The sequence below is a fragment of the Staurois parvus genome, unplaced genomic scaffold (genome assembly GCF_062004578.1).
Source record: "Staurois parvus isolate SC_StPar_1 unplaced genomic scaffold, SC_StPar_1.0 ptg000200l, whole genome shotgun sequence".
NCBI classification, from domain to species: Eukaryota; Metazoa; Chordata; class Amphibia; order Anura; family Ranidae; genus Staurois; species Staurois parvus.
In genome coordinates, this window is record NW_028317996.1 from 2,721,493 (window position 1) to 2,865,671 (window position 144,179).

Below are 144,179 nucleotides of genomic sequence, written 5' to 3' on the forward strand. Positions count from 1 at the left end.
ACTTTGAATGAATCTGTCGTGCAAGTACTCTTCAGGAAATCTGTGGTTTCCTTTATTATATTTTTGCCCACAATAAAAAAGCGTTAGTATACCTTCAGAAAGCCAGGAAGGTTGTTCCACAGGCCTCTATTGAATAAGCTCTACCAAAGAAAAATCGCCATGGAAGGATGTCACAGAAGCAAGTGCAACGTGATCAAAATGGCATTATGGACTTAGTATTATGGGATTGTTGAGAAACAAGATCCTCAGTTTTTAGGTTGTGTCTCTTATTATTAATATGGACTTATTACATCCAACGTAAGTTATGGACTACAGATATTGAGATCTAGAAATCTTGACTGTAGAGATGGAGATTTTAAAGAGTTTTTTCAAAGAGGTTTTTTTATTTCAGAAGGCAACAGCAAAAGTCTGAATATTAAAGGGGCGGACTGTTAGATAATGAGTTTATGTGAAATCTTCATTAAACACTGTAAATAATATTGTATTATGAATATATTTCAGTTAGAGCTTTATCAGTGTGGGTGTGCAATATGCCTTCCCATAAATTCCTGTTCTATAGATACCATAGTTGCCTAAGGGAATATTCTACTAATTACATCTTCTTTATTGTATAACAGAAGTCTTTGCTGAGAATCCTCTTTCAGACAGTTCAGTGCCAGAGTTAGTTTATCTAACAATGGGACAGACCTGTTGGCTTCACAAATATACACTTCAAAGCATATCTCATTTAGATATGCAATGAAGGTGGCCAGCCCTTCATGAATACTTAGTTTCCCAGCAAAAGGTCATGAACTGGCATGCTTAAATTCCATAAAGGGTGTGCCCAGATTTGCCTTAAAGAAGGTTGGAGTATGCTAAATACAGGGGATTTTAAGTTAAGCAATTATGAAAGGGAATAGACTGGCCAACCAATCAGAGATACTCTGAAACGTAATGGAAGAGAGGCCTATAACTATGGACATGAGAGAGAGAGAGATAGAGAGAGAGAGAGAGAGGGGGGGGGGGCTCTCTTTGGAACACCAGATGAAGGGAATGGAACTTCTACGTCCAGTTCCATGGTAATTATGGAATATATCCCTTGCACTTATATCTAAATGTTTGTCATATGTCTTTTCTGTCCCACTGTTTGTATTTTGTAATATGTTTGAGCTTTCTTAATACTGTTTCTTTTATGTAACTAGATAGATTGTTTGTGTTAGTTTAGACCTTCATCCTATTCACCAATAAATTTTGGTTGTTGTGTTAAACCTTTCACTTCTGGGTAAGAGCTCTTCATTTACCAAATCAAATCAGAGAAATATATTTCATAATCTATGGATTTGGTGGACATAATTTTAGACAATTGTTTTGTAGCAGCTGTTGAGACTGACTCAGGCTTGGAAATAGATAATGGGTCTAACCATAATAGTAATGCAGTAGCAGTGAGCATATTGGATAAGTCTGTTGTGGGTGAATGTTCCTCAGACAATGAGAGTGTGAAATCTCCACATTCCAGCCATTGTAATGTGTCTCAGTCCTCATGTGCTCAGAGAAGGGCTTATCCAGGAAAGCCAGTTCTGAGATGTTTTGCTTGCAAAAGGTTGGAACATATTGGTATATTGTTTTAATGGTAGTAGTAGTAAGCAAAAGAACTCTTGGTACCCCAAAACTGCACCAAGATGCAAAGAAGTTTACTCTGCAAGGTTGGGCAACTCTTCTAGGCATGTAGGCCGCAGTAGCCAAATCCAAGTCTCTTTTAAAACCAAGGTTACAATCTGAGAATAGTCAGCTTAAGCAAGAAAGAATTCAGTTTATGGAGCAACTGAAAGAGCTGAAAATGGAGGTGTCTTTGTTTACGCAAAGATACTACATTGGGATGAACAACCATATTGTTGATAGTCCATGGACAGTTGGACGTGTGGTATGAGTTTTTCCCATTAAAATCCTTTGGCAAGATTTAGCTACTGCTCTCTGAAATTTGGCCTCAGTATTTGGAACATTAATGGAGAACCTTGGCATATTTTTGTGTTTCCAAGGACAAGCCTTCATGATTTAGTTTTTTTTTAAAGTCAGGTGGGAAATAAATTCCAAATTGTTAATGTGGCAATGTAAAAGGGTCTCATGAGTATGTCACAGTACATCTATAGCAATTGCCAACAACGGTCCATAATAATCAGAAGTACTAGATAAACATCACTTTGAATGAATCTGTCGTACAAGTACTCTTCAGGAAACCTGTGTTTCCTTTATTATTGTTGGGAGAGAGCAGACATGCATTTAACAGTATTAGACCATAAGTCATTAATATTAGACAGCAATTCTCCTTTGTCAGCATTAAGATTTTCTTGCACTTTTCAGGTTGGATTTCTTAAGAGTTTTTCTCTTTTATCTAAGTCCTGCTCTGGATTGTGATCCTGATCTTTGATTGTGGTTGTGTATTAGTTTCCCCAGACTGTATATTACTTTCCTGAAACATCATGCTAGCAAGGAGAGGGGTTGATAGAAAGTTTACAGAGAAATGTATCACTTTTTCTGTGGGTGAGTTCAGGTTTCCTAAGCAATGATTGCAGGCAGGTTTTCTTTTACTTTCTAATAAGTTCACAGGTAAGCCATGTGGTAATACATACAGATGCCGTGAATAAACTCGCAGTTGTAAAACATTCACATCAATAATTTGTCCTGACACTGATGATTGTTATGCTGGAATATACTTGGAGTCATGTACAGACTTGTGTAGAGGTGGCTGCACTCTCTATAGCTATTATATCCAGTATCCATGTAACATCTCACTGTGTATTCTAGCTAGCAAGGATTCTTATGAAGACATTTCACTGATCCTTTCACTTGCAAGGATCCTATGAAGCATTTCACTAATCTTTTGACTAGCCAGGATCCTATGAAGCATTCCACAGATCTTTTGACTAGCCAGGATCCTATGAAGCATTCCACTGATCTTTTGACTGTTCTGTCTCACCAATCTAAGCATTGATAGTGTGATCTCTGTAACTTCAGTTGTGATGAGATAGCGATAACTTCAACCTCAGCTGGATATCACAGTCAGTGACTCAATCAATAAGACATCTTGTAGATCTTGTGAAGTTTATTCCATAAACTGAGAGAATCTTACAACAATGAACATTCGATAGGTCAAAAGATCATAATGTTTCCTGCTCCATGACATGAGGCTTGCTGCAATGCATTTCTGGGAAAGGGGGAGGGTTATCTATACAGCATTAAGTAAACCAAATGAAAGGGAGGAGCAGAAACAAAATACAGAAACACGTAAAGGCATATGACAGTCAATATGACAGTCATGTGAAACATGACAATACTATATTTCCAAGTATTGGGACACCCCTTCAAATGATTGGATTCAGGTGTTCCAATCACCTCCATGGCCAAGGGTGTATAATATCTAGCACCTAGACGTACAGACTGCTTCTACAAACATTTGTGAAAGAATGGGTCGCACTCAGATGCTCAGTGAATTCAAGCGTGGTACCGTGATAGGTTGCCACCTGTGCAATGAAGCCATCCGTGAAATTTCCCTGCTACTAAATATTCCACGGTCAACTGTTAGTGGTATTATAACAAAGTGGAAGCAACTGGGAACAAAAGCAACTCAGCCAAGAAGTGGCAGGCCATGTAAAATGACAGAGCGGAGTCAGCGCATGCTGAAGCGCACAGTGCACAGAAGTCACCAACTGTCTGCAGAGTCAACAGCTAAAGACCTCCAAACTTTGTGTGGCCTTCACATTAGCACAACAGTGCATAGAGTGCTTCATGGAATGGGTTACCATGGCTGAGCAGCTGCATCCAAGCCTTAGATCACCAAGTGTAAAGAAAAGCATTGGATGCAGTGGTGTAAAGCACGCCGCCAGTGGACTCTGGAGCAGCAGAGACGTGTTTTCTTCAGTGACAAATCATGCTTCTCTATCTGGTAATCTGATGGATTTGTCTGGGAATTATGTTGTGGGGTTTTTTAATCAGGGGTTGGGAGTGGCCCCTTAGTTCCAATGAAGGGAACAGTTAAAGCGTCAGCATATCAGAACATTTTGAACAATTTCATGCTCCCAACTTTGTGGGAACAGTTTGGGGATGACCCCTTCCTGTTCCAATATGACTGGGCACCAGTGCACAAAGCAAGGTCCATAAAGACATGGATGAGTGCGTTTGGGGTGAAGGAATTTGACTGGCCTGCACAGAGTACTTACCTCAACCTGATAGAACACCTTTGGGATGAATTAGAGCAGAGACCGCCAGCCAGGCCTTCTCATCCGACATCAGTGCCTGAGCTAACATATGCACTTCTGGAAGAATGGTCAAGCATTCCCATAGACCCACTCCTATACCGTGTAGACAGCCTTCCCAGAAGAGTTGAAGCTCTTATAGCTGCAAAGGGTGGGCCAACTCAATATTGAACCCTACAGACTAAGACTGGGATGCCATTAAAGTTCATGTGTGTGTATAGGCAGGCGTCCAAATACTTTTGGCAATATAGTGTAGATATACTGCATGTCCAAAACTGGTAAAGAGGCACCCAAGGGGCTTGCAGAGGAGATAGATAAAAACAATAGCATTTTTATTGTCGATGTCTCTGGGAGAAATGGAAGGCAACTGCAAGTCGCTATCCTGGGGACTGTCGGGGCTGCCATAGCTGCTGGCTGGAACAAGAGCAAATGCTGCTGCCTGCTTACTCTACATCCAATTAAAAAAAACAACCCACCTGCTTGTAGGGGGCAGGCGGGTGACACTCTCACCATGTTCCCCTCCTCATTGGGCATCAAGTGTGGGTCATATGGGAAGCCTACCCCGGGGTGGGTTCTTCTGGGCTACACTAGGCACCTGATACAGGTCACTTTCCTGCACATGGGGTACCTTTGATTGAACAGAAGTTTAAATTTTAGTTGACTCTCTTTACGTTAATATACACCACTACTTCACTGGTTGCATTTAGGAGGGACATGCAGAGCCTATGTCCTCTCTACCTGTTCAGCGTATTTCCGCTACCTCCCAGTAACGGAATGAAGCCCCATGTGCACCTAGCACAGACTCCATGCGTGAACTCACTTAACTCTTGATCTTTCAGACCACTGCGGTGCTGATCTGCTCCTGCTTCTATGGGAGATGGACTGCTCGAGGAAGTGCCAACAACATCTCCTTCGCTGCAAGAGGCAATGACACAAGTACACGCTTAACGACAGGCTGCTTGACTGACTGTTACCTTCTGGGACCCCTGGTAACCACTTGCTGTCTTCATACTCCAATGTGCTGTGGACCCAATGCTGGAGACTATGTGTGGTGCTGGTTACTTGCATTACACTCCTTTAATAACTTTAGACCATTCAGAAAACACAGTTTGAAAGCTTTACTGGAAATGTTCTCAATAATACAAAGTACACAGAAACACCTCCTTTCCTATGGCCCTAAACCCTATCTCAAGCTTGTGTGCTGCCCCAGCATGCCTGCAAAGTAAAACTCCATGTGTGGCTGTGTCCATTTCTTGCAGAATCCAGAAGCTGGCATCTTTAGGGTGGACTACGGGTCCCAGCAGTCCCCCTCCATAGCTGAAGATTCTGTAAGGCAGGCAACTTTGTACAGAGACCCTGGCAACGATGAAAACCTAGGACCCCAATGGTGACAGCAGATGACCTCTCTGGGCTCCATACCAATGTCCTTATATATCAGCACAGGACCAGTGGGTCAGACCCAAAAAGTCCGGCAAAGAAAAAACCCAGGAACAGAGTTAACCCCCATCCTCCAGTATAGGGCCGCACCTGTCTAGGCTAAATTACAACCCACCTACACACTCTATTGGCAAAGGTGCTAGATTACAGTACAAGCAAGTTTTGCCAGAAAAAGTGAAAACAATGAAAGAATGTTTTTCAGTGGAAAAGGGGGAGGGTCCTCGTCAGGAACATTTTCACAGCGGCTACATAGAAGAACAACCACTTATGAACACCGGCAGCATGGAAATTCAGCAGCAGAAAAAAGATGGGGCATGCCTGCAATTCTACAGCATCCAGTAGCCTGCGCAGTGTGGGACATACTTCAAGATAGGTAAGTTAGGTCATTAAAGCTATAGAATGTTTCTATTAGCTAAACTTTGGCTGTAATCAAATTGGCCACACCCTTTATTTAACCACTTCAATACCACACTATAGCTAAAAAACAGCTGCAGCATCTGCATGTGGGGCATCAGGTGCGCTGTGACCTGTGTCCTTTGGACACAGCTGATCACAGATCAGGGTAAAGGGCCAATCACAGCAGCCCTTTATCATTATTATTACTATTATAGAGGATTTATATAGCGCCAACAGTTTGCGCAGCGCTCTACAATGTAAAGGGAGACAGCACAATTACAATACATTTCAGTATAGAAGGAATAGAAGGGCCCTTCTCGTGGAGTTTACAATATAAAGGATGGGGGAGGTGGTACAAGAGGTGATAGCTGCAGGGGATGATCTGATGGAGGTGGCTAAAGTATAGTTCTTAGGTGTAGGTAGGGTAGGTTTCCCTGAATAAGTGAGTTTTCAAAGATCGCCTACAGGCAGACAGGGTGGAGGCTGACCAGACATACTGTGGTAGGGAGTTCCAGAGGATGGAAGAAGCTCTGGAGAAGTCCTGGGGGCATGGGAAGAGGTGACAAAGGAGTTAGAGAGCAAAATGTCTTGGGAGGAGTGGAGCGGGCGATTTGGACGATATCTGCGGATGAGGTTGGTGATGTAGCAAGGGGCAGTGTTTTGGATGGCTTTGTTTGTAGTTAGTATTTTAAATTTTATATGTTAGGTTAGTGGAAGTTAATGAAGGGATTGGCAGAGAGGGGCAGCAGTCGCTGATTGGCTGGTAAGGTGTATGAGTCTAGCAGCAGCATTCATAATAGACTGAAGGGGGGATAACCTGTGTAATGGTACACTAGTGAGGAGGGAGTTGTAGTAATCAAGGCAGGATATAACCAAGGTGTGAATAAGTAGTTTTGTGGTGTTATTGGTCAGAAAGGGCCAGATTGTAGAAATGTGGAGGTTGAGGTGGCAGGATTTAGCCAATGATTGGATGTGGGGCCCAAAGTAGCCCGTTACCATGTGATTAGCTGTGACCAATCACAGCTGATCACATGTAAACAGACTTGCTGGTTACTGGCAGTCCTTTCTTCGCATGCTGTCTCTGTGTGGGGAACAGAGAGCCGATAACTGTCAAAGCTGTCAGTACATGGTTTACACTGATAATCAGGGCACTGTTCACCTGTGCAGCATATCAGTGCCCATCAGTGAAGCCTTATCCATGCATTTCAGTGAAAAGAAAAATTACTTATTTGTAAAACTGTAAAACAGGAACTAAGAAAAACGTTTTTCAAAATTTTCAGTCTCTTTAAGCCAGTGGTCTCCAAATTGTGGCCTGAGGGCCGGATGTAGCCCTTTGCTTGCCTTTGTCTGGCCCTTGAGGCACTATTCCTCCCACTGACACCAATGATAGGGCACAATTCCTCACAATGACACCAATGATGGGGCACTATTCCTCCCACTGACACCGACAATAGGGCACCATCCTTCCCACTGACACCAATGATGGGTCACTATTCCTTCCACTGACACCAACAATGGGGCATCATTGCTCCCACTGACACTAATGATAGGGCACTATTCCTTCCACTGACACTAACAATGGGGCACGATTACTCCTCCTACTGACCACACAATTTTTTTTAATCCCACTGACCATCAACTCTGAGACATTGTGGACTCCCACTGATGCTGGGAAATTTTCTACTCCCACTGGCCACCTGGCCCTCCTAAAGTCTGCAGGATAGGCCACTGGCCCTTTGTTAATGAAATTTGGAGACCCCTGGTTTAACCACTTGGTAACCGTACTATAGCTGAATGACGGCTACAGCGCGGTTACCCAGTTCTGGGATGGCATCATATGACGTCCTCCCAGAACGCGCCCTCCCGCACACCCACAGGGGTGAGCACCCGGTGATCTCTGTGTTCTATGGACACAGCTGATCACGTGAGGAGGTAAAAGGCCAATTACAGTGGCCTTTTACCACGTGATTAGCTGTGCCCAATGACACAGCAGATCACGGAGTAAATACAGTTGCCGGTTATTGGCAGCAATTCCCTCATGGTCACAGCATGAGGAAAGCACTGCCAATAACCAGCAGCTGTCACAGAGGAGATTGGCACTGATGATCAGTGCCCTGCAGTGCCGCCCAGCAGTGCTCAGCAGTGTCCCCCAGCAGTGCTGCCCATCAGTGGCCAGCAGGGCTGTCAGTCAGTGCTCAGTCAGTCGCCTATCTGTGACCATCTTTGCAGCATATCAGTGCCTCATCAATGCTCACCAGTGCCGCCTCATCAGTGCAGCCTATCAGTGTCCACCAGTGCTGCCTATCCATGCCACCTCATCAGTGCCTATCAGTGCAGCCTCATCAATGCACATTGGTGAAGGAGAAAAATTACCCATTTGCAAAATGTTATAATAGAAACAAAGAAAAACTATTTTTTTAAAAATTTTTGCTCTTTTTTTTATAGTGCAAACAATAAAACACCCGTGGCAATTAAATACCACCAAAAGAAAGCTCTATGTGTGTGAAAAAAAATGATAAAAATGTCACATTGGTTCAATGTTGCATGAACGCACAATTGTCATTCAAAGTGTGACAACACTGAAAGCTGAAAATTGGCCTGGGGGGGTATAAGTGTCCTGTGTACAACTGGTTAAGCATAAAATTAAAACCCCAGTGGTGATCAAATACCACGAAAAGAAAGCTCGTCTAAAAAAAATTACATTTTAACCATTTCAATACCGGGCAATTTTACACCTTCCTGCCCAGGCCAGTTTTCACGTTTCAGCGCTCTCACACTTTGAATGACAATTGCGCGGTCATACAACATTGTACCCAAACTAAAATTTTATCATTTTCTTCACAAAACTAGAGCTTTCTTTTGCTGGTATTTAATCACCGCTGGGGTTTTTATTTTTTGCTAAATTAACAAAAAAAGACCAAAAAATATGAAAAAAAAACCACCATTTTGTTTCTGTTATAAAAGTTTACAAATAAATAATTGTTCTTTATAAATTTAGGCCAAGATGTATTCTGCTACATGTCTTTGGTGAAAATAACCCAAATTAGGATGTATTTTTTAGTTTGTAGGAAAGTTATAGAGTTCACAAACTATGGTATAGATCTGAAAATTGATCAATCCTGAAGTACTGACAGCCAATCTAATTTCTTGAAGTCCAAGAAAGTCAGAATGGTACAGATATCCCCAAATTACCCTTTTTTGCAGAGTAGACAGTCCGACGTACTTCATAAGAGGCATGGCGAGTTTTTTGAAGTTGTATTTTTTTTTGTCATAATTTTTCGGAAAATTAAAAAAATAATTTTCACAATTTTTTTTTACATACTGTCACCAGTGCAGTACAGTGTCATCATATAACTGGCATAGCGGTGAACAGGGACACTGACTGGTGACAGTATAAAAAAAAAATATTTTTTTTTTCTTTATTATTTTTAATTTTTATTGCATTTTTTAAATTTTTTTTTTTAATTTTTTTCATATTTTACTATGACCAAAGTAGTACAATGTTACCTATAGTAACATTGTACTACTTTGGGGAAGTGATCAGTATTTTTTTTTTTTACACAATTTGCTTATAGCAAAGAATTACTTTGCTATAAGCAAGCATTTACCTGAATGACATCGATTCATTCAGGTTTTTTTTTTTTTTGCTTAGCTGTGATTTGGCCACAGCTAATCACATGACATGTGCACGTGACCTGCTGTGACCATTCACAGCTAGGCACTAGTATACAATGGATGGCATGAATGAAGCCATCCATTGTATACAACTGTCATGTGACCTGCTGTGATTGGTCACAGCAGGTCACATGGTACTGGCAACGGGGGCCGGTACTCAGATCTGTCATCGGCCATGTCCGAGGTACACAGCCGGTGACAGATCGCGCCGCTGCGAGGCTCTGCAACTGCGCATGTGCGGGTGAAAGTGCCTAGTATTAAAGTGGTTAAATTAGCTAGTTCAACTTTTTTTTGTCCCAGCACATTACGCACCCCACTAATAGTGCACCCCCACTAATAGCTCACCCGGGTAAACCCCTCCTTGGGCTGACATGTCTGTGTAACACCCAGAAACATGACTATACCAGTACAATACCTACATCATAAGCTTTTTAGGGGGAAATGAGTACTGCTTTGACCTTGAAGAAGGGGACATTCCCCGAAAGCTTGCCCTCAAAGTTGTATGTTAGTGCAAATAAAAAAAGTATCACGGACAGTACTCAATTGTTTCTGTCGCAAATGCACTAATACAGCTACAATCACCTCAAGCAAAATAGGGGGAAATGGTGTAACATCCATTCAAGAGGCGAAAGTCTACAAATCCGGACTGACACATCCCACCTCAGCCCTTTACTGTGCTGCCATTGCTCCTTCATCTCACACAGTGCAATAGAATACCACTTGATACAACTCAGATTGTGGCTCCAGCACACACTGACTGAAAGCATCAAGTTTGCCGCTAATTCTCAACATGACACACTGCACAGCAACTCGCGCTCTCTTCCGCGCATGCGCCCCAATACAAAAGCGCCGTCCGTATTGGAGAATCTGCAGCTTGAGGGGCGTGGTAAGTAAGTGTGAACCAAGTTTGGCAACGACCCGGACACATTACGGCAAGCACGTGACTAGGCTACGAGACTCGAGTGGCTATGGAGGCAGCCGGGGCTGAAAAGGTGGGTTGTGATTGTGCGGAGCAGAACGTTATACCTACGATTACGTTGGCGGGGGGGCTCTGTGGCGTGGAGCCCCGCAGACCGGATGTGGGTCATGTGAGGCGTCGAGCCTTGAACTTCCTGCGTTTCGTGTGGGGGCTTGTAAGCAGGCTGCCCGCGGTGGATTTAGGTCTTTTTGTTTTGGTAGGCCGGTGACCGTGTTTCTGGTATTCAGTGTATTGTTAGCATGCCTCCTTTAAAAAAAAAAAAAAAAAACCCTTAATATCTTCTATTCGCATTAATTCCAAAAGTGTTGTAGGCATGTGAGCTTTACATATATGGTCAATGAGAGACTTCAGATGCAAGTTAAGCTGGCAATACATGGATCGAGATCTGGGTCAGCAGGGACTGACCGAATTTGGATCCATGTATGGGCTTGCTGGGTGTTAAAGTCGATCTTTTGATCTACAACCAGCCTGTCAGGTTTTTCCTGAAAAATCCGTGCCATTGGCTATAGTTGGGAAGACTGCCTGAAGGCAGAATACAATAGCTCAGAGGGAGCGATTTCCCTATGTAAGGGCAGTATGGCCTGCCTTAGGGTAGCGAGGATGTGTAAGGCCTTGTGTGATGGAGAGTACTACAGTCTTCATCTGTGTGAGGGCAGTGTTTACACACACAGGGATGCACAGGTTTTTTTGTACATCCCACTACAGGTAGTCCCTTTGATGTCAGTTGGGAGCTGTAGTTTGTACGGCCCCAACTGCCAACTGTGCATTCAGGGATGTGCACCCACACAGATGTCATTTGGGAGCTGTAGTTTCAGGAACATAGCCACTGCTCTCATTGCGAAACCTCTGCAGGTGTACGGCCCCAACTGCCGACTGTGCATTCAGAGATGTGCACCCACACAGATGTCAGTTGGGGGCTGTAGTTTCAGGAACATAGCCACTGCTCTCATTGCGAAACCTCTGCAGGTGTACGGCCCCAACTGCCGACTGTGCATTCAGAGATGTGCACCCACACAGATGTCAGTTGGGGGCTGTAGTTTCAGGAACACAGCCACCGCTCTCATTGCGGAACCTCTGCGGGTGTACGGCCCCAACTGCCGACTGTGCATTCAGGGATGTGCACCCACACAGATGTCATTTGGGAGCTGTAGTTTCAGGAACATAGCCACTGCTCTCATTGCGAAACCTCTGCAGGTGTACGGCCCCAACTGCCGACTGTGCATTCAGGGATGTGCACCCACACAGATGTCAGTTGGGGGCTGTAGTTTCAGGAACACAGCCACCGCTCTCATTGCGGAACCTCTGCGGGTGTACGGCCCCAACTACTGACTGTGCAGTCAGGGATGTGCACCCACACAGATGTCAGTTGGGGGCTGTAGTTTCAGGAACACAGCCTCTGCTCTCATTGCAAAACCTCTGCGGGTGTACGGCCCCAACTGCCGACTGTGCGTTCAGGGATGTGCACCCACACAGATTTCAGTTGGGGGCTGTAGTTATTATTATTATACAGTATTTATAAAGCGCCAATAGTTCGCTTCAGCACTGTACATTACAAAGGGGACAGAACATGTGACAGAACAATACCAATACAATACAAAACATAAGGGGATTGAGGGCCCTGCTCTTTCGAGCTTACAATCTAGGAGGGAGAGGATGGTGGCACAGGAGGAGATAGCTGTGGGGGATGGAGTGGTAGGAAGAGTGGAGGAGGTCAGCAAGTTAGCAGGGGGTAGGGTAGGCTTCCCTGAAGAGATGGGTTTTCAGGGTGCGCCTAAAGGAGAGGAGAGTAAGTGATAATCTGATGGGTTGGGGCAGGGAGTTCCAGAGGATGGGTGACACCCTGGAGAAGTCCTGGAGGCGGGCATGGGAGGAGGAGACCAGGGAACTAGAGAGAAGGAGGTCTTGTGAGGAGCGGAGTGTGCGTGCTGGGTGGTACTTGGATATTAGGTCAGTGATGTAGTTCGGGGCAGTGTGGTGGACAGCTTTGTACGTCAGCGTTAGGATTTTGAATTTGATCCGTTGCGCAATCAGAAGCCAGTGGAGGGATTGGCAGAGGGGGTGGCGGAGACGGAGCAGTTGGAAAGGTGAATGAGTCTGGCAGCCGTATTCAGGATCAACTGAAGCGGGGATAGCCAGCGGCGAGGCAGGCCAGTGAGGAGGGAGTTGCAGTAGTCGAGTCGTGATATGATGAGGGAGTGGATGAGCTGTTTAGTGGTTTCTGGGGTTAGGAACGTGCGGATTTTGGCAATGTTGCGGAGGTGGAGTCTGCACGAGTTTGTTAAAGATTGGACTTGGGGCTGGAAGGATAGGTTGGAGTCCAGAATGACACCAAGTACTCTGGCCTGCGGGGCGGGTTTGATGGTAGCGTTGTTCGATGTTATAGAGAAGTCAATGGGGGGGTGGTGTCCGGGCTGGGGGGAAGACAAGAAACTCTGTTTTGGAGAGGTTCAGTTTAAGGAAGTGGAGCGACATCCAGTCTGTCGCTCAGCATGTGTGTGATTCGGGTGGAGACCGAGGGGGTGAGGTGGGGGGTTGAGAGATAGATTTGTGTGTCGTCGGCATAGAGGTGGTAGTTGAAGCCGTGAGAGTGTATGAGTTGGCCAAGGGAGGAGGTGTAGATGGAGAAGAGAAGGGGCCCGAGGACAGAGCCTTGAGGGACTCCAACAGAGAGGGGGAGTGAGAGGGAGGTGGTAGCATTATAGGTAACGCTGAAGGAGCGTTGTGACAGGTAGGATGAGAGCCAGGAGAGAGCAGAATCTCTGAGGCCAAGGGAGTGTAGTTTTTTGAGGAGGAGGGGGTGGTTGACTGTGTCGAAGGCCGCAGAGAGGTCAAGGAGTAGGAGCACTGAATAGTGGCCATTAACTTTGGCTGTTAGCAGGTCGTTGGAGAGTTTGAGTAAGGTAGTTTCGGTGGAGTGTAGGGGACGGAAGCCGGACTGTAGGGGATCGAGGAGGTTGTTGTCGTTGAGGTGAGAGCATAGGCGGGTGTAGACTAGGCGCTCGAGGAGTTTAGATGTAAATGGGAGCAGGGAGATGGGTCTGAGGTTGTTCGGGTCATTGGGGTCCAGGGAGGGCTTTTTAAGTATGGGGGTGATGCGTGCATGTTTCAGAGGGGAGGGGAAAGTGCCGTAGGAGAGGGAGAGATTGAAGATGTGGGTGAGGGAGCGTAGGATGGAGAGGGAGGGAGGTCGTAGGAGTTGAGGGGATAGGGTCAAGGGGGCAGGTGGTGAGGCGGGCATCAGAGAGGATCTTGGAGAGTTCCTCGATGGTAGTAAGGTCAAAGGTGCGGAGTGTTGGGGGAGCTTCAGTATGAGGAATGTAGGGTGGGGTGGAAGAGGAGGTCAGAGCAGTGGTGGGGCCGTGGGAGAGGGGAGATGAGGGGGTAGCGGAGTGAGGGGGAAGGGGGTTGGAGGGAGTAGCTGAGTGAGGGGGAAGGGGGTTGGAGGGAGTTTGAGCAGCGACGAAGTCCCTGCGGGTTATGTCGAGGGGGAGGGGGGATGAGGGGGTAGCTGTGTGAGGGGACGGGTTGAGAGGGCGTGCGAGTTGCGGCGATGTCCTTGCGAATTGTGTCAATCTTGTTTTTGAAGTGATTGGCAATCTCAAGGGCAGTGAGTGAGGTGCTGGGTGGAGGTGGGGGTGGCGAGAGTAGAGAGTTGAAGGTGAAGAGTTGGCGAGGATAAGAAGAGAGGGCCTTGATGAGGGTCAGGAAGTAGGCTTGTTTGGCTGCGTGGAGGGAGGAGGTGTAGGTGTGGAAGGCAGATTTGTAGCGGGTGAAGGCTTGTTGGGATTTTGTTTTGCACCATAGTCACTCCAGGGCATGACTGTGTCGTTTGAGGGTTTTGGTGTGATTAGTCTGCCAGGGCTGGAGCGGTCGGGGTCTGATGCGTGTGGTTAAAGGCGCTAGTGAATCAAGGGCTGTTGAGAGCGCTTTGTTGTAGGCGGTCATAGCCAAGTCGGGGCAGGACGGGGAGGATGCTGTCGTGGAGTTGATCAGCTGAAGAGTGGAGGGGGATAGGGTTAAGGTTGCGGAGGTAACGGCTGGTAGTAGTGTGACATTTGGAGGGGTAGGCGTTGGAGGATGAGGAGATAGAGAAGGTAATCAGGTTTTGGTCAGAGAGAGGGAAGGGGGTGTTAGTGAGGTTGTGGGGAGCGCAGCGGTTGGAGAAGACAAGATCAAGAATATTACCGTTGGAGTGGGTGGTGGATTGTATGCACTGTGCAAGTGCAAAGGAGGAGGTTAAGTGGAGGAGATGGGATGTGTCCAGGTTGTCGAGGTTGACAGGGATGTTGAAATCCCCAAGGATGATGGTGGGTAGCCAGGAGGAGAAGTCATCCAGGAAGCGGGGTATGGATCTAGGAGGCCGGTATATCACAGCAATTTTCAGGGGGGTTGGGGAGAATAGTCGGACGCAGTGGGCCTCGAAGGAGGAGAAGGATAGGGAGGGGGGGTTTGGGAGGACTTGGAAGGTGCTCTGCGGTGACAGGAGCAGACCAACCCCACCACCTTTACGACCGTTGGGCCTGGGTGAGTGGGTCCAGGTGAGACCGCCGTAGGAGAGTGCAGCAGGGGAGTAGTCAGTGGGCTGGATCCAGGTTTCCGTAATCGCCAGGAGGTTGAGGGAGCGGGAAACAAAGAGGTCGTGGATAGCGGTAAGCTTGTTGCACACCGATTGGGCGTTCAGGAGTGCACATGAAAACGGGGGGGGGAGATTGTAGGGAGAAGGGGGATATTTACTAAGTTGCGGGACGTGGAGGCGGGAGGGTGTTGTGCGGGTGAGGAAGGTGGTGGAGGGCCAGGATTTGGGGAGATGTCCCCCGCGGTTAGGAGGAGGAGAAGGGTGAGAACGGTGGCATGGGAGCGGGATGTGTAGGAGCGTGAGAAACTACTAGTGGAGGTGTTCGGGTCAGTGGGAGAGTGGAGTAATAGGAGGAGGTGGTGGGTGCCGTAGAGGGGTGAAGGAAGCAGTGAGGACACAATATACAATTGTTTGGGAGGAGCAGAAGGATATAGTGAATGGATTTTGGGAACGGAGGAGAGGAAAATGAGGAGGAGTGGAAGAGGCATTTTGGGGAGGTGATGAGAGCAATAGTAGGGAGATGATAGCAATGAGGGGGAGATGTACAAGTTTTGGGGTGGAGCAGAGGGGTAAAGAAATGAGATTTGGGAACAGAGGATAGTAATATGGAAAGGAGAAGAGGGGTGTATTGTATAAAAGGTACACGGAGTGGGTCTCAGGCATGTAAGAGATGTTTCCCAGGGTGATTGCTTGCAGTCTGTCCAGCATGCAGTAGAGTTTCTTGCTGTTGTGTCTTCCTGCTGCTTGAGTAATCCTGCTTTAGTTCAACTGCTGTGTTTAACTGCTTCGCACTTGTTCAAAGCCGCACTCAATCAGAAGCAGCACCCCCATCAGAGACTTGCCTCCCATCAGTGATCTCCCCCCATGAGCTGATCTAAATTTATAGGGAGATGCTCAAATGAGCATTCAACTCTGCCCCAATTAGAAGCTGATAAGGCTCACATGATTAGTGGGGGATGTTTCTTAGGAACCAGGCTACAGTCGTAAACCTGAGTGCACGTAGAGGTGAGGACTAGAGCCACCACAGAAGTAGTTTCGGGAACACAGGCACCGCTCTTTGTGAAACCACTGCGGGTGTACGGCCCCAACTGCCGTCTGTGCATTCAGGGATGTGCACCCACACAGATTTCAGTTGGGGGCTGTAGTTTCAGGAACACAGCCACCGCTCTCATTGCGAAACCTCTGCGGGTGTACGGCCCCAACTGCCGACTGTGCATTCAGGGATGTGCACCCACACAGATGTCAGATTGGGAGCAGCGGATGTCTGTACAGCTGTAGTGTCCTAATTGTCATCAATGGGTCTACCTGCATGGGGATGTATTGACCACCTACGCATTGCCTTGTGGGTAAATACAGTCCTTGCACAGGTGTGCATTGTAGTATGCTGTGTGTGAATGAGCTCTTACACTTTTTTTTTTTTTGTGTCCCCGTATATTGTGCAGCTCTTAACAGAATGTTGAAACATCAGCCCATGTGCTAATGTTGGCTAGTTAGATACTTCTTTTTGAGGTGCTTGCCTAATTAGCAAACACTTGTTATTGTGGGCCCAATGTTAAAATGGTGAGAAAAACAAAAATGTAAAGCACAAAGTCACCCAAAAAGGGAAGTCCTGCTTGTCTGCCTCTCCTCCCCTTCTTTTTAAGCATAGCCAATGGGCTATATAAGCAATCATACTGCCAAAAAAAATCCTATAACCTCCCTAGAGTAGTGAAATGCTATCACTATTATGGTGATAGGCTCAATTCATGAAATGTTATCTACCACTTTAAGATCACTAAAATGGCTCCTAGCATTTTAAAAACCAAATTTGTGCAATTCACTAAAAAAGCTGCTGAAATACCGCATTCACTATTTCTTGAAGTGATTCAGTATTTTAATGCTGGCTTAATTAAAAACTGGTGAATAGCTGGGTTGTAAGGAGCTGATGGCCACCATGTCCTTTGACACAATGACTCGTCTCCTCCCCTTTTTTTTTTTTTTTTTTTTTTTTCCCCCCCCTTCAGGACTCTGGCTTTTTAAATACTGTGCCTGTTTTTTGGGTGAATTACTATCCATGTACCCTATACTCATTTACCAGTGGGGGGAGCATGCAGGATCTGGGGCTTCCAGAGTACTATAAATCACCCCTGCAACCACTGTGTCAGGTCATAATTATGAGGGGGGGGGGCTTCAGGCCAAATGTTCAATGTAGGGTCCCCCTCATAATGCATCCCAAGTATGCCTAGTATGGATTGGGGGGGGGGGGCACACTGTTTGTGTGCATGTGCTTTTTTTTTTTTTTTTCCTGGCTCTTTTGTTTACATTCTGCTGTTAGCAGGGAATCGCCAGCTCATTAAGCAGCTGATCATTCATACATTCCTAAAATTTTGCATGCCTAGACCACTACTTTAACGCGTGTGTACCGTACCCTTGTGAGCTGCTATAGTGGATCATACAATTCACCTATATTAGCTGCTAGATGGGAGTGCTAACTCATTAGCCACTGTGCTGCCCAATATGCACAAACATCAATGTGAAAAACAAATTAAACAGTTTCTTATTGAAATCAAACGCGTTTCCAGTTTATTTTCACCCTTGAATACTTCAAAAAAATCTTATGGCTCCTCCCCTCTGCTGCTTGCCCCGGAAGAAAGCTGCTTACTATGGGGGCAGTCATGCGTGCTTCCTCCTGAGCTGCCTCTGTGTCTATAAGATGCACTGCACACTGAAGGTTTTTACCTTCATGCATAGAATGCTTAACTTTCAACCTTTAAAACCACTTTACGATTTTATCTAGTGATCAGAGATTTTATTCACTCACTCCCACATATAAGAACAGCACTCACATGCAACAAGATGCAGTTGCTTTTTTCACTTTCTGCATTTTCCATTGTTTCCTCTTAAAGTGGTAGTAAACCGCACCTAAAGGAGAAAAAAAAAATTAAAAATCCCCTGCAAGGTAATGTCATCGCATGCTAGCGCATTTGAAAGGACTTGCCTTAAAACGAAGCCCCACGCTGTCACGACTGCAGAGGCTTCCATCTTCACCTGGTCTTCCTTCTAAGTCCACGAGCTCTGGCCGCCTGATTGGCCAAGCCGCAATAATGTCACTCCCATTGGCGTCCCAGGTCACGCAGAGTGCGTGTGTCGCCTGTCAAAAAGAACGGTGCACATTTAGGAGATATTCATTTTTCCTAGAGGTAAGCTTGCCTATAGGTAAAAGTATACAAAACAAGTTTACTACCACTTTAATGAGGTGCAGAAGATCCTCCTTTTCCCTTATTGTTGAAGTGATTGTAGCTGTATTAGTGCATTTGCGACAGAAACAATTGAGTACTGTCCGTGATACTTTTTTTATTCTCACGAACATACAATTTTGAGGACAAGCTTTCCGGGAATGTCCCTTTCTTCAAGGTCTAAGCAGTATTACTCACAAAGCTATAGCAGAATGTTAGAGATGTGGGGGATGAAAATAAAAGACACTAGAGATAACACAGCAAAGACTAGAGGGGGGGGGAGACAACACTCAGAGGGAGTCATGCTTGAGGTGATAGTCATAAAACTGTTGGAAGTCAAAAGTTTTTTTTCTTTCCTGAGTGGATTTGAAATTTCCTTTAAGAACTAAAATATTTAGGTCTCCCAAAGTGTGGTCTGGTTGTGTGAAATGGTGTCCTACAGGTGTGCAAAGGTCATCTTTATGTGCTTTGATGGTATGTCTGTGCAAATTCATCCCTGTTTGCAACTTCTGTCCTGTTTCGCCAACATAAGATCCTTTGCTACATTTTCTGAACTGGATAAGGTACACAACATTACTGGAGGTGCAGCTGTATGATCTGGAGGTATTGAAGATCCCTTTTGAGTGTCTGACACTTTTAAAGTAAAATTACACTTAGTAAAATGGCACCCCAATATGCCAATTTATTTATGGCTGACCTGGAGGAAACATTCCTGAACAGCATGGAACAAAAACCATACAGATACTATCGCTATATTGATGATATTTTCATCATATGGACAGAAGGTGAAGAATACCTAAAACAATTTTACTCATTGATCAACACTTCATCAATCAAACTAAAAATGGAATACTCAAACACACACTTCAACTTCCTAGACACCACAGTAAACATCAGGGATGATACGCTTCACACCTCAATATACAGGAAACCCACTGACAGATGCAACTACCTCCACAGTTCCAGCTTCCACCCCCAACACACAAAACCTGCCATCATACACAGGCCATTAGATATCACCGAATATGTTCTGACCCAAGAGACAGAGATACACATCTCGGGACACTAGCAAATGCCTTCCATAAGAAGGGTTACAAGGACAAAACTATCAACATCAGCATAAACACAGCCTTGAGAACACGAAGAGAAAATCTACTTCAGTACAAAGAGGAAAAAACAAATAGCCGTGTACCTCTAGTAATCACATACAACCCAGCACTAGAAGGGATAAGAAAAATAATTAAAGATTTACAACCCATCATAACAGAGGATGGAACTCTGAAAGAAATATTCCAGCAACCCCCAATACTGGATTTCAGACAACCCCCCAACCTCAGAAATAAACTAATCAGTAGGAAACTTCCTTCTGATAATGATGTCACAAATAATGGAAGCAAACCCTGCAATAAAAAACGCTGCAAACTGTGCCACCAAATCAATCCATGAAAAAGTGTCACTCAAAAGGGATCTTCAATATCTCTGGATCTTAAAGCTGCACCTCCAGTACCTTATCCAGTGCAGAAAATGTAGCAAAGGATCTTATGTTGGCGAAACAGGACAGAAGTTGCAAACGAGAGAATTTGCACAGACATACCATCAAGAAACATAAAGAAGATGACCTCTGCACACCTGTGGGACACCATTTCGCACAACCAGACCACAATCTGGGAGACCTCAATATTTTAGTTCTTTAAAGGAAATTTCAAATCTATTCAGGAAAGAAAAACTTTTGAACTAAGAATGATAATTCTATTTGACACAAGAGATAACGGCCTTAATTTGGACATGGGATTGCTCAGTCATTATCCAACAGTTTTTTATGACTATCACCTCAAGCATGACTCCCTCTGTGAGTGTTGTTCCCCCTGCGCCCCCCCCCCCCAGTCTTTGCTTTTGCTGTGTCTTATCTCTAGTGTCCTCCTCCCCCTTCCTTCTTCTTCCTTTTTTTTTTTTTTTTTTTTTTTTTTATATGTGTAAATGTGTTGAATGTGTAAAAAATATTAACTGCAAAACAACGTTTAATAATGGTTAATAAAATGGATACGAATGAAAAAAAAATCTGCAGGAAAATGTAAATATTAAATGGATAAGAAGAGTAAGGCATTCGTTGGGACTGATTAAACAATGGGGTTAGTAAGGGGATAAACGGAGAAACCTTTTATGTTCACCACTAGGGGACCGCCCACAGTAAATGTACTGTGGCAAGGTGGCCCCTGTGCGCAGGATTACATATATAATCATAGATTGTAAGCTCTAACAAGCAGGACCCTCTGTTTCCTCTTGTGCCAAATTGTATTGTAACTGTAATGTCTACCTTCATTTTGTAAAGCGCTGCGCAAACTGTTGGCGCTATATAAATCTTGTAGAATAATAATAATCCTGCATTTCCAGGTAGTGGGCGCGCGCGCGACCACCCTACTCGCATCGCCAATCGCAGCCCCAGGAGTCAATCACCAGGTCCTGGCGAGTGATTGCCAGCAAATGCCGACAGGGAGGATGGCTGCATTTCTCAAAATTGTTGGTCTTTTTTTTTTTTTTTTTTTTTTTTTTATAGCGCAAATAATAACTGCACAGGCAATCAAATACCACAGAAAGAAAGCTCAATTTGCGGGGGAAAAAAAACAAATTTCATTTTGGTGCAGCGTTGCATGACCGCGCAATTGTCAAATTAATGCAGCGCCGAAACACTAATCGCTTCCTGATTGCCCTATAGCAGGATAACTACTACAGGGTGGAACAAGTGTGCAAAATCACATATATACATGATTCACGCCCCTCCCAGATGGTGTCAGATTGCCCTTCAGTACACCAGTAATCACATTTAACCCCTTGATTGCCAGGAGCATGCGCATACACAATAAACCTCCATTGCTAGTATAGTGTCTGAACAGATCAATATCTTTGATAAGATCAGCACTCTACCAGCACTCACATTAGTATAGTGTCCCCAAAAATCAGCCCCGGCACCTGCCAGCACCTGCTTTTAGCCCCTACGCACCCCCTTCTCCCCCAGCAAGTGCACTGTCAGTGGGTCACACAAAACCGCAGTGTTCGCAGAATCAGGCTTGATCTCTGTTAGCAATTGTCGATTCATTTTTGTTAACTCTCATTCAGAGTGCCAGTACTAGTGCTGCACTACCTTCTGTTGAACGTGGCGAGTCCCATAAGTGCAGTACAAGCTGGTGCAGTGGAGAGCACAAGTATTGTCCCGCAACCACCAAGAATTCGCACACAGGCCCGTACAGCCCCTAGTATCCTTCCAAATGTGCTTGCAAATCCCGAGTGGCAGCCCACAAATTCTGCAGCACTGAATACATCTTTAATAACAAGGAATGAAACTACATTTACGATTTACATGTTGCTACAGGTCACATCTCAGCTACTCAAATCTGTACATTTAGTAATGCCCATGTCATGACATAAAAAAAAAAGGAATTGCGTTTGTATTGATCCACAGCCCCGATTCATCATATCCAGTGTTCTCTGCTGCCATGGCTCCCAAAAATACATTCTGCTACTTCTCCTGAGTATGGGGGTAGCACATGTGAGAGACTTTTTGGCAGTCTAGCCAAGTACAGGACTCCAAAATCAAATAAGCACCTTCAGGCTTTTAAAGCCCCCCCCCCATGACCCTTTTTTTGGAAAGTAGACACCCCAAGGAATTTGATTAGAAGCATTGTGAGTATTTTGCAGATCTTGTTCATTGCCACAAGTTTTTGGGAGATGAGGAAAAAAAAAATAAATTTTTTTTCTTTTTTTTTTATATTTCAAAACCTTGTGAGATAAAATGAGATCTGCAAAATACTCACCATGCCTCTTTTTAAATTCCTTGGGGTATCTACTTTCCAAAAAGCTCATTTGGGGGGGGGGGTGTTGGTGCTATCCTGGCATTTTAGGGCCTCCGAAACTGTGATGGGTAGTGAGGAAGTGAAATGAGGAAGTTACACACCTTCAGGCTTTCAAAGTGGTCATTGGATTTCAGGCTCCTGTATGTGGCTAGGCTCCCAAAAAGTCTCACATATGTGGTATCCCCATACTCAGTAGAAGTAGCAGAATGTATTTTGGGGTGTAATTTCACATATACCCATGAATAAAAGCGGACAAGGGCGCACTCTTCTCATCGTGCGTTACCATGGTACGCCACGTATGTATTGTGTAGACAAATAGATATATACTCACAAACCAAAGGAAATAAAAAGCAAATGATGTAGTCCGCAAAGACAGTCAATAATGCTGTGCCCTTCATAGGGATAAGCTGACGCATTTCAGGAGAACCCTCTTCTTCTTTTTTTTTTTTTTTTTAACGGACAGCTTGTAAATTGGCCCAAAATTTACAAACTGTCCATAAATTTACAGGCGGTTGGCAGCCCTGCCTGGGATCATCTGCAGATCAAAGTTTCTCTTTGATCTGCAGATGAATGAACAGAATGATACAAAAATTACACTCTTACTTTGTATCTTTGTATGTCTTCTGAAAAGCTTATTGATTAACATTGTCCAACTGATTTTTTTTGTCAGCTGGAGCTTGTTGGCCCTTCTATGTACACATTAATCCAGGCTTTGATTGGCCCTGGTTCACACTAGCATGATTTTCCAACGAGCTGCGGCATGGGAGAACACACAGATCTTAATGGATACTGTCTTAGTTGCTGTGTCTTGAGTCGCTGCAACCCAAAAAACTACAGGCATATTCTTGGGTAGCACTACTCCCATAGCCTTTAATGTAAAATCACTAGGAAGCCATACATTTTGTCTTAATTGCAATGACTTTGCTGCTACTTCTGGGTCAGTGTTTGTTTTTGTTTTTTTGGGGGGGGGGGGCCTTTTCGCATTCACTTGAATGGGCCACCCTACAGGTGACAAATTATTATTACACAGGATTTATATAGCGCCAACAGTTTGCTCAGCGCTTTACAATATAAAGGGAGACCATACAGCAACAATACAGTTCCATACAAGAGGGATAGGAGGGCTCTGCTCCTTGGAGCTTAAATGCCACAAAGTTGCTCAAGAACCCTTTTGGTCATGGACAATCGCACATTTTGGCAACAACACATGTCTGCTAACCGCAGTTGGTGTCCTTAACAATTATCCTGCATTCACATCTGCAAATCTCCAAATGCATGCAACCTGCACAGAAAAGGTACTGTTTGCCATGCGTTTCGAGAATGCGTGGCAATGTGTGTCGTGCTCACTATGCCTTTTAGGCTGCATGCTTCTGAATGCATGTCAACCCTCACAGAAAACACCCGATTTTGCCCTGCATTTCGAAAAAGCGTGGCATCGCACATTTAGGCTGCATTCTGATCTGTTGATTTCCTAATGCGTGACAGCCCACACATAAAACGCACACTTTGCTGTGCGTCAAACACAGCAATACGTGTTGCACATGTGTTATAAATTGCTGACATTTGCGCTTTTCTGAAGCTTTGCTAAACACATTTTTTAGAACATTTCGGTGTTTTCTAAACGCACAGTAAAATTGTATTTTTCTGTTTGTAATAAGCAGCTAAAATGGCGTCTGAATAATTTCTGTTTTTCTTAATCCCTTCGTGCCGGCGTGAAGAGTTCCTGCGTCGGGAGGTGGACAGGGCGTGGCTTAGTGTCTTGGCCGCTGTGATGTCACGGCCAGTCACATGATCGGGAAAGGTCCCAATTGAAAGAGCGGACCGGGACCTTTCCGTGAGTACCTCACGTGTGCTACATGAGCGCAAATGTGCGGCCACTCGGCGTCTAGGCCCAGACTCCGGGAGGCCGCATATTAGCGTGCGGCCGGCGTGAAGGGGTTAAGCACATGTTCCTTTGGTCCACTATACATACAGGTGTTGGAAAACTGATAAGTAATGATGGGTGCAGCCTGTGCTAAAGAGACCCTATAATGACCAGAGGGCGTGCTCTCATACAGCTGTATCTTCACCAATAAATATATAATTTGGAGCTCTCGTGCTGACCGGTCGATTATTTCAGCTTGAAACCACAAAATTGCATACTCACTATGATCCTTACTGACTCACATATATAGAGTATTTATAAGATGTATATGTATACTCCATATTGTCTCATCAGAGATGCTTCATGCTTCATGTTGTTTACTGCAAATGAGACACACACACCTAGATTGTAACTGTGCAAGCAGGCTTGTGGAACATTTTAGATGGAGTGTCCACCTTGGTCCTTTTATTTGGTCTGTTGCTGTTTTGATAGGCTATATAAGCAGAGAAGAACTTTGTAGAAAGTGGAATACAGTGAGGTCGGACACTGCATTTCCCATATACAGTGCCTTGTGAAAAATTCAAGGGGTATGAATACTTTTTCAATTTTTTTTTTGTCATGTTACAACCAAAAATGTAAATGTATTTTATTGGGATTTTATGTGATGGATCAACACAAAGTGGCGCATTATTGTGAAGTGGAAGGAAAATGATAAATGGTTTTCAACATTTTTTACAAATAAATATTTGAAGTGTTGTGTGCATTTTGTATTCAGCCCCCTGGGTCAATACTTTGTAGAACCACCTTTTGCTGCAATTACAGCTGCAAGTCTTTTTGGGTATGTCTCATGGGTTTGTAACATGACAAAATGTGGAAAATTTCAAGGGCTGTGAATACTTTTTCAAGGCACTGTACGTATATGCAACAATAAATTCTAATTCTGAGCCTTCACTTGTCTGCAGGTAATTTATTCAAGTTTCCTTTAAAAATATAGGAGCTTGATCACGAGGTACAATTCACCCTAAACAGGCTTAAAGTGGTTGTAAAGGCTCGATGTTTGGTTTTGTTTTGTTTTTTTTACCTTCGTGCATTGTATACATGAAGATGGAAAAACCTTCTCTGCAGCAGCACCCCCCCCCCCCAAATACTCTCCTAAGCCCCTTCTTGATCCAGCGATGTGCACTTTAGACTCGGCTATCCTGAGACTCCCTGTCTTCATTGGTTGAGACTGTCAATCACAGCCAGTGAGTCGATGAGGGGACAGGGCCAAGCCGTGGCTCCTTATGTGAATGGACACATGGAGCAGTGGGTACCCCCATAGCAAGCTGCTTGCTGTGGGTCACCTAACAGGAGGGAGGGGCCAGGAGCATCGGTGGGGGACCTGAAAAGAGGAGGATTGGGGATAATCTGTGCTAAACCACTGCAGAGAGCAGGTAAGTATAGTGTTTATTTAAAAAAACAATGAAGCTTTTAATATCACTTTAAGAGCCAATTTTCTGTGTACTGGGAGGAGGGAGCAAGGCAGAAGTACACAGCATGAGTATAGCACATCCAGTCAAATGATGACTGATTTGGGGGGGGGGGGGGGTTTAAAACGGCCAAAGTGTGGAACTAGTGTTACCAAGAAAATTCAAATCTTAACAGGACACATGCATATTATTCATACATTGTGTGTTCTAGTCATGTACTGGCAAAACTTGAGGCCATGCCCTCTGGGTACATCCCTTATAATCCTATCCCACTACATGAATCCCCAGTTTTGTGCTAGTGTCTGAAGGAGAGGGACTTTTTTTTCCCCCCTCCACAGAGAGTCATACTTCGTCTGACTAGTTTATTTTACTTATTTTATCTTTTTTCAGTCAAGCCCTTGCTGTCTTCTAGTGCCAGTGTAGAAGCAGTGTGTCTGGTTTACTGTGGGATCTATTGTTGCTTCGGGCACTGAATCCTGCAAGTGCACTCACCTTGGTGCAATGCATTGAGTTAGTCTCAAGGTGCTATACAGGTCTAAGAAGCACACACAGAAGGTAATAAAGGGATATTGAGACAGTATTAGAGTAAGTTATAGAATGTTTATTCTTCCCAGACTGTCCCTATATTGAAAAGGGCACTTTGCGCAAAATGCTTGCTACTACTGAAAACCTCATTGCCTCTGTCTGCAAAAGCCTTGTCATTGTGCAACTGGATTCTCCATCTCACCATACCCCTTTTGGGTACAAAAAGACCTGCAAAACATTCCCCGTTCATGAGCAGATAAGAATGTGTGCATTCTCTGATGATTCTGGGGCGCTCCCTGAAAGAATTTCACTTCTTTCAAAATCTTTCTTGAATCTCCCTAGTGGAAGAGGCATTCACACAGAAGTAGGCCATTCCTATAGTTCCTGCTGTCTCTGTCCTAAACAAACCATCTTCAGTAAACTTCAGCCCTGCTTAGAGCTTGTTGAAAGTCTGCTGAAGCCTGTTAGTGACTGATAGTCGGGAATCCTTTTAGAGTCTGTTTAACATTCTGAAACTGGAACTTTTTTTATTTTTAAGGCCTAAGTGCTGGTTCACATATATGTGGATTGGATGCAGTTTGGACCGCATGATGTGAAAAACACAATGCTTCTTATGGTGCCAGTTCACATATGTCCGTCCGGTGCACTGGCGGTGCAGATTCAGTGTGGTTTGAAAAAGTCATGTACAATTTCTGAGCAGTGCGGCCCGGTACAGTTGTGGATTACAGGCTATACAGGTGCCCACACTGAAGATGCTGGCGCCAGTAACACAGGGTGGCTGGTGAAACTGTCTGTAGAGGACACACTGTGGGATCGAGTCAGCAGCGACCCAACTCCCCTTTTTTTTTTTTTTTTTTTTTCCCCCACTTGAACGCTGCTTTAAAGTGGAACTTCCCCTTTTTGGGTGCAGCTCTGCTTTAAGAAAAGATGCTTGGCAAAATCTTGCTGTTCACACTGCTCATATACATGCTAAAGCCTGAGTGAAGGCTTAAGGCCGCATACTAAAAAAAAAAAAAAAAAACTCTTCTCTTGGCAGCAGCATTTTGGCAGAAAAAAAACTGATGCTTGAAAAAGTGTCTACAGCTTAATACAAGAGTTTAGGTGCATTTACAGCTGTCAAGCGCCTCATTTATTCTGGCCATAGAAATTAACGCTCTAACGCAAAACGCCTAGCGTTAATAAGTGTTTTATGCGTGTTAAGTGTTTTCTCTGCCAAAACACTGCTGCTCTTGGATGCACTAGCCCTGTTGTTTTTGTGTGTGGGGTTTTTTTTTTTCTGCTTTTTAAATGTTCCTGCCACTAAATGCTTCCAAAATTCTGTGTGTGCATGGACACTGAGGATAACATGGAGGGGCATTTGGAAGCAGTAAAAAAAAAAAAAAAAAAACCCCACCTGATGTCCCTAAAGTGGCTGCAAAGATGCCTTGTGTGTATGAGGCCTAAAGAATAGTGAATGTGAGGGAAAGGTAACAAGTATGTTTGTTTTTGTTATGAATCTCACCTATTGTGGACATTCATTGGATTTTGTATTTATCATTTTGAGTTAAGAAATAATAATTTGGATCTTTAATATTCTGCAGGCATCAGCTATGGCTGTAATGAGTACAAACGGAACCATGAAAAAGATCTGCAGGGCAAGAAAAACAATGACTCCAAGCTGTCGACAGCAAATTGCCACCCTTAATAAATTTAAAAATCCCTCAAAAATCGAGACCGTTAAGGAAACACCTGTTCTGCCAAAAGAAAATGTCCAACAGCAACAGACTGAATTAGTTTTGGCAGAGAACTGTATCACACAAAATAGCACCTCATCTGAAAAGGAAAAACTTCGGTCCCACCGGTCTTCTCCTAATGAGTTTAAAACTTCCACAGAGGTTTCACCTGAAAACTCTACACTAAAAACTGGATATTCTTTAAAAGGGATGCGGGAAGAACCGAGTAAGACTTGTAAGACATCTGCTTCTAGTGTTCAAACTCTTGCTGGGAGCCCTGCTAACCTTTCTCCTATAGCACATAATGTAAATGATGAAACTAGCAATACTAAAATGGCTCATTTTAATGATGCAAGGCCAGTCTCTTCATCGTTAGGAGTTGTAGAAAGAGAGAAGCCGATTTCTGATTGTGATCATTCGCAAGATATCGAAAAAGATACAAATATGGATAATTGTTCCCCTGGTCCTGAGATAAGTGGATCCTCATCCTTAAGACCTGTAAATGAAGATTGTTTATTAAAGATGAATTCAGCAACTGGTCTTGTAACTCCAATGGAAGTTCTGGATAAAGACAGCACCAATGCTGCTATTCCTAGTAATGAGTCTAATGCCTCCTGTGGCACTACTGGCATTAATGATTCTGTAATGCCCAACCTCACTATGGACATGAATGTAGATTCTGCTTCTAATATTCTCTCCCAAGGCTGTAACATAACTTCTGGTAAGGCTTTGCTATCTTTAATCTTTAGTGCGGTGGCCTGTTTATTATTTATCCTTTCAAACATTATGCATTTTTGTTGTGCCAGCTAGTGATGGGTATAGTCAAAAGCTATTCTAGTGCTCCTTGGTTTTGCTCTACATTTGGTTTCTGATTCAGACTGGGTTCACACTAATGCAGTGCGGGAAACGTTTCCCACACCGCATTGCAATTGCATGGAGTTTTTATGCAATCTGATGTAGGTGTCCATGTTAAATTTAATGACACCCGAAACATCGCAAAACAAGATTGCTAGAAATCTCATCGCATGGGTGAGAAAAAGGGTCCTGCACCTTTTTTGGTGCAGATGTGATTTGAGCTATATAAAATGTATGGCTCAAATCGCACCGCACAGACGTTGAATGTAATTCACACAAGAATGCAGTGTGATTCCTGTGTGAATTACATGTGGTGTCCCACACCGCATTAGTTTGAACCTAGACTAAAGGTTAAATGGTATCTTGCCCAAGGACTCTTCTCCCTCTGTCGCATAGTGAGTGTGTGGCCTGATATGGCAGTTCATTTGCCAATATGGTGCTGCCGCTGGTATATATTGTTTTTTTTGTTTTGTTTTTTTTTATCCCCCATAACTATCAATTACTGTTGGTCAATGACTATACATCAAGTGTTCCATATTGTGCTATTTAAACGAGATGACCAGAGAAGTTGACACAACCACATATGCCAACTGTTGACAGGAGAGTTCTGGGAGTTCGTAAGTAATCTTCGAATATCTAGATGATGGTGTAAAGTGGAGATTTGTCCTTCTTCATGGAGGTTTCATCTTCATTAAAGTGGTAGTAAACTGCGATCTTTTTTTTTAAATTAAAAAAAAAAAAACCTGCAAGACAATGCATCGCATACTAGCACATTATGTGAAACTTGCCTTAAAGTGAAGTCCTCCAGCAGTGCGCTGTCACCACTGACAGGGCTTCCATCATCACCCAGTCAGTCTTCCGGGTTTGCCTGCTCCGGGGGCTTAAATGGCCGAGACGCGATGACGCCACGCATGCGCTTGGGATTAACTTTATACAGCACACGGCTCTGAAGGGCATTCCATTCCTTCAGAGTGCGTGCACCGGTGTCTTTTACAAGTACATATCTCCTAAACGGTGCACGTTTAAGAAATATATTTACAGTACCTACAGGTAAGCCTTATTATAAGCTTACCTGTAGGTACAAGTGGATAAAATTACTTTACTACCACTTTAATATTTTGTTTCTTACTATGAAGTATTTATTCTTTGCTGTAGAGTTCTGCTTTATGTTTAACATTTACTTTCCCAGCATGCCAGGACTGCTAACTGTTACATTTTGCTTGTGCTCTCAACCAAACTGTCAATGTCTCACTTGATGATTTTTTTTTTTTTTTTTTTTTTTTTTAATTGAAGATAAACATATACAAGTGGAGCCAATGTGTTTTCGGGGGAGGCAATTCTCTCAAAATGTGTTGGTTCTAGTTGTACACTTTTATCTTCAATAAACTATCAAAATCATCAAGTGAGACATTTTTCTGGACACCGGGCATTCCTCTCCAAACACCCAAGCTTAACACTTTAAAAAAGAAAAAAAAAAAATCTCAAGCACCCTGGTTGTTGCCTGCCATATACATGTGAAATTTACACCATGTCCATTAAGATATGCCAGCAGCACACCTAAACTAACTCTAAACCGACTTTCTGCCACATTCTAAAATGAATCTATTTAGTCCTGTAAAGAGGAAATCACTATACATACACTGTATTGGGACACCCTTCCAAATCGGTGTATAAAATCAAGCACCTAGGCATGCAGACTTCTTCTACAAACATTTGAAAAAATGGGTTGCTCTCAGGAGCTCAGTGAATTCAAGCGTGGCATCGTGATAGGTTGCCACCTGTGCAGCAAGTCCATGTGTAAAATTTCCTTGCCACTAAATATTCCACGGTCAACTGTGGTGGTATTATAAGTGAAGGCAACTGGGAAACAGCGACTCGGCCACGAAGTAGTAGGCCACGTAAAATGACAGAGCGGGGTCAGCTGAAGCGCACAGTGCGCCGAAGTTGCCAAGTGTCTGAAGGCCACACGAATTTTGGAGGTCTTTAGCTATTGACTCTGCAGATTAGCACAACAGCAGTGCATAGAGAGCTTCATGGAATGGGTTTCCATGGCCGAGCAGCTGCATCTAAGCCTTACATCACCAAGTGTAAAGCAAAGTGTCAGATGCCGTGATGTAAAGCACACCGCCACTGGACTCATGAGCAGTGGAGACATGTTCTCTGGAGTGATGAATCATGCTTCTCTGTCTGGCAATCCGATAGACTTCCAACACAACAAACACTTTACTCCTGCGCTAGGAAAGGACTCAGTAGACCCAATAGGAATGTTCTGGAATTTTCTGGAATATGCACTGCTTGCTGCCCTCAACAGACCAGGGTGGTCTGAATACACCGGATGCAAATGGAGAAACAGAAAAAGGGTGCATCGACCTAGTGCATTATCGTTTAAAATAATTTATTAAAGAAACAAAAATAGGTATCATACTCACAATAGACATAACACAGGCATGTCAAACTGAACAAGATGTATGATCCAAACAAAATCTGAGTCCATACGATGGAACCCTGGATGACCAAACGGCCAGTTGGTCCATGGCATAAAGTACATTTGTGATGCCGCCCTTGATGCAGCTCCTCTTCTTTCCAAACTGTGCATCTCGGCCATTGTGCTTCAGCGGGCCCTTTTTGGCTCAACTGTTGGTCTGTGGACCAGACCTCCCAACAAGGCTCTGGTGGACCTGCCCTTTCTAGCTGACCATCTCTTTGGCACTACCCTGGATGGGGGCAAGAGTACCTTCCTCCCTCAGGCTAAGAAGGGAAAGGAACCTCGTTGGAAGTTGGGGCCAATGTTTACGGCACATAAACATGTTTTTCACCCCTCCAGCTCTGAAGTCAAGAGTTCCAGGCCCTTTAAGGCCCCTGCAGGTGGCACCAAGCGTCCCTGGCCCAAGAAGTCCTCCAAGCCATCGGAGGAGTCTCCCAGAGCATTAAGGTTTACCCCCCAACCGCTTCCAGGGTGGAGGGCATCTTTGCAGGTTTCTGAGCCCTTGGACCTCCCTCATTCACGACAAGTGGGTTCATGAGATCATTCTATCAGGATACAAGATTGTTTCATTCCCTTCCGCCGGACAGTTTTTTTTTTTTTTTCCTTTTCCCATCCAATCTGTGGCTTTCACCAGGTTGCCTGCAAGCCCCGTACGGGGCTGTGCAGGAACTGCTGCTTTGCTCGGGGTCGATGGATTTCGGGGAAGCTCGCTTGCCCATCAACATCCTGGCGCTTCAGCCTATCCAGTTTTCACTGACTCATTGGACGGACAGTCTGTTGGGTCTGCCGACCACAATTCAGTCAGACAGCACCACTGTGGTGGCGTATGTCAATCATCGTGGGGGGGGCACGAGCAGTGCAGTAGCGGCACTGGAAGCATCTCACATTCTGCAATGGCCAGAGGTCTGTTCCGGCTCTGTCCGCCGTACACATTGCAGGCATTAAACTGGCAAGCGGATTATCTCAGCCGTCAGACGTTGGATCAGAGGGTGAGTGGTCCCTACATCTGGCAGTGTTCTGTCAGCTCTGCATTCGCTGGGGGACTCTGGACATGGTTCGTCTGGCTTCCCACCTTAATCGGAAGGTTCCATGGTTTGTGGCACGATCATTGTATCCCCTGGCAGATGCACTGGTGGTACCATGAGATCAGTATACTCTCATCTACGCCTTCACACCCCTTCAACTGATTCCTTGTCTACTACATAGGATAGAGGCCAAAGAGATCCCAGTCATCCTCATTTCTCCGGACTGCCCTCGTAGTCCGTTGTATGCTGACGTGGTGCAATTGGTGGCAGATACTCCCTGGAGGCTGCCTCTTCGGAAAGACCTTCTGTCTCAAGGGCTGGTCTTCCACTCTGCTTTACAGTCGCTGGCTTTGACTGGCTATTGAGAGCCTGGTTCTGAAGGACAGGTGGTTGTCTGGCTCGGTGATTCCGGCTATGTCGAAGGCCCATAAGTCTACCTCCCGGACGATTTATCATCACACCTGGAGAGCCTATAGTGGTTAGTGTGAAGTCTTTGGATTCCGTTCACGTTCCTTCATTGTGGCTCGGGTTTTCGATTTGGCCTTCCTCCCAATGGGGTGTGGATCAAAGACTTGTTGACCAAATCTATAGATTATGAAATATAATATTTCTCTGTTATGATTTGGTAAATGAAGAGTTCTTACCCAGAAGTGAAATGTTTAACACGACAACCAAAATGTATTGGTGAATAGGATGGAGGTCTAAACTAACACAATCAATCTATCTAGTTACATAAAAGAAACATTATTAAGAAAGCTCGAACATATTACAAAATACAAACCGTGAGACAGAAAAGACATAAGACAAACATTTCGATATAAGTGCAAGGGATATATTCCATAATTACCATGGAGTTGGACATAAAAGTTCCATTCCCTTCCTCTGGTGTTCCAAAAAAGGTCCCTCTCCCCTCTCCAATTTTCATAAAGTATCTTATTGTTTGGCCAGTCTATTCCCTTTCATAATTGGCTAACTTCAAATCACCTGTATTGCCACACCCTTTGTCATTTAAGCATGCCAGTTCATGACCTTTTGCTGGGAAACTTAAGTATTCATGAAGGGCTGGCCAGCTTCATTGCATATCTAAATGAGGTATCCTTTTGAAGTGCATATTTGGGAAGCCAACAGGTCTGTCCCATTGTTAGGTAAACTAACTCTCTGCTGAGAATCCTCTTTCAGACAGTTGGTTGCCAAAGACTTCTGTTGTAAAGAAGGTGTAATTTAATAGAATATTTCCTTTTGGCAACTATGGTATCTATAGAACAGGAATTTATGGGAAGACATATATTGCACACCCAGACTGATACAGCTCTAACTGAAATATATTCATAATTACAATATTAGTGTTTAATGGAGATTTCACATAAACTCCTCTAACAGACTTGACAATTGATTGTACTCAACGCAAGTCTCTGCTCTGGCTGTTTTCTTTCAGCAGCCCTTAGCTACACATTCTTTGGTCCATACTTTCATTCAGGGGGGTTCATCACGTGGTCCCTCCTGTGCGCTCCCCTTTAGTCACCATGGGATTTGAATTTGGTGCGGTCGGCTTTTCAGTGGCCTCCATTTGAGGCTATTTAGGAAATCCCCCTTACTTACGCTTTCGCAAAAGGTTGTCTTCCTTGTAGCTATCACTTCGGCTCTGAGGGTGCCAGAGTTGGCAGCTTTGTCCTGTAAGCCACCTTATATGGTTTTACACAAGGATAAGGTGGTACTTCGGCCTTCGTCTTCCTTTCTGCCAAAGGTGGTGTAAGATTTTCATTTGAGGATATTGTTCTTGCCTCACTGTGTCCTTGACCGATGCACCCCAAAGAGGTGGCTCTGCATCACCTGGATGTGGTCTGTGTGATTCACGTGTACTTGTCTGTAACTGCTGCATTTCTTAAGTCAGACTCTTTGTCCTCATGGAAGGTCTGAAGAAGGGCCTGGCGACATCTTTTGCCACTATTTCTTGTTGGATTTGGCCGACGATTGTTACGGCGCACTCGACTAGGGTAGTTGGCTCCTCCCTAGGCATTCCGACTACAGGCGTATGTTTCTCACATTTGCAAGGCAGCGACCTGGTCATCTGTGCACACAACATAAAGTTGATGTCTTGGCATCCTCCAATGCCAGTTGTGGCAGAAAAGTTTGCAGGTGGAGGTTTAGGGCTCCCGGGCCTCCCCTTTTGGGGGGGGGGTGTGTGTGTGTGTGTGTGTGTGTGTGTGTGTGTGTGTGTGTGGTTTTTTTTTTTGGGGTTTTTTTTTTTTCCTTAGTTTCCTACTCCTGGCTATAAAACCCTGCTTTTAAGGTTAAAAATTAAGCTGCTGTATCCCTTGATTAATTCAGAGAGAGGGATTTTATCGTGAGTACAAAAAATCCATTTGTTTTCTCCTCCACTGAAACATCACCTGCTTTGCAAGATGGATTATTCCGGTGATTCTCGTTGTTCTGGATTGGCCCAGGTAGATTTGGTTCTGTGACCTGAAGGCTCCTGGTGGATGCGCCACGGGTTCTTACAGATCTTTTGTCTCAAAGACCAATTTACCATCCTGATTCATGATCTCTGGCTTTAAAAGCATGGCTTTTGAAGCTAGGGCCCTAAGGGACATAGTTCTGTCTGAATCCGTTATTTCCACAATGCTAAATTTTAAGATGTCTACTTTCTCAACATCTATTGACGGCATTGTGCATTTAAGGCATCTTTTTGCTTGGTGTGAGGCTTTCATCCCAGGAAATTTCTCCATGGAATGGATACTTGTCTTTTTTACAGATGGGTGTGGACTAGCATTTGGCCTAAGCACCTTCTCTTTTTCTTTCCCTCTCCCACCCTATTTTAGACACTGTCATTCCTGAAGGTCTTCTTATTGCACTGTCTCCAGGTAGATTGGGAAGCTCCTCATTCTAGCCTGTAGACTTGGGGACAAAGTTGTACCTTTTCCCTTTCAAAATGCACATCACTATGTCAGTTAGTGCAGTGCTCCATGGGCTTTTCAGCATCAGGCATCTGTTTCTCAAATTTGTAAGGCTGCCTGTTGTTCCTCCTTTCACACATTCATCAAGTTTTACCAGGTGGATGTTCCGGCCTCATCTGATGCCAACTTCAGTCATAAAGTGGTATTCAACCCAAAAGCAAACCTGCCACTAGTCCATCTAACACTGTCCTCCCCCCAGAGTAACAGTGCAGCTGTCCAAAGGTACCTCTGTGCTCCTTCATACAGAGTGTAGTCACTTTAATACAGCAGGTGTTACTGGGCAGAAAACTGAAGGAAGGAGGTACGAGAGAAAAAAGATAACCAAACCAAGAGCAGGGATCCAAGAACGCCAAAGCCAAACATCACATCCCCAGACTAGCCGGGGGAGCGTGGGAAAGGTATATTGCAACCACGGCTCCCATATTTTCAAGAATTTTACATTTGGGAGTTGTTGCAGATACTCTACATCTGTTCATTGATCATCATAGTGGTCATACGGTCCCGCACTCCCTGAAGAGGGACAAACTGGCTCTTCCAGGCCTGAGCAATTGTTCTAGAGGCTGACAAAAACAAATAGGAAGCCAACTTCTGCTGATGAGCCAAGAGGCCCAGGATGGGACAATGAAGCAAAGCATACCAAGCATCCCGTTGTATAGAGAGATGGAACAAGGTGAAAAGGAGGCCAAACACAGGAGACCAAAAACTAAGCAGCCTTGGGCATGACCACCAGATGTGTTTTGAGTTTTTAAATGTTTTCTGATTTTGCATAGCAGTGCTTCTGCCAGTACAAACTTGTCACAAGAAATCTCTGGGAGTTTCTTAATGTTTGTAATGATGACCCATATAATTTTTTTATTTTTTTTTTTTAATTCTTGAAGGTGACTATCAAAAAAAAAGATCTTTTTCTGGAGATTCTGATGTTTCTGAGGCAAAACGAGCTAAAACTTCAAACAAAACCCTATTGGATGAGGTGTGTAAATTGTCTTTCCTAGATTTCATAGTACTGGAGTGCTGTATATTAAATGAGTATCCTTAAATATGGCTACATTTTCATAACAAACATCTAGTAGCACCATAATTGGAGATGGTTAGCAAGGCAAGTATGTGATATCAAATTTTCCTTCCAGATATGAGTGTTTGCTAATACAACATACAGCTAAATATTCTATTTATAACTTCGTAACAGGACTGTCAATGTGGCACAAAAAGTAATAAACAAGGAAACTAAATCTAACTCCTGATTACCCCGAATTCTAATTCTGTGTGTAATTTCACAATGAGCACATGAACATTTCAATTTAAAGACTACTTTTCGTTAAAATGTTTTAAGAATGAAAAGCGACAGTCCTTACATTAAATGAGAAATGTCCCTTGTGCTAATGGCTGCAGTCTTTCATCCTCTACCCATCTGAACCCCTACAATAGTAATCGTCCCGTGCTGTGGGGGTTAATAACACCACTTGACCTGTCATAAAGCACTCGAGAGTACTAAATAAGCCAGCCCTTCCTGTCCCTCCTCCTTGATACATAGAAGCTGTATTATAGCTTTCATTAAGGCACAGCAATCTATGAATTGAGGAGGCAGACTTTGATTTTTCATGTTTAAATTCAGCGGGTGTTCTTCCTTTTTTTTTTTTTTTTTTTTTTTGCTAGAAAATTACTCCCAAGCCTAATATATATTCTGAAAGCAGAGGCCCTGAAGAATAGAATAAATGTTTAAAAAAATTTTTTGTGTTACACAATATTTGCGCAGCCATTTATCAAACACACGTTTTCAGGAAAAAATACACTTAAATTAATTGTAGTGAACACAATATAAACAAAGGCTTTTCCAGCACACTTGCCTGCAAAGCAACCAAATTGGCCTTGTCTAACCGTGTTTATAGGTTGTGGTGGTTTCCACATTCTTGAACAGTTGAACAAACCCAATATAATACCCAATTTTTTGGTAAAATATGATGTACCGAGTAAATGGATACCAAACATGGTAAGATTATGCACGACCATGGCGACAAACTACAGCGCTTAAAATTCTCCATAGGCACCTCTTGAATAGCCTTTACAGTTTACTAGTTTTGAGGTGAATTTGAACTCTGGTGCCAGAAATATTACCCTCTTTCTGTTCTTGGCAATACCCCACATGTGCTGTGCAATTACTGTTTACACATGCATGCAGGACCTATGTGCATGTTTTGCATTTGCACAGGGAGAAGGGGGGGGTGGTTCCCCCCCCCCCCCCTTTTTACTTTTCTGGCTAAGGGATGAACAAAATCGCTTGTGATGGCTTTGACAGTGACTTGCTCTTTATTGAGAGATCAATTGATTGACTGCTTCTCTGGCGGGGTAAACACTTCCAGATTCATTCATCACAGAGGAGAGGGAGGAATGGAAGTTTATCCTTCTCCTCTGGGTACAGCTGTCCTGACCATTTATAGAGGTCCTGGGCTCCCCTGTGAAACAGGAGAGCCTAGGAACAGTGGCAGGAGAGGGGCCCTTTCAAGCCCTGTAAAATTGATTAGGTGACTGTAAAGCCACCCGGATCACTTTGACCTCCAAAGCTGGTCAACAACTGTTTAAAAAAAAAAAAAAAAAAAAAAAAATTGTTCGGGGGATGTACTGGAAGTGGTTAATTCATTTGCCTGTCCTTAATTCATAGAGGATATTTCATTGATTAAAACTATATAGTTTCTATGATTGGGGGGGCGAAAGGGTGGGCATAGTTGGCACTCCTGGCAGGGAAAGGAAGGAATATTACTGAGATGGCATGCAAGTACCGTCTGTTGTGCCGATGGTGGGTTTTTTGTGTTTTTTGTTTTTTTTTGTTTAGGTTTGTTTGTTTATTTTTTTTCTTTATCGTACATCGCAGGACACAGAGCGGGCTATTCATGACTATGTTGGTTATAGGTGACTGGACCCTGGCCGACCAGAGAGGAGGTCCTCCCTTGTATAACCCCTCCTATACAGGAAGTACCTCAGTTTCTTTCACTAGTGTCTGTAAAGTGGATGGTCATTGAAAGTGTTGCTGTGCTCTTGGAGCATACCTGAAAGTCCATAATGGTTCCAGAGAATCGGGACTTTACTCGGATCCATTTGGAAGGCTATGCGCTAAAATGGATGGTACCCGAGCCTCGCTGGGTAAGGAGAAGAATCCTTGAGGGTTTGCCTGTAATGCAGCCTTACGTCGCTGGACCCTGCTCAGATGGAACCCTGTGCAGTTTTAAAATCTGACCAAGGCGCTTCCAGCGGGGTGCTATGCGGGTCCAAGACAGTAGCCCTTCGGCATGGGGATTGAGTGCTTGAAGTTTTGTATGACAATGGCTGCTGTGATGGGTGAAGGTTGATGCCTGATGGAAGTCAAGGACCTGCAGCAGGACTGGTAAGATATCATAATTTTTTTTTTTTCTCTTTGTAAAGAGAAACAAAGCTCTAAATTGGAGGGAAAAGGAGGTGTGAGACTGTGGGTAGGGAATGCGGCCAGAAACGGAAGTCGGCCATATTTTGTTAATCTGGAGGCCAGGACACACGTCGGCAGCTGCTGCTGCTGAGAGATATGTTGTGGCTGGGACACAGAGCGGGCTATTCTTAGGGGGAAGTGTGGCCAGTCAGTCAGGAGCTTCCCTAGGTGGCTCATAAGGCAGCATTTGCATTGAGTGTTTACTTCAGCACACTACTTGCATTGCTGTATCATTGTGATTTGTGTTACTAGTGGAAGTGCACAGTTTTGTGCTCTCTGAAGTAATGTCTTCCAGAAAGCAGAGTGGGGGAAGGTGCAGCAGGAAAGGGCACTAATGTACCACCACCAGGTCCTGAGGAACCTAGCCACTGCGTCTGTCTGGCATTGTGGCTACTACTGGGGCTTCTGCCTCAGCATATGTAACCCAGGATGATCTTGCTTCAGCCTTTGCCAGTTTAGAAGATAAGATTGCTGGGATGATTGCATCAGTTTCTCAGGGGACTAAAAAAACGGGATAGATCCCTGTCACTAGAAACACAAAACGTGAAGCCTGAGGATGAGGAAGAACTGAAGGCAGGTCAGGCAATAGAATCTGTCTGAGGAGCGGTCTCTGCATCCCAGTCTGAGATTTCTTTTAGTCGAAGACCTCACTGATCTTGAACGATCTGGATTCAGGCTCCCTCTGATGAAAACTTTATTCTTCCCTGGGCTTTTTGAAGCCTTCACAGAGTACTCAGGCCTTTCTGGTGCATCCTCTTCTGGAGCAAATTATGTCTGCTGACTGGAACCCCCCAGACAGGGTTTTGTTCCACCAAAGAGGTTTTCTGTTTTGTACCCCATGGAACAAAAGTTTAAGAAATGGGGGTTGCTTGTAGTGGATGCAGCGGTTTCATCTCTGAATAAATCTTTAACGTGTCCTGTGGATAATGTACAGGTTTTCAAGGATGGAGTCTCTCCTTAAGGCCTCCTTCTCCCTGGCAGGTTCTGCCACAGCCAGTTGTGGCAGCTGTTGGCATTTGTCAGTCTTTCTAACCGCGTCCAGCAACGGATTGGAAAACCATCAAGGCAGGGGGAATGCTCGGCCAAGGATTTGGAGGACGTTCCGTGTGCTTTGTGTTTTTGCAGTTGTTGCTCTTATCTATTCAGTTCAGCAAATTTCTTGCTTGTCCCTCTTATCAGTGCACAGGGTTTTGTGGCTAAGGAGTTGGTCAGCAGAACTGCCATGCAAAAAATTGTTGGCAGATTTTCCCTTTCATGGGGAACGGCTGTTTGGGGGAGATTTGGACAAATATATCCAAAAGATTTCAGGGGGTAAAAGTACTCTTCTACCCTCTAAGGGGAAATCCAAACGCCCTTCTTTTAAGGTATCGGGCTTCGGTTACTGGGCCCTATTCTACCAGGCAGTCATTTTTGCCACACACAGGTCCCAGCTTCCAGGGGTAGATCTCAGAATCAAAACCCTGGATGCAAAAAGTCATCTAAGAAAGATCCAAAAGTCCGCCTCCTTATGAAGGGGCACCCCCACTTGTTCGGGTGGGTGGAAGGCTTTTGAATTTTGTGGCCGCTTGATGGGCTCTAATCCAAGAGAAATGGGTCATTGCCATGATTTCTCTGGAGTGCAGACTAGAATTTTGGGTATTTCCCTCTCCCTGGTCTCTAAGAATAAATGTACCAACAACTCAAGAGAAAAGAAAAGCTTTATTTCAGGTACTCGATTACCTATTGGCTCAAGGAGTAATCGGAGGTTCCAGACGGCGAAAGGTTTCAGGGGTTTTATTCAAACCTGTTTACAGTCCCAAAACCAAATTGACCTCAAGGGGCTAAATCGGTTCTTAAGTTCTGATCCTTTCGTATGGAATTTGTTCGGTCAGTAGTGGCCTGCCTATAGGAGGGATATTTTTTGGCATCCATAGACATCAAGGATGCATACCTGCATGTACCGATATTCATTCCTCACCAAAGATTTCTGCGGTTAGCAGTAGGGGCTCATCATTTCCAGTTCATAGCACTACTGTTTGGACTGACCATGGCTCCCAGAGTTTTCACAAAAATTCTTGCTCCGGTGTTGGGGCTCCTCAGAACTCGGGGAGTATCGGTCACAGGTTACCTAGACCAGGGCTTGAAAAAGCCGCTCGCCAAATGCAAGGAGAAATTCCTCTGTGGCGAGCGGTGTGCACAGATGAAGCTTGGAGCGACTGCACCTGTGCTCCAAGCCTCATTGTGAAGTCGTGTTCCGGCTTACAACTTCCGGTTTCCAGCTTCTGTGGCACCGCTGCCGAGGGGACAAGTGCAGGAGAGGTCCGCTCTCCTCCGCTGAGAGGAGATACCCTCTCCACCGCCGCGGGGGACAGTAAGTACTGTGCACAACATGTCCTATCACTATAATGGAGTACAGGGGAGCTGGGATATACATTACTCAGTAATGTATATCCCAGCTCCCCTGTACACAATTATAGTGATATGACATGTATACAGTAATGTATATCCCAGCTCCCCTGTAATCCATTAGTGATATGACATGTATACAGTAATTACTGTATACAGGTCATCACTATAATGGAGTACAGGGGAGCTGGGATATACATTACTCAGTAATGGCCGGAGGTGGGGTTGGGGGCGGACCTGGGCAAGGTTGGGTGGGGCAACTGGTGGCGAGTACGGTTGTTTTTTTTTTTTTTTTTGTGACCGGCTAGTAGGTCTGGACTTGAAATTTTAACCCCTGATCTAGACTATATCTCTTGCTCAGAAATCGGTCAGTGACAGATTTAAAGCAGAATGTGGTCCTTATGATGCGGATCCTGGAACGGCTGGGCTGGGTGCTCAACTTCAAAAAGTCAGCCCTGGAACCGGTGTGGAGCCTGTAGTACTTGAGTGGTCCTAGACACTGTTCAGGCAAAGGTATTTCTGCCTCTAGGGAAACGTTGCGCCCTGAGGAACGAGGTTTTAAGGCCAAGAGATATCCTTCAAATTGCCTCTGAGGTTGCTTGGGAAGATGGTGTCCTTGTTTGAGGCTATTCCCTATACTCCATTCCACTCCAGACTGCTGTAAAGATATATGCTGTTTGGAACAAAAAGATTCTGGCCCTGGATTACTGAATGTCTCCAGAGGTGCAGCAGAGCCTGAATTGGTGGTTGATCACTCAGTTTTGGAGAAGGGAAGATCCTTTCAGCCAGTGGTGTGGAAGTTTGTAACCACAAATGCAAGCCTTTCAGATTGGGGGGCCGTTCTGAAGAAGATCACAGTTCAGAGAACATGGCTTCCACGGGAAAGGGTTCTTCCCATCAATAGAAAAGGGTTCTTCCCTTCACTGGAACTTGAGCAGTGAGGCTGGCACGGAGATATTGGACATCCAGGCTTCAGGCTTGGCCTCTAAGGATTCAGTCCGACAATGCCACAGCAGTTGCATACATCAACCACCAGGGTGGTACCAAGAGCCAGAGGTGCCCAGAAGGAGGTGAACTACATTCTGACCTGGGCAGAGAAACATGTTCCAGGTCTGTCAGCAGTGTTCATTCCAGGTGTGGAACGTTATCCGGCAGATCATCTCAGTCTCCAACAGTTGATTCCAGGGGAATGGGCTTTGCATCCCGATGTTTTCAAGGAAGTCGGCCAGCAATGAGGTTGCCTGGACATAGATCTATTGGCATCCAGGTTTGACAACAAGTTCAGTCTTTGTGTCCAGAGTAAGGGATTCTTGTGCGGCAGGGGTAGACGCCTTAGTGATCCCTTGCAACCAGTTCTCACTGTTTTTATGCCGTTCCTTCGATCCAGCTGCTGCCGTGTCTCTTATGCAGGATTCAGGAGGAGTCTATTCCTGTGATACTGATTGTTTTCCGGTCTGGTCCAGGAGGGCTTGGTACGCAGACATAGTGAAGATGGCAGTAGACGTATCGGCCAGTCCTGTTGTCTCAAGGTCCCATATTGCACCCAAGCTTTATGGCCGCTAAATTTGACAGCGTGGCTATTGAAACCCAGATCCTGAAGGATAGTGGCGTGTCAGATTCGGTCAACCCCATCATGTTTGGTGCTAGAAAGGAAGTTTCTAGGAGCCTTTTTATTACACAACCTCGAAGGCTCACAATGCCTGGTGTGTGAGGTTCACAGCACTCAGGAAAGTATGTGATTGTCAGGATTCTGTTTCTTCAAACAGGGTTGCAGGGTTGGCTGTTGGTACCATTAAGGGCCAGGTTTGAGCATTAGCTTCCTTCTTTTTTTTTTTTTTTTTCTGTTTTTTTTTTTCCCTGTGGCCCATTGCGTCTCACTCTTTGGTGTGCACTTTTTTTTATAAGTAATGTGTATGGCTCCTCCTGTCAGGTTGCCTTTTGTGTCCTTGGGACTTGCTGCCAGAAGGGCCTAGGAAGGGGCAGGCGGCATCCAAGGTGGCTTTCTCATTGGAGCCGCCAATTTATCATTCAAGCCTATGGTTTGAAAGGTAAAGTCCCACCCTTTTGGGTGAAAGCACACTCCACCAGAAGTGTGGGAGGATCTTGGGCAATCCGCCATCAGGCATGTCAGAGCCGCAGAGGATTCTGCTTTTGGCTGCAGTGTTTAACGAGTGGCTGAGAAGGTACTGAGGGATTGATGGCTATCATGGTGTCACCCTCCCATCAAATTTCTTTATTGCTTTGTTACTTCCCACAGTCATGAATTGGTGTCTTATGATGTACGATAAAGAAAACTGAATTTTTAACTTTTTTTTTCTAAATGCATACCTGTAAATATCCATTTCTTGGAGTACATCACGCAACACAGAGGTCCCACCCCTCTTTTGGGAATGTCATTGCTTGCTACAAAAACCTGAGGTTCTTCCTGTATAGGAGGGGTTATATAGGGGGGGACCTTCTCTCTGGTCAGCCAGTGTCCATTCACCTATAGGTGGCCTATAGCCCACATAGTTATGAATAGCCTGCTCTGTGTCCCATTTATGTACTCCCAAGAAATGGATTTTTTTTTCTACAATACTTGCCTGTAAAATCCAATGATAGTGTGTACTAATTTTTAAATCAAAACACAAGAGTCTCTCTCTGCTATCTGCATGACTCACTCTTATTAGATTAAAGCGGTGCTGCTTCTAGCACTGAATGTCTTGACCACCGTGTGCATGGCATTATGAAATCTGAAGACCAAAGAATTCTGGGGTGCAATGTATGGCCCAGAAAGTTGGGTCTTTGTCAGAGGTCATGGGTCTTGCAGCAGGACAATGACCCTAAACACACATCAAATGGCACCCAGAAATGGTTTAAAACAAAAAGCACTGGAGAGTACTGAACTGGCCAACAATTAGTCCAGATCTAAATCCTATAGAGCACCCGTGGAGAGATCTCAAAACTGCAGTTGGGAAAAGGAACCCTTCCAATCTGAGAGACCTGGAGCTATTGGAGAAAGAAGAGTGGTCCAAAATTCCAGTAGAACGGTGTAAGAAACTCATGGTTACAGGAAATGATTGATTTCAGTAATTTTTTTCTAAGGGGTGTGCTACCAAATATTAAATTGAGGGTGCCAATCCATCTTTAGAGTTTTGGGTGGGATGTGTCAGATTTGGCTTTTTGTTTGTCCACTTTGTGTCATACGCATACAAACGAGAGAAACCTGAGAATGCCTAAACATTAGTTATTACAATGATTTTCTGCGCAAAGTGGTACGTTCTCTGACAGAAATGTAGGGGTGCCAATTTTTTTGGATATGACGAAGTTTCTCTGAGCCTGTGAAGAGTGGGGTATATCACTTTGCTACATTCAGCTCTCAGGTTACACTCCGCTCTGTGTTCCAGCTCTACAGTGTTTGTCATGTCCCCACCCTCAGTTTTCTGTTGCTGAGGAAAATCCTTTCATCTGTGTGTTGTAGAAGGCTGTACAGGACTGTACTGTTGCTGACCTCTAGAGGTTTTATAAGCCAATGGCAGGCAGCTCCATTTCCTTTTGTGCCTATACCAATCCTTCCTAAGTACCCCCAGCTGGAAGACGCATACACACAAGCCCATAGTCCACTCTAGGTATTAAGCTGCTGTAGAGCCTACTCTACCTATTAAGCTTCTGTATATTTTTATCCTCCATCTCTTACAGCCACCCATTATTTTTGTTTTAGATTGAAAGCGTTAATACACAACTGCTATTGATTATTATCATGTGCAGTTGTTCCCCTGCAGCTCCACATGCTGTGATTCAGATGTTAACATTGCTCACCCATCGCTCTAAGTAACCTTCCAGTTTTCTATATGAACAGTATGTATTCTTTAGCGGGTATAGTACTGACTACAGCAGGGGTGGGCAAACTTTTTGACTTGAGGGCCGCAATGGGTTCATATATTGGACCCGGGGGCCGGACCAAGAGTAGATGAATGATGTGTATGTGTCATCCATAGTAAGTATAGTAATATTCCCCCATAGTAAGCATAGTAATTCATCCCCCCTATAGTAATTCATTCCCCATATTAATTCATCCCCCATATTAAGTCCCCAAGTCCCCCCTGTGTCAATTCACTTACCTTTGCTCCGCGCGTTCCTCTCGCCGTGTTCCCGCGCCGTTCCGGTCTTCAGGGCGGACTGTGAGAGGAGCCTAGCTCTCCTCCCCTCACGTTCGTCATGCTGCCCCGCCTACACTCATCCTGACAGCCACATCCGCGGGCCGGATTAAAAGGTCCGCCGGGCCGTATATGGCCCGCGGGCCGTAGTTTGCCCATTGCTGGACTAGAGCCTAGTGGATATATATTCGCTGGGTATTTTCACCCTCGTTCTTTTTTCTGGTGACCACTTTCACCAAGGCAGTCATGCAAAATCCCAAATTTATATTCTTTAGCAGAAGAGGCACCTGTTCAGTGACGTATGTCTAAATCTGTCCATAGATGCCTCGTCTGGCTGAGCAGAAGAAAAAAAAAACTGATTTCCCCCATCCCCATGGATGGATGAATCCCTTTCATTGTGCCATTGTATTCTGACAACAAGTCTCCTTCACTGTCAGAATACACCTATCAGTGGCTGCAGCCGGTTGATCGACACAGGTTTTCCAGCAGTCTCATTCATTCCTTAGATCAACTTCTGTCAAGCGGAAACGGCCATAGAGGGGATAAAATCCCCTCATGTTGGATTTTCTTTTTTTTCTTTTCCTCTTGCATTACCAGGACAGGAAGTAAAAGGGGTAAACTTCCTTAACAGGACATGGCAAAATTCAACCAACAGGGGTTTTACTGCTTCTAGGGAAAAAAGTTTGCATATATGTCCTGAATTTTGAATGGGTTGAACATAAATTAGCGCAGGATTGTGGATCTGATTCTGAACCCAAATCTTACTCCTGCCATTGGTCATCAGAACCCGCAAGTGGCATATGCTGGAGCACATGTGTCAAACACAAGGCCCGCAGAACTAATGCAGCGAACCAGGCCATTTTAATGTGGCCTTTGCACCTCTCCTGCCGCTGTGCACCCCCTCTTCTCTGCCCCCACCTTGTCCCAGCAGTCGGCAGAGAGGAGGACAGCACTCCTACATATCCTGCACTTCGCTTGTCTCTACCTTCCCTAACATCAGCATTCAGTAGACTCCAGCAGCTGACTGCTGCCCTCCTCCAGACTCCGCACTTTCTGCTTCCCAGCTCCACCCCCAGCTTCTTTCTGGCAGCAGCACAAGGTGTAAGGGAGGGTGGGGGACTCTTGACTTCTGATGGTGGGGGCCTTTTGACATCTGATGTAAGGGGTAGTGGGGTGTTCTGAACATTTAGTCTTAGATACAACCAGCCCTTTGAGGGCAACTATAATGCTGATACGGCGCTTCAATGAAATTGAGTTTGACAACCCTGTTCTAGACTAAACTCTACATACGGTTTCTTCAATATGTTGTAAATTTGGTTTTTAATGTTTTTGCACTACACATAACATGTACAATTTTTTGTTTTTATTTTCCTTCACCAGATTGACTGTTTAATTCAAAGAAGAATACAAACTGTGTTTAAGGAATCTTTTGACCAAAGAATACAGGATTTATCCCAACAAATCAACCTAATTCAGTGCAAAGAAGATAACACTGATGTACTTACCCAGCAACTTGTATGTTTACTTTTTGCATTTTTCTAAAGCTGGCATAGATTGTAATATTTCTATCAAAGAACTGCATGCTGGTACAGCTCTGCCTGTTATTTTAGGGCTGGGACCATCCAGGGTTAGGTGTGTGACTTGACTGATGGACAGGAGCAGAGCACATGCAGTAAGCCTTTTGGAAAAAGGAAAGGCACTTGGGTATTTCTCTATTCATTGAAGGACACTGCTTTATTTCTCACAAATGGGTTTGGTGCTGCCACATTCAGAAGCCGAACGCTAGTGCAACTTAATCTGAAAGCATACCTAAGGGGCAGCTCTCTGGTGTGTGTGGTCATACCCCACCCCCCCCCATCTGCAATCCAGGATTCAGTTTTTGCCTAGCGTCTTAGTTCGGAAACAGCTTGTAGCTCCAATATTTGTCACTCCAGAGAACACATCTCCACTGCTGTAGAGTCCAGTGGCAGCGTTCTGTACGCCACTGCATCCGATGGTTTGCTTTTCACTTGGTGATGTAAGGCTTGGATGCAGCTGCTCGGGCATGGAAACACATTCTGTAAAGCTCTCTACGCACTGTTCTTGTGTTAATCTGAAGGCCACATGAAGTTTGAAGGTCTTAACTATTGACTCTGCAGATAGTTAGCGACTTCTGCGCTTCAGCATACACTGACTCCACTCTGTCATTTTACGTGGCCCACCATTTGGTGGCTGAGTTGCTGCTTTTCCTATTTGCTTCCACTATGTTATAATACCACTAACCGTTAACGTGGAATATTTAGTAGGAAAGAAATTTCACGGATGGACTTATTGCACAGGTGGCAACCTATCGTAATACCACGCTTGAATTCATGGAGGTGATTGGAACACCTGAATCCAATAATTTGGAGGGGTGTCCCAATACTTTTGGTGTGTTTTGTTATATACACTGTTTAAATTTTTTTTTTTTTTTTTTTTTTTTTTTTTCTTCTTCAATCAGCATATAGCATCAAGTCAATTAAACTCCTGGGCTATTGATCTGGTCAATAAATTAACAGGTGCACTGGATGGGCAACAGTGAGATGACTCCCAAAACAGGAATGGTTTTACAGGTGGAAGCCACTGACATTTTTTCCCTACTCTTTTACACTACTCAAAAAAAATAAAGGAACACTTTTTTTATTACTAGTATAGCATCAAGTTAAACTACTGGGATATTGATCTGGTCAGTTGGGTAGCAGAGGGGGTTGTTAACTTCATTAACACCAAAGCAGCTGAAACTGATTAACAGGTGTACTAGATGGACAACAATGAGACAACCCCCAAAACAGGAATAGTATTACAGGTGGAGGCCACTGATATTTTCCCTATTCATATTTTCTGACTATTTTTCACTAGTTTTGCATTTGGCTAGGGTCTGTGTCACTACTGATGGCATGAGATGATACCTAGACCCTACAGAGGTTGCCCGGACAGTCCAACTCCTCCAGGATGGCACAGCAAAATGTGCCATTGCCAGAAGGTTTGCTGCATGTCCCAGCACAGTCTCAAGAGCATGGAGGAGATTCCAGGAGATAGGCAATTATTCTAGGAGAGCTAGACAGGGTTGTAAATGGTCCTTAACCCATCAGCAGGGCAGGTATCTGCTCCTTTGTGCAAGGAGGTACAGGATGAGCACTGCCAGAGCCCTACAAAATTACCTCCCAGCAGGCCCCTGGTGTGAATGTCTGACCAGACAATCAGAAACAGACTTCTTGAGGGTGGTCTGAGGGCCCGACATCCTCTAGTGGGCCCTGTGCTCACTGCTGGCACCATAGAGATTGATTGGCATTTGCCATTGAACACCAGAAATTCATTTTGTTTTTTTTTGTGGTCTAAACTAAAATATTCAAAATGTACATGAAGCTAGAAATTTTTGTTTTAGATAGTGTAGTTTAAACTCCCAACAGTGTGTGTGTGTGTGTGTGTGTGTGTGTGTGTGTGTGTGTGTCCAGTCATCTTACAAGACAGCTTCACAGGAGAGAAGGTCCTCCCACCAGGAAACATTCGATCCACTTTTCCCCCTATAAGTAGCCTCTCTCCCCAGGCATCCTTGGTATTCGTGTTTCCTCCAGATAGGATCGACTCCCTGTTTTTGTTTGTTTTTTTTTTTTTATGGCCGCATGGCAGGGTGCAGAGGCCTCCTGGATGGGGCTACCCCTTTTTCTCCTTTTCAGCAAGGCAGCGGCCTTGCGGAGTGGCCTCATTCAGGGTTCCCTACGGACTGGGGGAGACAGCACCCCCTCTTCTATGTTCCTGCGGGGCTCACCAGGGGGGCTAGAGTCTGCTCTGCCAACCTATTGGGCAAGGGACCACTACCCTGTGGGGGCAAACCCTACCTTTCCTCTGCTGCGTGCCATCTCCAACGAGGAGGCGCAGGTTGATGATGTCACGCCCGAGGGACGGGAAGCGGACCGCCGCCATCTTGGTTATGGGAGGCGATCCGCAAGTTTGCCCCACGCCACAGCCGCTACATCCACTGTGGCCGTGAGGGGAGGTCCATGCAACCGGACCCGGGGGGGCAGAGACACCCCCTCCCTACAAACAGAGCCATACCGAGGGCGGGAATGTGGCCAGAATATAGGCGGATTTGTCCGAGCTGGGGGAGGCCAGCAGCAAGGTAGGATATGAGCCTGTCTGCTGGCATGACCCCCTACCCCTCATGCTTCCTCCTATCTGCTGTCTCAGGGAGGGGGGTGCAAGGTACAGTAAATTTTAAACCAGCAATAGCAACAACCTGTGTTTCCAGAACCCTAGACTTTTGGTTGGGCTAGCTCCGATCTCACCTTTAACATGGCACGCCGGCTGAGGAAACTCTTAAATCACTACCGGTCTTCGAATAAGCGGTGGCCTTTACTGCAGACGCATCAGCTGAAGATCAACTGTGCTCAAAAACTCAGCCCGCAGAGCTTTTTGGTTGAAATCCTGGCAGGGGGACATCGCTCCAAATCCAGACTCTGCGGCCTGCCCTTCGAGGGAAAGTTCCTCTTCAGGCCAGAATGGGCTGCAGTCCTCGAAAGGACTGCCGACAAAAGGAAAGGATTTCCAGTCCCCAGCAGGCAAGCGGGACAGAACTTTTTCGATCCAACAGGCAGCATGCATAGAGAGTGGCCAGATTTCAAGGACCGAAGACAGGCAGGGTCTCAAAAAGAGGAAAGGACAAGGGAGGCTTTCTCTTCAACCCTAACCAGGACAAAACCAAAACTCCGTCCAAGTGACTGGCTGAGCCAGGTGGGAGGAAGACTGGGACACTTCCACACACAATGGCTACAGACTACCCAGAATGCATTCATCCTAGACACAATTCAAAACTGCTACAGGATAGAATTTTCACAACTTCCCCCCCCCCCCCCCCCCCCGTTACAGGTTCTTCGCAACAGGGAGGAAGGAAAGGCGAACACACTTGTGAACCTCCTGGAATAAATGCTCCAACAGAACGTGGTCCGTCAATTGGAGGAAGAGAAAAGGGAAGGGGATTCTACTCCCCATATTATTTTTTTTTTTTTTTTTTTGTCTATGAAGTAAGAGGTCTGGGAAATACAGACTGATACTCAACCTAAGGAAAGTGAACAAATTTGTAAAACCCAAAACATTTCGCATGGAGACAATCTACACGACAAAAGAAATCCTCCCTCCCGGAGTATTTATGGCATCAATTGACCTAAAGGACTCATACCTTCACATCCCAATAAGGGAGGAGTCAAGAAAGCTCCTAAGGTTCGCGCTAAGGGGCAAGAACTGAACGATCTTGTTCCAATTCAATGCATTTCCGTTCGGTCTGTCTTCAGCACCAAGGATATTTACGAACATTCTAGCGGAACCTCTGGAGGCCTTGAGGCTAGAAGAGATAAACGTTATCCCCTACTTGGATGACCTACTCTTGTTTATGGACACAAAAGAGCTCTGAAATGACATGTGGCGCATACAATATCCTTCTTGGAAAACATAGGATGGCTAATGAATATGGAGAAATCAGTTAGTCCCTTCCAACAGAATCACATATTTGGGATACATTCTGGATTCCACAAGCACCTGCTTATACCTCACACCATAAAAAGCGCTTGAACTACAACAAGACACGAGGAGCTTCCAGGGGACAACAATTTGCACAATCAGAAATGCCATGAAGCTCGTCGGCTACATGACAGCAGCTTTACCGGGGGTACAATGGGCGCAACTACACGATACAGAATCGCGTCCTCTCCCACTGGAACGGCACCCAAGCATTAATGGATTCCAGCATTTGCCTCACACGAAAGTGAGAGAGTCAGAGTGGTGGGGAAACATCCACACTCTGGAAGCCTGGAGAAGATGGAAACAATCCAACCCAACAAAAATCACCACAGACGCAAGCATGTGGGGGTGGTGCACACATGGAGGGTTGCCTGACCCAGGGCAAGTGGGATCTGGAAACTGCAAAATGGTCATCATACTTCAGGGAATTACTGGCAGTTTTTGAAGCGTTTAAGGCCTTTCAGGAGAAAATAGAAGGGAAAGCGATTCAGATCCTGTCAGGCAACATGACGGCCGTTGCATACTTGAACAGGCAAGGAGGCATGAGGTTCCCAAGGTTAATGGAATTGGCGGAAACCCTCCTGAGCTGGGCAGAAAGAAACCTAAAATCAATCATGGCGGTCTGTCTGAAGGGAGACCTAAACCTGTTAGCAGATCAACTGAGCCGAGAGGAAATCAACCAGTCAGAATGGTGCCTCAATCGCCCAGCGTTCGCCCAAATCTGCAGCAGATGGGACACTCCCTCCATAGATCTTTGAAGGCAGAAGTACTTTCCTAGTTTTGCATTCCTTCTGCTGGCAAAGAGACCTTCAGAGTTCAGGGACAGATGCTCTGGCCCAGCCATGGGAGGAGGACCTCCTTTTTTACACTTTTTCACCATTCAGACTACTACCAAAAGTGGTACAGAAAATAGACGTCTCCAGCCAGAGTCATCCTGATCACTCTGTTCTGGCCCAAAAGGTCATGGTTCTCCTTCCTGAAGAAGCTGAGCCTAACTGACCCGTGGACGGTACCACCCACGAATGACCTACTAATGCAGGGGGTAGTGGTACACCCACACCTGGTAAAGCTGTCCCTGACAGCATGGCTTCTGAGCAGAGTAGGCTAGCTAAAAAAGGCTGATCGGAGAGAGTGGTCGCCACCATCTTGGATGGGCAGAAAGTCTACAAATGCCATTTACCACAAAATCTGGAGGAAGTGTTCCTACTGGAGAAATGGGAACAAGTCGCCAGGAGCTCCTATCCTAAATACAGTACTCTAATTCCTTCAAGCCGGGGCAGACAAGAACTCAGCCTCTAATACACTCAAAGTGCAAGTAGCTCCCCTGTCTAACTTCCTGCCGTTGAAGTTGGCAAAGGATCCCGTGGTGGTCAGATTCCTGAGGGCTATCTCCAGACGCAGAGTCCCGTGCGCGCCTATATACCCTCTCTGGGATCTTGGCACAGTTTTCAAAAGTTTACAACAGGAGCTATTCAAACCCTTGGGAAAATTTATCTCTCAGGCACTTGACTCTCAAAGCCACCCTCTGATGGCCCTAGTCTCTGCTCGCAGAGTCAGCAAACTGCAAGCTCAGTCAGTGATGGAGCCTTACTGCACAATCTTGTTTGGATAGGCTAATCCTCCATACGGATCCAGCATTCCTACTAAAGGTTGCGTCGCATTTCCATAGACCACAAGAAATTGTAATATCCTTTTGCGGGTGCCCGAGCAACGCCAAAGAGACTACAACAAAATTGATGTAAGAAGATGCCTAATCGCATACATTGAGCGCACTAAAGCATGGAGACGCTTGTCCAGCCTCTTTGTCTTATTTCAAGGACCAAGGAAGGGATACAGTGCCTTTTTAAAGGCACCATTGCAAGATTGATAAAAGAAGCCATCTCAGAAGGATACAAAACCGCGTCACTGGCACCACCACCTGGCTTGAAAGCTCACTCGACTAGGGCCACCGCAGCTACATGGGCAGAGAGCAGGGGTGAGTTGGGGGGCAGGACAGAGGAAGATTTTCATTAACCTAAGAGGAATCATTGCAGGGGACACATCTTACTTGACGGTAAGTTTTATGTCTTGTGATTTTCTTTTTCTTAGTTTTGGTTGTTCTTACACTTTAATCGCAGCCTTGAAAAACCCCTTGGCATCTTGTAAGGATCACAAAGATCACTGTTAATGCAAATTGTACAGTGGCTATGGCAAAGAGTATGTGTATGATGAAAATTGTCCATTTTTCTTCAAGGCTTAAAGTGGAATTCCAGACAAAATTGAAAATTTGCCCATTTTTACTTAGACCTCTTTAAGGTTTGATATGCATTTTCAGACTGGCTGATTGTCTAGCTCAGGTAAGCTGCCTTCTAAGCTAGAAAATCAGCTGTTTTCTGTTCTTTACTGACAACAGTTTGCCTATTCAGTTGAATCTTAGCTGCTCACAGGCACTTCCTGAAACCACTGTCTGTCTCTGTTACAGAACTCCAGCAGAGGGTTGAGTAAACCCACCATCCCTCTCAGCCATTGGCAGAATGTGCAGCAGCTTCTTTCTTTCAAGCCTCGTTTTTGGCTTTGAGCATCAAGAGAGCAGTCATTGTAAGGCTGTAAAACACACTGCACCTCCTATACAGCACCACACATCCTACAAGGTGGAATCCAAGGGATTTTACTGCAGACTTTGTGTTACACTCGCACTACAAGATGGAATCATGGCGTTTTCTGCTTGCTGTGCGTTTACACTCCCAGTACAAGGGGGAGTTAGGCATAGTGTTCATTGTAGACTGTGAGCTGAACTAAGCTGAGACTCCAGAGTGCTTCCAGCTACACTGATGGTTCCCCTGTGGTCGTCTTTATTCAAAGCCCTGTACGGCTCTACTGTACATGTGCACTGGACCTCCCAGCCCTCCTGTGTGAATGTTTGTTTTTTTTCTTAATTTTCTCATGAATGTAGGTGCACAAGCATCCTTCTTCATGAGAGCACTGATCAGAGAACCAATCATCAGCTCCTCCCATCCTGTATACATCGACTGACTACACAGGAACACTGTCGCTTTTGGAAGTGATGTTACTAGCCTTCAGTAAGCACACCCACTGGCTGCTCTTAGACTTCTAAGGGAGAGGGATTGAAGTCATGTGACTGGCACAGGATACTGCAAAATAAAAGTTTACAATTTTTTATTTTTTTTCATTTTGAGAAGGCTGAACTTAGTTTACATTAATGATTGCAGCAGAGAATTTAAAGCAGAGCTCCACCCAAAAGGGGAAGTTCTACTTTAAGTACTGGTCCCCTGCTCCGCATGAGGAATTGGCACCTTGGGGGAGCGGGTACCTGATTTTGACAGGCATCCGCTCCCACTTCCTCCGTGATCACCTAGGCGATCGGAAACGGAAGTTGTACCCCCTCCCTCCCCGTAGTCTTCTGGGACACATGACAGGTCCCAGAAAACTACAGGACCTTTCACAAGGCGCAGCGCTACTTGCTACAGCCTCAAGCTGTCAGTCAGGTGCTGCCTTAAGATGCGGGGAGCGAGGACTGTCAGTGAAACCAGCTGCGGTGAGTACACCGCTGGGTCGTGGGACAGGTGAGTGGCTGCTTTTTAAGTCAGCATCTACAGTTTTTGTAGTTGCTGACTTTTTTTTTTTTTTTTTTTGACTGGAGCTTCGCTTTAAGTATTTGGCTTTCCTTCCACTTTGATAGAAACCAGCATACTTTTTTTTTTGCACTTGCTGGAAAATGTGAGTTGAACAATATTTGTCCTGTCTGTACCATCATCCATATGTGCGATAGACCTTTCATGGCACCTAAAGAATGCCTCAGTTGTGGCCAAACTGGATACGTTTCAATGTGACTTTTAGGATGTGTATGACTGCTAATACTCTAGGAGTGAATGCAGCTTCTCTAGAGCTTAAAGCTTAAGTTTTAGTCAAAACATTTTAAAAAAGTTAGCACAAGGGATGGTACTTAGTCAATGCAAATTGTCCCTTGTGCTGATGTGGTTTTTAGTTGAAATCTTTTGTCCTCTTAAGACTTTAATATGAGTTTTCTGTTAAGTCATGGCCCATGATAAGTGTTTAGGTTTTTATTGCCTGGTCTGCATGTTTTACATACCTCCCTAAGTATGCTACAGTTGAGTTAGTTTGTAAATTTTGTAAGCATCGGAATACTCTTCCCAATAAAAAATGTGAACAGATCTGGCGAATATGTAGTCTCCCTACACACTATACAGATGCATGCTTTTATATTGTCATGTTTTTGTTTTTAACAGAGAAGCATAAGGAGACTTGGAAGGCGTATAAAACATGCACTGCAAGTTCAGAAAGAGGCAGGCACACAGTCCAGCAAATCGCCATCTCTCAGTTCTACTTTTAAAGAGGTAAATACAGATTTCTCAAAGGTGTGTAATCTTTGGGAGTTCATTATGAATTGTAATGTACTGTAATATTTCCAGCTTGATGTCAGTTATTTTTAGCCTGTACACCATCAATAATCTCGTGTTTTACTAAGCAGAAACATTTTAACAGTACAGGGCGCAGGATCCTAGGCCTAACCATTGGTTATATGCATCTTCCTTCAGGTGATTGGACACTGGCAAAAAAAAAAGGCTTATTCCCTTTTTAGAATACCTTTTTGCTCCCAGCAAGCCTCAGTTTTTGCCAGTGTCCTTTTAGGTGATTGATTGAATCTTCTCCCTTGAGGAAAGCTTACCTTACCTATGCTGAAGTTTTTTTCCTGGGGATTGTTAAATAAAGCTTCCTGGCTGAACCATAGCCACTGCTACTTATTTCTGCACCTTCCCGATCAATTGACTCCTCATCTGAGCCTTGGAGGACCATACCCAGACACCACCTAGGAAAGATTTTGTGGCTGCCCTATGTCTATTCAGGCACAGGACACTACGTGGATGTATTATGCTGAGATTTTGGCATGTTGTGCATTAAGCTAGCTGCAGGTCCGGGTACAGGTTCTGGGCCATGGTCTGCTGGTGGTGGAGCCGTTTTGTCTGAAGACCCTTTTAGGCAAAAGCTCATTGTGAAGGATGAAGCTAGGATGTGGCTGATACCTATACATTCTGCTCCTCAACTGCGGTAAGATATAGGACTTGCACCCTGTGCTGGCACTCTGAGGCCAAATGGCAGTAGTGTAGCACAGACTGCAAGTTTTTAAACATTGCCATGAAGTGTGTTTTGCTGCAATCCTCTTCCGGCCCTTTTTGGCTGCACACCATTTCTCTTACCAATTTCAAGTCTCCCCTCCTGAGTAGATCACTGACTTTGACTTTGCTTCTGTGGCTAATTTGCTGCCTGAGGAGGAGGTAGATGAGATTGATATAAAAAAAAAAAAATCTCAGATCTTTTACTTGTTTACTCAGATCTCTATCTGAGTAAACAACTCGGATCTCGATCTATCCATTCAGTCGTATCCGACCCTTGGCGATTGTATGGACCGCCACTCGCAAGCGACTCCCTCCATGAATTCTCTTAGCAATTATTTTACAGGGTAGGTTGCCAGGATAATTCTGAGTAAATGGATCTGGGTGATCGCTGAGTTCTCTCCGCTCTGAGCAGAGAGCGGAACTGTCCGTCATCGGTGTCTGTGCAGCCCCAGCGCTGGGCTGTGGAGGGGGTGGCATGCTCAGGCTTTCAGTGCTTCGCTGAGAGGCTGAGCTAGGTGCCTCTTCAGATTTTGGGGTGGATCCTGACTGTGAAGTCGGCATCTTTCCTCAGTCTTGTCCGGCTGATTGACGTCAGCCAACAGCGGACTCCAGTCAGCGGAAAACTGGTCACAGGAGTGCAGAACGAACTGCACTTCTGTGATCCACAGAAGAGCTTTGGCTGTATGTCTCCTCCTCCTTTTTAAAAATTTTGATATTTTGTGACTTGCTGATTGCCTAGATTAGAATTAGTCTAAGCTAGACAATCGGCGGTCTTTTGTTCTCTACCGAAAACGGTCTGCCTGTTGAAAAGAATTTGGTAGCTCACAGGCACTTCCCTAAACCGTTGTCAGTCTCTGTGTAAGAAATCCAGCAGATATCCTTGTAGTCCCGCCCAGTAATGCCCCATTCCTCCTGACCATCGACACCATGTTATGCAGCTCCTCTTTTCTTAGCCTAGCTATGTCACTTCCATTTATGATGACCCTAAGGCTGCAGGGGACACCCCAGCAGCTGCAATGAACAAGTAAATCCTGAAGGCTTCAGGTCACGTAACAGGTGGATTGTTACCGGGGAAAAAAAAAAAGGGTACTAAGCATATTTTAACTATGTTGATTTTATGCTATTTTGGAAAATGATAGCTTTAGCAGTGATTTAATGGGAATGTCCAAGGCTGAGAGCTGCTCTCCAAGACTTGGACTGGGAGGGAATATTGCCATTAGAGAACACAACAGAAAAGGCAAATTATATTCCCATTGGCAATACGTTTAAAAGACTAGCAATAAAACCTATATGGAAATAAATATACAAAAAATCCCCCTGCGCTCCACAGAACCTAGTGATCAAAATTAAGCTGCTATCACCTATTCTTTATACCTCCAGATACGTGCAAACAAATTATATAAATGATGAAGCGCTCAACTTATATCCTTCCATAATAAATTTAAATAATAATCAATCTACAAAAATCTAGTGCAAAATCCCCCACATAAATTATACATCCCCTAGTGGTCAATAGTGATATTCAACAGAATATTACCAAGATGGCGTCCGAACCCGGAACCGGAAGTACGTCACCCCTATGACCGGAAGGTATAATGGGAAAACCAGGGGGAGTAGCGGCGGCACACGGCTGTCCTGTGTAGATCGGGCTCCAAGAAAATGGAGGGTATACACGCTTCTTGTAAATTTATTCCAAGAGCTTAAAAGGAAGTCCTGTCATCCAATGCGGCATCCTGAAGAAGCCACGTGATCGTGGCGCAACGCGTCGACGTATTTCCGGTCATAGGGGTGACGTGGTTCCGGGTTCGGACGCCATCTTGGTACACCTGAGTATACCCATAGCACATGGGAAATTGCTTCTCTCTGTTGGAGGATATGTGAGTGCGTTTTTGTTATCTTAACCTTGAGTGCATTAAAATAGTGTTGCACTATGGAGGTCTGTTTTTCTCTTGCATATGCGCCCTGTTTTTGAGCCCGTATTGTGAGGGAAGGTATTTGAGAGGAACCCATTGCTTGGAGGAGGATCTTGATTAAAGTCGGTGGAGGCAGTGGAGTATCAATATCCTGGCAGATATATAATATATATATATAAAGCTTTGTGACCCGCAAGGGTCGAATGTGGAAGGTGAGGGGGCACTTTGGCTATTAATGAGGGGAGTCACTTCAAGAGTCACGAAGAGCACAATTGCAGCATGGAGTGAAATCATAACCACAGTGTATTGAACACTTTTATTATTTTGCACAGTGTGGCATCACTAATAATTTTGAATTTGATCTTGCATTATATTTTTTATAATATTTGTCACTTTGCACAGTTTAAGTGTCATTCTGTTGAATATCACTATTGACCACTAGGGGATGTATAATTTATGTGGGGGATTTTGCACTAGATTTTTGTAGATTGATTATTATTTAAATTTATTATGGAAGGATATAAGTTGAGCGCTTCATCATTTATATAATTTGTTAAAACCTATATGGCTTACCCCAAAGTTTAAAAAAAAAGCTATAAATAATAACTGAGGAAATGTATTAATAGTAAAAAGGTTAGGTCTGTGCATGTAGGCAAGATAATTTAGAGTTGGTTATTGGGGACAAAGAGGGCAGACTACTTCTTATAAGACTTCTCCGGATTGTAGATGGGTGTCTTATGGTCCTAAGGCTAGGTTAACAAAATGTGGGTCGGGAATGTGTGCATACATGTTCTGATATTTCTTAAACACACACACACACACACACACACACACACACGTTTTTGCACGCTGGAAACTGCATAGTGCTGCAGCACCAATGCAGTTGAGGGTGGCGCGTTTTGGAAAAAGGGTTGGGGACCTCTTTCTCCATGGGTACGGTCAAATTAATAAGCTTCTGTGACATGAGCATTGACATATGTGAACCTAGGCTAATTGTTTCTTGTATCCCTGAGCTAGAAGTTGTTCTGGACAGCTTACAATTTTCAACAGACGTAAGCTTGATGTATATAATTGTTTTTGCTGTGCTCCATTTTCTGTGGCCAAGCAAGCAAGACTGGTAATGCAGGGTGACTACTTTGTGTCTTGTCACTATGCTCATGTTTGCCACATCTAGTGCGACCTCGCCTTTTTAGTATGTGTGATAAATAGGGAGAGGGGGAGCAAAGTAGGGGACACACTGAAGCAAAAATATCTGTCACAAGTCCTGCACCCTCGAAAATGAACTAGCATCCTGGTGAATAACGCAAGTACACAATTTCCCTGTCCAGACTCTGGTAACAAATTGCATGCAAGCTGCCACCTCTCACAAACTACAGACTTGTGAGGACTGCAGGGATGGCACACTCCTATGAAAGCTATAGAAGTTAAATGTGACAGAGGGGCTGCGTATAGGCTCCCTGGGGCAGGGGTGGGGTCGCAGTTGTGACTCCTGCGACCCCCTATCACTATGCCGTTTCACTATCTACTACAGTATGTTAAAAGTAAAGTTCCCAACCCTTAGGCCATCCAAAGAGAAGCCAGTGATGGGCAGTTGCATCCTAAACTAGTTCACACAGGAAGGTTTCACAAATCTGTAGTTTTGATGGTCTTGGCACTCCTGTTCTAACATTTTTGCAGTCCTTCAATCTCTCAGCACAGCTATGCTTTTGCAGCCATATTTATAACTAGTTAGCTGTAGCACTTTTGACTAATCACCCCCTGCTCTGAGCCAATCCTGATCAAGTAAATTTACTTTTGAGGATCTTTTCACATCTATGTGTTTCTCGTTTTAAAGCTTTTCCTGTTTAAAATTCATAGAAGCACATTAAACCATCAGCACTTGTCATGGTGCAAGTTGCTATGTGCTTTATGATGCATATTATCATTCAATACAAATTACATCACAATGTTCATGCACAGTAGCATGAATTTTTGTGAAGGCCTATTCTAATTGGTAAATCTTTTTTTTTTTTTTTTTTTTTTTTTTTTTTTTCCCCCTTTCCCCTGAATGCATGAAAAGTGGTCCATTGCCATGTTCATTTCTTTCTTTAGAGGTGTTCATACAAGCGATTTGTGTTGCTTCACTTTTTCAAAAGAAATGTTTTTAACTTAGAAAATAAAATAAACCCTTTTGTACTGGCACAGTAATCCAGATGACCTCAAATAAAGCTGAAACACAAATATTTTTGAACGCATAGGATATGCCTAAAAATTTTGCACAGTACATTACATGATTTTCATGCTGGAATTTGCATAGGGAACAATTATTCATATATCTATGAACCGTGCCTACAGAAAGTGAGGCTAAAGTCATCCAATATGCTATATATCCTTGTCAACAAGGGGGGAAAAAGAGACTATATCCACTCTGAGAGTCCTTTTCTATGATGGAACGTTGAAGTGTGGCCCATTACCCCTCAGTCAATACCCCCTCCCTCCTCTAGCTACTGTGATTTTGTTACAGCACTAAAAAAAAAAAACAACACACAAAATAAAGACACAAATACGCTCCTTAGTCTGTGGTTACATAATGCACTGGGTCTCAAGTGTTTCCTCTTCTGCATTGCAGAGTGGAAGCGTTTTTTCACATATTCATGTCACTACCTTGTTATGTAAACACTTTCCATTAGCTGTCATTAAAGGACCTAACAGGTCCTGAGAACTTTGGCTACAACATGGTGACATCACAGTGAGGGGCAGTAACAGTACTGGTCAATAGTAGGCCTGGAACGCAGCTGTGGATTTCTGGCCTTCAATCTCAGAAGAGGCACTGAGGTGGATCACATGACTGTGAACTTGGGGAAGTAGAAATACCACCAAAAGAGAGCTCTATTTGTGTGTAAAAAAAAAAAAAAAAAAAAAGGACATAAATTTAATTTGGGTACAGTGCTGTGTGTGGTATTTTTGGGGGGTTTTTTTGTTTGTTTTTTAAACATTGTAAGTAATTGGGTGTAGGTAGGTGGGACAAAATGGAGAACAAGTTTGCCTGGAGATGCTTTTAAGCATGTTTTACCTGATTTCTTTAACCACTTGCCCCTCCATAAGATTCCCTCTCTCCCCCCACCCTTTATGACCAGGCCATTTTTTGCTATGCAGCACTGCGCTATTTCAACTGGTAATTGTGCAGTCATGCAGCGCTGTACCCAAATTAAATTTGTGTCTTTTTTTTTACACACAAATAGAGCTTTCTTTTGGTGGTATTTTATCACTACTGGGTTTTCATTTTTGTGATATGAAGGAAAATTTTGAAAAGATATTTTCTACTTGCGGTTACAAAAAAATATCCAATAAACACCATCATAAATTCTCTAGGATCTCTGCTTTCAGGAAATAATGTTTGGGGGTTTTATGTAATCTTCAGGCCTAAAATTATTTTTTAAATGTGCAAAAACGGCTCTGGCAGCAAAAGGGATAAAGTGTGAACCCTGAACCTGCCACCAGCACCCCCCCACCCCACCCCCTTCTTTTTTTTTTTTTTTTGACGAGCAGACATTCATTTTTCATCTCACTGCAAGGTCTCTCTAGTCCCTGGGTACGGTGCTGGAGACAGGCAGGGAGAGGAGGAGGCGTTAAACAGCGAAATGTTAAAAATATTACCCGTTAAGTCGCCATAAAGCCTCTTGTTTTTAAAAGCCCCAGACATTCCTAATATCGCCTCCAATTTAAATACGGTTTTGATTATATTTTTTTTGTAATCTGGACAAATAGATTGTCATGAGGGACAAGTAGATTGTGGCCCAGATTTAGTACCTGGAGAAGTAGTTTTTTTTTTTTTTTTTTTTTTTTTTTTTTTTCAAAAAATTTCCACACCCTGAGATGACTGGAGCCATTCTCTTCTCCGATCAGCTCTATGGTCAGCTGGCGGAACTGCCAGATGCATTATCTGATTCCCCTGTGGAATGGGAGAGCCAAAGAAAGCCGTTGGGGGATGTCCCTTCTGCTGCTTGTAAAAATGATCCAGCAGCTAATTAGCCACTAGGATTGCTTTTTACATGAAAGTTGACCATCAGCTGAAAAAAAAAAAAACAATACCAAGATGATGCCTGTAGCTGCAGGCATCATCCCGGTATAGCCACAAAGTCCAGCAATGTACCAGTATGTTGCTGGTCCTTGTTGGACATATACGGTATGTAACAGCAGAACATAGGCATATGTTCTGTGGACTAATGACTGCAATTCATTCATTTTTTTGTAAGGCCCATGTTAAAGGTTAGGCCCAAAAATTTTTAAATTCCCAAATTGTGATAGATTTCCATGTTCATTGTCTGTCTGGCAGGATCTGAATTTGGGTTGGTGGTGATTGGTGTGTGTGTAAATTGCTTTGGCCCGCAATCAATTGATACAAATCTTCTATGAAAAACAGTGGAGGGGCTAAATGCTAGTGCTGGCAGCGAACGGGGCCGATCCTGCTAACACTGCATTTTTGAGGACACTATACAAAGGAGGCATTAATATAGTTCTGTTTTGTGATCAATATATTGATCCGTACAATCACTATACTAGTAATGGCGGTGGTCAGCAACCTATAATGTGCGGGTAATCGAATGCTAGCTGACCCTGGCTGGCAAGGATGCTAACAGACCCTATCTGATGTCACTAGTGGCAGTAGTACAGTATTAAGTGAAAATTCTATATACTGACAGTTTAATAATGGCATGTGTGTGTAAAATGTGTTTTTACTACAGTGCAGTGTTCTCTTCTCTTCTCTCCCTGGACCAAGTGGTTAAAAAAATAAAAAACCCTTTAAAAATTGTTTTAAAACATTCTCAATATACAACACAGTATTTCATTTATTTTTGTTTTACTTTTTTTTTTTTTTTCTTTAAATACTTTTATCAGAATAATACAGTATTACCGTAGTAACATAGTACTACTATGGGGGTGTGATCAAGGTTTTTTTCTTGTTTGTTTTTTTTCCATACTTTTGCAAGAGCAAATCAGGATTATTGCAATGCAAAGCTTGCTTTGAACTGTCAGAGTGCTAAATTCATGACAGTTCAATATAATAGTAATCTGTGATTGGCTAGAGCTGGTCACATGGTACAGGGTGCTGTGATTGGCCCCATGTATTATGTGAGAGCTGTGGGCCAATTACACCTCATCTGGAAGAGAAGCAGAGCTGTTATGAATCTGGACACAGCGTTCGTGGGTATGGAGCCGTACACCGCTTTGCCTGTAGCTGCTGCCCGTCCACAGTACATTGCGGGCGATCGGCAAGCAGTTAAGCTATCAAGTGGTTCCTAAATTAAACTAGCAAATACAGGTGTTGTCCACCCTAGGTAAACATGCACTGTACTTGAAGTTCAATATTTTCATGCATTTATTGTTTTATAAAGTAAATTGTATTGTGTGCATTGATTACTCAATTTTTTTTCATTACAGCTTCCCAAATCCAAAGTCGCTGAGGAAACTTCAACATCCCACACAGAAAAAAATTCTATGCAAAATCAGAGTGAATGCAGCTTAACTTCTGTTGTTTTAAGTGACAATGAGACAGAGCAGCAGAAGTAAGAATTAATCAAATTTTATGTAATTTTTTACTGTTCTAACCATTGTGAAGCAGTTTATTCTTATTTATCGTTTTACTGGCAGTACGAATGTGATGGAACGAAGTCTAATCGTGGTTGTCTAATATCTACTTTATTAAAACCTCGATAGTTATTGCTTTAAAATGCAAGTTAGTGTCTTTTTTTGTATGAAGAATCTGTTTATGGGCATATGAGACTAGGGATGGGGCGACGGATATTGTTGAAGAGAAGCAGGCCATCACTTTTTGTTATATTAACCGTTTCCCAACCGCTTGCAATGTACTGTGGCAGAGCGGCAGCTACAGGCAAAGCGATATACTCGTACGTCGCTCTGGCTGTACTAACTGAATGGGACCCGGTGTTCATTTGATCGCCAGTCGATCATATGTTCACTATGTAAGCAAAGCTGTTGTGAATCAATCTCATTCATAACAGCTCTGCTTCTCTTCCTAGTGAGCTGTGATTGGCCCTCAGCTGTCACATGATACACCCTGTACCATGTGACCAGCTCCAGCTAATCGCAGCTCACTATCCTGAGCTTTCAAAACGTAACTCATGCATGACAGTTCATGAATGAATTCGGTTCTGACAACAAGCGTTGCAGGAGAAATGATCTTTATTTCAGCTGCAAAGTGTAAAAAAAAAAAAAAAATCCATGATCATCCCCCCACAGTAGTACAGTGTTACTATGGTATCATTGTACTATTCTGATAAATATTTTTTCAAAAAATAATAGTTTTAAAAAAAATAGTAATTCTGTTTGTTTTTTTTTTTGTTTTGTTTTGTTTTTTTGTACTACATGCTGACCACTTACCCACATTTTGCGGGCGAGCAGCAGCTCTTGGCAAAGTCCAGGGAGAGAAGAGAACACGGCACCTAGTAAAAGCACCACTACATTTTACACATGTTGGATTAGCACATTTAACTCTTTTGATTGCCCCACCACCCACCCAGTGCCATTAGTACAGTGTCAGTATATAGAATTTTTCACTGATCACTGTATTACTGCCACTAGCGACATCAGATAACATCCGGGTCAGTAAGCGCCCCACCCAGCAAGGGTCAACTAGCGTTAATTTGCCCTCACTATCGCACTCATGCTATAGGCTGCTGATCACCGCCATTACTAGTATAGTGTTTGTATGGATCAAGATATTGATCAGGTACAGAACTATACTAGTGCCTCCTTTTTTGTATAGTGTCCACAACAACGCAGAGTTAGCAGGATCGGCCCTGTTCGCTGCCAGCTCTAGTGTTTAGCCCCTCTGCTGTTTTTCACAGAAGATTTGTACCAGTTGATTGTGGGCCTAGGCAATTTATACGCACAATACATGGCCGCCCACCCAAATTCAGCTCTGTTCAGACAATTCGCATGGAAACCTATCATGGTTTCTGAGTTTAAAACTCTTTTGGGCCTAACCCTCAACATGGGCATTACAGAAAAAAAATAATTGCAGTCATGTTGATCCACAGAGCCAATTCATCGTATGCCTGTGTTCTCTGTTACATATATGGCCAACATGGACCAGCAATGTACTGGTGCATTGCTGGACTTTGAGTGATTGTACCGGGATGATGCCTGCAGCTACAGGCATCATTCTAGTACTTCTTTTTTTTTTTTTTTTTTTTTTAGCTGGCGGTCGTCTTTCATATAAAAGCAATCCAAGTGTCCAATTTTTAGCTGCTGAATTGTTTTTATGAGCAGCGGGAAGGGACACCACAAACCCCAACCCCCCCCTTCCACAGTTTGCTTGGGGAATCTGAGAAAGCAGCCGGCAGCTCCGCTGGCTGACCAGAATGGCTCCAAACATCTCTCTAGACCAGAAGCTACAAGCATTTCTTCACTTCAGTTTCGCAAGATATAAACAGCACCAATTGTAAATTGGGAAAGCATCTGATCACACCAATCTTGGTGAGATTAGATAATGTAAGGGCACAGGAGATATCCATAGCCTGATAGACCCCAGATTTCTCAAAAAAGAATACAGTCAGATCCATAAATATTGGGACATCGACACAACTCTAACATTTTTGGCTGTATACACCACCACAATGGATTTGAAATGAAACGAACAAGATGTGCTTTAATTGCAGACTGTCGGCTTTAATTTGAGGGTATTTACATCCAAATCAGGTGAACGGTGTAGGAATTACAACAGTTTGCATATGTGCCTCCCACTTGTTAAGGGACCAAAAGTAATGGGACAATTGGCTTCTCAGCTGTTCCATGGCCAGGTGTGTGTTATTCCCTCATTATCCCAATTACAATGAGCAGATAAAAGGTCCAGAGTTCATTTCAAGTGTGCTATTTGCATTTGGAATCTCTTGCTGTCCACTGTCAAGATGAGATCCAAAGAGCTGTCACTATCAGTGAAGCCAGCAATCATTAGGCTGGAAAAACAAAACCAACCCATCAGAGAGCAAAAACATTAGGCATGGCCAAAACAACTGTTTGGAACATTCTTAAAAAGAAGGAATGCTCAGCAAAACCAAAAGACCACGAAAAACTGTGGTGGATGACCAAAGAATTCTTTCCCTGATGAAGAAAAACCCTTCACACCAGTTGGCCAGATCAAGAACACTCTCCAGGAGGTAGGTGTATGTGTGTCAAAGTCAACAATCAAGAGAAGACTTCACCAGAGTGAATACAGAGGGTTCACCACAAGATGTAAACCATTGGTGAGCCTCAAAAACTGGAAGGCCAGATTAGAGTTTGCCAAATGACATCTAAAAAAGCCTTCACAGTTCTGGAACAACATCCTATGGACAGATGAGACCAAGATCAACTTGTACCAGAGTGATGGGAAGAGAAGAGTATGGAGAAGGAAAGGAACTGCTCATGATCCTAAGCATACCACCTCATCAGTGAAGCATGGTGGTGGTAGTGTCATGGCGTGGGCATGTATGGCTGCCAATTGAACTGGTGCTCTTGTATTTATTGATGATGTGACTGCTGACAAAAGCAGCAGGATGAATTCTGAAGTGTTTCGGACAATATTATCTGCTCATATTCAGCCAGATGCTTCAGAACTCATTGGACGCCGCTTCACAGTGCAGATGGACAATGACCCAAAGCATACTGCAAAAGCAACCAAAGAGTTTTTTAAGGGAAAGAAGTGGAATGTTATGCAATGGCCGAGTCAATCACCTGACCTGAATCCAATTGAGCATGCATTTCACTTGCTGAAGACAAAACTGAAGGGAACATGCCCCAAGAACAAGCAGGAACTGAAGACTGTTGCAGTGGAGGCCTGGCAGAGCATCACCAGGGATGAAACCCAGCATCTGGTGATGTCTATGCGGTCCAGACTTCAGGCTGTAATTGACTGCAAAGGATTTGCAACCAAGTATTAAAAAGTGAAAGTTTGATTTATGATTATTATTCTGTCCTATTACTTTTGGTCCCTTAACAAGTGGGAGGCACATATGCAAACTGTTGTAATTCCTACACCGTTCACTAGATTTGGATGTAAATACCCTCAAATTAAAGCTGACAGTCTGCAGTTAAAGCACATCTTGTTCGTTTCATTTCAAATCCTTTGCGGTGGTGTATAGAGCCAAAAATGTTAGAATTGTGTTGATGTCCCAATATTTATGGACCTGACTGTATATGACCATGCCCATTGAAGTTATAGGGGATATTTGCTTTCCCTGTGATAGCATTAAATCTGATAAAAAAAAAAATGAAAGACAGTGTAAAAATTTAAAAAATCAATAACTTAAAAAAAAATAAAAAACACCCTTGCCTCCCTGCGTGCACACGCACCTGCATGCGCAATCATTTACCTCGTGCTGGTATGTAAACAGCGGTTGCACCATGCATGTGAGGTATCGCCACAAACGTCAGATCAAGGGCAGTAATTCTAGCTCTAGATGTCCTGTGTAAATATAAATTGATGACCTGTAAAGGCTTGTAAAGTGTCGCCTATCTATAATAAAAATGTATGTACTTTGTTGCCATTGTATGGACATGCGCAATTTTAAAGCATGTCATGTTTGGTATCTATTTACTCAAAGTAACATCATCCTTTTTTTATATTTTTGTGTTTTTGTGCATTAACATTCTAAAAATTGTATTTTTCCCAAAAGATTTGTGTTTGAAAAATTGCTGCACAAATACTGTGTGACGTAAAAAAAATTCAACACCCACAGTTTTATTCTCTAGGGCCTCTGCTTTAAAAAAAAAAAAAAAAAATCTATAATGTTTGGGGGTTCAAAGTAATTTTCTAGCAAAAAAAGTTTTTTGTTTTTTTTTTTTTATGTTAACAAAAAGTGTCAGAAAAGGCTTGGTCTTCAAGAGTGGGTGATGTGGCATAAGCTTCCAATGTGTGCCCTGAAATGCCAGGATAGTAGAAGTAACCCCTCCAAATGACCCCTTTTTTGCAAAGTAGACACTTCAAGGTATTGCTAAGAGGCATGGTGAGTGTTTTGCAGATCTGATTTTGTTGCCACCTGTGTTTGGAGAACTAAGGAAAAACAATTTTTTTTTTCTTTTTCAAAACCCTGTGACAAAAATGATATCTGTAAAATACTCGCCATGCCTCTTATCAAATTCCTTGGGGTGTTTGTGCTATCCTGGCATTTTAGGGCCTCCGAAACGGTGATAGGTAGTGGGGAAGTGATATGAGGAAATATGCCCTTTTGAAAGCCTGGAGGTGGTCATTGAATTTTGGGGGCTTGTATGTAGCTAGGCTGCCAAAAAGTCTCTCACATGTGGTATCCCCATACTCGTAAGAAGTAGATGAATGTGTTTTGGGGTGTTATTCCACATATACTCATGGCATGCATGAGCAATATATCATTAAAGTGACAACTATGTGGAAAAAAAAGTAATTCAAGAAATTTGTGGGAAAAAATAAAATGTTTCATGGACTCAGCATGCCTCTCTGCAAAATCCTTGGTGTCTACTTTTCAAAAAGGGGCATGGGGGGGGGGGGGGGTTGTACTGCCCTGGCATTTTAGCACCTCAAGAAATGTGATAGGCAATCAAAGTAAATTCTACGTAAATCTATATACAGTGGGGAAAAAAAGTATTTAGTCAGCCACCAATTGTGCAAGTTCTCCCACTTAAAAAGATGAGAGGCCTGTAATTGGCATCATAGGTAGACCTCAACTATGAGAGACAAAATGAGAAAAAAAAATCCAGACGATCACATTGGCTGATTGGAAAGAATTTATTTGCAAATTATGGTGGAAAATAAGTATTTGGTCAATATCAAAAGTTCATCTCAATACTTTGTTATATATCCTTTGTTGGCAATGACAGAGGTCAAACGTTTCCTGTAAGTCTTCACAAGGTTGGCACACACTGTTGCTGGTATGTTGGCCTATTCCTCCATGCAGATCTCTAGAGCAGTGATGTTTTGGGGCTGTCGCTGGGCAACACGGACTTTCAACTCCCTCCAAAGGTTTTCTATGGGGTTGAGATCTGGAGACTGGCTAGGCCACTCCAGGACCTTGAAATGCTTCTTACGAAGCCACTCCTTCGTTGCCCGGGCAGTATGTTTGGGATCATTGTCATGTTGGAAGACCCAGCCACGTTTCATCTTCAATGCCCTTGCTGATGGAAGGAGGTTTTCACTCAAAATCTCACGATACATGGTCCCATTCATTCTGTCCTGCACATGGATCATTTGTCCTGGTCCCTTTGTGGAGAAACAGCCCCAAAGCATGATGTTGCCACCCCCATGCTTCACAGTAGGTTCACCTTTTTAAACATGTAATTTTACCAATAGAAGATGTTCATTCATAGATTCTGCAGATAGGAAGTTTGAGAAGCTCTTTATTCTTTGATGATATTATGTGCTGTAGATGATGACTCAAATTGGAATTTTACATTGAGGAACATTATTCTGAGATTGTTTGACAATTTGTAGACGCAGCTTTTCACAAGTTGGTGATCCTCTAACCATCTTAAAGGAGAAGTTCACCTTTAACCTAATTGGTTGCAAAATGTTCTTCTAGCTTATCCTTTTGTTAGTACCACTTACGTTGCCAGCTTTTTAATGCCCTGTCCAAACTTTTTAGAGATGTGTTGCTGCCATCAATTTAAAATTACCCTTTTTTTTTTTTTTTTTTTTTTTTTTTTTTTTTAAATGGTAAATTTTCTCAGTTTTTAAACATTTGATATGTTTTCTATTGTGAATAAAATATGGGTTTGAGATTTGCAAATCATTGCATTTTTGTTTTTATGTAGATTTTACACGGCATCCCAACTTTTGTGGAATAGGGGCTGTCACCTTATACCGTTCCCAAGTGAATCTCACCATTGATCTAGTTACATGCACAACTCCAAGTCAGTCCCATTCCCTTGCCTATAATAACATCTTGGGCTTGTTCACACCAGTTGTGATGTGGAAACATGTGCAACAGCATGCATTTTCCCACACCACAAGGAAATGTGTTGCCCTCTGCAGACATCTGTAGGTGCCACTAATTTCTTATTCGCATTAGTGAGCTCTTTATACTAGATTTTATTAACATAAAACATTATTTTTTTAAATATTGATCATTAAACTATTAATGGCACAACTAATTTTAAAGCCATTTTAATTTCTACTTCGAGGTTTCCTCTATAAATAACCTTGATTTTATTTGTGTATTCATCTCTTGTTTCACTTTTCTGTATTTTATTTCTGAGCTCTCCCTCAAAATGCATTGGCTTCTCCTGATCAATCTTTTAAGTGCCATGAACTTAATTGTGGATTAACAATGTGATGGACCTAATTTGATATATTTTTATCATATTAACCACTTCCCAAGCAGCGTATGTGTATATTCGTCCTGGGCATCAAGTTATACTAGGATCGCGGCTACAGCTGCAATCGTGATCCTGATACCGGTTTTTAGAGCGGGTGACTAGTTTTTTTTTTTTGTTTTTTTGTTTTTTTTCTTCTGTTAAAGTGATCAGTGTGGTTCCCCAATCTCCTCTGACAAAAATCGTGTATAGTTAGCTGCTTTGGAGGGGAGACATCAGGGTTCTAATTGGACCCCTGATGTCTATATAAAGCCATCTCAAGGGGGCAGTACCACTGTGCTCACATGCAAAGGCAAACTTACACATCGGTTCTGTACTCATATGTAAATGGTGATTGCATCACACGTGTGGTATCTCTGTGAATAACTGAGTTAGGGCAATACTTCTAAGGCCATAATACATGGTTAACTATAAACGGACAACCTGTGAAGGACTTTGAAGCATTACCTATGGACAATTTTAGGTGCCATAGCTTGTCGCCATTTCACAGGCATGCACAATTTTAAATATTGCCATTTGGTATCTCTTTACTTTATGCAACGTAATCTTTTATATTGTACACAAAAATTAGGTATTATATTGTTTGCACAGATTTATTTGTGTATTTTTTTTTTTTTCCTTTTAAAATATGCGTTTGACAATTGCTGTGCAAGTATCGTATGACATGTATGTAATAAATGTTAAAATTGCATTGGTAGGCAAGTTGTTAATAGGGCTGCTCACAGCTTTTGTATTTTATGATTGCATATACATGTAAGGATTAGGGGGTCTTTTGTGTTTTTAGGATTGTGTTATAATTTTTAGGGGGGTTTTAATAGGGTGCACTGCACTTTTTTTTTTTTTTTTTTTTTTTCTTTTTTTTTTTGTATGTTTTGTGTGTGTCACATTTTGTGCTGGCTAGTCCTGAATAAGGGGGTGGGATTTTTCTATATTTAGGTGCAATGGGGATATTTGTATTTATATAACTTATCGGTCAAGCTTATCTGCTTGAGGATAAGGTTCTAACTTTTCCTGCGGCACAGTCTGCTAGATCAGAAAGTGATTCTTGGACATTTCAGCATTCTGGATCTATTTTTTTTTTTTTTTTTTTTTTTTTCTCTTTGTGGTTGATGTTTAAGCCTCAGCTGATACAATCTTTGCCTTTAAGGACATTCAGGCAGCTTTTTGAGCAGCAAGCAGCCCCAGTTGTTGCTAGTTTGGTGTGTTGCCCACCCCTCATTCTACTGGCTAATGCTTTTTTTTGTTGCCAATGTAGAATTTTCTTTTAGGTGGCAGCCTTCTGTCCCAAAACTTCTCCTGACCCTGTTGATTAACTCCAAGAAAGATTTTATAGTAAGACAAAAATCCTGTTCTTTTAACTTGCAATAGAAGATCTAATCATGGCAAACCACTATGTTTTTTCCAGTGATCAAGAACAAACTGAGCATCAAAAGAATCCTTCAAAAAAAGTGGATTATTCAGGTATTTAAACTCAAACGTTTACTTTTTCATATGAAGCATTCAAGAATAAGCATTAAAAATGTTACCAATAGTCTAAATCTAATGGAGTTGCCTTTTAGTATTTAGCACAGTGTAGTGGTATATCCAAACTGGCCTTCATAAAAAATGAAGGGTAATGTGTTCATAAATAGTGATAGGCCAAACACCCTCGTGTTCAGTTCGTAGTCGAACGTTCAAACCTAATGAACTTTCGACCGCAAACTTCAAACTCTGTGCAAGTCTATGGAACCCGAACTTATAAATGCAAAAGTGCCAATTTTGAAGCCTTATATGCAAGTTATTGGCCATAAAGGGGTATAGGGACTTCGGGTACTGCCCTGAGGGACATGAATCGATGAAAAAACATTTTTCAAAAAGTACCAGTTTTTTAAAGGGGCAATCATTTTTGATTGCTTAAAGTATTGAAAAAAAAATTCATTATGCCTGGGGAGTTCCCTTAAACTACCTGCAAAGTTGGACATCTGTACAAATGTATAGAACCTGCTGCAGCAGGACTGACTTTTAAGAAAGAAAAAAAAAAACAGCGTGGGGTCCCCCCTGATCCATACCAGACCCTTTTTAGGTCTAGCAGGAAAGTTAGGAGGGATCCTACAGTGAAAAAACCTTTTTTTTTTTTATGTGTGGGGTTCCCCCTAAAAGCCCTTCCAGTCCTGGTAGGATGTTTAAGGTGAACCCCATGGCCAAAAATGGAGCAAAAAAGCATGGGGTCCCCCCCAAATTCCTACCTGATCTGAGCAAATCCGGGCAGGGAAGGGAGGAGGGCGATCGAGCGCCCCCTTCCCCCTGCTTACTAGGCCACGTTCCCTTACTGATGGGGACAAGGGCCTCTTCCCCACAAGCCTGGTCTGGAGGTTGTGGGGATTGTCGGGCAGGGGGGCTCATTCACATCAGGATCAGGTTACCCCTTTTAAATAAGGGGGCACCCTGATGTGAACACCCCCCCCCCCACACTTGTGAATGAGTAATTTGTACTTGTACCCCTACCCATTCACTAAAGGGTTAAACTCAGTAAAAATAGACCAGTCTTTTGAAAAAGTCCTTTTAATTGAACAAGAAACAAAACCGGTTTTGTCAAGTCCTTTTACCCACCTCCCATACAGGGTCGGGTGAACGTTTATAAATGGACACAATGGAACACCGATCGTCGAACGGGACCTCTGAAACTGCCTTACTCAAAACTCTCCAACGACCTGCTAACCACCAAAGCTAATGGCCACTATTCATTGCTCCTACTCCTTGACCTCTCTGCGGCCTTCGACACAGTCAACCACCCCCTCCTCCTCAAAAAAACTACACTCCCTCGGCCTCAGAGATTCTGCTCTCTCCTGGCTCTCATCCTACCTGTCACAACGCTCTTTCAGCGTTACCTATAATACTACCACCTCCCCCTCTCTGTTGGGGTCCCTCAAGGCTCTGTCCTCGGGCCCCTTCTCTTCTCCATCTACACCTCCTCCCTTGTCTAACTCATACACTCTCACGGCTTCAACTACCACCTATATGCTGACGACACACAAATCTATCTCTCAACCCCCCACCTCACCCTCTCAGTCTCTGCCTGAATCACACTCCTACTGAGCGACATATCTGACTGGATGTCGCTCCACTTCCTTAAACTGGACCTCTCCAAGACCGAGTTTCTTGTCTTTCCCCCCAGCCCGGACACCACCCCCCACTGACTTGTCCAACAACGCCACCATCAAACCCGCCCTGCAGGCCAGAGTACTTGGTGTCATTCTGGACTCCAACCTATCCTTCCAGCCCTAAGTCCAATCTTTAACAAGCTCGTGCAGACTCCACCTCTGCAACATCGCCAAAATCCGCACGTTCCTAACCCCAGAAACCACTAAACAGCTCATCCACTCCCTCATCATATCATGACTCGATTACTGCAACTCCCTCCTTACTGGCCTGCCTCGCCGCCGGGTATCCCCGCTTCAGTCGATCCTGAATACGGCAGCCAGACTCATTCACCTTTCCAACCGCTCCATCTCCGCCACCCCCCTCTGCCAATCCCTCCACTGTCTTCCGATTGCGCAACGGATCAAATTCAAAATCCTAACACTGACTTACAAAGCTGTCCACCACACTGCCCCGAACTACATCACTGACCTAATATCCAAGTACCACCCAGCACGCACGCTCCACTCCTCACAAGACCTCCTCTCTAGTTCCCTGGTCTCCTCCTCCCATGCCCGCCTCCAGGACTTCTCCAGGGTGTCACCCATCCTCTGGAACTCCCTGCCCCAACCCATCAGATTATCACCTACTCTCCTCTCCTTTAGGCGCACCCTGAAAACCCATCTCTTCAGGGAAGCCTACCCCACCCCCTGCTAACTTGCCGACCTCCTCCACTCTTCCTACCACTCAATCCCCCACAGCTATCACCTCCTGTGCCACCATCCCCTCCCTCCTAGATTGTAAGCTCGAAAGAGCAGGGCCCTCAAACCCCTCATGTTTTGCATTGTATTGTTATTGTTCTGTTACATGTTCTGTCCCCCTTTTGTAATGTACAGCGTTGAGCGAACTATCGGCGCTTTATAAATACTGTATAATAATAATAATGTGATCACTGATTGGCCAATCGGTGATCACATGCAGAGTAGTAAGCAAGATGTCACTTCTGACATCATTGCTTACTACGTGTGAAATCTGTGAATGATCACAGAGGTCACATGGTACAAGGCTATTCAAAAAAGCCTAGTACCATGTGACAAACTGTGTGACCAATTACAGCTAACACAGTAGTTCTCATTGGCTGCAGCCAGAGAGGAGAAATTGCTTTTACAGCCTTTTATGGGTGTAAAAGCAATCAGTGTTAAAAAAAAAAAAAAAAAAATCATCACCCCCCACAAGTAGTACAGTGTCACCATGGTGACAATGTACTGCTAGGATCACAGTATGTGGGGGGGAAAAAAATATATAAAAAAATAAAAATAAAAATGTAAAAAAAAGTTAAATTATAATTTTTGGTTCTAAACTAATTTGGGTTATTTTTTTTTCTTTTTACTAAAAAGATAACAAAATAAATTTTGGCCAAGATTTATGATGAAATATTATTTATTTGCAGAATTTTATAAGAAAAAATTATTTTGAAAATTTTTTTCTCAATTTTTGGACTTTTTCATTTACATAGCAAAAAAAATAAAAATCCCAGTGGTGAATAAATACCACCAAAATAAAGCTTTGTCTCAAAAAAATGCTAAATTCATATGGGTACAGTGTTGCATGACCGCGCAATTGTCATTCAAAGTGTGATAGCACTGAAAGCTGAAAATTGGCCTGGACAGGAAGGGGGTAAAAGTGCCCGCACTTGAAGTGGCTAATTTAAAATAAAAGCCAAAAAAATAGTTCCATTGTAATCCATCTTCAATCAAGGTGTCCAGCATTGGCATGATGACGCTGACGTGGCCAAAGCAATGTCCGACTTGTGGTCAGGTGCATTGCTTTGGCCAATCATGGCTCTCACAATGCACTGAGAGTGCAGTGCATTGTGGGACGCTTGGGCGAACAGCCCGCCGAACACCTTTTACCATTCGTGTGTTCGGCGAACACATGAACAGCCAGCGTTCAAGTCGAACGTAAGTAACATGGAGCCCAACACTATTCATAAATTGGTGAATGTGACATTACTGCATGTTAATCAATAACTTACTCTTCCACCAGAGCAATTTACCTTAAGTGACTGGTAAATGTCACATTCACTGCTTTATAGATATGCTCCATACAGTACATGTTTTCTAAGCATCTTTAATGATTGACTGTGAGGTGAGATTTTAAAATGTTGCTAAGGTTATAGTCCCATGAGTATTTCATGTCTGTAATAGTATCACATGTGAAACCATTTTGCAAAAGAATAAATACTACATGTCTGACAATATTATAGCAATTCTTTTTAATGTATTTTGCTACAGAATTGTGTATCATAAACACTTGCCATGGTTTTTTTTTCCTCCTATCTTCAGCCTTTTGGTGGACCACTCATGCTCAGTGTGTGTCTGCATACACCAGGGGGACTTGTTGGCACCAATTAAGGGAGTGTATGCTACAGGGTGACAACACTGGAGAATATTTGAAACCGCTGTTACCACATAACAGGAAGTGTCTGAACAATGTTCCTCATAGCAGGATCACAGGTGCTCCTAATGCAAGCTACAGATATAAAAAGATTGATACAGTTTTGCAATTTTTATTACCATGTTACAAGCATACAGTATACGATTTTAGTGACTGGTTGTAGCTTAAAGGGCACTTGTGAAGCACTGACAGTGAGGAACAGAAGTATTTGAACACCCTGCAATTTTGCAAGTTCTCCCACTTAGAAATCATGGAGGAGTCTGAAATTCACATTGTAGGTGCATTCCCACTCTGAGAGACAGAATTTACAAAAAAAATTCAGGAAATCACATTGTATGATTTTTAAAGAATTTATTTGTCTTGCACTGCTGAACATAAGTATTTGAACACCTAAGAAACGGCAAGAATTCTGGCTCTCAAAGACCTGTTACTGTGCCTTTTAAAAAATCCACCTCCTACTCCACTCATTAATCTAACTTAGTTGCACCTGTCTGAGCTCTTTAAAGACAACTGTCCACCCACAGTCAGTCAAATGCCAACTACTACCATGGGCAAGACCAAAGAGCTGTCAAAAGATACCGGAGACAAAATTGTGGACCTCCACAAGGCTGGAAAGGGCTACAGGGCAATTGCCAAGCAGCTTGGTGAAAATAGATCAACTGTTGGAGCAATTGTTAGAAAATGGAAGAGGCTAAAGATGACTGTCAGTCTCCCTCGGATTGGGGCTCCATGCAAGATCTCACCTCGTGGGGGTATCACTGATAAGAAAGGTGAGGAATCAGCCCAGAACTACAAGGGAGGAGCTGGTCAATGACATGAAGAGAGCTGGGACCACAGTTTCAAAGGTCACGGTCAATAGAACACTATGCCATCATGGTTTCAAATCATGCATTGCACGGAAGGTTCCCCTGCTCAAGTCATCACATGTCCAGGCCCGTCTGAAGTTTGCCAATGGCCATCTGGATGATCCAGAGGAGGCATGGGAGAAAGTCATGTGGTCAGATGAGACCAAAGTAGAACCTTTTGGTCTAAACTTCACTCATCGTGTTTGGAGGAAAAAGGATGAGTTGCATCCCAAGAACACCATCCCTACTGTAAAGCATGGGGGTGGTAACATCATGCTTTGGGGGTGCTTTTCTGCAAAGGGGACAGGACGACTGCACTGTATTAAGGAGAGGATGAATGGGGCCATTTATTGTGAGATTTTGAGCAACAACCTCCTTCCCTCAGAGTATTGAAGATGAGTCGTGGCTGGGTCTTCCAACATAACGACCCGAAGCACACAGCCAGGATAACCATGGAGTGGCTCCGTAAAAAGCATATCAAGGTTCTGGAGTGGCCTAGCCAGTCTCCAGACCTAAATCCAATAGAACATCTTTGGAGGGAGCTGAAACTCCGTGTTGCTCCTGGGAATGCACCTACAATGTGAATTTCAGACCCCTCCATGATTTCTAAGTGGGAGAACTTGCAAAATCGCAAGGTGTTCAAATACTTCTGTTCCTCACTGTATATGTACAGGCACATGCACCTCTGCATGCTTCCTTTTACTTCCTTACAACTTTAATTTTTAACCCCAGCACAAGTTTATTTAGACATTAAAAAATGCTTCACTTTGTACTTATATTTTTTCTTTGTCTAGCCATTCGTAAAATAATGGAATCTATCAAGGAGCACAGAAATAAAGCACTGGTAAGTACAGTTCCAGTAAGTACACTGGTAAGTTCTTGTGTGTGGTAGCAGAATGCAAGTAAAAGTGAAAGCTGATTACTATGGATAAGATGTGTTTTAATTTTGTATAGGTATTGCCAAAATGTGTAATTCCAGATCTATTTAAAGATTTTTCTTTTTTGTTTCCCCCAAACCCTCCCCCCCATTTTAAACAGGATAAACCTGTTGCTCTAATTGACTTAACAGACGATGAAGAACAGAAAGCTGATAGAGGTATTTATACTTTAAATTGTAATTGTCGAGTAAAGTACTGTGTATGTGAACATTGTAATCTGGAATTTGTAGTATATTTTTGTAAATTTTTTTCTTTCCTATTGCCTGAGTTTGTTTCACTATTATTCCTCTGGTTGACCAAATTAGGTGCATTGCATAAATTGTAACTACGGAAGAAAAATTTGTTTAGATACACAGAATATGTATGCAGGACAGCAAACCTAATCCATATATAATGTCCAGGTAGCAACGCTTGACAAGGTCTTACAGCTCCACAAACAATTGATCAAAGATAAACCACACTGTAATGACAAAAGAGGTGCTATGACTTAGTGTTTTACCAAATCAAGTAGAGTTTTTAACCAAACCAAAAAAACTAAAATAAAATTCTGTCTTGCAGATATAGATGTGTGTGTGTGTGTGTGTGTGTGTGTGTGTGTGTGTGACATATCTTCATACACCAAAAACAAACTATAAATCTCTTAACTCAAAAACGCCATAAATCTTAAAATTAGCATATCTTCAAAATAAATACAATTTATCGTTCATAAAGTCCGATCTTCCACATAAAGTACCTAATGTGCTGTCTTTGATAAAGTCCCTCAAAGACTTGCTGCCTTATGGGACATTCCCAAATTATATGTATGAGAGAACTTGATTGGGTGCCACAGCACCAGGAAATGTGGGGAAAAGGAATACTGGTGTCCTGTACCATCAGGTCACAATTTTGTAGAAGATCTCTTGATATTTGTTGCAGATAGACTTTGTGGGCACAGAATAGAATTTTTGGTTTCACTGACAGTGTGTCTTGGGTCTCTTTCCCACTTATCAAGAAACCTGGGGTTCTCAATAGAGTGTGCAGATGCTAGGAGTTGGTAGGAAAAGGATAAGTACTAATTGTATCTCCCCCGTGGCTTGAAAGGTCTCTTCAAAAGTTGTCGAATTTCTAAGGAAGTGCCTGGGTTTAAGCAGAGAATAAAGGAAATTCCAGTGTTGGAGGCACCAGGGTTTTAATTCAGGAACTGCATGCAAAGCTGCAGGTTCAGAGAAGTTACTCCATTTGTTACCATTATGAGTTGGGATGCTCTGAGTCCTCCATCCCACCAGGATCTGAAACTTTGATCAGACTGTTTAGGGAGGCACTCAGGATATCCTATGATGGGAACCTTCGAACACCTAGGAGGGAGAGGCTCCTGTCTGTCTTTTGCAAAGTTGGGACAATTGGTGCATGTTTGAGCAAAGAAGTAGGAATTAATTGACCTGCCCGCTGTAGACCCTCCGAAGGTACTGTCGAATGGCTGTGTTCTATTGATACCCAAAGCTTGGTAACACGGTACCTATCCATTAAACACAAGTCATTTGTACTGCAGTGTATAACAAGCTGGGTTAGAAAGCCATCCCCCACCCCCCTCGCCCCCCGGCCTTTTGGTCAGATCAGAATGTACTTGCTGATATGTGGGACATTGCCTTGCTAGGTGAAACAGATAAATTATAACAGATTGGGGGGGAAAAAAAACAAGATACTGTATATGAACGGGCAATGCACCTCCCAAACCAGGGAAGAGCTAATGTAAAACACATTGCCAAATCCTTTACTAATCAGAAAAGGGAGAGTTACATTTTAAGACCATATTCAGGTCTGCTGGAATATTCATGCCTAAGTATCTGATAGATTGGGAAACCCAGCTAGCTAAAAGGGTAGCTGGGGAGAAGGGCCTTCATAGTGTGTGAATTAAGGAGATAATTGAAGGCCTCTTGACTTTTTTGTAGATTAACCTTAAATTTGACAGGGAGCTATATAGCTGCAGTTCTTGGAGGAAAGATAACAGAGACAAAGGGGTTTGTGACATAATTGTAGGTCTGCAGCATAAGCTGCAATCTTTTGATGGTAGCCCCAGGCGAACACCCTAGAAAAGATCTGGGTTGGAACGGATATGTTTTTAAGGCAGGGTTATAGGGTAAGAACAAAGGTCAGAGGTGATGGCGGACAGCCCTGTCTGGTCCCAACTGGGTTATCTAAGGGGTCTGATTCAACTTCATTGATGCATACGGTCGCTGAGGTTGTTAGGATACAAGGATTCCTGAATCAGGAAAGCATGTGGCCCGGGATCCCCACATAAGCCAAAGTCCAAAGCATAAACATCCAACCACCTCTATCAAAAGCTTATTCTGCATCTGTGGACAGCAGAAGTAAGGAAAGGGGGACATTTTTGACCTTTGAGATAATGGTAATTGTTCAGAGGGTGTTATCCCTCATTTCCCTTAATGGGATGAAGCCTACTTGGTCTAGTGAGATTATTCTTTGAAGTATTAGGCTCAGTCTTTTGTCCAGTATTTTAGTAAACCATTTTTAAATAGCAATTTAACAGGGTAATCGGCGTATAGCTGGCACAGAGGTGGGTGTCATCTGGTTTAGGTGAAGATGAAGTGGTCGCTAGGAATTCTTTTGGCTTAATAGGCTTTGCTAGAGAGTCTCGTTCCTAGGTATGACAGTAGGTCAGTTCACCGAGGTGAGGTAGGCATCTATGCCAACTCTGATCTAAGTGGGCACCCTATAAAGGGGGGGGTTTAAGTTGTATAGGGCCTTGTAATAAACCTGAAAAGTGTCTGGGATCTCCACAGTAGTATAGACTTTCGAGCCATTGTTAGTTGTAATTGCTGAGATGAAGGTTTGGGATATGCATGTTCTGATGGCGTGTGCAAGGGCCCTATCACATTTTTGGTAAAAAAAAGTTTGTTGCTTATTGTCTTTTTTTGTTTTGAATGAAGAGGGGGACTAAAGCTGTTCCTGGAGATCAGCTATTTCCACATCTAGCTGTGGGGGCAGAGTGGTTCCCTTATGTTGAAGTTCAAGCTGCTGAAGTAGAGATTTGGTATCTTGTAGTCTCAATTGTGTGAGCCTGTGGCCATGTTTTTTCATTATACCTCATATTTAGCATTTATGACACTTGAATTGAATGAGCTTGTCTCTGATGGAAACCAGCTGTTTAACGGGAATGTCCCACATATCCGTCCAGTCTTCGTTGCCTAGGACCGGAATGTCTAGAAGCCATTTATGCCTAAGAGGACAAATCAAGGAGTGCCAACAAGAGATGATTGTAAAATATGGAAGTCTGCCTCTCCAGAGAGTCCAATCAGAGTAGCGCTTTCTGATCAGTACATTTGAGCTGTAATGGGTGATTGTGGAACTGGCAGCCAAAGGTGTGAGCAAATCTGCAAGTGTCGAACCATAGGTAATAAGTGGGGGTATTGTATTTGGTGCAGAAAGAGGTAAAGGACATAAGAGTTCCATTTTCAACTTTATCTGGGATCGTTCTAATCCTATATTTGGACCAGACTTGTGGGTCTGGTAGGCGATAGAAATTATGCAAATTTGGGGTATTCCAAAGTGGTGTCTGGGGTGGAAAGGACTGTTGAGTCGTGGGGCTGCAAACAAAGACCCGCTGTCCAAGCTTTGCTTGTGTTTTGCATGGGTTGTTGGAAAGGGAGTACGGAGCTTTATGACCACAGAAAAGTTGTACTTGGAGGGCTTCCAAAGAGCCCAGAATTGCTTCCTTCAGCATCATGCAGGATTTGGAGACCTCCAGCTGGAGCTAGAACTGGGCAGTCACTAGCTGTGTTTGTAAGGAAATATTTATGACAGTGTGCTAAACCCCCATGTAGGGATGGTCCCATGAGGGAGGTTAGTTTGTACCGTGGGGTTTTGGGGACCCCGAAGGAAGGAAACCTCTGATTTAATTGAGTGAAAGAAGATTTGGGGATCCATTGTGGAGAATGGCGGAACTGGATAAAGGAGAACACAGTAGACTTGTGCCAATTGATTTGAAGTCCTCTAACCTCCGAAAAGGTGTTAAGTAACTGAAGAGCACCCATCAGGGATAGACCCGCATCATGAAGGAACGATATAAAAGGTTATCCGCGTACAGGGTGACCCGCTTCTTCTCGCAGCCCACTCTAATTCCTCAAACTTCAGAGGAGATACGGGGGGCCTTAGCAATGGGTTCAACCACCAGGCCCCATCCTGTCACAGCATCCCCCAAAGGTACAACCGTTCGACAGTTCAAACTCCCTTTCCATATCCATGGAAGCCAGAACCCTAGTACCAGAGTGAAGGTGCTGCGCATGGATGTTTGTAAAGAGCCTGCCGATTATTTAATGTCTGTAGGGAAATGGGGCATACAAAAAAAACAAAGGGGGCGCAAACACCTAGCACATTACCCTTAAGAAGTTGTTGTACAAAACAAGCATAAAACTTACTCACAAACATATAAGCTTAAAGGCAAAGAGATGCATAAAGCCTCATAGAAGAGTCTGCTCTTCGCCTCTACTTTTAGACCGGACGACAAGAAGCTGCTGGCGCATTTCCGGGATCCGGTCCCCTTCTTCAGAGCTAGCCATAGCTCTGAGGAAAGGGAATGGATCCCCAAATCGTGGCAGCGGCTTCTTGTCCTGTCTCCAGGTAGAGGTGGAGAGAGGACTTTTTTTTTTTTTATGTGGCTTTATACATCTCCTATTCCTAAACCTTTTATTGTACAAAACAAGCATAAAATATGCTCACAAAAACATGTAAGCTTAAAAAAGGTTAAGGGTAATGCACTACGCGTTTGTGCCCTCTTTGTTTTTTGAGGGGGGTTTGTACAGTGCTGGATTCCCCCAATCTTAGAACAACCAGGGTTTAGAAGGGGAAAAATGGTGCAGCCCTTCTAAGACTGGCCATATACGGTTATGTGATGGGTGCCTCCACTCACTTCTGAGCTCAAGTGTGTCCGATTTGACTATAAAATTTCTATGGGGCATACAACCTGTCTAATCTGTATCTTTTTAGGGAGCTGATGGCCCAGATAAGTCTGGAGTTTATTAGTTTAGTTAGAATCTTGAGGTCACAGTTGAGAGCAATAGGCCTATAGGAGGTGCACAATGTGGGATCCTTCCGGCTCTTGTGAATTAGAGTGATAAGTGCTACTCTCATAGAGGGCAGAAGAGAATCTGTTTTCAGGCACTGTACATAGGTGATAGTCTCAGGGCCAAAACCTCTGTGGGTTTTGTAGAAATCCATGGGGATACCATCTGGGCCAGGGGCCTTCCTATTGGGGAGGCAAAAAATAATGGTAAGGACTTCCTCAGTAGTGATAGGACGCTTAAGGGAATCCGTTTCTCTATCGGACTCAATCCCAGTGCTAACCGATGTAGTAAGGTGTGAGCAAGTGAAGTCAGGGCGCAAGGCGGAGGTGTACAAATGGCTAGTATAATAAAAAAAAATTCCCTCAATATCCCCTCATTAGAGCAGACCTTGGAACCATCAGCAGAATGTGTTGCGGAGATGGATGTGATGGGTCTATCCTGTAGGGACACCATGGCCAAGAACCTACTGTTCTTATCACCCTTTTCAATAAAGGTCTGTATGTCTAGTCTAGTCACTTCTTCCATATGGAAGTGTAAATCACTCTGAGCCAACATCAGGGAGTCAAAATCTGTAGAGGTATGTGGGTGGACATAAACAGCCCTAGTATCCACCTTACACTGTAAGACCAAAACTTCAGAGGCTCAGATAGCTAATATAAGGGAGTTGTATTGGCCCCTAATGCAAGCTTCGAAGGCATCCCTCACCATGCCCAGCGGAGTAGACCCTCGTTTGCCAGCCAAAAGTCCTGTATAACGTCAGGGACTTTCTCCACCATTTTAGGGTCAAAAATTCATTGATATCCCAACCTCCACAAGGACTCATTACTTTTGGCACCTGAGTGGATTGTCGCAACCAGTGGGGCAGTGATCAGATAAGTCACCAAGAAGATTCTGCCTCCTGAATTTCTAATAAGGAAGGGTCCGTGAATGTCAGGTCAATGCAGAATTCCATTTTATGTGAGAAAAACAGGAATAAACACTAGAAGAAGCATACTTCCATCTCTACATCTCAGTCAAATTAGCTGCCTGTACCCATACCCCAAGGTCTCCAGGTTGAGATAAAAAGGGCAGAAGTATATTTAACTCATGAGACAAAATAACATTAAAATACCCCATGATTAAACATTTGGCAGACAAATGGGAAGTTATTTTATCTAGTACTGTATATAATATGGAGCAAGGGGCTGAGCTGAGCCAGTGCCTATATTAATCAGGCATAGGGGTGATGTACCTGGGGCTCCAGGGGCAATCTATTTCTCTTCTTTTCTTTATAAATTCTTTATTTAAAGGAATTGGCAATGCCATACGGCAACAGGACTACATGGCGATCCAAGCGTCCTTAACATAATGCTTGTTGGTAAAACACAAAATTACAGAACGCTCAGGACAAAGCATGGACAAGCCACATTCTCAATATTAGGTTATTCAAAGCACCATAACTCCTTTCTCCTCCAAGGCGAACATTATCGATTCTCACAATTTTTTATTTTACATTTTGTTCAAGGGAAAGTGAAAAGGTATATAGAAACTGGTGGCTGGGAAGGGGGAGAGGGATACAGAATGAGGAGGAACAAAGATGGAAGGGGGGGTGGGGAGTGGAGTGAGGAAATGAAGATAAGATGGGAAGTTAGAGAGGGGTGGATAAATAGGAGTGGGAAACCCCTTTCCTCTCCTGGTAACCCTCATCCATCATGCCAGGCTCACAAAGTGCAAAAAGGGAATAGTTTATTGTTGAGAGGCTAAACGTGTCTATTTCCTATAAATATGAATCAGAGAAAGAAGTGAGCACTTTTCAGTGGACAAGCAGCTGAAGCACATAGGACAACCAAAATAATCCTCACATGAATATAAATATAAAGTGCAGCGCTATAATTGTGATAAAAATTAAAGAAATGAAATAAACATGAATATTGAATCAAAATATATAAAAAAAGGAAAATAAGTCCCAATGTAAAAAAGTCCCAACAAAGAGGACTTCAGGCGGCCGTGCACACTGACCAGAGGTGCATGCAATGTGGTAGAGATGGAGTTCAGGATGTAGTCATCATGGAAAAGAGAAGAGTAGATGCAATCCCTGGATCAGTGAAGATCCCCAGACCAAAGCAGCACAGGTTCCACTAGACAGCAAGGAAGAAATCACAGCTCCACCAGAGAAAACCACCACTCCTCCACTCCACATCAGCGGTATCTAGGAGGAGATACTCCCCACAAGGAATCAAGAGAAATGCCCATGGTGAGGTACAATAAAATAGGTTTAATATTATAAAACAGGATGCATCCGATAGCAATACAGTGAATATGCACACGGCTAGCAACGCATGAAGGCTAGCAACAAAACAAACAGGACTAACCGTCCTGTCAGATGTAGTGGCCGCCGGAGCTCCACACTGCTCCGACGGCGTGGCGTCAAGGCGTGCGCAGGTTCCTCCTTACGCGTTACGTGCCAAGCACATCCTCAGAGAAAAGAACCGGAGTTTCCTATAAATGAAGCATGGGTCCAGATTTTCCAATAGTTCTCGACTCGTCTTGGTCTTTCATGGCTGTAGTAAGATTTTCCATTTGGTGTATTTCAGTGATTCTGGCGATGCGATTTTCCATAACGCAAGCTTTAGTTGCAGTAAGGTGTTTCAAAAGGGAGCTTTTCTCACTGTACTGTATTCCACTTTGAGTGCAGAGGTATGACCTCAACTGCGCATGTCGCAGGAAGTCAAGTCTATCCCAGAAGCAATCTCAGTCTCACCATTTGTCATGAGACGACGGTTTGTGGATAAATGTATAAGTCGGAAGGACCACATTGGACAAGGGCATAAAATTGTGGGTCGTGTCTTCTATGTTGGAATGCTGATGTTCCAAAACTGCTAAGATAAGGTGATAAAGTGGTAGTTCTAAAGATGAATTTGGTTAACTGTAACGTGGCTCCTATGAGAGTGTGTTGTTTGATACATGTCCGGAGACATCTCAGGGAGCCAAGGAAGTCCTCTCAGAAGAAGGTTAATAGTCTCCTGTTCCAAATTCACCCATGGTTTCCTATCTTGTTGGACACACCAGTCAGCCACTCTGGTTAGGCGAGAAGCGTCCCTCCCCTTCCCTTGGGTAAGGTAGGATAGGCTGTCTCGTTGGCTTCTCCGCCCAAATAAACTTTAGAAATTTAGTAATGTCTGTAATGCAGGCCATAGACTGGTCGAACATTGGCCGATTTTTTTTGTTTTTTTTTATTTTTTATTTTTTTTTTACGAGAAAAATCGTTCGGCCGACGTTACCAAAAACGGTTTAAAAAATTGGACAACTAAATCATAAACTTCACCCCATAACGTCTGTCCCTTGCAGGTCACTGCTCATGCGCCAATTATTTATTTTTTTTTTTTCCTTCCAAAAAATCGACCGTTTATTGAACAGTCTATGGCCGGCATTAGTCTTTCAGGAAGCTCTGCAGGAGTTTGATTGGAAGTGTCTCTAGAGCAAGTATGTGAGCCACGTCAATTTTTACATTCATTTTGATGTTCCAACCAAACCATGTAAATACTTCCCTATCCCAGTGTTGGAAGTCCAGTTTAAATGTGCCCCCCGAGTGGACAATTATTGAGTTCAAATATCTTTCATAGGTTGCTTGGTATGTTTGTTCCCAAATATCGGATGTGGGAGTCCATACATTTTAAAGTTTAGTTGTTGCAAATTTGGTGTTTTAAATCGGGGGCGATCTTTATGCCCATCGCCTTGGGTTTGGAGTAATTGACTTTAAATTTGATAACTCTCTATACCTACAGGTGAAACTCGAAAAATTAGCATATCGTGCAAAAGTTCATTTATTTCAGTAATGCAACTTAAAAGGTGAAACTAATATATGAGATAGACTCATTACATGCAAAGCAAGATAGTTTAAGCCGTGATTTGTCATAATTGTGATGATTATGGCTTATAGCTCATGAAAACCCCAAATCCACAATCTCAGAAAATTAGAATATTGTGAAAAGGTGAAATATTCTCGGCTCAAAGTGTCCCACTCTAATCAGCTAATTAAGCCATAACACCTGCAAAGGGTTCCTGAGCCTTTAAATGGTCTCTCAGTCCTGGTTCAGTAGGAATCACAATCATGGGAAAGACTGCTGACCTGACAGTTGTGCAGAAAACCATCACTGACACCCTCCATAAGGAAATTGCAAAAGACGTTGGATATTCCCAAAGTGCTGTATCAAAGCACATAATAGAAAGTTATGTGGAAGGGAAAGTGTGGAAGAAAAAGGTGCACAAGCAGCAGGATGACCACAGCCTGGAGAGGATTGTCAGGAAAAGGACATTTAAAAGTGTTGGGGACTTTCACAAGGAGTGGACTGAGGCTGGAGTCCGTGCATGAAGAGCCACCACACACAGACGGATCCTGGACATTAGGCTTCAAATGTCGTATTCCTCTTGTCAAGCAGCTCCTAAACAACAAACGTCAGAAGTGTCTTACCTGGGCTAAAAGAAAAACAGACCTGGTCTGTTACTCAGTTGTCCAAAGTCCTCTTTTCTGATGAGAGCAACTTTTGCATCTCATTTGGAAACCAAGGCCCCAGAGTATGGAGGAAGAATGGAGAGGCACACACTGCAAGATGCTTGAAGTCCAGTGTGAAGTTTCCACAGTCTGTGTTGACTTGGGGAGCCATGTCATCTGCTGGTGTTGGTCCACTGTGCTTCATTAAGTCCAGGGTCAACGCAGCCGTCTACCAGGAGATTTTAGAGCACTACATGCTTCCTTCCACAGACAAGCTTTATGGGGAAGCTGACTTCATTTTGCAGCAGGAGTTGGCACCTGCCCACACTGCCAAAAGCACCAAAACCTGATTCAATGACCGTGGGATTACTGTGCTTGATTGGCCAGCAAATTCGCCTGACCTGAACCCCATAGAGAATCTATAGGGCATTGCCAAGAGAAATATGAGACCAAACATTGCAGAAGAGCTGAAAGCCGCTATTGAAGCATCCTGGTCTTCCATAACACCTCAGCAGTGCCACAGGCTGATGGCTTCCATGCCACACCTCATTGAGGCAGTAATTGTTACAAAAGGGGCCCAAACCAAGTACTGAGTACATATGCAAGCTTATACTTTTCAGAGGTCCGATATTGTTGTATGTACAATCCTTGTTTTATTGATTGCATGTAATGTTCAAATTTTCTGAGATTGTGGATTTGGGGTTTTCATGAGCTGTAAGCCATAACCATCACAATTATGACAAATCACGGCTTGAACTATCTTGCTTTGCATGTAATGAGTCTATCTCCAATATTTCACCTTTAAGTTGCATTACTGAAATAAACGAACTTTTGCACGATAGTCTAATTTTTCGAGTTTCAGCTGTATGTATTTCAGCCAAGAGAGAGGATAAAGAGATCAGGAGAGGGAGGTCACAAAGAAAATCGCATCGTCCACATAAGCGGCTAATTTGTGTTCTTCCTTTGTGTGGCATCCCCTCATATCTGGATGTACCCTTATCGTTCTTAGAAAGGGTTCTACAGGAAGTGTGAAAGTAATTGGTGAGAGGGCATCCCTGTCAAGTCCCATAGTGTATGGAAACGATATCTGAGCGAACATAATTTGCTTTGCCCTGGCTGTTGTATTGGAGTAGAGCGCAGAAATCCATTGCGTCATCCCCGCACCAAGGCCTTTATGCTCTAGTGTAGCCCAATCGAACCCTATCAAATGTTTTTCTGTATCTGCAGATAGAAGTACTAAGTGGGTGTGACAGGCATGTGTGTAGTGTTTGGCATGGAGTACATTCTTTGAGATCTATACACTCCCTATTTAGATGTAAAACCAGACTGGTCTGGGTGGATAAGAGTGGGGATGTGTGGTAACAGTCTGGAAGCTAGAATCTTTGTGAAAATCTTTAAATCCACATATAATGGGGAGATAGGGTGGTAACTGGTGCACAAAGCTGTGTCTTGATCCTCTTTCAGGATAACTGATATGTGCCTGGAGTGTACTCTCTGGGATTGAGTAACCATGTCTGATAGAGTTGTAGGCGGCACAAACTCTACGGGCTAGTCTATCCTGGAAGGTTTTGTAGTCAGTGTGTAGCTATCAGTCCCGGTGCCTTTCCTGGCTGCATCAATTGTTTTGCCCCAAGGAACTTCTCCAAAGAGATCTGGGTCTCTGAAACTGTAGCAGTTTAGATGGGCAGAGTAGGCATACAGTATTTCCCAGAAGTGAGTACACCCCTCACATTTTTGTAAATATTTTATTATATCTTTTCATGTGACAACACTGAAGAAATGACACTTTGCTACAATGTAAAGTAGTGAGTGTACAGCTTGTATAACAGTGTAAATATGCTGTCCGCTCAAAATAACTCAACACACAGCCATTCATGCCTAAACCACTGGCAACATAAGGGAGGGAGTACACCCCTAAGTGAAAATGTCCAGTTGGGCCCAAAGTGTCAATATTTTGTGTGGCCACCATTATTTTCCAGCACTGCCTTAACCCTCTTGGGCATGGGGTTCACCAGAGCTTCACAGGTTGCCACTGGAGTCCTCTTCCACTCCTTCATGATGACATCACGGAGCTGGTGGATGTTGGAGACCTTGCGCTCCTCCATCTTCCGTTTTGAGGATGCCCCACAGATGCTCAATATGGTTTAGGTCTGGAGACATGCTTGGCCATTCCATCACCTTTACCCTTAGGCTCTTGAACAAGGCAGTGGTTGTCTTGTAGGTGTGTTTGGGGTCGTTATGTTGGAATACTGCCCTGCGGCCCAGTCTCCGAAGGGAGGGGATTATGCTCTGCTTCAGTATGCCATAGTACATGTTGGCATTCACGGTTCACTCAATGAGTTGTAGCTCCCCAGTGCCTGCAGCACTCATGCAGCCCCAGACATGACACTCCCACCACCATGCTTGATTGCAGGCAAGACACACTTGCCTTGTCTTTGTACTCCTCACCTGGTTGGCGCCACACACGCTTGACACCATCTGAACCAAATAAGTTTATCTTGGTCCCATCAGACCACAGGACATGGTTCCAGTAATCCATGTTCTTAGTCTGCTTGTCTTCAGCAAATTGTTTGCGGGCTTTCTTGTACATAATCTTTAGAAGAGGCTTCCTTTTGAGACGACAGCCATACAGACCAATTTGATGCAGTGTGCGGCATATGGTCTGAGCACTGACAGGCTGACCCTCCATCCCTTCAACCTCTGCAGCAATGCTAGCAGCACTCATCCGTCTATTTCCCAAAGACAACCTCTGGATATGACGCTGAGCACATGCACTCAGCTTCTTTGGTCGACCATGGCGAGGCCTGTTCTGAGTGGAACCTGTCCTGTTAAACCGCTGAATGGTCTTGGCCACCATGCTGCAGCTCCGTTTAAGGGCCTTGGCAATCTTCTTATAGCCTAGGCCATCTTTATGTAGAGCAACAATTCTTTTTTTCAAAAGAGAACTAAGCGAGCGCTACAAAACAAAGCTGCTGAGACACCAAAAAGGTAACCATAAGACCTCCTAGGAAAAAAATAGAAATAAATAGGTGCAGCGCTAATGGCAAATAAACATATGATGTTATAAAGTGCTGAATGCAAATAGAGAATGATGGCTCATTCAAATCAAATACAGATATAAAGTGTCAATAGTGCAAATAATAAATCGTGAATAGAGATATGAGTGCTAATGGTATAATCATGTAAAATTCAATAAATTGTGCAAAATTATAAAGCCACACAAGGTGGTTAAAGTGATGAATATGTGAAAGTCCAAATAATGAACGTGGGGATCCAAGAAGATCTCAGCATAGGTGTTCCAATCCCCTAATCCAAAGTGATGGATGGTGTGACTGGTAATAAGTAAATTTCGCACTCACCAGATGCGCGATAATACACGCATTTGAGATTACAACTGTCTCATCAGGTCAGCCAAATCATCCAATAATGTACACAGCCAGGATCCTGTTCCCTTTAGGGTCCTCCAATTGGTATCAGTACATCAGGTTTCCTCTAAGACAGGCTCTGTGAATGGTTAGACATGTGTTTTCAAAGATGGCCACCAGCGGCGGCGTGACGTCAAGACGCTGTAGCTCCTATCTGATGCGTTTCGTGCTCTAGCACATAGTCATAGGGGGTATGCATACAGCATCTGACATCCAATTGATCCTATTTATGGCAAACATGGCACGAGTGCATATCACACCCGCCATTTTGCCGGCTATCCGGCACATGCGTGATATGCACATGCACCATTTTTGCCTTAAATAGGATCAATTGGATGTCAGACACTATGCATACCCCGTGACTGTGCTAGAGCATGAAACGTGACAGGATGAGCTACAGCGTCTTGACATCACGCCGCCGCTGGCGGCCATCTTTGAAAACACATGTCTAACCATTCACAGAGCCTGTCTTAGAGGAAACCTGATGTACTGATACCAATTGGAGGACCCTAAAGGGAACAGGATCCTGGCTGTGTACATTATTGGATGATTTGGCTGACCTGATGAGACAGTTGTAATCTCAAATGCGTGTATTATCGCGCATCTGGTGAGTGTGCAATTTACTTATTACCAGTCACACCATCCATCACTTTGGATTAGGAGATTGGAACACCTATGCTGAGATCTTCTTTGATCCCCACGTTCATTATTTGGACTTTTAAATATTCATCACTTTAACCACCTTGTGTGGCTTTATAGTTTTGCACAATCTATTTATTGAATTTTACGTGATTATACCATTAGCACTCATATCACTATTCATGATTTATTATTTGCACTATTGACACTTTATATCTGTATTTTGATTTGAATGAGTCATCATTCTCTATTTGCATTTGGCACTTTATAACATATGTTTATTTGCTATTAGCGCTGCACCTATTTATTTCAATTCTTTTTTTTCAGATCCTCAGAATTCTTTGCCATGAGCTGCAATGTTGAACTTCCAGTTACCAGTATGAGACAGAGCGATTAACACTAAATTTACCAAACCTGCTCCCCATTCACACCTGAGACTTTGCAACACTGAGTCACATGACCTCTGGGAGGGAAAATGGCTAATTGGGTCCAATTTGGACATTTTCACTTAGGGGTGTACTCACTTTTGTTGCCAGCTGTTTAGACATTAATGGCTGTGTGTTGAGTTATTTTGAGGGGACAGCAAATTTACACTGTTATACAAGCTGTACACTCACTACCAGGGGCAGACTGACCATTCGAGCACTCGGGCAATGCCCAGGGTCAGTAGGGGGCCCCATAAAATGCCCCTGGTACACTTTTTTTTTTTTTTTTAATAGGCTTTTTTGGGTGTGCTTTGAGTGTGGGCAAGGACACGGGCCCCATGATCCCAAATTGCCCGGGGGCCCCATGAGTTGTCAGTCCGCCCCTGCTCACTACTTTACATTATAGCAAAGTGTCATTTCTTGAGTGCTGTCACATGAAAAGATGGAATAAAATATTTACAAAAAATGTGAGGAGTGTACTCGTTTCTGGGAGATATTGTATGTATTCAAAAAATTTGCCACTGTTTCACTCTTTAACCACTTACCTAGCGAGCACTCATACCCCCTTACTGCATTGGCCAATTTTCAGCTTTCAGCACTCACACTTTGTCAATTGCGTGGTCATGCAACACTGTACCCATATTAAATTTTATTTTTTCACACAAATATAGCTTTCTTTTGGTGGTATTTAATATCAGCTGGGTGTTTTTATTTTTTTGCGTTATAAACAAAAATAAGAGCAAAAAATTTGAAGAAAAAAAAAAGGTTCTGTACTAATACAAAATTTTGGAAACAGGTAATTTTTCTCCTTCACTGATGTGCATTTGATGAGGCTGCACTGATAGACGGCACAGATGGGTGGCACTGCTGGGCACTGATCATCCGTGCCCTGATGATCATTGTTGATCTGTTCGCTGACAATTGCCGGTTCTTGGCAGCACTTTCCTCACACTGTGACAGCGTGAGGAAAGTGCAGCCGATAACCGGCAACTGTATTTACCTGGTGGTCTGCTGTGTCATTGGACACAGCTGATCACATGATAAAAGGCCGCTGTGATTGGCCTTTTACCACATCATGTGATCAGCTGTGTCCGTAGGATCACGGACGTCATATGATGCCCTCCCAGAACTGGACAACCGCACTGTAGCTGTCATTCAGCTATAGCGTGGTTGGCAAGTGGTTAATTTGGAAGAAGCATTCTCCCCATATTAAACTGGAAACACTGCAGGAACCTAAAGATGCTGTTGGATTGGTGGTCCCTAATCCATTTTATTACACGACCGGTCAACTGCAACATCTTACTGCCTGGCAGGATGATGTCTCCACTGACAATATTAAGCTGCTTCTGGCAAGCATCCTCTCAGTTGTTGTTCTGCCTAATTTTGACCTTACATTGGTATTTGTACTTTAATAACTATGCATGTGTATGGACCTAACTTTCAATAAAAAATATGATTTAAAAAAAAAAAAAAGGTACTGCATGTAAATCTATTGATTTTGAAGGTGAATAATGCCCCAGAAGTTGGTTTTATTATTTTTATCTTTCACTGGACTATTTATTTTAATCTTATTTTGCCTGTTAGTTTTGCTTTAACAGTTGTATTGTCGGGATGCTGTAGTTATTTGTCTGTTGACATTTTTATGATACCTGAATATGTCTGAATACCAGTCTGCATGTGTCTGCAAATATCACAGTAACCTACATTTTGCTTTCAGATTCAACATTAGGTACGACATATCCATCCTCCTCTCACCTTACGTCGTCATCTTCTGATGAGAATCTTTCCCAGAAATGTTCAGAGAAAAAAGAAGAGTTACAAGAAAGAAATAACAATGAACAGTCTTGTGATGTGACTGAGAAAACCTCTTCAGAGCCCAAATCAGTGGTAATTTATTTTCTTTTTTGTAGTTTACATCCTAATCAGTAATATCAACCCTGTCACTTCGACTGGAGTACAGGACATCTTCCCCTCTCCTTACCGCCATAATAAAAAGGGCTGGTAGTGACAGCATTGTCAGATCACTAAAGAAAAATAAGAGTTCAATGAAATTCTGGCTGGATAAACAAGTATTTTTGTCATTCAGTACAGGACACAGGATCTTTCATTACCATTGATTTTGTCAACATGGCTTATATGCAGCTACTTTCAGGTGATTGAACACTGGCAAAAAAAGACTTTGTGACATCCCCCTTATATAACCTCCTCCCACTGCAGCTAGCTTCAGTGTTTTTTTTTTTTTTTTTTTTTGTCTTTTTTTTTTTTGTTTTGTTTTTTTTTTTCCTAGAGTGATGGGTCTCTTCTCTCAGAGAAAGAACCTCCATAAGAAAGGAGGTACGTTTCTCAGATTCTTCTATGAAAGGGACCATGTTTAGACCCCATTGGATGGAAGAAGAGGAACCGGCCTCTATTAAGTGCACTGGATCTTGCTGTAGGCACTCTCCTTGGCACGTAGAGCAACATGTGGAGTAAGTTGCAGGGGACCTCACAGGTCCAGCCGTGGTCTTACAGTGGCTGCCCTGTCTCTGAAGACACCTACATTGGTATTCCCACCATGGAAGGGTGAAGCCAGAATGGGGTTTGATCACCTTTAACTCTTTTGCTGCCAGATCCGTTTTTTTGCACACACATTTAAAAAAAAATATTTTTAGGCCCGAAGATTCAGAAAATATATGTTTGGGGTTTTTGTGTAAAGTAGACACCCTAGAGAATAAAGTAGTGGTAGCTCCAATTTGTCACACAATATTATTGCAAAGGTCTAGGAAATGCTAAGTTTTAGGGCAAACAAATGCAATAAATTACCCAAATTGTTTGCTAAAATATAAAAGACAAGGTTGTGCCAAGTAAATAGATACATGCCAAACCTTTAAATTGTGTGTGCGCCTATGAAATGGCGACAAACTTCAGTACCCTATATCTTCTATAGATGATGATTCAAAAGCCCCTATAGGTCATCAGTTTAGCATTATGGAGGAGGTTTGGTGCTAGAATTTTTGCTCTCACTCCGGCAAGCATGGGGATATGTAACATGTATCACAATCAACGTTTTCACACATACGCGCCCTGATATGTGTGTTCACGTTTGTATGCGCATATATATGTAAGGGGTTGGAGTATGTGCTTGGGTGTAACTTTTTTTTTTTTTTTTTTTTATTTAAAATTTTTTTTTTTTTTTCCATCATATAGGGCACACAGTCTCCTGTGTGATGGTTGTTTGGTGACAGGGTTCTCTTTGATACATGCAGGGTCTAAAAGGCACCAGAACAGAGGGCAGCAGAGGTGCCTGACTGCTTCCACCTGACAGGCAGGAGTCTGCCTGTCCGTTTTATGCACAATCCCGGTGGCTGCAGCCAATGGATTGGAAATAAAACCCCCTGTTGTCGGGTCCATATGATGTACAGTGAAAGGGTAAATCCTGCCTGTGTGAAGTCTTCAGTGGTGAGTACAGGGTGGAAGTTCGCTAACATTTAGGCAGAAGGGAGTGCCAGTATTCTTCCAAAACTCTTTGGGGTGTGGGGCATAGCTGCTTACCACTTCTCCTAAGGCCAAGCTGGGAGCACCGGTTTGATTTGAATTTGGTGCCATTTTTTCGAGCCTAGCAGCAAGCAGTTTTCCCGCTACCATGCCTGTGCAATCTTTCTGTACGGCAGCCTTGTAAACTTGTGTTCACTGCGTCTGTGCCACATCATTAGTAGGTGGGTTACTGAGACTGCGTGCCCTACCTCCTTCTTGAAACTGCTTTCCAGCTCTTGCTCTGCTGACATGACATAGCAGTCTCACCGTGGTACCTGGGTTCAAAACGGCTCCAGGGTTGGAGGAATCTGAAGCAACCTTCCATATGTTTTAGGACTCTTAACTAATGCACAGAAATATTCTAGTGAATTATGCCTTCTCCATTTTAAGCACAGGGTCTGTACCAGGTTCTGCTGATGGGCATGCGTTGAAGCCAGCCGTGAAAGGAGGGGTTGAAACCAGTGAGCATGGTAGATCTGATTCCAACTATGGTAACAAGCAGGATCTGGGAGGGCAGCTCCAACTTTCAGGTTACAAACTTTCCCTAGGAAAGGTTAATGAACTCATAAAGACCATACATGACACCCTTGAAATGGAAGAGGAGAAGGTTGAATTGAACAGACATGATATGATTTTGCGGCCTGCAAAAAAAAAAAAATATATATATATATATCTATCTATCCTGCACCGAGTGATGGCGCCCACACTCTTGGGTGCCTTGTAGGTCCTCTGGGCGCCCGAAAGGGGGTATGAGGCTTTGGTTCCCCCCTGCTGCAACCGTCACGGTCAGCCCAATCTGCCTGGGGCTGCCCCGCAGGCACACATCTCCAATATGGCTGTGATTCCTCGGGTGATGATGGCTATTGCCACCTGCCAGGCGGCATTGACTTCTAAGATTGAGGTGGTTCAGATGGTTGTCGGGCTGCTCCGCCAGGACTTTGACAAGATACTCTCCGCAGCTGAATAGCGGGTTGGACATGTGGGGGAACATGTGGCCTCCCTCCGCTCCCTGAAAATGAAGCTTAGAGCCCTGGAATACAGGGCGGAACACGCTGAGAACCGGAGCAGATGCAACAACCTATGTATAGTGGGACTCCCAGAAGGTGCGGAGGGTAAGCACCCCACAGTTTGTTGTGGAAGAGCTGCTGAGAGCTCTCCTGCCTACGGCCCAGCTTTCCCCATATTTTACTGTAGGGCGGGCGCACATTTACCCTGCAGCTGATAAACTCCCGATCGGGATGAACTCCTACGGACTGCTCGGGCAATTGGAGATCTGTCCTACTTTAACACTAGGCTGCTGCTATTTCCGGATTTTACTGTGGAAACCCAAAAACTGCGTTTGAACTTTTTACTCTGTCAAGGCCGCGATGTGAGCCAAGGGCATCAAATATAGTGTGCTTTTTCCAGCCAAACTGCGTGTGATTGATGGAGATATTGTACGCTTTTTTCACTACACCTAAGGATGTGGCAACCTGGCTGGAGTCCTTACCTGTTCAGAGATTATTTCTTTTTCTACTGGATTGCTCAGTTTGAGCCTCCTGATTGAGGCCTGTAGTCCTCCCTTGCTCACTACACGGGAAATTGGCACTGTAATCCAGCCTAGATCCTTTTTGTTTGACTTTCCAATGTCTATTGTCCATTACTGGAATGAACTCCTACATGCCACCTGGAGGCGTTGTCACCTACTTTGATCGCTATGCTTCATTTGGTGCCTTGATGCCTAACTGTTGGGCCCTTAAGTTTTTGCCCCTGGCCGAGGCCAGGAGACTGATTCAAGTTACCCTGAATGTTCTGGCATCTCCTAGGAGAGGTGGAGTTGCTCCACTCCTTCGGTTGGGGTCCGGACTTGTGACCACGTCTCCCATATAGTTTGGCTCCTACGGGGCAAGTTTTGGGATACAAGCAGCTCCCGGAGTTCTGGGTGCAAGGGGGTTGGGGTGGTTGGTTGTTGCCAACCTTGTTTGGACTGTTGTGAGTTTTATAATGTGCTTTTTACAATATATTAGTTTTTAATGCACAAAATGGTAAAGTGAGCGCTATAGGTAAGCTGCTGTGACACCAAAAAAGGTACCAAAAAACCTTTCCAAGTCCATAATATATAAAACCGGTGCAGCGCTGAGAACAAAGTATCAAATGTCAAAGTGCAATGAGTCAAAAATTGCAGGAGTGATTAAATTCACATATCAACCAGCAAAAATTATAGGTAATAAAACACATCACTGTAATTCATAAAGTCATATAAGTGCATATAAAGTGACCATAAATCAAAAACATACATGAATTCATAAAGTGATAAATATACAGGTGAAACTCGAAAAATTAGAATATTGTGCAAAAGTTCATTTATTTCAGTAATGCAACTTAAAAGGTGAAACTAATATATGAGATACTCATTACATGTAAAGCAAGATAGTTCAAGCCGTGCTTTAGGCCATATGTAAGCCATAATCATCACAATTATGACAAATCACGGCTTGAACTATCTTGCTTTGCATGTAGTGAGTCTCTCATATATTCGTTTCACATTTTAAGTTGCATTTCTGAAATAAATGAACTTTTGCACGATATTCAAATTTTTTGAGTTTATCCTGTATATACTGTCACTCAAGGTGACTAATGGTGTTAAATATGGTGACAATGTCCAAAAGGAAGGTGAAGATCCAATCATATGATCTCAGAGTATGGTGATCGACTTTCTATATCCAATCATATGGTGATGTGTCAGGTAATAGAAGAATTGCGCACTCACCAGATGGGCAATATAATCTCGCATTAGAGAACATAAACTCTCAAAAGGTCTGCTGGAGATCCTCTTAAAGGTATGCACAGCCTGGTCTGGAGTTCCCTCTCTGAATCATCAGTGGACAGCAGTACCTCTATCTTCCTCCTTATACAGCTCTGTGGGTGGTTAAGCTCACAAAGAGCCCAAAGAAGGATACCAAATAGTGTAATACTGCTTCAGAGGGTGTTTATTGCTTCCAGTACAGGTGTATACAAAGTGAAAAAAAACTGACCATAAATGAATCCAAAGATGGCCGCCAGACCTGCACAAGGTCTCGGCGGCGTGACGTCATGACGTTGCAGCTCCTGCCTGACGCTACCACTTTAAACAATTAAAATATTACAGTAAGGCAAAAATCCTTGCCTGAAAGTGGTCAGTCACTGTTACCAGTGGTCATACATGTTCCTCACTGCCTCCGATCCCTTTCCTCTTCTCCCTATGCCTGGTTGCATGACAGCATTCGGGTCTTGCAGTAAGTGACATATCTCCAGCCTAATCCCTGATTGCATGTCACTTCCTACAGATCCTACTGGGCATGCTCAGTACAGGATAGGAGGAGCAAGATGACTGGTGAATGACAGTAAGACATAGGAGATAAGCTGACCTAAACCTACTAGGTGCCAGGTAGGATTTTAGGCTCCTAGTATTTGATAAGCCCTATTTTAGTCTACTGGTGTTTTTGACAAACCAGTTCACCTAGCAGAACTGTGCACGTTCTAGAAAGGGCATTGCAAGTAATGTTGAATGTTTTTAGTAGGTAGGATGCACAGAGGGTATGAAGGCATGTGTAGCAGAGGTAATACAGGAGAGGCTATGTACTGTAGAGGTGTGTGATAGGTATGGCGGCAAGTAGTACATGCGGGAGAGGAGTTTGACCCGAGAGAATGTTTCCAGAAACACAGGAATGGATCGTGTCAGGCTAGTTTTCTCTTTTTCTGGATGCATTCCTTCAGATTATTTTTAGTGCTATAGGTTAATATTACTGAAATCACTATCAATTAATCTTATGGTAGCAGCCAATCACTTCAAAGTACAAATAACGGTTTATGGTGTAAAATGCACCTTGTATGTAGTGGTGATTAATTTGGTACGGTTGCTGATAGCCGAACTTTGGGCAGATCTAAGACAAAAATAGTATAGTTATATCTTTTATAAAGAAATTATTTAATGTATTGTTAAATGGAAAAAATGGTATTCACTTTTGCAGCTCAAAAATAGGGAACAAAAAAGCAAATTGCATGTGCCAAAATGTGCTAAACTTGTGATTTAACTTTTAATTCTGTGTTTTTTGATTGGGTTTAACTTCAGAGTGGTTCTTTGGGTCGCCGCTGCAATGTTTTTATGGTATTTTGAATTTTCTTTAAAGTGGTATTCAACCCAAAAACAAAAATGTAAAGTATTGCAACTTACCAATCCGATGTGGTGGCTGCATTCGTTTTTTTTTTGTTTGTTTTTTTTGTAGGCATTTTCACCTGGTGATCTGGCCAGTAACAAACCATCCAGAGTGTAGGCAGTATAATATAGATGAAGGTGGAACAGAGATGCCTTTTGGACATCAGCATTGTCTGTCAGTTTGGGGGAAGAGTATTGGATGCATATTTAGATGCACTAACAAATTAAAGCCAAACTTCAGCTAACACTTTTTAAGCACTTACAGCAACTGTTTTTTTCATTTTGGTATAAAGATTTTACATAAGCAAAAAGCTGATCATTGTAAGCACCCGTTAGTACTAAATGGTTTGTCTCAACCCTCTAACTGCTATATCTGCAGGACATTAATCAATATAATCAATCATATAAAATAGGTGCATAAATTATTCGTGTTTCCCCTTAATATTAAACAAAAACACCCAAAAGTCCATGTGCTGAAAACATAATTGAATTGTAAAAGTAAAAATGCAAATAAAAAAATTAAAATAAAAATAAAAGTGCCAACTTCTTTTCTTCAGAAAATACTTTCACCTTCCACCAGTGCACACACCAACATCGAATACACTCACCAGAACTTGGTGAGTAAAAGACCTTTAAGGAATTTTTAGGGATCCTAAACCGTCTTTGGTGCCACGCTAGGGAAAATCTTCACCCTCCGAATAGACTCCACCATCCAACCAAAAGAAAAAAACTCACATAGCATAATATTGTCACACAATAGTAACTTTTACCAAATGGAGATTAAGGCCACTCACATGTTAAACACTTGCTAAAGGCATGTTTATTATGTATAACAGGCTTCAGTTCCAGCAGATATACAAAATTATCCTTCCAGGACTCTCACATCCACAATGGAACAAAGACAGAACTCCTCTTAGACCAAACAGTGAACCAAGATGGCCGCTGGAACGCACCGCTCAGCGTGCGTTCCACTCACCGGAAATGACGTCAGGCGCATGAAGTGTGGACCGGAAATGCGTCAACGAGTTTCGCCCCTCCCATAGGGCGTTATCGAGACTTGGTCTTGATAACGCCCTATGGGAGGGGCGAAACGCGTTGACGCATTTCCGGTCCACACTCCATGCGCCTGACGTCATTTCCGGTGAGTGGAACGCACGCTGAGCGGTGCGTTCCAGCGGCCATCTTGGTTCACTGTTTGGTCTAAGAGGAGTTCTGTCTTTGTTCCATTGTGGATGTGAGAGTCCTGGAAGGATAAGTTTGTATATCTGCTGGAACTGAAGCCTGTTATACATAATAAACATGCCTTTAGCAAGTGTTTAACATGTGAGTGGCCTTAATCTCCATTTGGTAAAAGTTACTATTGTGTGACAATATTATGCTATGTGAGTTTTTTTCTTTTGGTTGGATGGTGGAGTCTATTCGGAGGGTGAAGATTTTCCCTAGCGTGGCACCAAAGACGGTTTAGGATCCCTAAAAATTCCTTAAAGGTCTTTTACTCACCAAGTTCTGGTGAGTGTATTCGATGTTGGTGTGTGCACTGGTGGAAGGTGAAAGTATTTTCTGAAGAAAAGAAGTTGGCACTTTTATTTTTATTTTAATTTTTTTATTTGCATTTTTACTTTTACAATTCAATTATGTTTTCAGCACATGGACTTTTGGGTGTTTTTGTTTAATATTAAGGGGAAACACGAATAATTTATGCACCTATTTTATATGATTGATTATATTGATTAATGATCTAAATTTGCGCTGTTTATTTATATTTATATTGTTTGTGTTTTCACGATTGGCACAGCAGCATTTTTAGAGTGTTATTTGGAAAGTTTTGGCGCAGGAATAAGTTTTCTTGTATAAACATATCTGCAGGACAGCCTGTTATGATGAAAAACAGCACTTACTAGCAGGATCACCAAGTGAAAATGAAAGTGAGCCTAAAAAAGAAAACTAATGCAGCTATGATATCTAAGAATTGCTAAGCTGCAAAATGACAAATGCTTGCTTCTGGGTTTAATACAGCTTCAAATCAAATTTTTATATTGGTAGGCTTCTCTGAGTCTTATGCATGCCACATGTGCTACAAATTAAATGTACAGTTTTTTGGTTTTTTTTTTTGTTTGTTTTTGGGGGGGGGTTTATAGCGTTACCATCTCTGTAGTGTGAGCGGCTGCTGACCAATGTACATTGGGCGCGCAAGGGAAAACCAAAATAATCCATTCAAAGTTTTGAATTCAGACTTGACCATAAACATCAACAAAATGGTGACTGTCTGTGCACAGACACCAAATCCCTGTTACATAAATATGAATGTGATGGGTAAAAGATGGCTTCAGCTCCTGTTCTCCACTTGCAGAGAACTCATCAGATACATTTCACCCTTTTTTGGGGCTTAGACGCATTTCACCCTTTATGGACTTAATGGCTAAGTAGTTTTCTACAGGTGGAGAACAGGAGCTGAAGCCATAGTTTACTCATCTCATTAATTTTTATACAACAGGGAGTTGGTGTCTGTGTGCAGATGGTCACCATTTTGTTGAAGTCTACTAGAGCCTGACAAGCCGATCCTGTCTTTCTTGCACCAGTCACATGCTGCTATGACTGACATAGGTTTGGGGGGCATCTGAGCGGTACCATTTTTTTTTTTTTTTTTTTTTTTTTTTTGTACCATAAACCTGTTTAGATCTACCAACAACTATGACGTGCAGGGACCTGCCTGATTGGGTAAAAAATGAACAGGCTGTTTAGGTAGGTCGTTACGTTTATGCAGTTTTGGTAGATCTAAAGGTGATTGTGTAATTCACATTGTAACATTGCCATCCTAAAGTTCAAATCTTTGCACTTTCAAAAAGATGCAGAAATGTGCTTACCTCATTTGAAATGTACTTGTTTTCCTCCATAGGTAGTTAAGTTTTATTACAATCTTTTTGTAAAACCCTGCTGTCAGTGTCACAATGCTTCAGTTTCCAGAGATGGAAACTGGTAACTCCAGTCAACTCTGTGTAAGACTCTGCTGATTTGATGATGCCAACAATGTCCAAAGTAGGGCTGGTTAGGCACGGATAGCTGTGCCTCTCACCACCCAATTATATTTGTCCTGCACCTCTTTACCATGGAGCATTGCTGAGGTCTTAGCTGTCTTGATGCTGAACACATTGCAGTTGGTGTCCCTAACATGGTGCAAGATTGCTCAGACGATAGCTGCCAGTGTGGTTTCACCTACTGTGAAACTGCTGTGTTCTCCATTCAGTGGTTAATCCAATAGTCAAAACATGTCAAATGTGATGACTGTGCCCTATAGATAATCTAGACCAACCAACAAGAAATAGAAAAACTTCCATATACACAATCCTATAACCACAGCTGATCCGAAGAAGATAAAAAAAAAACATGATCCAGTTTGCTTCAGGGGAAAAAATACTCCTTTCTGATCCCCAGGAGGCAATCGCATATTCCATGGATCTTCTATCCCTGATCTTATTTGCTATTAATGTTAATATCCAGTTGTATGTTGTGCATTTAAGAAAGCATCCAGCTCCATTTTTAAAACCGCCTACTGAGCTGGGCAGAATTCGTTCTTGAAGGAGTCTATTCCACATTTTCACAGCCTTTATGTCTGGAGATTAACATGATAAATTTAACAGTCACATCCAGAAAGGCTTCTTCACAGTAAAGTGTGCCCACTTGTCCTCTGTAATGACCTGAAAGTGAACTCAAAATAAAGTCACTATATGGACCACTTATGTGTATTTATACATAGTGATCATATACCCCATTAATTGCCTCTTCAAAGAGGGAATATATTCAGTTCCACTAATCTTTCCTCATAGCAGAGCTACTTCATGCCTCATATAATTTGTGTTCCCATTCTCTGCTCTTTTTACCAGTTCTTCGATATCCCTTTTTGTGAATAGGTGCCCAAAACTAAGCAGCAGATTGCCTACCCTTTGCATAATAGAGCTGCATACATAGATAGCAATGCCTCTTCCTGTCCAGGTCTGCCTATAGCTGCCCCAATCTATCCCTCTTTACAGCTCAGCATCTAAGATCTGTCTTGGAGCTAAATACATGATTGTTGGAAATTGAATATTAATCCTGACAGCCAGTAGTGCCTTCAAAATAAAATTGTTAGCCATTTCAGGGAAATTCTCTGCTCCTCTGTTACTGCCCATGTGCTGTTTTTTGGAAAAGGGATCTTAGAAAATCTGCAGGGTGTGCATATGTTAATAGGAAGTTAAAGTGGTTGTAAACCCTTACATACACCAAGTGAAGTGACTGGCCTCAGGTGATGCAGAGATTAAACAAATCCTCCTACAAAGTTGTACCTGTTTAGCTGTAGTCTTCTCTTCTATACAACTGTTTAGAGTACTGAATTTATTCAGCTTGTCAGAGTTTAGAAAAAAAGGGGGTGGGGAGCTGAAGTTACACTCTGATCAGTTCTCAGAGCTCTCCTTGCTGAGATCTGCAGAGAAAATTACCCACCACATCCAAAAAGCACTCAGGAACAGAGCTGAGACTGTCGATCTGCTTGAAGTCCCTCCCCATCACCTTTTTCTCTTGGTGTCAGAAAAACGTGAGTCCTCCAGGCACTCCGGTTTCCTCCCACACTCCAAAGACATGCTTGTAGGTTAATTGTCTCCCGTTTAAATTGGCCCTAGTATGTCTATGTATGAATGTGAGTTAGGGACCTTAGATTGTACACCCCTTGAGGGTTAGGGACTGATGTGAATGTACAATATACAGTGGGGATTGAAAGTTTTGGCACCCCATCTAAATATTTGTATTAATGTGCATAAAGAGGCCAAGGAAAGATGGAAAAATCTCCAAAAGGCATCAAATTACAGATTAGACATTCTTATAATATGTCAACAAAAGTTAGATTTTATTTCCATCATTTACACTTTCAAAATAACAGAAAACAAAAAAATGGCGTCTGCAAACATTTGGGCACCCTGCAGAGTTAATATCTTGTACTGCCCCCTTTGGCAAGTATTACAGCTTGTAAACGCTTTTTGTAGCCAGCCAAGAGTCTTTCAATTCTTGTTTGAGGTATCTTAGCCCAGAAATCTCAAAGAACTGGAAGACTTTTGTGAGGAAGAATGGGCAGTCTGTCACGCACTACTCTTTTAAGGTCTATCCATAGATTTTCAATTATGTTGAGGTCATGAGATTGAGAAGGCCATGGCAAAACCTTCAGTTTACGCCTCTTGATGTAATCCCCATGGATTTCGAGGTGTGTTTAGGATCATTATCCATTTGTAGAAGCCATCCTCTCTTTAACTTCAGCTTTTTCACACATGGCATCAAGTTACCATCCAAAATTTGCTGAAATTTTATTGAATCCATTTTTCCTTCTACTCGTGAGATGTTCCCTGTGCCACTGGCTGCAACACAACCCCAAAGCATGATTGATCCAACCCCATGCTTAACAGTTGGACAGAGGTTCTTTTCATTAAATTCTGTGCCCCTTCTTCTCCAAACGTACCCTTGCTCATTCCGGCCAAAAAGTTCCATTTTAACCTCATTGGTCCACAGAACTTGTTTCCAAAATGCATCAGGCTTGTCTATATGTTCATTTACAAAGTTCAAACGATGATTTTTGTGGTGAGGACGTAGAAGAGGTTTTCTTCTGAGGACTCTTCCATGAAGACCATATTTGTACAAGTATCTCTTTATAGTGGAATAGTGTACCACAACTCCAGTGTCTGCCAGATCTTTCTGGAGGGATCGTGCAGTCAAACGTGGGTTTTGAATTGTTTTTCTCACAATCCTGCGAGCTGTTCTGTCTGATATTTTTCTTGGTCTTCCAGATCTTGCTTTAACTTCCACTGTTCCTGAAGACTGCCATTTCTTAATTACATTCCTAACAGAGGATATTGACATCTGAAAACGCTTCTTATCTTCTTATAGCCTTCTCCGGCTTTGTGAGCGTCAACTATTTTCAGTTTCAGTTTTCTAGACAACTGCTTAGAAGAACCCATGGTGTTGATTGTTGGGGCAAGGTCAGATGAGTCTGGGCATTTAAAACCTTTGAGATTGACATCTCCTGGTCTTCTCAGACGATGATTGAGAACAATCCATGACACTGGCAGGTCTCAGCTTGGCAAAGGGGGCAGTGCATGCTATAAATTCTGCAGGGTGCCCAAACTTTTGCAGATGCCATTTTTTTGTTTTCTGTTATTTTGAAAGTGTAAATGATGGAAATAAAATCTAACTTTTTGTTGACATATAAGAATGTCTAATCTGTAATTTGATGCCTTTTTGGAGATTTTTTTCCATCTTTCCTTGGCTTCTTTATGCACATTAATACAAATTTTTAGCTGGGGTGCCCAAACTTTCGATCCCCACTGTATATGTAAAGTGCTGCGTAAATTGACAGCGCTATATAAGTACCTGAAAATAAAGAAGTGACTCATGTTAATAGCAGTGGAATGAAGCAGCAGACGGAGCACTTAGTGCTCTTTATTGAGACGCGTACACATTATAGAGGGATATGCTTTATTCATAGTTCATGTTTAGGTTTACAGCCATTTTAATATAATTTGGGCCCCTTGCTGATCCCTTTATCTCAAAAGATGCACCTTAAGGAATTCAAACCTTGAAATTACCTCATGGGGAGTAATTAAAATAGTTTCTCACAATGGGAACATGTTCAAAGAAAACATCAATGCTGCGACAAGTTCTAGAGGGGAAGAGCAAGCATTGGTGATAAATTCAGATCATGCCTGCAGTTTTGAGATTGTACAGATTGCCATAGTATAAACCTAGACATGCGCATGCAGAGTGTGTATGAAAATCTGTACCAATGCAGTAACTCCATCTTAAAAAAGTAGGCGAAACCACATATAATCACAGTTAAGTTGTGATCAACAAATACTAAAGCGAAAAAAAAAAATTTTGCCTTTGGGTATATTTTAAAGGTGGATAGAGTGGATTAGAACATCTGTCAGTTTTTATTGCTGTGTGCCCCCATAAGAGAGATCCATCCTTTCTATTAGTCCTGTTTTATTCACACCGAAAGTAAAAGAAAATACCAAGTTATGGGTTGTCCCCAGAACAGGAATAGGGAGGAAATCTTCCAATTGGGACACTTTCTGTTGATAACCAGGGATACTCACTTTAGAGTGATTTTCTCACTTTCTGTTTTGGCTGTGGGACAGAAAGTGAAAGGAAATCTCCCCAATGGGATACAGAAGGCATCAATAATCCTTACAAGGGTTATAACAATCCTTTACTCTATCCAAAATGGGGAAAAAAGTTTGTCTTTAGTTCTACTTTAATTATAAAAAAGACTTTATATTCAAGGCTAATTTTACTTTATTATTCCACAGAATACTCAGGACTCTGATGCCTACTTGGAGGTATCTGCAAATCCAGATCCCGAGAAGCTGAAACCACCACAAAAACCTGAACTCAGATTGGCTCAAGTCCAAAATCCCAAAGGCATTGCCCTGTCATGGAATATCACTCATGCAGATCCTAGCTGTGCACCTGCTGAAGTCTATTGTCTCTATGTTCACCAAGAAAATACAAACAGCTCCAAAAAACTGTGGAAGAAGATTGGCGAAATTAAAGCATTGCCATTACCAATGGCTTGCACACTAACACAGTTTGTTGATGATGCAGCATATTCTTTTGTCTTGCGGGCTAAAGATGCCTCTGGACGTTTTGGACCACTTTGTGATATACAGTCAACTACTTTAAAGTCCCTAAACACCTCCAAAAAAACATAGCTTGCTACATTTTTATTGCTATTGTCCAGTTAAGTTTTCACTCACATTGAGTTCTACTGACTTTATTTTACAATGAAAATATTTTAATACTTTTTTTGTTATAGTTTTTTTTTTTGTGCTGTCTTGTGTTCTGTGTGGCAATATGCTGTTTTTTCGTATGAGTGTGACATTGTATTTAATTTACAGAGCCACCAGCATATTTTAATACTGAGCTTCTAGTTTTTTTCAGTATGTTGAGTGTTTACAATACTGATTTATATAGCATTTTTTTAAAATTTTATTAAGTATAATACATACAGTAGTTAAAGGGGGTTTTAAAGTGCAGAGACAATAAATCAAAGATTTAAGTCATTGAACAACTGTAGTGTATATCGTCTGGCAATTATGGAATTCTAGTCAGTATGCAGTATTTTTGAGCAAGTAATGAAATCGGTAAAAAAAAAAAATAAGCAAGAAAAGGGAAAAAATCAAGGGCAGCAACAGTCTGGAGCATCAAATCCCACAACCACATAGCATGTGGCAAGTGTAGTTACAGCATGCTAGTACCCATCATACACATTCTGAAGGGGCACCAATTGTGTGCCAAGGTTAAGAAATAGGGTCTCTATTACAAAGCCTCTGTAAGTACCATTTGGTGTGGAAGCATTGATGTAGTTGCGTGGTTGTTCAGGGTGTTTTTAAAGCTTTCCCAGATCTGAAAGGAGCATTTTTCTTACTTTTTTTTTTTTGTTCTCTCAATCCGCTTATTTTTAAATCTTTAAATTAAATTTTCTATCTTTTTTTTAACCCAGGGGGCTGAATGAGAGAAAAAAAAAAACTGAAGCGCTCAGGGGATTGTTGTACTAACTATCAGCTGTTAGAACACAATAGCTCAGCGGGGAGATCGCTGTACTGACAGCAGGGGGACTACCACCATTTCTCTTGCTTTCATTGACAGACATAGCACTTCTCATAGGGTTTATAGTACCACCTACAGGAGTTGTACACTAGGCTGAAAAAAACACAGCATCACCTGTGGTAAGTCCTAGCTAGCATAAACTCCCTCTCTGTTTATAGGCAAGCCAGTTATTTCTGGCTAGCGTTTTGGGAGTGAGGTTCTAGTTTCCTGCTGGGACCTGTGGTTCCATAGCTGTTTTTTTGGGTTTTTTTTCCCCCTTTTTACTGGGATTTTTCCTGAGGAGACAATCAATCAACATCGGAGTGGGGTGACTGGCTCAATAATCAAAATTCAGTGATCACCCTAGTCCGGTCAGCAAGCACATGCAGACCTTAGAGGCCCCCTCCCTTCCCCAGAAGTGGTATGGGGGAAAGTATTCCCTGGGGTGTTAAGTCCTGTAGGGTCCCCTCCCCCCAGCCTTTTTTGGGGGGCATTTCATCCCCTCCTTGCCCCTAGGTGTCCTAATTTTTGGTGGGGCCCTGCCTGAGCGGGTGGGTTGTATGGAGTCATAGTGCATGCGTCTCCTCCTTATCCTCTTATGGAGGTGGTGGGTGCCTCAGGGTCCTCTCTCTCTCCCTAGACTTGCTGTTGGAAGTCCTAGATTCATCTCCTGGTTGGAGGATATGCTTAGGGCAAGCAGGAAGCACCTTCTGTCTTCACCTGTGTCTTCAGATCTTTCTGAGCCGGAGCTGAGCTTTGCCACTGCAGGCTCTGCGTTTTCTGTGGGCCCTGAAGATGTTTCCTCGAACAACAAGGTTGATGCCTCTGTAATTGCACAGGAGAAAGCACTGGTAACTGGACTGACTACTTCTGTGTGAGTGATGCTTGCAAATTAGGTCTGCTGGGGCAGCCAATGACGTGTTTTTCCCCTTTGGTAGGCACAAGCTGACTAGGTATGGTTAAAGTTTTTCCTTACCACCACATACTATGATAAGTTTATTTACAAAGATTGGGTATGGCTAAAGCGTCCTTTTGTGTTTCTGAAGTGCTTCACAGTATGTTACCCCTTTGAGGAGGGGGAACCTCGGCTCCTGTGTTGGATCCCCCTATTGTGAGGATAAATAAAGCAGCCATAAAACCGATCAGTTGCCCGGTTTAGGTTTCATATTGCAATGTCAGCATTGCGGCTTGTGTTGACCATAGCCCAGGTGTCTCAGACACTTACTGAATAGGCCAAGGTTCTGCGAAAAGTTTGTCCACTGGACAAGTGTATCCAGTGTGTGTGTGTGTGTGTGTGTGTGTGTGTGTGTGTATGTGGAGGACCAGTTGATCCAGGGCCTGAAGTACATTTGTGATAAAAAGCTTGGAGGAGTAGAGCAGCATCCAAGAATGCGTCCTGATGGTGGTGCTTCAATGAGTGCTTTATGCTCAAATGCTGTTCTGCTGACCAGACTTCTAAAAAAGAACGTCTCTTCGATGCTACTTTGCAAGACCTCATCAAGAACTTCACCGAAGACAAGAGTATCTTCCTCCCACTGACTGAGGAAATTGAACCACATTGGAAGTCCTGGCCTTCCTTTCATGCCCACAAGAGGCTTTTTCATTACCTCTGACAAGGGCTTTAATCCCCCTTCCTGGTGGTGTCTGCAGCCATGGTGGACTTGTGCATCCAGGACCATTTGACAAGTCCTCTACAGTCTGAAGGTTTGCCCCACCCATTTCCAGGTTGGAGATCATCTATGCTGCTTTGCAGGCCACATGGACACCCCTCCTTCTAGGCAAGTGGGTCCATGAACTGGTTGTGTCTGGCTATAGGACAGAATTTTTTCTTCACCATTTCCCTACAATCTTCAATTTCCACCATTTGTGCCTTCACGCCTTGTGCAGAGAGGTGCAGGATCTGCTGCTCCAGGGAGCGATAGTCTCTGTGCCCAAGTCGGAACAGTTCTGGGAGATTTTTACTCCAACCTGTTTATAGTTCCAAAAAAGGATGAGGTTTGTCTGCTTTTGAAACTCCCATGTCCTTGAACTGCTTTGTGCAGGTGTAGAAATTCAGGATGGAATCCATCCATTTGCTGGTGGCTTCTTTTCATCAAGAGGATTTTCGGGTGTACATAAATATCATGGATGCATACCTGCACTTTCCCCATCTACGAGGGACATCAGGGAATAGTTTGCTCTGCAATGGGGGATGCAAATTTGTTTTGTGGCGATCCCCTTTGAGTTGACCTTGGCTCCCCAGTCCTGGTGTTGCTGAGACAACGGGATTGCCATGACATGCTATCTGGATGACCTGTTAGTGCAGCCAGAAAAGTCTGCCTGCAAGGATGGATAATGTGGAGATCACAATGCGAGGGAGCTGGGTCTGGTGATCCCTGCAATGTTAAACGCATGCAAGTCTACCTTTCGGGAGATACGCATGTCATTGCACCTGGAAGACTTATATTGCCTGGTGCGATGCTCTGGGTGTCCAGCCTTGTTCCTCCTTTGGTGGTTTGGGTTTTGGCCTTTTCTCCAACAGGGAGCTGCACAACAGCTTGCCTTGAGTACCTATACAGGCAGGTTTCTACCCTTGCATCTTTTTTTCGGCTTCCCTTGGCCACATATTCCTTGATCCATACTTTGATCCAAGGGCTTTGTCATGTGGTGCCTCCTGTTTGTTCCCCGTTGCTGCTGCTGCAAGATTTGAATTTGGTTCTTTCGGTTCTCCAGAAGCCTCCCTTCTGAAGTATTTGGGGGTACTCCCCTGCTTACTTATTTTTTTTTTTTTTTTTTTCCCCTCAAAGTTTCCTTCCTAGTGGCTATCATTTCTGCATGGTGGGTGTTGGGCCTGGCTGCCTTATCCTGCAAGTTTCCCACTCCTTGCCATGCACAAGGATAAGGTAGTTTTCTGTACATGCCTTTCCTTTCCTCCACAGGTGAATTCTAGATTTTCACATTTTCTTGCCTTCCTAGAGTCCAGTCGTTTCATCCTAAGGAAGTTTCATTGCACTGCTTGGATGGGGTCTGGGCGGTTTGTGTGCCTGTCTGCTACAGTCTCCTTCCAATTGGTTGAATTGTCACAGATGGGCCAAAAAAAGGCCTGATGGCCTCCTCTGCTCCTATTTCCTGTTGTATTCGGCAAGCAATTGTTCTGGCATAAGCCATTAAGGGTCAGGCTTCTCCCTTCCATGTTACAGTATGCTCCACCAGCTCCTCTTAGTGCCTCCTGGGCATTCCAACCGCTGTTGTCTGTCTTAGGTTTGCAAGGCATCTTCCTGGTCATCTGTGCCCGCTTTTAAGAGAAAAAAAAATGTTTACAAGTTGATGCATTTGCATCTTTGGATGCTTGTTTTGCCTGCAGGGTTTTTCAGGCTGCTGCTTTAGATTCCTTGTGTTTGGTTTATGTACGCCTTCTTGAACACTGCTTCGGGATGGCCCATGTTCAAGAATACAAAGAGCTGTGTCTTCAATGAATGTAAGAAAACAGAATCCCTTTCTCTGAGTTCATTGAGGGACACAGCAAATACCCCTATTTTTTGGGAATTTATTCTCCTGACACTGTTTTGTGATTAACAGGCTTGCTGATATCGGAGAGGAGATTTTTACTAGTTAATTCCGCCTATGGACAGTCCTATGTTCTTTTTCTGCCTAATGTCCTACAGCTGTAGGTGGTACTATAAAACATTGGTCTAGAATCGAGAGCTGTGTCTTCTTGAACTCAGAGAAAGGAATTGTATGGTAGGTAACAAATACCATAATTTTAATTGTATATTTTTGTCAGTTTATAAAATGCAAAGTGAGCGAACAGAAGAAAAATCTAAATCAAATTAATATATGGTGTTACTACAGTTTTGACGTCAAACCAATATCAATTCTCACACTTGCACGGAGTCAAGGATTTTGTAGGATTAGAGTCCGCTGTATGATTAACCAATTATACCAAGCAGGTGCCAATAATCATCAATATCATAGGTAGGTTAAAACACTGTCATTAATAGAAACAGCTGTGTTGTAGGCTTAAAGGAACAGCCAAACTCTGCTACTATTTTGAAGTTGCGTAAGAGGTTTGTTGCAGGTTCATACTCATAATACAGTTATCAACAAGATGTCTCTAAGAATAATATTTCAAAGCAGACTGGGGTTTCAAGATGTGCTGTTCAAGCTCTTTGAAGAAGCACAAAGAAACCGGTAATGTTGAGAACTGTAGACGCAGTAGCCTGCTAAGGAAACTTAATGTTACTAAACACCCAACAGCAAAATCAGTCTGTACATGCAATAAAACATGCTTGTTGTTCTCACTGTGGAAACTAAGGAGTTAATCCATTGCATTGTGTAAAACGGCTGTTTGATCCTGTCTTCTCTGATCTTCCCCTTCTTCCAGTGTCCTCATCTCCTGATGAGACATATTGTATGGAGACACACTGCACATGCTCAGTTCTGTGTATATTGCTAGAGGATTTTTTTTTTTAAATTTGTCCTGTGCTGAACACAAGCACTCTCCCAATCAGTGCTGTCCAGATAGAAGGAAGGGGTCTTATATCGTCCTAGAGCAGAAAGAAAACTCCTCCTACAACCTTTAATCAGTACTCTGCTGCTGAGAAAAGGTATTTAGCAGTTTTTTTTATTTTACTAAAATAATTACATTTCCATGTTCTGTGTACTGTAGGTGACAAGATCTGGTGCATGTAGGAGCCTGGGTTTAGTAACACTTTAAATGATAGAGGGATTTCTGAGTCTGTGATTCTTATTAATATACCATGGGCTATAGGCTCGTACCTTCAGATGACTAGGACACTGGCAAGCATTTGAGGACACTTGCCTCACCTGCCCCCCCCTTTTCTTTCCTGAGAATGTATCTCCCCTATAACCCTACTCATTCTCTGGGTCCTCAGTTTCTTGCTAGTGGCTGTAGCTTATGGACCTCTTCTCCCCACCAGCCAAATCAGGTTCCCTATTTTATTATTTTTCTTCTATTATTTTCCTAAAGATTTTTTCAGTCAACTCCATTTTCTACAGCAGCACCATTTCTGGATCAGTTCAATCACTAAAACCTTGGAAACTGTGCCCAACCCTAATTCTGTGGTACTATTCAGGTCCAAGGCCATGGTCCATCACAATGGAATCCAGTTCCCTGAAGATCCCTTCAGGAATATGCCCCCCAGTGAAAGGCAAATCCTGGACTTTATAAACACTCCTGTGTCATGAAGAGGTAAGAAGTGGGCACCCCATCTATTAATGTGTAAAACGTGGCTACATTTGGAATGTATTTATAAAAAAAATATATATATTTGATCTTAGTGACACAAAAACCAAAGAGTGCTGCTCCCAAAAATGTAGAACAATAACCTTATAGTAATCTAAACATACACTTTGTGGTGGTTTTTGTAATAATTGATTCTAAATAATTAAGGCGGTATCCTCTCCCTTAAATATTTGCCGCATTTTAACGGCTGGAGGCACTGCAATATTTTAAGAAACCAATCATTTGGACACCTTAATAATAAGATCACCACTTAATAATATATCTTGAGTTCTTTTTACCAATATGATTGTTACCATATACACAAAATTTGCCTTTTTGATAAATTTATTTATGTACAAATATTTATATATAAATACAAATGCAAAATACTGGTGATGAATATATTTGTACACACAAGCAAAGATATAGCACACTAATATCTATGGTATCATACGAGATATGAATATCAAATAAAAGAAAAACAAAATTTTGGGAGGTTAGTTGTAACCTATAGTGCTTCAGATATTATTTCTCATTTCCCGCAGGCGTAGGGAACTAAGAAAGTATCTCTGATAATTAGCACCACAAAAACACTACAAATTAGTATGCAATATATAGCCTCAGTACCAATATTCAAACAGTTATGTCAATAATCATATAGATAACCTTAATACATTCCTAACCACACAATACATTGTTATAAATCTTAGCTTGAAATATAAAAGAAAATTACAATATTTTGGCACAGTCTCCCCACTCCCAAAATCTCGATTTTGAGGCTTCCCAGTGGGCTGCAATTGGAAAAGAAATGTTTCTGGGCAGTCAGGCACCAGAATTTTAAATGAGCATCAGCGTCTCTGGCAAAAATCTTTTCCTTCAAAATGGCCGCAGGCGGCAAGTGAGTATAGTGCAGTATATAGTGGTAGGGTAGTGAAGGAGTAGTAGAAGTCTTAGAAGATTAAGGTAAAATTTTTTAGCAAATCTTAAGTTGATTTAAGTGGTCTTTAATTTGAGGTGTTTGGCATGTTATATCATATAAGTCCTTTGTTCCGAAGGACCTCCCAACAGGCTTGTTGATTGGACGGTTGAGAAGTTTGCGTACCTATAGAAGTTCCTTTCCTGTCCACCAGGGACAGTCAGGTATCACAAATGAATTGGTCTTAATGATGACTCACCCTTTGATATAAACAGTATGTCTTTATGGATCAAATATATTTGTCCTATTCAGGTATGAATGATTTCCCTACTAACTCTTAAATAAGGACCATAGAAAGATGTGAATACATTTGGTTTCTCATTTTTCTGATATATGAACTGTATTGGAATGGCTGTTTTCCTTTGGAAATATAGAAATTACCCAACTCCCAAACCATCTTATATTTTATCAATTCATGATCTCCAGTTGAGTGGTATGCATTGCCCAACTTTATTGAATAGATTTTGGTGTGTGGGAATATACCGTTGATAATATTTCTGTTGATATATGCCACACTTCTTTGTATCTTTAAATTACCCAGGTTTCACCTTGTGCTGAATGGACAGTTCAAGGAAATATTTACCTCTTGTTACTAGCACTATTGTGTGATAATTAGAGTACACATCCAGTTGGAGTTTAGTGAGATATTCTACTCTCTTCTCCTGGCTTCCTATAGACCCTGGTTCTTGTTTAGATGACACATATCTGCAAGGTCTTGGGATAACCAGAGTCAGATCCCACCATTATCATTTTCTGGTACTTTGTTTGATCACCTGCAGAAATTCAAATAGTGGTGTTTTTAACCTCATTGTGTCTTAAACAAGTTTCTTCCACTCATTGTATTTGGTAACTTCTTGGAAGGTCACTTGAAATCAACCAAGGATGTTAACTCATCACAGTCAGCCTAGGATTCCCAACTTGGGATAATATAATTTTTCTTAATAAACCGTCCAAAAGTCATCACAACTTGGTGTGTATCTCTACATTTATAGCAATACAATATACACTTGTGAACCAAATACAAAATAGGCTAACAAGCCAAAAGTTTATAATAAATAAGTGCAATCTGCCCTATTAAAAGCGTAACTAGGCATGAAATGTGAAAAAGTGCTAAGTCCAACATATTCTCCAAGTTTTATCAAATCTTAAAAAGTGAGCAAACATGATTCCTCCACCACATAAATGGTCAGTCTCTTGCCAAAAATACTGATCTCACTTTCCATAGATCAATACACGCTTGTGTGGTTGTACTCAGCACTCATCTCACTGATAGTATACTTTCACCGATTCCTCAGCATAATGTGAGAGACACCAGAAGGAATCTTGTGCCTGCTGCACCTGACAGACCTACTAAAAGTATAACTCCCTTACTATACAACTCTTAAATGCTGCTAAAGCATGCATCCCCCTCTGCTAGAGAGATGTCAACCCGCCAACAAAAGTTCTATGGTTTACAAAAGTCAATGAACTTCGGGACAAAGTTCAAGGCCACGCTGCACAATACGGAAGAAGTGTTTACTGAGACTTTGAGGCCTTGGCATTATTTCATATACACATATGCCTATCTTAATGAGATGTCCACCACCCAGTGGCTCCAACCCCCTGCCTTTCAGTCTCCCACTCCTCACCTCTCTCCATTGACCCCAGTCTGTCTCCCCCTTCTATGCTTCCCCTTCTCCTCTCCTCTCTTTTCCCTCCCCTTATCGTCTCAAACCCCCACTCTTGAAAGCTTCTCTCAACTGGTTTTTATGCTTAAAATTTGTTAATTGTTCAACTAATAATAAATCTGGGAATAGACCATTGCATGTGTTCATCTCTGGACCCCAGTCTATGTTCTATGTTGTCTTTTTCACTGCATAATTTCTGGATACATTCCAGTACCCTAATGTTTATTGGAAGTTAGTTATTTCAGTGTTACCTTAGAAGTTAATGCCTTTTATAGCATTCTCCTTTTTATGTATGATTTTCTCTATTGAGCCCATATCTGTGAATTGTGTACCTTCTGTTAAAATAAAGGAATTATAAGAAAAATGGAAGAAAAAAAAACCTCTAAACAGCAGGCAAACATTCACTCTACTGAAGGCCCACTTAACCTCAGAGTGACGATGCTTCCCTAATATCCGAGCAGGAACTGGTCTTAACACTGGTTACAACATCCAATTCTAGCTCTGTTTGTCATGCAATAGGGGCTACCTGTTAAAAAGCAGTTTTCTGCATCTATGTCACAATTTCTTGGACAAATTATGGCCCTAATTATGCCCAAAGTCCAAAAACTGAGCTCCTCTTCTACTCTTGTTTCGCAGCTGGAGTTGGACCCTGATATGCTGCTCCTAGATGAAAGGGAATTGGAGAACAATGCAGAAAATGTTGAAGCAGTGCTGATGGAAGCTGTAGGAGTTTTCTCTCCCTCACACTGTCCCGTTGAAGAAGGAGCTTCCCCCACTATGCTTGCTAATGTTGAAAAGCTTGTTTCCTCGAAGAAAAAGCCTTGACATTGTACAGATAGACTCTTCTCCACCTTGATCCTCCCTTTTGGACACAAGACATTTTAAGCCTTGAAAAACATTCCCTGTTCATGAACAAATAGAATGGGCTGTCTATGATGATTTATGGGAAACTCCTGAAAGGAATTTTAGTCCCCCAAAAATGTTTTATGAATATCCAGTTGAAAAAGAGTACCCACTAAAGATGTGGGCTTGAACATGTATTGCAATATGTCTGAACTAAAAAGCCTTGTTTTTCCATTGCAAAATATGCTAGAAATGGTATATAGCAGTGCACAGAGAGATCGTTCAGAATTTATAATACTTTTGGAGGGTAGTTCATTGAAGCTTCCTGTCAGTATATCTGCTTGACTGTACATCTCGTACAGCAAGCCGATATTCTGACAGGTCTGCAGGAGCCCTGCATGGCATCAGCAATCTACTGATCGCTGGTGCAATGCTTCCCAGGCTTTTAGACAAAAATAATAAATTCACATTTTTTTTTACCTGCAAAAAAATGTGAATTTATTATTTTTGTATAAAGGGTGAACTTATCCTTTAGCTGTCCTTGTTACTCTTCATTTGAGAAAAAAAACACTGAGGACTCACGGAGTGTGGTAGGGTTAGAGGGGAAGTGTGTCCTCAAAAGCATGGTGTATGAATAAGATGCCTGGGTCCTGTACTATATTCCAAGGTATGGAATTTACAGTTTAGTCAAAATCCCTGATGTCAATTTAATCCCAGAGATTACTCTGTGTCTCATCTGGCTTTCTTGCATACAGATATTGACTAGAATTTGACTGTTAGCTGCCTTTAAAGGGCAGGTATCAGCCTTATGCATCCTTTCAAGGCCTCTGACTACACATTTCAGAGAGTTCCTCCCTTTCTTCAGCAAATGCCACTAAAGACAAGTAGGACCTCCATTGAATGTGTACCTACACTGGCACGGCTCCTTGATTGACGTCAGCATCGTGGGCCGGTCCAGGTTTGACCGTTCCAGTGCCCTCTGCTTTTCCTCCTGGCCAGGACTATGTCAGCTCCAGAGGGATCTATGGACTCTCACTACCCCATATTAGAATGAGAGCTATATAGTTTACTAAAATTTAATTTTGCTTTTACCCAAGAACAATGTACTGTGTGTGTCTGTGTAGTGTGTGTGTGTGTTGTGTGTGTGTGTACGTGTGTGTGTGTGTGTACGTGTGTGTGTACAGTGGGGCAAAAAAGTATTTAGTCAGCCACCAATTGTGCAAGTTCTCCCACTTAAAAAGATGAGAGAGGCCTGTAATTGGCATCATAGGTAGACCTCAACTATGAGAGACAAAATGAGAAAATCCAGACAATCACATTGGCTGATTTGGAAAGAATTTATTTGCAAATTATGGTGGAAAATAAGGATTTGGTCACCTACAAACATGCAAGATTTCTGGCTCTCACAGACCTGTACCTTCTTTAAGAGGCTCCTCTGTCCTGCACTCATTACCTGTATCAATGGCACCTGTTTGAACTTGTTATCAGTATAAAAAAAACCTGTCCACAACCTCAAACAGTCACACTCCAAACTCCACTATGGTGAAGACTAAAGCGTTATCAAGGACACCAGAAACAAAATTGTAGACCTGCACCAGGCTGGGAAGACTGAATCTGCAATAGGCAAGCAGCTTGGTGTGAACAAATCAACTGTGGGAGCAATAATTAGAAAATGGAAGACATACAAGACCACTAATAATCTCCCTCAATCTGGGGCTCCACGCAAGATTTCACCCCGTGGGGTCAAAATGATCACAAGAACGGTGAGCAAAAATCCCAAGACAACACGGGGGGACCTAGTGAATGACCTGCAGAGAGCTGGGACCAAGGTAACAAAGGCTACCATCAGTAACACACTACGCCGCCAGTAACTCAGATCCTGCAGTGCCAGACGTGTCCCCCTGCTTAAGCCAGTACACGTCCGGGCCCATCTGAAGTTTGCTAGAGAGCATTCAGATGATCCAGAAGAGGATTGGGAGAATGTCATATGGTCAGATGCAACCAAAGTAGAACTGTTTGGTAGAAACACAAGTCGTCACGTTTGGAGGAGAGAGAATGCTGAGTTGCATCCAAAGAACACCATACCTACTGTGAAGCATGGGGGTGGCAACATCATGCTTTGGGGCTGTTTCTCCGCAAAGGGACCAGGGCGACTGATCCATGTACAGGACAGAATGAATGGGGCCATGTATCGTGAGATTTTGAGTGCAAACCTCCTTCCATCAGCAAGGGCATTGAAGATTAAACGTGGCTGGGTCTTCCAACATGACAATGATCCCAAACATACCGCCCAGGCAATGAAGGAGTGGCTTCGTAAGAAGCATTTCAAGGTCCTGGAGTGGCCTAGTCAGTCTCTAGATCTCAACCCCATAGAAAACCTTTTGGAGGGAGTTGGAAGTCCATGTTGCCCAGCGACAGCCCCAAAACATCACTGCTCTAGAGGAGATCTGCATGGAGGAATGGGCCAACATACCAGCAACAGTGTGTGCCAACCTTGTGAAGACTTACAGGAAACGTCTGACCTCTGTCATTGCCAACAAAGGATATATAACAAAGTATTGAGATGAACTTTTGATATTGACCAAATACTTATTTTCCACCATAATTTGCAAATAAATTCATTCCAAATCAGCCAATGTGATTGTCTGGATTTTTCTTTCTCATTTTGTCTCTCATAGTTGAGGTCTACCTATGATGCCAATTACAGGCTTTCTTTCTCATTTTGTCTCTCATAGTTGAGGTCTACCTATGATGCCAATCACAGGCCTCTCTCATCTTTTTAAGTGGGAGAGCTTGCACAATTGGTGGCTGACTAAATACTTTTTTGCCCCACCGTATGTGTGTGATAGATAGATAGATAGGTGTGTGTGTGTGTGTGTGTGTGTGTGTATGTATGTATATATATGTATGTATATGTGTGTGTGTGTGTGTATATATATATATATATATATATATATATATATATATATATATATATATATATATATATATATATATAGTAATAATACCTCGGTAAACCTTAAATAAGTGAAATACCCCCACAATCACCCCATAAAGAAAAGTGACACTTTTACCCTTGAAAGTAAATACAATAATATTAAACCTTTCCTTCACCTGTCTCCCAAAATCCAATTATGAATTACAAATAATCTAATTTATCCTATTCCAACCACATCAAATGGATACTCAAAATATCCCAAATCAATAATAAATAATAATAATAGAAAATAAATGTCCAAATGTAACAAAAGTCCAAACAATCAATAGTCCACCAAAAATGTATTAATCGTATTAATCCAGTGTGTTGAACTTCCAATTCCTATTCCAATCCTTGTGATACCTTGAAAAAAATATAAACTACAATAGTGTATTACCTTCTAAATACCAAAACAATAAATACCTTAATCGTGTGTAAATATTGTAGCAGTGCAAACAATGAATAAGTGCACCAAAATGAAAACAGATTCAACTGTGAATAACGTGAATCATGCAAAAATCATTCCGTGAACATTCAACAATAAGTGAAAATCAAGTGACACTATTGCAAAAAAAAAAAAAACCTCAAATAATTACAATAATATGAATATAATAATAAATGAACATCTAAATTCAATAAATGAAGTGAAACTGAATCAAATGTATAAGTGAGCACTTCAATTCGTATAGTGAACACTCCGTGACCACCTCCAAATATTGAGATTAAATACTATTACCCTCGGAGTAACCACAAGCTTATCTGGATATTCTTGGTAAATATAGCAACCACTTCCAAGCTTTCATTTACTTCAGTTGCCAATCCTCCATATTCCTCATAAAGCAAAAGGAGACTTATGTAGTATGTATTTCCAAGTATAAAGATAATTTAATAAAGTATCTTACATTGGGGTAATTAAAATTCAGCTATGTGCCAAACAACCCAGCCTCAGTGTCTTTCTGGGTTAAGAAACCACGTTTTCCATTTTTCAAAATGGCCACGGCAACACTTCCGGTTTTGCGTGAATACGTCAGACGTCACATCCACTGACGCGTTTCGTCACTTCTGGACTTCTTCTGAAGGGATCTTTTTGAAAATTGGAAAACGTGGTTTCTTAACCCAGAAAGACACTGAGGCTGGTTTGGGACCAAAAGTCATTGTACAGTTGACGCAAAAGCTGTTTCATGGCCAGGTGTGGGTTACTCCTTTGTTATTTCTTCATCAATTAAGCAGGTAAAGGGTATGGAGTTGCTTCTAAGTGTGCTAATTGCATTTGGAATCTATTGCTGTGAACCTACATCATGCGTTCAAAGGAGCTGTCCATGCAAATTAAACAGGCCATTGTAAGATTTCAAAAACAAAACAAATCCATCAGAGAGATAGCGGCAACATTAGGAGTGGCCAAATCAACATTTTGGTACATTCTGAGGAAAGAAGAACGCACTGGTGAGCTCAGCAACATAAAAAGGCATGGACGTCCTCAGAAGACAACAGTGGTGGATGATTGCAGGATCCTCTCTATGGTAAAGAAAAACTCATTCACACCATACAGACAAGTGAAGGACACTCTTCAGGAGGTGGGCGTATCATTGTCAAAGTCTACAATCAAGAGAAGACTTCACGAGAGCACATACAGAGGATTCACCACAAGGTGCAAACCATTCATAAGCCTGAAGAGTAGAAAAGCCAGATTAGACTTTGCCAAAAAACACCTAAAAATGCCAGACCAGTTCTGGAAAAGCATTCTTTGGACGGATGAAATAAAGTGTGGTAAAGGCTTGGAATAGCTCATGATATGTAAAACATGGTGGAGGCAGTGTGATTGCATGGGCATGCATGGCTTCCAGTGGCACTGGGTCATTGCTGTTTATTGATGATGTGACAGAAGCAGCCGTATGAATTTTGCAGTGTTTAGAGATATACCGTCAGCCCAGATTCAGACATAAGCAGCAAAGTTGTTTGGACAGCTCTTCACCGTACAGATGGACAATGATCCAAAACACAATCACGTGATCTCAACCCAGTTGAGCCTGCATTTCACTTGTTGAAGGCAAAACTAAAGACCGAAAGACCCACAAAGAACAACTGAAGACAGCTGCAGTAAGAGCCCGACAAAGCATCAGAAAAGAAGAAACCCAGTCTTTGGTAATGTCCATGGGTTCCAGACTTCTTCAGGCAGTCATTGCCAGTAAAGGATTCTCAACAAAATATTAAAATGGACAAATTAATATAATCATAAATAAAATGTTCAAACTACATTTGAGCCCCTGAAAATAGAGGGACTGTGTATAAAAATGGTTGCAGTTCCTAAAACTTGTACTTGATATTTATGTTCAACCCCTTGAATTAAAGCTAAAAGTCTGAACTTCAAATTCATTTGGATTGTTTCGTTTTAATTAATTCCGGTGGAATACAGAGCCAAAAGTATGGACATTGTGCCTGTGTCCAAATATATATGAACCTAACTCTGTGTTTGTATGTATGTGTGTGTGTGTGTATACAGTTGTGTTCAAAATAATAGCAGTCAGACATCACTAACTGATCAATCACTGTTTTTGGTAGAAATGATATTTCTACATGGCAAATAATTTACTAGCAGGTGTTGTAGAGTAATAGAAATCCAACAGACCCAACAGTCATGACATGCATGCTGCTGATTCTGTGTAATTGAATCACTAATTGAAAGGGGCATGTTCAAAATAATAGCAATGTGGAGTTCTATTAGTGAGGTCATTCATTCTTTGAAAAACAGGTGGCAATTATTGCCCTTATTTAAGGAAGGAAGGCAGCAAATGTTGTACATGCTGGTTACAGTGCATTTCTCTCTGAAATTCTGAGGAAAATGGGTCGTTCCAGACATTGTTCAGAAGAACAGCGTACCTTGATTAAAAACTTGATTGGAGAGGGGAAAACATATAAAGAAGTGCAGAAAATGATAGGCTGCTCAGCTAAAATGATCGCAAATGCTTTAAAATGGCAACCAAGACCTGAAAGACGTGCAAGAAAGTGAAAAACTAACATTCGAATGGATAGAAGAATAGCCAAAATGGCAAGGACTCAGCCAACAATCAGCTCAAGGAAGATCAAAGAAGGTCTGAAGTTACCTGTGAGTACGGTTACAATTAGAAGACGCTTATGTGAAGCCAAGCTATTTGCAAGAAGCCCCCACAAAGTCCCACTGTTGAAAAAAAGACGTGCTGAAGAGGTTACAATTTGCCAAAGAGCACATTGACTGGCCTAAAGAGAAATGGCGCAACATTTTGTGGACTGATGAAAGTAAGATTGTCTCTGGCCACTAGACCCAAAAAGAACAGTTTGTCAGACGACCCCCAAACACTGAATTCAAGCCACAGTACACTGTGAAGACAGTGAAGCATGGTTGCGCAAGCATCATAATATGGGGATGTTTCTCATACTACGGTGTTGGGCCTATTTATCGCTTACCAGGGATCATGGATCAGTTTGAATACATCAGAATACTTGAAGAGGACATGCTGCCTTATGCTGAAGAGTAAATGCCCTTGAAATGGGTGTTCCAACAAGACAACGACCCCAAACACACCAGTAAACGTGCAACATCTTGGTTCAGACCAACAAGATTGACGTTATGGAGTGACCAGCCCAATCCCCGGATCTTAATCCAATAGAAAACTTGTGGGGTGACATCAAAAATGCAGTTTCTGAGGCAAAACCAAGAAATAGAGAAGAACTGTGGAATGTAGTCCAATCATCCTGGGCTGGAATACCTGATTTGATGGCCGCGGCGACACTTCCGGTCTGCGTACGTGCGTCCTGACGTCACTCCTTTAACGCGTTTCGTCACTTCCGGACTTCATCCTTTCAGATGAAGTCCGGAAGTGACGAAACGCGTTAAGAGTGACGTCAGGACGCACGTACGCAGACCGGAAGTGTCGCCGCGGCCATTTTTTAGGTTATCAAAACACATGGTGGAGGAAATGTTTGTTTAGCAGACAGAAACCATGGCTGGAGCTGATAATCAGAATTTTAAGTGTGAGTTACTAATAAATGTTATCCCTATGTTTTGAATATTGCTCCTAAGACCATTTATTTTTCTGAGGACCTGGAAAATATTCTTAAAGAAGATCTTTGGAGGAGTACTGACCCATAATGTTGGTAGAGCTTTCATAACATGCACAGAGGGTAATAGTATTTGGTACTATTGTGTGGTGGTTGAAGGTATTCACTGTGTAGCAGTGATCACAGAGTGTGTACACTTTGGATTGATGTGGTTTTGCACTATTACAAAATAAGATTGGTATAATTTAATTTAAATATATATATATATATTTTTTTTTTTTTCACAAATTGATAACAATTTTTGCAGTGAAGTGTGGAGTTTCACGGGGTGATTTTCTTTAATTAATTGAATTGCACTAGATTGTTTATTTTTATTTTTCGAGGTACCTGTTTGGAGGAATAATTTTCACAGATTGGAGAAAAAAAGATTGAAATTGAAATTTGGACACTGTATTGGATTTATTTTGGACGTATTTTGGACATATTTTTGGATTTCACATTGGACTATTTTTGATTTGGTGTATTTTATTATTTGGTATATTTAGGATTTTGAATTTAATTTGGGATTTATTGCATCACAAAAAGGTTTTTTATATATTTAACACTTTCTAGGGTGGAAAGTATTAACTTTTTGAGGGTATAAGGAGGATATATATCTAATTAGGTATTTTTTCTCCTTCACTGATGTGCGTTGATGAGGCAGCACTGATGGGCACTGATAGGCGGCACTGATGGGCACTGATAGGCAGCACTAAAGGGCACTGATAGGCAGTACTAATGAGGTGGCACGGATAGGCAGCACTGATAGACAGCACTAATTAGGGGTCACGGATAGGCGGCACTAATATGCAGCACTGACAGGCGGCACTGATAGGTGACACTGATGATGGGTACTGATAGACGGCATTGACTGGCATCACTGCTGGGCACTGACTGGCACAACCCCTGGGCACTGACTGGCAGCACTGCTGGGCTGCACTGGTGGGTGGCACTGGTGGGCAGCACTGGTGGGTGGGCACAGGTGGGTGGCACTGGTGGGCACAGGTTGGTGGCACTGCTGGGCATATGTAGGTGGCACTTCTGGGCACAGGTAGGTGGCACTGCAGAGTGGCACAGGTGGGTGCACTGCTGGGCACAGGTGGGTGCACTGATGGGCACGGGTGGGCGGAGCTAGTGGGCGCACTGCTGGGCGGAACTTGCGGGTGGCACTGCTGGGCACCGATCATCAGGGCCCTGATCATCAGTGCCCTGATGATCGGTGCCGATCCCCGCTCTGACAACTGCCGGTTCTCGGCAGTACTTTCCTCACGATCTGACAGCGTGAGGAAAGTGCAGCCGAGAACCGGCACTTGCATTTCCCTCTGATCAGCGTGTCATTGGACACCGCTGATCACGTGGTAAAAGGCCGCTGTGATTGGCCTTTTACCACATCACGTGATCAGCTGTGTCCGTAGGACACAGCGATCACGGAGATCGCCGGGTGCGCGCCCCCTGGGGCGCGCAGGAGAGCGCGTTCTGGGAGGACGTCATATGACGTCCACTCAGAACTGGCCGGCCGCAGTGAAGCCATCATTCGGCTATCTGCGGTCGGCAGCTGGTTAAAGAAAAAAGTTGGAAAAGGTGGTTTTTTTTTTGTTTTTTTTTGTTTTTTTTTGCTTGTAGTGTTTCTGGGTGTGTGTGTTTGGGGTAACAGCAACATGAATCTGTTAAAGTCACCATAACAGTTGTTCTTTTGCAGTGGAGCACTGCACATTTATGAGGTGCTGTTTAGTCAACCCAAGCACCACTTTCCCTGCCCCATACCTGGCAGACCTACAAGGAGAGGCAGAAGTTAAAGCTGAGCTCCAGTTAAAAATAAAAAAATGAATAAAAGTCAGCAGCTACTAAAGCTGTAGCTGCTGACTTTTAAAAAGCATCCACTCACCTGTCCAACAATTCAGCAGGTACTCACTGCAGCCAGTTTCACTGGCTGTCCTCGTTCTCTGGTGCCCACATGTTAACTGTGGGCACCCGGCTGTGACAGCTTGCGGCTTCACAGCCGGGTGCCCACTGAGAATGCATGTGTATAGCTACACCAGTGTTCTGGGACCTGTCACTGTGTAGCAGAAGACTACGGGGGGGGGGACAACTTCCTCTTACAATCGCCTAGGTGATCGCAGCAAAAGTGGGAGTGGATGCCTGTCAAAATTCCCAAAGGTGCCAATTCCTCACGGGGAGCAGAGGACCAGTACTTAAAGCGAAACTTCCCCTTTTTGGGTGGAGCTCCACTTTAACTTGCAGCTACAAGGGGGCAAGCAAAGTGGTGGATGTGGTACATCATCCGCAAGAAGGATTTACTTTTTTTTTTTTTTTTTTCTGGGTGTGCTGTAGGCCAGAGCATGTGACGTGGTTAAACAAGCCTTTCTCTTCCTAGCTCACAGTCCACCGCAGATGCCAAAGCACCCCATTCTGCCTTCTCATCCACAGCTACTTCAAAATTTACTGGAACAGAGAAGAACATGCACTATTATAAAATCATTGTCAAATTTTATTTCATAAAATTCATAAAAGCACATATAAAATCATTACATACAGTAGATAAACTCTATTGTCTGTACAACGTTCTATGTTGATGTAGGTTGTGAACCCACTGCTATTTATCAACCAAATAAAAAAAATGCTTAATAAACTTTCTTCTGAAATATTACAGAATTTAATGTGCAATGGAGATAAATTCTCTTAGGTCAACACGTTTCCCAATTCTTTTCCTCAGGATGCAATTAGGATAATCGCAGAGATAACCGAATATGAAAAAGAATGCACTATAACATATACATATTAGTTTGCAGTATGTTAATTATTGTAGTTATTAAATGATCTAAACATCAGGCGTGTAACCATGGCAATTATGTAGGGAACTCCTGAGGTAGGCACTGAGATAGAAAGAGGAACAGAACAGTGGCAATCAAGAAAGGCTTATCTGGCTCTATTTCGGCAAAAAAAAAAAAATATAAAATGACTGAATCCCATAACATTAGCATCATTTTTAGGGTTTTACTCCAATCATATGACTACTGTCCATGATACTTTTTTTTATTTACACTAACACATTTTTTCAGGTAAAGATTTTGGGGTAAGTTCCCTTCTTCAAGGTCCAATCAATACTAATACACAAAGTTTTAGCAGAATGTTAAAAAAAAAAAGACAATCTGAGTTAACAAAAAAAAAAAAAAACACACACACAAACAAATGTACACAGCAATGGTAATAAAATTAGGAAAGTTAGTGAGATAAGACAGACTAAGAACTAAAGACTGGGGGAAGGATAACAGTCACAGATGGCATTGTAAAACTGTTGGATAATGAGAAAGAAGACTTAAGTCTAAATTTAGGCCACTATCTTTTGTGTCAAATAGAACTATCATTCTTAGTTCAAAAAAATGTATTTCCTGAATAGTTTTGAAATTCCCTTTAAGAACTAAGGCAGTGAGGTCTTCCATAGTGTGGTCCAATTGTGAGAAATTAAGTCCCACAGGTGTGCAGAGCTCATCTTCTTTGTGTTCCTTGATGGTGTTTCTGTGCAAATTCATCCTTGTTCACAACTTTTGCCCTGTTTCGCCAATGTAATATCCGTTGCTACATCTTTTGCATTGGATGAGGTACACAACATTACTGGAGGTGCAGCTGTATGATCCGTTCATATTGAATGCCCCATTTGTATGTGACATTATTTGATTGATTTGGTTGCACAGTTTGCAGGGTTTGCTTCTATTATTTGCAACTTCATAATCAGAATGAAGTTTTCTACTTATTAGTTTGTCCATCTGTCTTATCTCAATAACTATCCTAGTTTTATTACCAAATTGCTGTGTACATTTGTTTGTGTGTGTTTTTTTTTTTTAACTCAGATTGTCTTTTTTTTAACATTCTGGTAAAACATTGTGTATTAATACTGATTGGACCTTGAAGAAGGGAACATACCCTGAAACCTTGTCATGAAAATTGTATGTTAGTGCAAATAAAAAAGTATCACAGACAGTACTCAATTGTTTCTGTTGCATGAGCACTAATACGGCTACAGTAAGTCCAATAATATTACACTCCAGGGGCAGACTGACAACTCATGGGGCCCCCGGGCAATAGGGGATAATGGGGCCCCTGTGTCTTTGCCCAAACTCAAAAAAGCCTATGAAAAAGGTACCAGGGGCATCTCATGGGGCCCCCTACTGACCCTGGGCCCTTGGGCAGTGCCCCAGTTTCCAAATGGTCAGTCCGCCCATTACACTCATAATGAATATATTTGGATTGTAAAAAGTGGCTTATATCCAGTCCAACAAGAGTGACCGCTTTACAGGAAGTCCAAGACCTTGTAGGTACTGCACCATTAACCATTTTCAATCCCTTGTGCCCAGGCCAATTTTCAGCTGCAAGTACTGTCACATTTTGAATGACAATTCAGTCATGAAATGCTGTACCCAAATGAAATTTTTATAATTTTTTTTGAGACAGATAGAGCTTTCTTTTGGTGGTATCTATTAACCACTGGGGTTTTATTTTTTGCTAAGCAAACAAAGAAAGACCGAAAATTTGAGGGAAAAATGTGTTCTTCCTTTCCTGTTAGAAAATTTAGCAAATAAGTAATTTTTCTTCTTTGCTGATTATCAGTCTTACAGCCTTGCCGGATGTCGGCTGTCCTTTTCTCACACAGACACCGTGTGTGAGGAAAAGACTGCCAGTAACTAGCACGTCTGTTTACATGTGATCAGCTGAGATTGGGCCCAGCTGATCTCATGATAAAGGGATCTGTAATAATAATGTATATTCACTAGGTGGCAAGCACCTGTACTAACTGCAGTAAATTGGCCTAGTTTACAATTCATAGGATAGAAAGGAATAATTAACTATAGCTCACATGTCTCAACTCTAGTGAGGTAGGATATCACCTAGGGGCAGCTCACAGAGGAGGAAGAAGCCACCCCAGGGGCGGACTGACCATTTGGAAACTTGGACACTGCCCGAGTGCCCAGGGTCAGTAGGGGGCCCCATGAGATGCCCCTGGTACATTTTTCATAGGCTTTTTTGAGTTTGGGCAAGGACACAGGGGCCCCATGATCCCCTATTGCCTGGGGGCCCCATGAGTTGTCAGTCCGCCCCTAAGCCAGCCTGTTCCACCATGATGCCAGGGCTTCACAGGTGAAGGACACTGTTCTCCCCAGAACCCACCTGTGTGGGATTTTTAAAACGTGCAGCAGACCTCTCTGTTATTATTTGCAGTCGCTGTTTCCAGCATATCAAGCGTGGCCATTTGGGTACCACGTGCATGAAGAGACATCTGACCTCTCATCATGCTCTTCATTAGGAAAAGGACCACAATCCTCCTCCTCCTTTCAGCTCCTACGTTTCCACCTCTGCCCCCAGTATACATGATTCCCTCTCAGCATCCTCCAGTGACAGAGATGAGAGTATATCAAGGAAGTGTCAAAAGTATACCCTATGTCTCCTCTGGGGGAAAGGGGGGGGGGGAGTATCTGCATGGGGCCATCAGAGTGGGGGCAAGCATAGGCTGCAACCTTTCTTTAATTCTGCCAACCCCATCCCACCAGCTGTAGCATTGAGCAAACAAGCTTTGCTACCCCAGCTGCTAGAGTGCAGAAAAATACATCCACAGCTGCCCCAGTGCCCAGCATCTAATAGCCAGCTTAACCATATTGCTGGGTTTACAATTCTTTCCTTTCCAGCTGTTGTATTCTGCCCTCTTTCATAGTTTTGCAGCCTGTGCTATATCACAGTGGCAGATTCCCTGACACCATTTATTTGCCCCTAAGGACATCCCTGCCTCCACCATCACATGAAAGGCAATATTTCCACATTGCTGGATTATGTTATTGGCAGCAAGGTCCACATGACCTTATGAGACATGTGGTCCAGCAAGTAAAAGCAAGGGTACCATATATCATTTATGACCCACTAGTTGACTTTGCTGGCAACCCGTTAGGATGCAGGGCAGGGCACACTGCTGGAATACGTCAGTCACCCCATTTCCTAAAATCTGCTGGTGATGATATCAGCTCTCCCATTATGCAACTAAGCTTCTGGGCTGCCCTGCAGGCAGTGTGTTCTCGATGTTCATTCAGTGCAGCAAGTGGCTTTGTGATAGACAAAAGTGTGTGTTTGTCCACGGACACTTTTGACTGGCTGACATTCATAAACACTAATCAGTCTTGGATCAGCAGCATCTACCAAGCCCTGCTGCAGACATATCTGAATAAATATTTGGGGGATTTTGCCACACTGCATTTTTTTACGCCTTTCACCATTGCAGGCTACCATTACCATCTAAAATTGGGAGAATGGCTGCTCTAATTTGCAACAGCAATTTTAATTTGGCATCCACAATTTTAAGCAGCTATTTCACAGTTGCAAATGCTATGAAATTTGTTTAAAAGGGTCCATCCTGTGTTCTGAAGGATTTTGTTTGTGGGTTACATTGTTGCTATGTAACAGTTGTACATACATGATTGCTTGTTAAAACAGGGTTCATCCTGTGCTTTGCCGGAATTTTTCTGTGGGCTTAAGATGTTTGGCCACCACTGATACCCAAAACACATTTTTTTCGCAGCTATGACAGTCTACAGAATTGTTTCCTGTTGGTTTTGTAGTGTTTGGGCATCACCAACACCCATCACCTAATATTTTCTGTGATGGTGGTACATGACATACAATGATTGATCAGGGTCTAGAAATTTCTTGTTCTATTTTTCTCTACACAAAATACACAAGACCTAATTTTATAAAAGCTTCCTTTATGGAGGTAGAAATTGTTCAATTTTTGGGCATAGGTATATACTGCATTGGCCATTAATTTGTGGGTAAAATCATCATTAATAATGCAGAACACATCATGTTTCCTAATGCTGCTCCCAAGCTGTGAAATACATACTTTTCAAAGTAAGGTAATGGCTAAATGGTTAGCACTTCTGCCTGGCAGTACTAGGGCCCTTGGTTCAAATCCCAACCATGGCACCACCTGCCTGGATTTTGCATGTTCTCCCTGTGCCTACGTGGGTTTCCTCTAGGTACTCCAGTTTCCTCCCACACTCCAAAGACATGCTGGTAGGTTAATTGGATCCTGTCTAAATTGGCCCTAGTATGTGTATGCATGAATATAAGTTAGGGCCTTAGATTATACACCTCTTGAGAGTTAGGGATTGATGTGAATGTACAATGTATATGTAAAGCACTGCATAAATTGACAGCGCTATATAAGTACCTACTTCTAATAAATAAAATAAATGTGGCCTAATTGTGACACCTTCCATGAAAACCAATCTAATCTTACTCCTACCCCCCTTAATTATGGCTTGAATATGCTTTGCAGTAATACCTCAAAATATATTTCTCATTTGTCCCAGGGAGAATAAAATTAAATTTTTGCGTTCACAGATGGTACCTGTCTGCTTTCTGCCTCTGGAATGGCCTCTGATGAGCAATATTTATGCTCTGTAGGAAAATCGGTATGATTTCTAGACTGTGTCAGAAAAATAATAATATGCCTTAATCTGCGTTAAAAAGGATATGATTGTCTGAAATTGGTACAATATTTATATCAAAACTCTGCATAAACACAGTCTAATTTAATTATTTAAAGTTAAATCTGCACGCTCTGTACTCAGAGATAGCAGCCTCTCCAAAAAGGGTATACAAGCTATTCTGCCAAGTATTTTAATTTTTACATCTGGTGCATGGAAAAAAAAAATTATTGTAATGTGAAATCTGCTTTTCTCTCAAATGGTAGATATTCTGAAAAAGTTTAAATGTGTGCATAAACCTGTAAAATGTGTCCTTCCTCACTTTCTGAAAAAGGAAGCCCATTTTAAGGGGACAAATGCCAAACTGGTTACTCTCTTCTTCATAAATTGTGACACAATTGTCCAACCAGTTTGTTGGTTGTGTTGATAAGCTGTATGCTTTATCAATGCTGAGTTTAACTGTATATTTCCTGATGCTAAATGCCTACTCAATTTTTCAAAATTATGCCCAGTTCAAACAGTTTTGCAAGCTGTATGCTATTTCCATCATCCATCATCTGTGTTTAAAAAAAAAAGACTAATTTGTATCTTGTTTTAAATTGATTCTCAATGTCTCTTCAATCACTCAAAAAATAGCAGGCTGTCCATACTGGGTTAACAGGGCTGCTGTTAGAAACCACGGGGCCCCATACAGCCAGGCCTTCCTGAAAAAAACCCACAGTTTACTATGCTTCAGGTATGAATGAACACTACAAGTACCCTGTTCTTATGTACTTTTACTGAAGGTTAAAATTTATAAAATAAATTTGTCCACGGGTCTCTCTGTACAATAATCCCACATATTTCCTGAATATATTGTAATATTCCCTTCCAGTAATCCTGGATTTTCAGGCAATCCCACCATATGTGTACCATTGTTCTCTTTTCCCCACATCCTCTCCAACATAAAGGTGAAACATCTACTTGTAGTTTATGTGCCTTACTTGGTGTAATATACCATCTAGCCAAACATTGGTAATTAATTTCAACTGTGCTCATATTCGCCACCTCATGTGCTAATTAGAATATTTTATTGTTTTGTTGCTTGTTCAATGTTGTTCCAATCTCCTGTTCCCAATTTTCCAAAAACTCAGGAAGATCAGTACCCTCCATATCCATAAGAATCCTGGAGGTGCCCTATTTAGGAACTATAGTTACATTCAACAGTTTTTCAAATGGGTACAGATCCTCCGATGTCCTCAGTGGTTGTGGGAGCATTGAAACAAAATGACCTAATTGGCCATACCATAATGCATCTAATGTGATATACAAATTTTTTTTCAAGTCATAAAAAGTGTGCAATTTCCCCTTATTCAGTATATCTTTCAAACATGCGTTCTTAGCTTTAATCCATTTCCCAGAAATATTATCCTTCCCTGGGGGGAAATAACTGAATTATATATCCATCCCTTTTGCTTATACATTTATCCCAAACTCTTAAAATTTTCTTTGTCAGTGGACTAATATTCACATCTAATGTGAATCTTCCCTAACTGTGCCTTACTCAGGATCCCTTCCATATTCACCCAACCTTTCCCTTGTGAATTAAATATCCAATCTATTATTCGTGATAATATCACCGCTTGATAATATTTCTTAACATTTGGCATACCCAAACCCTAATTTTCCTTTTGCCCTACACAATACCTTATACCTAATTCACGGTTTCTTATTTGCCAGATAAACTTTATTTTCAGATTTGATAGCTCGTCATAATTTTTTAATAGTCTCATTAAATTAGGCAATGTTATTCTAGGATTTACAATATAGAACAACATGTCATCTGCATATGCTGCCACCTTATACTCCACTTCCCCTATCTTTATTCCTGCTATGTCTACACACTTTCTTACCCTCGCCAGGACAGGTTCCAGGGATAAAACAAATAATAAAGGAGAAAGTGAGCATCCTTGTCTGGTTCCGTTATACATTTTAAAGAACTGACAGAGGGATCCTTTAATCTTAACCGCTACTGATGGAGTGCTGTAAAGCCCTTTTATCCACTTTAACATTTTAGGCCCTATTCCTAAGACCTCTAGTGTATAAATGATGAAACCCCAATTAACCCTATCAAAAGCCTTTTCGGCATCAATTGACAGGAATAATGTTGGCAGTTTCTCTCTTTTTACTCTTTGTAGGAGGAGCAATGATCTCAGACCATTGTCCCTACCTTCTCTTCTTGGAATGAATCCTACCTGATCTAGGTGTATTCACTCCAGCATCAACTCCTTCAGTCTGATTGCCAATACCTTAGCGTACAATTTGGTGTCAATGTTTAGTAGGGATATGTGCCTATAACTAGCAAACTGTGTGCTATCTTTCCCTTCTTTAAGTATAATTGTTATATGTGCCTGCAATGACTCCTCCCTAATTTGCAGCCTCTCCCCTATTGCATTCATATAACCACACATTTTAGGGACTAGGAGATTTCTAAATTTTTAATAATAACCCACAGTATATCCATCCGGGCCAGGGCTCTTTCCTTTTGCAGTATTTTTTAGGACCAAGGTGATTTCCTCCAGGGTAATAGATCTCTCTAGGGCCTCTAATTTTTCTTCTGCTATTCTTGGCAATTCCATTTCATTTAAATATTTCTGTCTATTTGTCTTCTTTTCCTCCTCCATTTCTTTTTGGTTTCTGGGGCTCACATCGTACAGCTGGCTATAATATTTTTGGAACCTATTAGCGATATCAGTGGTGGCATACACCATTTCTCCCTTGTCATCTTTAATTTTTTCTATAAAGTTTTTGGATATCTTTTCCTTTAGTTTCCTCATCAAGTATTTTCCAGGTCTATTCCCCCACTGATATCTTTCTTTTGAGACCCTGTTGAATAGCCTTCTTGACTTCTGTTCCAAAAGATCTTTTGATTCTTCTCTTTTAATAGTTATCTTTTGATTTATGTCTGTATCTATTTTCTTTTTGTGTGACCGTTCTAACTTGTAGAGCTCCCCCATCGCTGTCTTTATTTTTTTCTCTTATTGTTTCTGTTTTTCTGCTCCCATCTAAATCAATATTCCTCTGATATATATACAAATGGTATGCAGCGCTAAATAGTATATCAACCATCAATGTAAAGATGGATAAGACAGTAAATCCTCAATCACAATATGAATTGTTACATATAAATGAAGATGTAAATGTACAAATGTAATGAATAGAATGAAATCCAATTGGGCTTGTGGACGGATCTGGTAAATAATTGTGCTTACCACAAAGACATACAAACAGGGCGTTGTATGTATACAGATGGACATCCGGGCCTGATCAGCAAATGGGACAGCATCCGGTCACCATATGAGACTTCCAGGAATGGTGGAACCCCCCAAGATCATCTCCGGTTTTGCCAGCAGGTCCAACGCAATCCTCTCCAAATAATGTTTCTCTGGATCGCTCCACCTTGATAGGGCTCGTAAATAACGAGCCAGAGCAAAAAATGGCAATGATAGTGAAGTATGTCTTTATTGGGTAAACAGCAGCAACAATAGTAAGGAACTCACAAATTGGAGAACACAGGCCAGGTCAAACGAAGAGGTTCCCTGGTGATTAGTGGCTCCCTGGTAATCAAATGGCGTCTGTTGGGTGGATCCCCTAACATGTTTCGAGCCACGCTCGTTGTCAAAGGGGTGAATCCCATCCCAAGGACGCCAGCATTTAAACAAACTGCGGTCGCACCTGCGCAGTGAGCACCTCGCGCCGCTCAAATCAACAGTGCATGCGCGGGTGACGCCACTCGTCAGATACCACCGGACCACATCGCGCATGCGTGGGCACATCATGAGTCTCCCATACACATACTTCCGCCCACAAGTATGTGGGCAAAGCTCCAAAGGGAAGACCACATTGCGCATGCGCAGGCGCATGCGCAAACGTCACAAAATGACGAGAATTAAAATCCCAAGTCACCCCACCCACATGGGTGGGCAGAAACGGACAGGAAGATAAACAAAAGAGGAAGCCCAGTTGTCATAGTAACTGCAGCGCCCCTATGTTATCCTAAAAGCCCTGGTATATATAAGGAATCATATATAATACTGATAACCAATATATAGTATTCTTAAAGGGACCACAAATCTTAAACAAATAGATTGATTCTTAATCATTATGCTGCAGTCCAGAGACACCCCATCAAACAAAAGCACAATGGGGTGCCCAGTGGATACAGAACCCCCCAACAGGAGCCTATAACCATAAATATATATGACATCATAATATAATACATATCAATGTAACCACAATACAAAAATTGTTAAAAACGTTAAAAAATGTCCATATTCACAATGATATGAATAGCTGATAATATCCAATTGGTACCTGGAAGTAAAATAATAACCTTAAACCAGATATATCTCAAATGGAAAAGAGAATACTGCAATTAATGGACATATAACTAGAGATGAGCGAATCGAACATGGCGAAGTGGAATTCGTTTCGAATATCAGGAAAAATTCGATTCGCGCCGAATCCGAAAATTAGCAAACTTCGGATGCACGAATCGAATTTTCCCAAAAATGGCGGCGACATGTGTGGCGACGGAGCGGGGATCTCTGGGAAGGCGCGCAGACAAGGCGCGCTGACCCATAATGCATTCATTTATGACATGTGATCGCATTAGCCAATCAGCAGCCAGCCAGCCAGCACTGTGTAATGGTGGAGCTATAAATTGCGGCCATCTTACAATTCTCCATTAGCCTCCGGTCATTCAAGAGAGACAAACCTGTCTGTATTAGGGACAGAGTTAGGGCCAGAGAGACTTTAGGGCCACAGAATCGTTACTTAGGGACACAGAATCGTTACTCAGGGACACAGAATTGTTACTCAGGGACAGACACAGAATTGTTACTGAGGGACACAGAATTGTTACTCGGGGACACAGAATCGTTACTCAGGGACACAGAATTGTTACTCAGGGACACAGAATTGTTACTCAGGGACAGACACAGAATTGTTACTCGGGGACACAGAATTGTTACTCGGGGACACAGAATTGTTACTGAGGGACACAGAATCGTTACTGAGGGACACAGAATTGTTACTCAGGGACACAGAATTGTTACTCAGGGACACAGAATCGTTACTCAGGGACACAGAATCGTTACTCAGGGACACAGAATCGTTACTGAGGGACACAGAATCGTTACTCAGGGACACAGAATCATTACTCAGGGACACAGAATCGTTGAATTAAAGAGTATGTCAGAGAACACGCAGAGGAGTGGCAGAGGAGGCAATGTTTCAGGAGCGAGCAGACGTGGCAGCAGAGGAAGGGGTCGAGGCAGCACTAGTCGCAGCCAGAGGCCAGTGCTCCCGGTGTCATCCAGCGGTCGTGTCTCCACCGACAACCCTGCCGTCATCGATTGGTTGGCTCGGTCGTCTTCTTCTTCCCAGGTCACCTCTGACACCTACAGCCAACGGTCGGTGGGTACATCAGACACAACCGTTAGTTGGCATGGCCCGGGAGCAAGCCCACTGAAATCACGTGTCCTCTACCTGCCCCTGTCCTTTGGTGTTCCCTCACCAAGCGAAGTATCGCATGCTGTGGGCTCAGCCCCACTGTACAGTGAGGAAGAGCTAACAGAGGGCGGTCAGGAACGGGGGGAGACATCCGCCTCTTCAGCAGCCAGGCAAAGAAGTAGTGGCGAGGAGAGTGGCTCGGTAGCCGGTCTAGAGACAGGTCTGTCTCCTGACCCACACGCAGCCGAGGGGGCTAGTAGTGAGGCGGAGACCCTAATTGATGATGATGAGGCTGATCGCACTTGGCAGCCTCGTCGTCATCAGGCTATTGCTTCCGCATCATCAGGAGAAGAGGGTGCCAGCTTGGCAGCAAGCAAAACAGTCGGTGGGTTGCCCAGGAGGCAGTAGGGTCGCAGCAGTGTCAGTGGAGGCAAACGGTCACGGAGTAGAGCACCAGCTCCACTGCAGCCTACCACCACGGCCAGTAGTGGTGCCGGTGTGCACGGAGGAAGTAGCAGTCAGCCAGTGAGGAGTAGCGGGGGCAAAGTTTCCTACTCGGCGGTGTGGCAATTTTTCGTCAAGCCGCCCGAGGAAGTAAACGTAGCCGTATGTCGACTATGTGGCCAGGAAGTCAAGCGTGGCCAGGGGGCCCATGTTGGGACTACAGCGTTGCGTCAGCATATGCAGCGTCGCCATTCGGTGGCCTGGGAAAACCGTGATAAAGATACGGCGGTTCTGCCTGCCCCAGCCCCCGCTCCATCACCCGCTCCGTTACTTGCTCCGTCACCCGACGTCAATCGCCCTCTATCAGCCAGTCAAGGCTCCAACACCTCTGCTGAGGGGAGTTGTCGCTCATTGGCATCTTCCGCTCGTTCAGGTGCTCCTTCTCCTGCTACTCCTCTTCACGGATTCCGTCAGCAGTCTTTCTTGGAATCCGTTTCCAAGAGACAACAGTTTGCGAGCACGCACCCGACGGTGCAGAAGCTGAACGTCCTCCTGTCCAAGTTGCTGGTGCTGCAGTCCCTCCCTTTCCAAGTGGTGGACTCAGCACCTTTCCGAGAAATGATGGCTTGTGCCGCGCCGCGGTGGAGAGTGCCAAGCCGGCATTTCTTCGCCAAAAAGGCAGTGCCAGCCCTGCATTCACATGTAGAAGAGATGGTGGGCCAGTCTTTGAGCATGTCGGTCTCTGCCAAAGTGCACGGCAGCGCCGACGTGTGGAGCTGTAACTACGGTCAGGGACAGTACATGTCATTTACGGCCCACTGGGTGAACGTGGTGCCGTCACAGCCGCACCAGCAACTTGGACAGGTCACGCCGCTTTTGCCTCCACGTTTGCACGTCCTTGGTCCAGCAAAGATGTCCGCCTCTACCACCTCTTCTTCCGCCGTGTCCTCAGCCGCCACCCCCGTGCCAAGTCCCATTACCCGACCGGCATATCACATGTGCAGGGCGCAACGGTGTCACGCTGTGCTGCACCTGGTATGCCTTGGCAAACGTAGTCACACAGGGGAGGAACTTCTGAGTGTACTGAACAGAGAAATTGACAGATGGCTGTCTCCGCGCAAACTGAAAATCGGAACCATGTTGACCGACAACGGAAAGAACATGGTGTCTGCTCTGCGTCAAGGAAGGTTGTGCCATGCGCCATGCATGGCTCACGTGTTCAATCTGGTTGTCAAGCGGTTCCTAAAATCCACCATCCCACTGCAAGACATCCTTAAAATGTCACGTAAACTTTGCATGCATTTCAGCCATTCCTACACCGCAAAGCACACCCTCCTTGAGCTGCAGTGGCAGAACGGAATTCCACAGCATCGCCTGATCTGCGACGTTGCAACAAGGTGGAATTCAACCCTACATATGTTAGGCTGCCTTTACGAACAGCGAAAGGCCATCACCGATTTCCTGATGTTACAAGCGGATAAAGGTACTCCCCTGTGTAACTTAGATGTCAGCCATTGGCAGCTCATGCGTGACACCTGCCGCTTGCTCAGGCCCTTTGAGGAGGCCACGCTATTCGTGAGTCGGCAGGACTATGGGATGAACTACGTCATTCCTCTGTTGCACGTCCTGGAACAAATGCTGGTAACAATGGCTGGTCAGGGTGCGGTAGACGTGGCGCACAGATCTCAACGCCACATGACCCCTGTGGGGGCAGGACAGGAAGAAGAGGAGGAGGTAGAGGAGGACATTGGTGCTCAGGAATTATTGAGTGAAATGGGTGGTTTTTCCACTCAGCGGACAGGAGTGGAGGAGCAGGAGCATCTGGTAGAGGAGGAGGAGGAGACAGAGGACCCAGACGCACCATGGCAGTATGCTGTGGAGATGGAGGCAGGGAGTCCCTCGCATTCCTTGGCACAAATGGCCCATAGCATGCTCGGTTGCTTGCGTAGCGACAGCTGAATAATAACCATCAGACAGAGGGATGACTTTTGGCTGTCCACCTTGTTGGACCCTCGCTACCATTCAAAAATGGTGGCCTTTTTCACACCTGCTGAGAGGGAGGCCAAAATAACGTACTATAAAAACCACCTATGTAGTCAGTTGGTCTCTGCCTTTCTGCTCCAACGTCCATCCTCAGACACTGTGGGCCCTGTGCGCTCGCGTTCCGCTGCCATGGCAGCAGGGGAGGGTTGGGGTGGTAGGAGCAGTGGCAGCTCCACCAGCAGCGGCTGCCTCAGTCTGCAGTCGATGATGAGTAGCTTTCTTCACCAGCGCAGTGAGGAAACTACTAACCAGCCGCAGCAGCAGCAGCAGCATCAGGTGGACCTGGAGCAGGACCTCAAACAACAGGCTTGGGCCTACTTGGACAGCACCCTGCCAACCGAGGTAGACAATCCCCTTGACTACTGGGCAACGAAACTTGACCTTTGGCCCCAACTAGCTGAATTTGCCCTTGAAAGGCTGTCATGCCCGGCCAGTAGCGTGGCATCGGAGCGCGTGTTTAGTGCGGCAGGAGGTATTGTAACTCCGCGGAGGACACGACTGTCCACCCAAAGTGTGGAGAGACTCACGTTTGTGAAAATGAATCAGGCGTGGATTAGTCTGGATTTCAAACCACCAGTTCCTGACACAACTGACTAAATCCGCCATGAATCATGCCCCAAACATGTTATTATTTTTAACATAGGCCTCTGTATGGCCTTCAATTTAAGCTGCTTACGCTTCGCCACTCTGCCATGGGCCCCTGTACCGCCTCCTCTTGCTGCTGCCAGGTCCAGAGTGTGTCATGGGTCCCTGTACGGCCTCCCATTGCTGCTGTCTCCATCGCCACACTCTGCCATGTGCCACTTTCAGGTCTCCTCACACTGCTGGTGGGTTCCATTTTGTCATAGGGTGCTGGCAGATTATGGGCCTCCCATTGCTGCTGCCAGGCCCGTAATCTGCCATGGGCCCCCGTACCGACTCCTCATGCTGCTGCCAGGCCCGTAATCTGTCATGGGCCCCTGTACCGCCTCCTCATGCTGCTGCCAGGTCCAGAGTGTGTCATGGGTCCCTGTACGGCCTCCCATTGCTGCTGTCTCCATCGCCACACTCTGCCATGTGCCACTTTCAGGTCTCCTCACACTGCTGGTGGGTTCTATTTTGTCATAGGGTGCTGGCAGATTACGGGCCTCCCATTGCTGCTGCCAGGCCCGTAATCTGCCATGGGCCCCCGTACCGACTCCTCATGCTGCTGCCAGGCCTGTAATCTGTCATGGGCCCCTGTACCGCCTCCTCATGCTGCTGCCAGGTCCAGAGTGTGTCATGGGTCCCTGTACGGCCTCCCATTGCTGCTGCCAGGCCCGTAATCTACCATGGGCCCCCGTACCGACTCCTCATGCTGCTGCCAGGCCCGTAATCTGTCATGGGCCCCTGTACCGCCTCCTCATGCTGCTGCCAGGTCCAGAGTGTGTCATGGGTCCCTGTACGGCCTCCCATTGCTGCTGCCAGGCCCGTAATCTGCCATGGGCCCCCGTACCGACTCCTCATGCTGCTGCCAGGCCCGTAATCTGTCATGGGCCCCTGTACCGCCTCCTCATGCTGCTGCCAGGTCCAGAGTGTGTCATGGGTCCCTGTACGGCCTCCCATTGCTGCTGTCTCCATCGCCACACTCTGCCATGTGCCACTTTCAGGTCTCCTCACACTGCTGGTGGGTTCCATTTTGTCATAGGGTGCAGGCAGATTACAGGCCTCCCATTGCTGCTGCCAGGCCCGTAATCTGCCATGGGCCCCCGTACCGACTCCTCATGCTGCTGCCAGGCCCGTAATCTGTCATGGGCCCCTGTACCGCCTCCTCATGCTGCTGCCAGGTCCAGAGTGTGTCATGGGTCCCTGTACGGCCTCCCATTGCTGCTGTCTCCATCGCCACACTCTGCCATGTGCCACTTTCAGGTCTCCTCACACTGCTGGTGGGTTCCATTTTTTCATAGGGTGCTGTATGGCCTCCCATTGCTGCTGCCAGGCCCGTAATCTGCCATGGGCCCCTGTACCGACTCCTCATGCTGCTGCCAGGCCCGTAATCTGTCATGGGCCCCTGTACCGCCTCCTCATGCTGCTGCCAGGTCCAGAGTGTGTCATGGGTCCCTGTACGGCCTCCCATTGCTGCTGTCTCCATCGCCACACTCTGCCATGTGCCACTTTCAGGTCTCCTCACACTGCTGGTGGGTTTCATTTTGTCATAGGGTGCTGGCAGATTACGGGCCTCCCATTGCTGCTGCCAGGCCCGTAATCTGCCATGGGCCCCCGTACCGACCCCTCATGCTGCTGCCAGGCCCGTAATCTGTCATGGGCCCCTGTACCGCCTCCTCATGCTGCTGCCAGGTCCAGAGTGTGTCATGGTTCCCTGTACGGCCTCCCATTGCTGCTGCCAGGCCCGTAATCTGCCATGGGCCCCCGTACCGACTCCTCATGCTGCTGCCAGGCCCGTAATCTGTCATGGGCCCCTGTACCGCCTCCTCATGCTGCTGCCAGGTCCAGAGTGTGTCATGGGTCCCTGTATGGCCTCCCATTGCTGCTGTCTTCATCGCCACACTCTGCCATGTGCCACTTTCAGGTCTCCTCACACTGCTGGTGGGTTCCATTTTGTCATAGGGTGCTGGCAGATTACGGGCCTCCCATTGCTGCTGCCAGGCCCGTAATCTGCCATGGGCCCCCGTACCAACTCCTCATGCTGCTGCCAGGCCCGTATTCTGTCATGGGCCCCTGTACCGCCTCCTCATGCTGCTGCCAGGTCCAGAGTGTGTCATGGGTCCCTGTACGGCCTCCCATTGCTGCTGCCAGGCCCGTAATCTGCCATGGGTCCCCGTACCGACTCCTCATGCTGCTGCCAGGCCCGTAATCTGTCATGGGCCCCTGTACCGCCTCCTCATGCTGCTGCCAGGTCCAGAGTGTGTCATGGGTCCCTGTACGGCCTCCCATTGCTGCTGCCAGGTCCAGAGTGTGTCATGGGTCCCTGTACGGCCTCCCATTGCTGCTGTCTCCATCACCACACTCTGCCATGTGCCACTTTCAGGTCTCCTCACACTGCTGGTGGGTTCCATTTTTTCATAGGGTGCTGTATGGCCTCCCATTGCTGCTGCCTCCACCGCCACACTGTGGCTCCACACTCTGGTTTTGGCCCCGTGACTGCCCAAATGAGTGAAGTGTGCGGTGATTCTAAGATCGACGGCACTCATCTGCATGTCATACTGACTGACAGTATTATTTCTCTTCCCCAGCAGACTCCAAGGGCATTTAAATTAAAGGTACAGTGTTCTGCACTAATATAAAGGCTCTCTGAAGCCTAGAAACACCCTTTTTATAAGTTAAATTCGCAGCGAATATATTCGACTTGAATCAAATTTATTCCGCAAATTCGCCGAATCAGCCGAATCGAATTTTTGAATAATTCGCTCATCTCTACATTCAGACCTTGAGGTTGTAAAGATTTGAGCTCCACTATCCACTTCGTTTCGAGCTGGGACACTGCTCTCCTTTTGTGTCCCCCCCTCCACTGCTGAGTAATCACATCAATAGCAGTGAATCTTAATGATGAAGGGTCCCTGGCATGATGATCCCTAAAATGCTTGGATAGTGAGTGAAATTTAAAACCTTTTTTTATATTATTAAAATGCTCCCTCAAGCGATCTCTGAGACGTCTTGTAGTCCTACCCACATACTGAAGATTACAAGAACACTGAAGAAGGTACACTACGTGAGTAGTATTACAGGTAATCACAGAATTAATGACATAGCATTTACCTGTGACATTAGATACAAAGTCCCCCACCTTAGTTTTATGCATGCCATTGTATCTACAGGCAATGCACCTGTTACATGGGTAAAACCCTTTAAGCCCAAAAGCAGATGACAACCTCTTTGGTGGGTCCACCACATTGGGGGCCACTGTAAGCCTAAGGGGGGGTGCCCTTCTAAAGGTAATTTCAGAATAATCAGGTAATGCCTCACCCAAAATAAGATCACCTTTGAGAATGGCCCAATTTCTCTTAATTATCCTGGTGACCTCCCTATGTTGTACGGAAAAGTTTGTAATAAAAGGACAAAATTTACTTGGTCTAGTTCTCCTTTCCCCAGTGAGTAATACTGTCCTATCAGAGGAAGCAACTTCCTGAATGGTTCGATCCAGAATAACAGGATCATACCCTTTTTCTGTAAATCTCTTTCTGAGTACCAATGATTGGTGATGATAATCGTCTAAACTAGTACAGTTCCTCCTCAGCCTGAGAAATTGCCCCTTCGGGATATTCCTTAACCATACTGGATGATGGCAACTGTCTGTAGGTATATACCCATTTTTATCTGTATTCTTAAAATAGGTTTTAGTTAAAATCCTACTGCCATCATTAATCAAAACCAAGTCTAAAAAGTTGATTTCCTTAAAATCATAAACATAGGACAGTTCAATATTCAAACTATTGTTATTAAGAGAAATGAAAAAGTTTTTAAGTGAAGACTCATCCCCCTGCCATAAGAGGAACACATCATCAATGTAACGCCTATAAAAAATCAGGGGCGGCCAGTCTCGAGAATATATTAAGTCCTCCTCCCACCTGGCCATAAACAAATTGGCCAGGCTGGGGGCAAACTTTGCCCCCATAGCAACACCCATGACTTAAAAAACATGGTCAAACCAAAAAAAATTCCTATGCATAGCAAAATCCAGAAGTTCCAAAATGAACTCCTTTTGTTGTTGAGGGATATCCGATACAGTATTAAGATAGAATTGAGCTGCCTCCATACCATCACAATGCCTAATGTTGCTATAAAGAGCAGATACATCTGCCGTAACCAAATAGGTTTTCTCATTGACACTAAAGTCGGTTAAATCAACTAATACCTGCTTCGTGTCCCGTAAATAGGCAGGAGTTGTCTTAACCAAAGGCTGCAGAAAATAATCCACATATTCCCCTATACGGGAATTCAGTGATCCTATGCCACTAATAACACTGTTCAACAAATTTTTATTTTTTGCCAGTTTTGGAAACAAAAGGATCCATTTCTTAATGAATTTCACATTCTGAGTTCAAATATAACAATGAAATTTGTCAATTGGCTCTAGTTTTTCTGTAAACGGAAAGTTTTCTACTATAAGCGTAATGACTACATAATGCACAATAATTATATAGATAGATGTCTTTCCACAAATATAAAGCAAGTGAGGTTGACGGTTGATGACTACACGCT

The 144,179-nt window shown here is 43.3% G+C and overlaps 1 protein-coding gene across 1 annotated transcript; it reads left to right on the forward strand.

Annotated features, from left to right (window-relative positions):
- The first annotated feature begins 10,609 nt into the window (after nucleotides 1–10,609).
- ATF7IP2 (activating transcription factor 7 interacting protein 2) lies at nucleotides 10,610–107,008 on the forward strand. Its single transcript, XM_089678230.1, has 11 exons — nucleotides 10,610–10,729; nucleotides 27,794–28,646; nucleotides 36,123–36,214; nucleotides 46,600–46,734; nucleotides 54,999–55,106; nucleotides 63,221–63,345; nucleotides 71,529–71,584; nucleotides 77,337–77,386; nucleotides 77,581–77,638; nucleotides 93,218–93,387; nucleotides 106,513–107,008. The coding sequence occupies exons 1-11, from the start codon at nucleotides 10,706–10,708 to the stop codon at nucleotides 106,912–106,914; spliced, it is 2,073 nt and encodes a 690-aa protein (XP_089534356.1). The 5' UTR covers nucleotides 10,610–10,705; the 3' UTR covers nucleotides 106,915–107,008.
- Nucleotides 107,009–144,179: the final 37,171 nt, after the last annotated feature.

Coding starts and splice junctions, on each gene's coding strand:
- ATF7IP2 (XM_089678230.1), top strand. CDS start 10,706: ATGGAGGCAGCCGGGGCTGAAAAG. Junction 55,107..63,220: donor TCAGTTCTACTTTTAAAGAG/GTAAATACAGAT, acceptor TTTTCATTACAG/CTTCCCAAATCCAAAGTCGC. Junction 71,585..77,336: donor AAAAAAAGTGGATTATTCAG/GTATTTAAACTC, acceptor TTCTTTGTCTAG/CCATTCGTAAAATAATGGAA.